This window comes from Perca fluviatilis, chromosome 9, assembly GCF_010015445.1.
Source record: "Perca fluviatilis chromosome 9, GENO_Pfluv_1.0, whole genome shotgun sequence".
NCBI lineage: Eukaryota > Metazoa > Chordata > Actinopteri > Perciformes > Percidae > Perca > Perca fluviatilis.
Window position 1 is genome coordinate 13839223 of NC_053120.1, and position 130408 is coordinate 13969630.

Below are 130408 nucleotides of genomic sequence, written 5' to 3' on the forward strand. Positions count from 1 at the left end.
ATGACAGTGTTGAAAAACTTGCTAAATACTTTAATGCCAGTGATGGCATTACCAGCTATTTACTGATTTCTTATAGAGTAAAATGTGACACCATAAAGTATCTAGTCTCTTCTCTAGTCGACATTAATTCAATTTAGTGGAAAGGATTTCATTTTGCAGTATATTTATTAATTCACTTATATCTTGCATACCATTCTCAGTCTTCTGTCAGTTTGGCAAATACAGTAGCTAGAGCATCAAAGCTGTGTGTGCCTATCATTATAATTACACAAACTAGACAAAAATTAGACAAAAGTTTTGTTGATTATCACCACCTCTCCACCCCTCACCCTGGGGCACCACAAAATGAAACAGTGCCATGTAAGTGTGGAGTTACATAGTCCTCTGATAAGCTACTGATAACTGTGAAACTCATTAAGTTAACCTTTTCATAACAGATCAATGACATTGACGAAACAAGGGCAGTGGGTTTTCAGTGGGGCCAGCTCAAAGGTGAAGACAATGTCGTCAACATATGGCCTGTGAGGTCTGAGACAACACACTATTTACGTGACCTCTGATAATCTGTATTATTTCTCAAGAATCCAGCCTGTAATGTTCTGTAAACACACATGATCTGTGCTCATCTGTTTTCATCCTGACAGTTCAGTCCACACTTATAAACATGAAGTACTCTTTTCTCATTGAAGAACTGACCCTTTAATTTGAGATGGCAGATGGACATACTGGTTCATAGACAATGACTGAGACACAGGCTTTGCTTTCCTGCAACCAAATGAGGTTTGAATTCAGATTCGTACAGTAGACCAATCTGTTTGACATCAGCACTTTTACAAATTCATTGTGTCACCCATAAATGGTAATGCTATGGTCCTAACACACTTTGAGTTACAATAAAATGACATCTTTTCAGATGGTGCATTGAACGAAATGTGGCATAATAGGTGCTAAGCTAAGCTATCAGTTACTGTTAGATAATAAATTACAGCTAACACCTTCTGCTAACTGATAACCATGATTGTGCAGACCCACAAAGGCTCACTGTAGTCAAACACGCTCTCTAGTCTTTCCCACAGATCTTTGCCAGGCTTTCCTCTCGTCCCCACAGAAGGAAGAGTCACAAGAGTGTCACAAGAGTCTAGCTTTCTGTCCCATGTAAGTAAACAAAATCTCTGTCAGAAGCTCTTTTCAAACTTTCCACCCTCCTGTGGTCTGTCCCATTCTAAGGATGTGTGTCAGTTCAGTGAGAATGGAACACACGTACACACACGTACACACACATACACACGCAGCTAGATTTTGTTGGAATAAAAGACTTGGTAAGCGGCAAACTGAGCTGCTATCTTGACCTTGTGTCGCATTGATCTCCCTGGTGGACATTGCCCAGGTGGACATGAAATGTGACCTGGATAACATCATAGGTCAAACTTCAAGGAGTTCAAACAGGGACACACAACTCAAACACATGCTGTGTGCACATGCATGTAGGCAAACACACAAAAACACTCATCTGCACACACACAGTGGCTGTTGGCTATCATGAGTGATATTCTGTTTAACCTTTAACCAGTGTGCCTCCAGGGAGGAAGGCTTGCATCACTTTGCCCTTAGTCACATGAATTCATTTATAGTTATTGGAAACTCACCCAACCTGAGTCACAGTAGCTGTGGTACTTTTTTAATCTCAGAAAGGCAATTACTTTTCACAGAAACCAGCAACACAGTAAAAACCTCTGTGTGTTGTTTACACAGATGGATTGTAGAAGATACACAGTCCATTTTACTATATCATCAAACTGCTGTAGCGGCACATTAGTAGTTGTACCTGAGATTCACTCTTATAAGCTTAGCTGTCCGAATTAATCAAGGTCACCGCAATTAACTGGAACATTTGAGATTTTCTACTGATTAACAGAAGAAATGACTGGATCGCTTTTTGCTCAAAACTCCACTTTAAAATGTGTAGGCCTGAACATTTGCATCAATGTCCTTTTTAGGGCAGTTGACCTGGTTTCTACATGCACTTGTCTCTTTAAGATTTTATTGCGGCTATGAATTTTGAAAATGTACTTTTTTGCAGTTTTTATACCTGTAATGATACTTGAACATGCGCCATGCTTGCTATTGTTTGAATGCTTCACATATAGAATGTCTGATCATATTCACCTTTGTTTCTAGACAGGTTGCCTCTTAGAAGTTTAATGAACGTTTCCAGTAAGTGCTTAATCTACTTCTTTCTCAACTTTAGTGTCTGTGTTTGTTAAATTAAATGGAGGATTAACTGAGCAGACAGATGATGTTGCAATCCATTCCCAACTGTGCAGTGCTGTAACAGGAGAGGCCATGACATTTACAGACCGGGCTGGAGAGTGTGAATTAATTGTGGAGTTGAGGAGAGACTGGAGTGCTAACGCATGTTGATGGGTATGTGGTAGTTATCTGTCTATCGTTTGCATACTGTATACATCACACAAAAGCCACGCACACAAAGTATGCTTTGAGCTACCTGCAGATCTAGCTATTGAGAGTAAACAGACAGAAAGTTAGCATTCTGTTTGACTGCAGAAAAAAAAAAAACTGGAAGAAAAAAAAAGTGGCATTGATGTTTCCTGTTTAAATTCAGCAGCCCAAACAGAAATTGAGACAGCAGCCATGATCATAAATTATGTTTGCATTCTCTGCTCACTCAAGTATACAATGACGAGATCACGTGCTTATTTTGTGGAAAGTGTGCAGATCATCCTCTGTGCTGTTGTGTTATCCAGCAGCTTCTGTTTTATCATTGTTGTCTGTGATATGTTTTGTTATGGCACCAATGAAAAATGTCAGCAGGCATTAATGCCGTGGCATGACCAATATTTACAGTACAGGATCATAACAAATCCATGGCTGTCTCGCTCCAGCATCACATATAAAAATAATTAAATGAACATGGCACAACAACGTACTATAACATTGAATTTAGGAAATAACGTATTCATGAATAATTATATAATAATTTGCACAATATTATATAATAAACATTGCGTAATATTACATAATACACAAACTTTATAATATTTAGCTTTTTTGGCTGTAAAAATGGCAAAAACTGGTTTGTGGTAAAGGTGAAGTTAAAGGACAGTGAGACAGAAGCTTGATAAATAAAAAGTTGTATCAGGTGTTACACTTTTTCTTTCCTTACTGATAAGTGTTGTAGATGGTTTTATGGTTTAATGCTGTTCCTTTTAAACTACTTTAAGTTATTATGTATAAATGTGCCTGTGTTTATATCTGTAGATATATTTCAAAATATATATATATTTCATGCCTGAAAGACACAGCTGACATTACAAGCAGCATGCAAGTATGAGAGAATTTTCCGATTGTATGCTTGTGACCATTAAAAAGTAAAAAAAAAAAAAAAGAATTGTGCTCAGAACAAATTAGAGCTAAAAGAGAGCCAAGGAGAGTGCTTTTTTCATTCAAAGCATTCAGAAAAAAGAGTAAAGTGGATACATTGCAGCGAGACAGCAATGTGAGGTGCTTCTTAAAATGAATATACAGCCTTTTTTGTAGATGCATTAATAATGCATCCGCCTTAGATGGAGTGGCTTCTTAAAAACTAGTCCCGTATTGTTGCTGTGTTCCACGTGTATCTTGTATTTTCTCAATGTCACATTCCAGCAGAGCAGTGTTGATATTTTGGTCATGATCTTGTGTTTTGGTCCAAAACAATGACTCCCGTTGTGACAATCCTTTCTTTGGCCTTCCTAAAGCTACCACCGAGCTGTTTCATGTTAAACAAGGAAGAAGTGATGGCATCCTGTAAAACATGATAGTTCAAGCTGAACTCAACTCAAAGACTGTCACCTGTCCTCAGCCTCACATAGAGGATTGTCTTCATTCTATTTAATGAAATGGTATTTGTTAGCCAGTTTAATACATTTTAGTGCTTGGAGAAAAATCGGGAAAGCCATTTTGCATTGGTTGAGCTAAATTGGAACTTTTTAGCCTCTAAAACTGCACAACGAATGCAGCATTGATGACTGCAGGCCACAAAGTAGCCTAAATGGCCCCAGTCTAATGTGTGTTCTCTAAGAGGTGTTCACTCCAGTCTACTCTACATTGTTTATTGAAATTATACGGAATAGACACATTTCTGGTTCGATTTAATCCAAAACCAACAAAAGGTGCATTTCGTTTGAGAAACCTCTTCTGTCAATTTTCTCAATTACTTTATATTAATATTCTTTTGCCTTTTGCATTGCTATGCATGTAGATGCACAGCTATAATGTAAGCTTATCACTTCCAATACATTTTGGAGAGAGATAACTGCCTTTTAAGTTTTTACCGGAAGCAATTGTGAAACTGTGAAAACAGAATTGGACAACAAATTCAATAATAGGGATTGCAAATCAGCAAAAAGAAGTAATTACATAAACCAGAGTTAGACCATTTTGCTCCATGCCAGGAAGAGAGAAAGTATCACAAGTGAAAAATGAACATTAATTCCCTATAGGAAGTACTACTCTAGTGCACAAGAGTAAAAAGAGTAAAATACATAACAATTAGCCCAATAATAAACGCAAAATTCCTTCCTGGAAAAACTGTGTAGGTGGTTGGGTATGTAGGTGTGGTATAAAGAGAAAAGGGTAGAGAAAGAGAAGGGGGGAGTGTGGTGCGATCATTGGGGTAAAATGGTTGTTGGAGGAAATATTGTATTGACACTTATGTATAGTCAGAGAAGCAAGTTACAGATTAATGGCATGAACAAAAATATGTATAGAAGAGAAAGATAATGACGAGGAATAAATGAAATGTAAACACGTGATAGATAGATATTCTTTCTTTAGTTTTGAGTGCACCTCCTGTTAAATATTGTACCTTGCAGCCTATAGCACATGCGTCACCATACAGTAAAAAGCTCAGCTGTTCAGAAACAAATTATTTAACAGATGCATTTAACAGATGTCCAAGGTCACTATGATATACTGTATAGTACAGCATATCTACCGTGAAGGGAATATGCTGAATATGCTGTAGGAATGTTGTTAATGATTCATTTTTGTCAGAATTTCTTCATTTAGAAAAATGAAAACAAAACAAGAGACATCATAGGTCACCTGCTTCAATAGAGCCTTAAGCATTCAATCTGTCACACCTACCTGCACACACACACACACACACACACACACACACACACACACACACACACACACACACACACACACACACATACAGCAGTCTGATTAGGAAAGCCCTTGTTGTGACCTTGTTGATACCTGATATGCCTCCACATATAAATCTACTCACTAGTCTATATCACGGTGTTACCATGGTTAAGTATATTAGTAACTTGAATCCTTTGCTGCTGCAACAGTGTGAATTTCCCCATTCTGGGATTAATAAAGGATTTTGAATCTTGAATATTTTGAATCTTGAATCCCGTACAAATGAGTTACTGTGGTACCATTGAGGTAGACAGGGTTGATATTTTTTTTTTCTTGCAAATACAGTATGTTGTGCTATTTACATGTGCTGCATATTCTACAACATGTGTGAATGCATTGTTTTGTTTTTAAGCATGCTTCTATGTGTGAGTGTGTGTGAATGAGTGTGTGATACTGTGTGTGGGTTTTTCTGTGCATATTTCTCCTAGAAACTGATCAAATGTGCCTTCTTCTCTCAAATTGGTCAGGCACAGATTATAATACCAAATATCACAAATGAAGGACAGACTAATCATATAACATGATAGCATTAATTTAGATCAAATAAATTAAACTCTTTTCTGCCTCCCCACCAGGAATTCTAGCTATAATACAGATATTGTTTTCATAATCCAGTGCATATGACTTTACTGTCAGATGTTGGCTAAACTAGGTAACACCATAACTAGAAATACGTTAATAATAAACTTCTTAAAAACAAAGAGTTTTTTCTAAATGTTTTAAGGCCTAATACTAGTTTTCTATTAACTTTATGGATTTCTTTGACACAGTTGCCAAAACAGACCAGCAATCTTTAAATAGCACACGAGTTAATGGTTTCCTCAAGGAAAATTACAAGCAGGTAAGTCTATTTTGGAACACAATTGTTCGCCATATTTTATTTATATTCACACCAGTGGTGGCATAAGTGTAACAGTAACGTGTAATAATTGTAACTGACAACAATTAGCTAGTTTTAACAGGTGCAGTTCTGTCATCCAAATACTATTAGGTTAGCATTTGCAGCTAGCTAACACATTTGTGAAGACACGTAGCATAGTTAACAGTTTGTATATGCTGATAATGTTTTGCCATAGTTTTATAGTTTATATATTTATAGCTGCAGCTAGCTTACTGTAGCTATCTCATCTATACATTTTTAGGAACGTCTGTCTGTCTGTCTGTCTGTGTGTTATGCGCATATCTCTCGAACTGTTATTCCGATGGATTTCAAACTTGACAGGTGTCTTGCTACAGGCACGAGGAAGTACGGTGCCAAGTTTGACGTTGTTCGAATAAGAAATGCAAAAGATATCGTTAAATATATAGGTAAAAGAAGCACACATATGACGTTTCAGAATCCCATATGCAAAGCACAACCAGCTGCGGACAACAAGTGGCAGCGAGACGTGTGTCCGTGTTTGGGGGTAAAGTAACCTGCACACCTGCACATCACACGCAGACGCCACATGCAGAACGCTTTACAACGGTGGGGGGGGGGGGACTCTTTTCCTGCTATTGTATTAAATTGCTTTGAGCTGGCAGAACATAACGTAATCTCTGAGATTATTCCTTCACAGCGCTGTGCAATGCGAGAAGATCTCAGAGTTGAACCGGGCAGACACAGCACTTTTCATCAGACTCACCCTGGGTCAGGTTAATTAAGTCTACTGCTAATTTACAACACTAATAACATTACCGTCGCCAAAATACCCCAGCGAATCAAATCCACTGGCTACTTCACCGTTAACCATCAAGCCACTAAACCAATATGGAAATGAACACCTCTGCTGAAGTGTTAAATTCGTTAACGATCATGCGACACGAGACAACACCGTCTCTCTCTCTCTTTCTCTCTCTCTCTCTCTCTCTCTCTCTCTCTCTCTCTCTCTCTGTGTGCGCACGCGCACACACACACACACACACACACACACACACACACACACACACACGCACACACACACACACACACACACACACACACACACACACACACACACACACACACACACACACGCACACGCACACACACACACACACACGGTCCGGTTCTGGTGCTTGATTAACGCAGATATGTGCTGATTAGCTCTCATAACAGGCCGGGAGGGTAGCACATTGCGCCATGAGTCCACGAGGCTAATGTCTGATTACTCCACATTGTCATTGTGATATTTTGTGATTACATTCTGAATCTGCCCCGTTCTCTGTCAGGTAAATATAGTAGTACAATGTCTTCCTCTGATTTAGAAGTAGCCTACGCTGTAAGTCAGTAGTAGGCTATACAGTGGAGTTGCATATTAAGTGATTTGGGGTCCTTCTGTAAGTAATTTTGGGGTACAATTTGGTTTTGAAGAATTCTACAAGCAGCAATACCAAAGGCCAAGCAATCGCCTGTTCCAAACTGGCACATTTTCAAAGGGCACTGCACTAGTTGATACTAATTAACTACAGGAAGCTAGCACATTTAGCTTGTGATTTTGTTAGTGCTATAGCTTTCTTCCAGAACATAGAAAATTACCATACATATATGGAAAATTACAAGCAGGTAACCTCATTTTAAAACAAATAGAGTAAAACACAATTGTCATATTTTATAGCAACAACTTGGGAACCACAGAGCTAGTTCACGTTGCTGTCCATTCATTTTCTATTGTGAATGTATATTATTTTGACTGACAGGGATACTTGTTTGTATCACTCTTGTTTTTGAATCATATGAAAACTCTGTTGCTGGTAATGTAACATCATCTCAGTAGCCTAAATGGTTTGCAATTGTTCCATTTCAGGCTTAGATACATATGTTCAAACTTCAAACATGGATATGTTAATAACTGAAGGAGGTATGCAAGCAACCCAAAATAAAAAAAATAAAAGCTTATATAAATATAAATTTAATGTGCATATCAATCGTTTTTCCCTGAATGTGTATGATGTTACTCATAGTTTGATCAATTCTGTGACAAAAAGTATTGTTGTTATGATTCCACTAATACACGTAGAGTATTAGAATAAAGCACTACAAAATGGCAGACACTAAATTAGAGAACAATTTTTCTTTGCACAGAGCAACAATTCTGTGGAGAGGCTGTAGGAAAATATTTGGTCAAACTAACAATTAAAGCTAATTATTAAAGGAAGAGAGATGTTCCATGTGCGAGCTTGTTTATTAAGTTCCTGTTCAATTGTAAAAAAACTGTATTTTCAAACATGCAGACTTAGGATTTTCAAACATATGTAAGATAAACATTGATGAGTCAGCTTCCTCAAGGCCATGGGAAGTGAGACTTACTCTATTTTTTGACTGATGCTTCCTTGTGAGGCAGTGGCAGTTTGGAGACATTATGTTCCCCACAGTGTAATGTTCCCCTACATACAAACACGTAAATGTCTATGCACACACAGTATGTCTGATGCACACAAAAATGCCTTCTGTCAGGAGAAAACATAGTGGACTGTGAAAGACTTTATTGTCAGAAAATCCATTGTGATTGTGGTAGAAGTTCCTTGAGTGGGATAAGGTCAGGAAAATGTTTTGAGAAAAGGGTTGTATGGGAAGAGATAAAGTCTGCTTTCCCGTGATCTAGTGCACATGTGTGTCTACTTATTGTTTTGTATCTTGTGTGTGTGAATGAGAATTTAGCTGCCTACACACAGGTGCGTGAGTTTACGTAAAAAGGAGAGAAAGAGACAAAGCGATAGTCAACCAGACTGAGAAAGATTATTGATTATTGCATAATACAGCCATTTGTAGTGCTTGTCCTCCCACCCTCCGTCTCCCTTTTCTCTAAGCTTTTACTTTATTTTCTACAACTTAAATCCCTTCTCCCTTTCCATCATCCCTCCATCCCTCTCTAATTTGATCATTTATGGCACAGCACTTTATTGTTGTCATTATTTGCCGATTTGTCCTTGATATTCCACTGTTCTTTTGTCCCTTGATTTCCACAGAAACTCTCTATTGCACACACATGCTCGCTAAAATGGGAAAAAGGAAGGAAGACATGGAAACATGTTGGCGAAAGGAAAAAGTGAAATGACATCAGCAATAATGGTAAGAAGGATACAAGGAAGGGAATGGGATGGAGACAGATAGATACATAGATAGATAGTGGAGAGTATCAGAAAATATCAGACAGTTCCTCAGTTTTCTCTTCTTCTCTTGTGCATGCTGCAGACAAATTGGCACACAGATAATAGCCAGTTGCCACAGTTTGATTGGTCCATTTAGCAGAGAGGTAAAGGGGGAAATCTGTAATAACCATGATAGAAACAGTCAATGACCCACATTTTTCTGCACAGACGTAATAGCTACAGTAGTATGTCGCATTGGCAGTACCATATCCTCCTAACAGCTTTGGTATTACTGTGTGTCCATTTCCGCTGTGGGATTATACTTGGTGGATTTGTGTTTTTTTTTTTCTGACAAATCCACTGTCCCCAGAAAGCAGCAGTGACTGAGCTTCACAAAAGCCTGGGTTCGCTTTTTTGCCAAACACGCATGCACACAGACAGGCAGGCAGGCAGACACACACACACACACACACACACATGGTGTAAAACTCCTTACATCATCCTTATATTTCAAAACCACAATGGTGTCAATATGAAAATGTGGTTTATTTTTATCTTTTCACCAAAACCTGTGTAGTTGTCGATGGAGGTCATGTTCTTTTTTGGGGGGGGGGGCTTAATCATGCATTTATCTTACTTGGCCTGTTAGCAGTAGTTGCATAATTATGGCCATGGCAACTAAGGCAGTGACAGCTGCAGTGAATTGGGACAAACAGGTGCCTTTTCCAATGTAAACGAGCCTTTAGACCTTGCTGTAGGTCACGAGTCATGTTGTTGCTAACAAGTTTATTGTAGAGTTTTCTCTGATTCTCTCACTCTTATTCTCTGTATCTCACTTTCACTTTCTGACACGCCCATACACTGCTTACAGTACATGCACACACACACACACACACACACACACACACACACACACACACACACACACACACACACATACACGCACACCGTTCTCGCAGAGTCTGTGTTCACAGTCAGTGAAAAACCAAAGCCTGAATGAACTATAATTATGTCATCAGCATTAACAGTAGCTTTGAAGGGAGGAATGTGCAGGGCAAATGCAGTAGCACCAGAGTAAATAGAGTGACAGAGAGAGATGCAGTCTAGCCAGATCCAGTCAGATCTGAGTCTGACAGAGAAAGAAAATCTTCTTTTTTTACTCATCTGTCTTTTCCATTATCAACCGACTACACTTGAGTTAAAAACGCAGTCTGTCTTAAAGGAACACGCCGACTTATTGGGAATTTATTCACCGTAACCCCCAGAGTAAGACAAGACCATACATACCCTTCTCATCTCCGTGCGTGCTGTAATGCTGTCTGACGGCTCCAGCATTAGCTTAGCCCAGCACAGATCCTGCAGGTAACTGGTTCCAACTAGCCTACTGCTCCGAATTGTGACAAAAGTGACAAAATAACGCCAACATGTTCCTGTTTACATGTTGTGATTTGTAGAGTCACAGCGTCTCATGTTACGTTGTTTTTTTGTACACGCTGTCACTCTACAAATCACAACATGTAAATAGGAACATGTTGGTGTTATTTTGTCACTTATTCTGAGCTGTAGGATTACTGGAACCATTCACCTGCCTGTTCTGTGATGGGCTGATGCCGCTGGATCCGTCAGACAGCCTTACAGCATGCACAGAGATGAGAAGGGTATGTACCGACTTGTCTAACTCTGGGGGTTACAGTGAATAAGCTAAATTCCCAATAAGTCGGCGTGTTCCTTTAACTCTTCAGAAGTCAGATGACCTAAATTATCAGTGGTTTGTGCCTTAAAGTTACAGATGGTAGAAGCCACATACTGAATGAAATGTCACATCACATTTTTTAATACTTAAAAAAAAAAATGTTTACAGTCTACTCTCCTTCTCTGTACTTTCACTCTTTTTTCATCCTTTACAAACAAACTCCTGATAAACTCCTGATAAAAATAGCCAAGGAACAAAGCAATGTTTTCAAACCCCATTGTGTGTGACTGACGTCTGAGTGGGTGAGAGAGAGGATCAGAGAGTCAGAGAATGGGGACAATTGTTTGTGCACACAAATGTTGGTATTCGCGTGGTTACCCATGTTTAAACTGTACAGTGTGTGTTTATGAAAGTGGAAGACCCAGAGTGTGAGAGAGAGATAAAAAGAAAAGAATGGAGAGGGATTACAAAGGATATGTTGGTGTGCACAACCAGTGAGCCTTATTGGCCAGATGAGTTGTGTTCCCTACAAAAGAGTGATTTTCCCGAGATGAGAGGCAGTAAACCCAGGGATTAAGTCTGTTGGGCAACAGAGCACTAGGCCCCAGGACGGGCTTTCTGCTTGGCTTACTGGAGGAATGGAGCCCATGTGTCATGTGGCTCATGTTTGTGAGCTAGAGTCATGCTTGTCCTGTAAGGCTGCATTAATGAGGCAGTAATTTGCACTTTACCAGCTAGCCTTTAGAAAACTACCAACATATGCAGAAACACACACTCACATTGGGGAAAGAAACAGCGTAATGTGGTTCACCTGGCATATACAGCTGGATTATCTCACAAAATGATCACAGACATATGCAGAGCAGCTCACACTAAGAACACACACACCTTTTCTAGCACTTTCTCCCATCATGGGTATTTTAGAAAACGATTGAGAAAAAAAAAAAAAAAAAAAAAAAAAAAAAAAAAAGAGAGCAGGGAATAAAAGAGGATGTGACTGCTAGAGGCAGAGAACAGGGCAGACATGAAAGTTCTTCTTGCTTTCAATGACTTTGTCTATTGTCAGCACATTATCTTTATTGTGCAACCAATACATTATTTCATGTATAATAAAGACAGAAAAAAAGACTGCAAAGTGTAATTTCTATTTTTTAGAAGTGCATGGTGGTCAACGTGCATATGTTGATTGGTGTCATTGGTTTGGGGGAAAGGAGTGTCTCCACTGAAGGTGTTGATGTGTTGTGTTTATAATGTTGCTGACATGTGTATGTGTTTTTCTAGATATCCTGCTGCTCACCATATTTCCTTTTCTAAGGATAATTAAAGTGGAACTTGAACTTGTACTTTTCCCTTCCTAGCCTGAAAAATAATGATGAAATCCTCAGGGAAGCTGAATTGTTCTTTAGAGAAAATAGGCTTCTTTCCTCTTCCACCTTTTTTTTGTAAGTGTAGAGTCACAGTGGGGTTTGTGACAAAAAATTGTCATTCTCCATTTCCTTGTCTCTTCACTGTATTATCCAAAAACTACCGGTAGACGAAGAAGAAAGTTAGTCTCGTGTAAGTTTGCGAAACCTTGGTTTGTTGCACAAAGAAAAAGGAAGTTATACAACTGTAATGTCAAGTCCATCGAATTAGTTGGTTTTGTCAGGTTTGGTAACTCTTTGGGGAAACTGCCTCAAGCCAGTGTATTCCCGCCGAGTCATCAAACCTTTCTTAAACAAACCAGTCCTGGATCATTTTGCTTTTTGAATGACAAGTGACACAGTGTTTTCCCCAGTACCTGGATTAGCAGCCACAGGAAGACAACCTAAAAACCTAAGCAGAAGTACGTACAATTCATAGTACAAGTCATAATAAAATTAAACCGAAAACCAGTCAAACAAGACAGTAATCTGTGATGTCATTGTGAGTCAAATTGTGGAGCTGGTGCAATGAAGTAATACCCGTGCCTATTAACTAAGTAAGTAAGTAAATCATTGATTCATTGTCTTTGGATAGAGCTGTGGTAGCCTTGGTGGTTGCCTTGGGACAGTGCTTGTGCCAGTGAACAAATATCCTGTTGGTACAATCTTTTCAAGTTCTACAATATTGATTAGAAAGTAAATATATTAGATACAGCAATTTCTTATTTTAAACAGAATATTGGAGGAATGAATGCCAAATGAAAATTGTAATTGGGTATTTTGCTACCAGTTGATCTAAATACCTTGCTGTAATGATGAATGATTGATCTTGTTCTTGATTGTCTTCTTTCTACTTAATCATTTACACTTTTCTAGTCAAAAGGTCAAGGAGGTTCATTTAAATGTGTACCAGATTACCTGGGTTGGGATAAAGAAATATACCACCTTCAACTGAACTCAAACAACTTCACCCTTCCACTCCTGATAATTAATCTCTTCACTTTGGCAGAATTTAATCTGTTTACCATGAAAACAAGCAATATGTAGCTGTATCAGACATATTCAGCTTGTGTGTGTTTGACAGTAGATATACTTTTCATACAGTCCTTTATACGCTTCCTGCGGTCTGAGATTACCAGTACCTCTCCACCTTGTTTGTGGATTTACTTTATTTCAACAAACCTACTTCTGCAGATTGCCTTTTGATGAGTGTATCATATTACTGGTTTGCCCATAGTAGAAAGAAATGATACTGTGCAAATAAAATTATGTGAAATGAGTTTGCGAGAGCGTGAACAATCCCTTTATTATTTTTTCTTGTATGAACGTGTTAGGAACAGGATGCACCTCCAACAGTTTTCCTTGAACAAGACATGGTTTATTTATTTTGAGAAATGTGTTGCGTAATCACTGCCTGCATGCTAGATTTGTCATGGTGCATTTTATAAAAGCTTTAGCCTCCCTATTTGTTTGCCATGCAAAATTCTCATCAGCAGATGCTCTCTTCCTACATCCCCTGAGTGTGTTTTGGTTAGTGAGGTTTGGATTCTTATTTGAATGTTTCCGTGCAACTTTCCATCCACATCCTTCAGTCCTTCAAGACCTGGTCAAATTACCTATGAAAAAAGTCAGACACTTCCCTTGCCAATGCCAATCATTTTACATAGTCATTCATCCTTTTTATATGCTCAATCTCTTTACCTTTAATGGTCTGTTATTTTATATTGCCCTGATCTCACTTATTCAGTTTTAGGGCCCTGCAACAACAGCAATATCAGATATTAGTGGTGTACTGGCTCCCCCTAGTGACAAACTATGCTAATTGGTTGCAGTTTACAACAATTGTTGTTGATTTTATTTTTAAAGATTTTTTTTGGGGCATTGTAGGCATTTATTTTTATAGGACAGCTTAGACTTGAAAGAGGAGAGCGAGGGGGAATGACATGCATCAAAGGGTCGCAGGTCAGAGTTGAACCCACAGCCACTGCATTGAGGAGTGAACCTCTATATATGGGTGCATGCTCTACCAGGTGAACTACCCAGCTGCCCCTATGGAGAGCATTTTAATAATAGATTTATGAGAAAGATTTTTATTTTTCCACACAGTTATTATTAATACAATGATGATACCAATGTTGTTCTGGTGGCCTAGACATACAAACTGGAAAGTAAATAAGAATGAAGATATTGATGCCTCACAGACAATTCATAATCAGGTAGTACTGTCAGTTCCAAACAATGATCTATCTTACTTACCAGGAAATCATTCCGTTTTGGCCTGTGGATGTGACATTACTGGTTAGATTTAAGGTTTCTATTCTTTGGTGCAAAGGTATGCCAAACCCATCAGAAATATTTAGAATATTTTACACAGTTTTCACAGAACTATTTAGGGCAAATAACATATGGTAAAGGCAAAAAAAAGTATTTTGTACTTACAGATGTGCATGAACAGTCTCTCAGACCTCTCTTGTGCTATTTCTCATACACAGAAGAACCCTGCAACTTGAATACAGTTGAACTTTGAATTAACATCCATCATAACTCTAACACAACCATCACATTTCTGATATTCATCAGCAGTTGCTCGTTGGTGCTTAAACTTCAAACAGATATGGATTGAAATAAGATGTTAAATTACCAGGACAACTTCCCAGCCAAAGAGCCCTTTTCCATACTGACACTGCTTTGGTTTCAGGGTGCTGATATCATAGACTGTAATATATATATATATATATATATATATATATATAATTTTTACAGTCTATGGCTGGTATAGACCTTTTTACAGCAGACATTTTGACTTGAATTATGGCAACATTTTATTTAGCCATAATTTAGCATGACATTTAGTATGCATAATAGACCTTTCTCACAGCATACATTAAGAACAGGTGTTACTAATAACATATAACAACAGCTCCATTCTATTTAAGTGTCCCAGTGAGAGGGGCAGTGAGCCAGCATGCACAATACCAGGACCCTGAAATCCAAGCAGCTAAATGGAATTCAGCTATCATTAATTTGATTATTTACACCTGGTGCTTTTCCCACTGTGTAAGGTCAAAATGTTTTCTGTGAAAAAGGCTCATAGCATGGCTATACTTGGAACACCTAAATTGTGTGGCGCTGTCGTTAATCTTGTTAATAACACCTGTGCTTTTTTAACAAGTCAAAATGTCAGCTGTGAAAAAATGCCAATGATTTATGCTCTCAAAAAACCTAAGGCTGATCAAATCTTACTTGATAAGTACTTGTAGGTGTAGGATGAACCCCAGCCTTAAAACTGGTCAGGAGGTTGTAGTATCCCCTGTTTACTGTTGGCTAACCTTCAAAGGGTCCCAAAAATAAATCTAAGGGGTCGTCTTTGTGAAAAATTAGATAATTTGAACAGTTATTGACATTAAACCATGTGAGAAGTTTAAAGGTCCCATGACATGGTGCTCTTTGGATGCTTTTATATAGGCCTTAGTGGTCCCCTAATACTGTATCTGAAGTCTCTTTCCCGAAATTCAGCCTTAGTGCAGAATTACAGCCAATAGAGCCAGTCCTACAATGAGCTTTCCTTAGTATGTGCCATTTCTGTGTCTATAGCTATTGAGGAGGAGAGGGGGCGGGGGGAGGGGCAAGGTGGAGGGTGGGGGTGTGGCCTTGACAAACTACCACCTTGCTCGTTTGAAAGCCATGATGTCTCTCTCTCATGGATGGGCCAAATTCTCTGGGCGGGCAAAGCAGAGAAAGGGGAGGTAACCTTGCTCCTTATGACCTCATAAGGAGAAGATTCCAGATCGGCCCATCTGAGCTTTCATTTTCTCAAAGGCAGAGTAGGATACCCAGGGCTCGGTTTACACCTATCGCCAATTCTAGCCACTGGGGAGCCATAGGCAGGCTGGGGGAACTCATATTAATGTTAAAAAACCTCATAAAGTGAAATGTTCATGCCATGGGACCTTTAAATGTCTCTTTGGAGGAACAACTCATAGACATCAGAAACATGGCAAGGAGCCCACACTAGACATTACTATATTATTAGAGGTCAGTCTTTTACTCTGTTGCACTGTTTTAAATTGTAATGTGCTTTATTTATAAGATAAGATAAGATAAACTTTATTAATCCTGCACTGGGGTAATTCCTGTGCTACAGCAGCTCAAAAGAAGAAAAAAAATGTACACACATCAGAGTAGTAAGTAGACATAGGCGAAAAAATATACATTATGTATAAAAATCAGAAAAAATTTAATTAGCTATAATAGTAATAATAATAATAGTAATAAATCAAACATATTTACACAATAAACAAGACAGTAAACACAGATATACAGATGAGTAAGGTGCGGATGAATATAAATGAAATATTGCAAGTTGTAGGTGACACAGAGTAATAAATAATAAAGTGTAGTGCAGAATATTGTCCAGTGATGTCTCGTATTGCAGACACATTTAGCAGTGCTACATTATGATGTTGTATTAAAGAGTCTGACTGCTGCTGGAATGAAGGACCTGCGGTAGCGCTCCTTCTTGGACTGAGGGTGCAGCAGTCTGCTGCTGAAGGAGCTGCTCAGGGAACTCACAGTCTCACGTAGGGGGTGAGAGGTGTTGCCCATGATTGATGCCAGCCTGGCTAACATCCTCCTCTCCCCCACCTCCTCTATGGTGTCCAGAGGGCAGACCAGAACAGGGGAATTATGTATAATTTAAACCCATTGATTATTAGTTATTTACTTCCATGTTTCACTTTTTCTTTTTCACTCATGCAAAACTCTTTGCTAATGTTGATGCAGATTGTTATTGTTGGTGTTGTGTTTTGCCACCTTTTAAAAAAAAAAAAACTTACAAAATATCTCCTATCAAGACTTTTTAACGATAGTGGTGTAGACATCTATTCCTATTAAAACTCTTTAGTATACTGTCCATCGCACACTACATGAAAAATGTCCTTTATGTTGTAGGCAATTGATTGTGAGGTCAAACTACAACCGCCAGGTGGCGGTAGAGAGCTAAAAATCACCGAAGAGCTGCTTTTTGATTGTCCTTGTCTCATACCAGCTTGTCTCATGCATAGGATCAGCATTTTAAACTATTGCTTTCTTTCTGTCCGAGTTTGATGATTCACAATAGTTCGACATTAATTGCACTTCTGATAATTTGCATGTAATCGCTTCAGATCCCTAATTGGTTCTCGAAACAAAAATCAATGAGAGCTGCAACACAACAAGTGCATTAATGGCATGCAAATCCAACAACAATACACATTTATGACCCTATATGGGATCACGGGAAACATGGCAGCCGGCACTGCAGCTCTTTGTGTAACGCCGTAAAGTAAATTATACGCACACCCGGTGCCTCGAAGTCACCCAAAACATCTCGTCCAATCAGAGCACCGCGATTCGGCATGGGGTAGTCTGCGCCTTGAAGACTTTCTGCCCAGCTGAGAGGTGGTCTTTGTATGACAGAGCTGAACAAGGGCTCCTGACTCTGCAGACAACAGACGACAGGCACTGCTGCAGCTGCTGGGAACGCAGATCAGTTCACAGAGAAGTGAGTGGCTGCGACTTGTGCGCACACAAACTGCAGAGATTCCTCCATTTATTCCGTTGATGTTGTACCCTTTGTAAGTTGTTCTAAAGACGTTCCAGTCCATTTTTAAGAGCCCGATGTCTCTTCCTTTATTTCGAGACTCACCCTGAGGTTTAACTGGCGAGAACAAAATACTCAAGAACTTTGCTTGAGAAGCATCTTGGATCCGAAATGGGCAGCAGGTTGGTGTGGTTGTCCCTTGCGCTGTCAGTGGCGTTTTCCGCCGGGCAAGACACAGGGACCGGGACCACAAAGGAGGACATCCCGGAGGGCGCATCCACCCTGGCATTCGTCTTTGATGTAACCGGCTCCATGTACGACGACCTGGTTCAGGTCATCGAGGGCGCGTCCAAGATTTTGGAAACATCCCTGAACAGACCACAGAAAAGTCTGTATAACTTTGCCTTGGTCCCCTTCCATGATCCAGGTAATGTAATGAAAGCATGTGGAGTGAAAGTCTAATTCTACAGTGGTCACTTTTTTACGCATGACATTTTTGTTTTAGCTTTCTTTGTAATATATGTCTGCACACGTTTGGGATTATTTGGAGTTTACTCTCTGCTGTGACGACAAAAGCACACAGAAAAGTGAGAAATGTAATAGTTTGTTCACAATCCGCCCTTTGAATGCGTAATGTCCCTCACACCTCCAGAGGAGGGACTCTGGGGGATTTTGTCTCTGCGCACAGATGTTCAGCCTGACGGTCACTATCATTAGCATTCCGCCAGGGTTAGTGTGTGGCGTTAGGTTTGCAATGCAACTTGATGATTATCATCACCCCTGGGTGCTCTCTCATTCTGAACAGCTAATAATGCCCAGACAGTATATCATTGGGCTATATAACAGTAACACTGGCATGTACAGTAGGTCAGAGGTGCATGGCGCACTGTCATGGAAAAATAAGAAGTTCTATATAATTAATGTTAAATAACCTGGACTCATTTGATTTGAGTCCTCCTTGGCTCCTCCTTATTGTAGTATGGTGATGAAAACAATGTACATTCAATGTAACTTACATTAGTTGTATCACTAGTTATATCACTTTCAAGTAAAATGCATCTTTACCATCACAACCACATTATAGAAGTTGACGTATAAAGTTTAAAAGTTTTGTTGATGTAAAGACTTTTTGTACACATTCTAAAGTCCCTGTAATTACTATTTTCTGAGAAGGAGGAGAGGTCACTTACCTGCTTGCAAAAGCACCATCAAAGGCTGCTGTGATGCCATGTGAAGGGGGTTTGTGTGCTGATTCGGAGGTGAGACGTGTTAAATGTCCACCTGTGAAAAAATACTCTATCAAAAGCAAGAGCAGACAGAGACAGTTAGCGGCAGAAATGACAGAGGGAAAATCAGAGTGTGTGTTGCACTCAGTAGCAAACCTTTTTTTAGGGTACTACCTATTTCAAACATTTCTTACGATAGACTCTTTTGTAGTATTTGGGTAGTATCCTGCAACATGTGCTTCCCCCTCGCTACTTCATGATATATATATAAAATTCAAGTGAAGTATATTTTAAACATATATATATATATATATATGTTTAAAATATACTTCACTTGAATACACGTAACTGCAGAGAGAAAGAACGAGATGAATCGACGGAGGTGATCTGTGTGTTGAAGAGACAGATTCCTTTTCCAGATGTTTGCTCTCCTCTGCTAAATTTCAGCATGTCACAAATTCTTATGAAGCTCAATTCCTCCATCACAGTCTGTGCCTAGAATAATAATTATATTCAAGGAAGAAATATGCTCCGTATACACAAGTGTAATAAATGATGAATTTATTATTGTGCGCTTCAGGGGGGGAAGTAAATCTTAGATCGTTAGCAGATGATAAAAGAGCTGGGATGCATTGTATCTTGGACAAAGCAGTGATAGTGAAGGAATTATGGGATTACAACCTGTGTCCAATTTCAACGATTGATTAATAGCAAATGTTACTACTATACTGTCACTGGGAAGTAATTATACAATTCTCCTCCTACAGTAAACCGAAACTGCAACAGCTTGATTCAGAAATTCGGTGTTGACTTCTCTTTGTGTTTGTCCCTCACCAGCAAGTGACGTTCGTTTGCTTCTTAAAATGTTTACGAGGATGTCAGAATGTGTTCTCCAACCCACCCCCCCACCGAGAATAGAGGAATGATTAGCAGAGCACACTGCAAGCAGGGCTGGCTTAACATTTCTCCAAATGTTGTTCTACCCCTGCCTCACTTTTTGTCCTTCTCTGTCAATATCCCAGATCCTCAGAGAGAATCAGCTTTGTTTTCATAAGAACTTTTATTCTGGGTTTGTTTCGTTCTGACACTGATCCATTTTCTCTATCCGACCCAGTGCGATAACACAGTCCCTCCTGTTTGATTTGGCTCTTTTTAAATCAGAGGCCGGAGCTTCCCCTTTATTTACACTGCAATCTGACACGGTAAACATTAGAGTGTGTGTTTGTGTATCTTTGTTTCTCTCGGCCTGTGTGTGTGTGTGTCTGTGTGTGCTTGTCTGTGTGCGTGAAGCGAGAGTGTCAGGAGGATGCCTGGATATTGGGGTCAGGCTTGTGTGGGAAGATCAGTCAGGAAGCCTCCCCCCCTTCCTCCATCCTGCAGGGAAAGAAAGAAAGAAAGCAAGAGGATATTTTACAAGTCATTTTACTGAGGCACAGGGGTTGTGTATTTAGCACTACAGTCTGAAAACACTTTAATAAAACAGTGGAACGTTTATCATTTCATACCGAGGTTGCTTTTGAAAATAACATTCACTTTATCAGAGAACTCCCTTTAAAATACCGTCCTAATAACAGCTGTAAACATGAACATCTCTCTTAAGTAGCTACAGTCCAGAGAACAGTGACATCATTAAGGAATCCAGTCTTAGGCTGGTGGAGTCAAAGGTGTATTGCAAGCAGACTCTCTGAGAGTCTTTGAGAGTTTACAGCCAAATAAACTTCATTTCACAACACTCCTACCATTACCAAGCCAGGACATGTAGCATTTATCCCAGAATTAATGTTAGATTGTGGAGTTTTCCAATTAACCATATAAAAAAGACACAATGTGTGAATAATGTGCTCTAAGAGTGGGTGTGCTGTGCACATGTCCACAGATTTGTTTTCTGTGTCCTCAGAGATCCTACGTTCTTCATGGCTCTGCTGACGTCCCTACTTACATGCTCGTCCTTGTAAATACTACCTTGCTGTGAGGAGGTGTGTTTGTGTGCCCTGTACATGCTCGTGTCAGGGTTTAATTAGCTGAGTTTGAGATGGGTCAGAACCCAGTGCCTTGGGTTAGCGACACTTTTTTGTTGCATTAGCTGTGCACTCCAGCATAACGGATTTCAAATGGAACAATAAGGTTATCATTCATAATAACCTTATTGCTCCATTTGAAATCCTTAAACTTCATTAAAGTCATTATATTTAATGTTTGGTTGCGAAGCCTTTGCAGTCAGTAAAGGTTTGGACCCTTTCCAGGATGCAATCAATCACTGATGTCTTGAAATTGTGCCGTCTTCAATTATTAGTTTGCTTGTTTTGATTTTTGTTCTTCTACATTGTCCTATGCATGGTAACCGTAAAATTGTGGTCCTTTTTCAGCTTTGCTCTGAAGCAGTGACGCAGTGGTGCTCGTGCACATCCGTGTGTAGGTCGGAGCCCCGAGGGCAGGGGGAGTGGTTGGACGGAGCCTGAGGAGATGCTACTTTCAGATCTTGCTAGCTTTTCAACATAACCAACTATGCCTTTAACAGATATCTGCATATGAACACCGATAAATAATCAATCAGACAGTGACAGCTTCTGTTTTAAGTATTTGTTTCAGCTATGAGTTCTGTAGATCGGTTACGCTGAGTTAATGGCCTGCCTTGCTACCTTTTTCTAGCCAATTAACTTAAGTTAGAAGGAGATGGCCCAAAGCTCTGGGTGTGGAGTGATGAGAGGAGGTGACGGGATAGCTTCTACCTCCTCTGCATGATCAAAGGCACTCATCTCAGGGCTCCCTTTGTTGGTGTTCAGCGTCCTTTTCCACCATCCCCTTTTCCCTTTGTTTCCTTCTTTCCAGAGCAGCAGTTTTTTGTCTGAACCGACCCGCCCGTGTGAGATTACAAGGAGTCTGCGTTTAGCTGGACAGAGTCAATAATGATGCTATTAGGCAGGAATGCCATAAGAGAGAGGTGGAGGTTTTTGGAGAATTAGAGGAGGAGAGAGGAGTGTGGTGGACTACAGTGTGTGTTGTTGTGTTTCATGTTCAAATAGACCTGCCCTGGAATATTAAAATGGCCTTTAATTTTTAGGACTGTACATGCACCTTCTGAAGTGCCCCGTGGTGCTCTTAGCACAATAATTTTAACTCTATTTAGCTTTGTAATCGGTGCTCAGAGGTTGTCCCCCTTTCATCTTAAAAGGCAGCACATACCTGAGGGCTGCTAGGGACGCTTTAAATGTCAATTTCTGTTCCCTGTTTACAAATGTGTATGTATGACAGCATTAGAGAGTCCGAGGTGCTTAGAAAAGTCACAGGTAGCTGACCTTTGAATGCAGTGGTTGACATGAATGACCCATGTGTCAAACGTTTCCCTCCAGGCTTTGAAATTTGTTTTTCAACCTCTGTTGAATTCTAAACCTCATCCTGAGGTCCTGAGGGTTCCTGTGCCCTGGTCATGACCTTAAGGGCTCTTTGACATCACTGTCTGGGCTCTTATTAATATCCTCTTGACCTTTTGTTCCTGGTTTTTTGTTTGTGAACCAGCATTTTCGGGTAACTGTCTGAGCATGGAGGTGTAAATGTTGGACAGGCTGCAGTAGTGAAAAAGTAGAAAAACTGACTTGGGAAGTTTAGATGACACGTAGCTATAGGGGTGAAGACATGATGCTTCATGGCTGGAAGTGAGTTAGGGCTTAAAGTAGAAAGAAAGGAAGAATGGTAAGAGTGTATGCAATAAAACTAAATATGTTTTTCATCTCCCCAGACTGTGGAAGTTAATTATGTGACAGAATAATGTAATGATGGAGGCTTTAGGAATGGTTTGCACATTCATCTGAATGAGGCCACTCTGTTGGCACAACATCGGTGCCAACACTGAGGGCACTAGCAAAAACATTAAACCTGGCTCAACTTTTACCGCAATGCAATATGATGTCATCCAAGACGATTGCAAGCATACGGTACATCCCGGGTTGATTACTCTATAATGTGAATGCTGTATTTCTACTGTTTACCTTGTGACCAAAGATAGAATGATTGTTACCATGGTAAATTTCCAGACTTCCTGTCTCATAGTGTTGTAAACCGTTTGCATTTCGTTGTCTCACCGGTATCTTGATACAACACACCACCAACTCAGCCCTTTGCATTTTTTCTGAACGCCCAACTTAATATCTTACTGAACGTAGTATGATTATTTAAATGTAAAGGAGTCAACAATGTACTAAATATTTTATTTGGACCCTGTAAACCCTATGTCCCCTTAAGCTTGTGGTCCAGTTGTCAAGCTTAGAGTATAATTTGCCCAATTAAAATGTATCTGCATCGAAAGAGAGAGAGAGAGTGTTATTTAAGATGACAAGTTAAAAAAAGAACAGTCTTTTGAAGGCAGTTTACTATGTCACAAATGCCCGTTTTGCTGCATGTCTGAGATGTGTTTTCCCTTTCCTTGGGCAGGCATGTTTACCTGACCTATCCCTAACTCTTACCATGTGTCCACAGCATAAGCAGCCAGTCACTCCAAGTCCATTCATCTAGGAGAGCTGAGCACCCGAGGCAAGTCAGGTGATTTTGATAACAGCTGCCACTGGTTGCCATATGTTGGCAGGGAGCACCTTTTAAATGCTGTTCTTGCAGTTGTGTCCACTGCTTTGCAGTGGCTAGAGAAGGCTTAAGTCACATAAAACGTTAATCCTAACCCATTTCAAATAAAGTTGTGACCAACATACTGACCCATTTTTCATGCCTTTACAACAAATGTTTGGGTCCTCTTTCAAAATCGCTACCCTGGAATCCAAGTGGATAGTTTCCAGCTTCTCATTGCAGACATGCAGACATACATACACTATATTGTATTTTAGTATTTGCCAGTCAGCATTTTTAGTGCCTTATTACTCATGATAATAATAAGCAGGACCTCAGTGCTTTTAAGGTTGCCCCTTTAATGAGGGCTTTCCTCAAAACAGTGTTTTTATAGTCAGTTTAGACTCTCCAGATCGATGTCTAGACAATATTATTAAGAATGCATTTTTCCTAGCACGGATTCATTTGATTTCATTGTTTTACGTCAGACTTTTAGGGTCTGGAGGACTCATTTGGAACACATTAGATTTGCGTCCATATAGAACTGGTGCCAGAGTTGAACATTCCCATGGTTTGGTATGGCATGACCTCATTTTCTTTACTGTGTAAGCTGTTTATGTACATTTTAGTTGAAACATATGTAAAGTTTCAGCAGCTTGGCGAGTGTGTTCGGAGTGACATTTACTGCCAAACCATTAATACTAGAGTGATATGCTCCTTGCCATAGAAACAGAGAGAGGACATATTTTTTGAATTATTCCGTCTTATGCCGCATGAAGGCATTTATTTGAGCTGGATGAACCTCGAACACATGCCATGTACATCGTGAATATGCAGGACAGGAGGATAGGAGGGGTACAGCCTGTCTCTTGATTTTGTGGCCAAACTTAATTTTCCTTTTTTCGTACAGATTTGAATCTGTAAAGCTGCAATTATCAATTCAGTAGCTCATTGTGACAAACCGACAGAGAATTATCTGTGAAGTGAACAGTGAAGCGTTAAACTGCTAAAGAGATATTTCAGATATATTCCAGATATTTCCCTCAGCAGTTAGTCTAGACCAAAACAAAGGTAAAAAGAATGTGAATATTGGACTTACGTATGTCAGTTTGTCAGAGACACAACTCCAAATGAATGTTGACTGTTTGCTAACACGTTCACCGCTTTACGAGGTGATAATATGTCTGTGTTGTTGCCAAAAAAGTCAATTATTGTTGCGTTAATTAAATTCTGTCTACTGGGCCAGCTTTATTATACTGGAATAGACCAAGGAGGGCATAACTTCCTTGTAAAACTTTAATGATCTTTTTATCACAGGACAATTAGGTGTAACATGAGGACGTTTTCAGTGACAGGATGTACTAGATGAGTTCATGGGTCACTGTGGAAGAAGTCTCGTCAGTTTCGGCTCAGTGAGCCAAATCTTTGTGACGCTTACTGTTTAATTGCCTTTTTGCAGGTATATTCTTATAATTTTTTAGGTCTTCTCATCCTCATATTTCTCTCTTCCAGAAAAACCTGAATTATTTACTGAAAGGCTGCACAACTTGTGACATGTGTATGTGTCTGCGCTAGAGGAAAGGACATATAGAAGCAAGGGATAGAAGTAAAAATGAAACAACAAGGCATCTAAGAATTTTGATTGACATGGAGGCCTGTGTGGTTTTTAATTGTAGCAAAAAGTGTTTTGGGAATTTGAATTACAGGCTGCAAGGCTGAAGGTCAGTCTGTCAGTGCCCTCTGCCCCTGCCTCTGAGGGGTGTGTGTTGGGGGAAGTCATGTATCATGAAGACCCCCTCAGAACAGCGTTTCCCAACGTTTTCTTTGCCATAGCCCACTTTCTATGTTCCAAAAATCCCTGGGCACTCCATAAAGCATTTGCAAATTACAAAATACACATTTAACTTTGTTAATTCCCTATAAATATAGTATAATTCTGTCTGAAACCCGAGCTTGCTTGTTGATGAACCTGGTATTCTGTGTCAACCTGATGACAAGCACATGCTGGGCTCATGGTCAACTGTTATGGAAACCTGAAAAGACTCAAATAATCTACTTTGTTTTCCATATAACCATTTATAACTTTAATTTTAAATTTTCACAACACATCTAAGCAGTTCTGAAGGCACTTTTGTGGCACACTGGTTGAAAATCAGGGCCTCAGACATCTGAGTGTGCATCTGTGTGTGGTCGGCCGTGCTGATCTGCTCAGCACGCACAATTAGAATTTCCTCAGTAAAACAAGAAAAGGCCCACAAAACAGAAAACACCACCCAGTCACTTTTGAGCTCTTTGGGATTACACCATCACTCATGAAATACTTGGTCATGAGCTTAACCGTTTTGTGGTTGTAGTATTGAGGTTGTTGCCATTTATTTTAAAGCCTTTACTTCATTTTTGAGGCAAGTTAATGCAATTAAAAGGCCACACTTAATTGTAAAGGTAATTTTTTTTCTGAGAGTGAATCATAGAGTCAGCCTCAGCCAAGTCTCAGGGTTTTGGCCTGTATTTCTACAATGGAGACCATATGTAGAAACATCACAGCGTTCTCTGTGTGTTTACTGCCCGTGCCAGTTTTTGCCCTTTCAATGAGAGGCATTTAGAGGCTTTACAGAGACAACACTACCTGATGCCTCTCTAAGCCACGGCTTTGTCTTTTTCATCCTCTTCTCCAGCCCTCCTCATTCTTAATATGTTGTCAAGGCAATAGAATGATCATCTGTCTGACCTCTTCGCTGTGATGCATTAGGGTTAAGGGATATGTTGCACAACACAACACATCAGGGGTGGGGGCAGTCTTGTAAGCAGTTTGGATTCGTAAGATGTCGTTTTATTGATGCAAAGGTGTCACCACCAGGACTCATGACCATGATTTGTATGTTTTTGAGTTTTACATTTTTCACAGGTGAAGATGATGAAAACATTACTTATTGCAAATAAGTGAGGACTGTGTAAAATCCAAGTAATCTCAAAATATACCTTCATTGCCTACATAAAGTTGTATTCAAAGATTTCAAAGAGAGATAAACTCAAAAGATATTTAACAATACCTGACCTAGGATGTCAGATTGTTAACAGACTGGAGTGTCATGCTTCAATAAAGCGTCAGAAAAGTCTAGATTGTTGAATTGGATGTTTGTTATGTGAAATATCTGCTTTCAAAAACTGCTGTGGCATACTTGGCTCAAAAAACTAAATCCTTATTGAGGTTTTTTTCTACAGTACAGTGAACTACAACTCTAGTCTAAACTTAACTAGTACTAAAAAATAAAAAAAATTAAAAAATTCTGAAATAGCATATAAGCTAAACTAATGTGCTCCAGATGGATTTATGTAAAGATTACTCAGTCCAGACCCTTCACAGAGTTCAGTAGCATGTTTATCAGTCTGTAAAGGTCAAAAGTCAACCTGAAGACAGTTTGTTTATATATCTCTATATATATATATACACAGTATATATATATATATATATATATATATTTATATACAGTATATATAAATTATAACTCATTCCTCCTTGTGGTTCTTTTCTTTGAATACCGTAGAGGAGCAAATACGTCTCATCTCTACCCCAGTCACCAAGTCAGTTTTATGTAAACAGCCATTTATACATGTCCCAACATGAAAAAAATCATACTCAACATCTCTATTGTTGTCAGACACTTTTTTATCAATAAATTATTCACTTCCTTTTGCCTTCTTCCTTCCACATTAAGTTTGTGTTCTTCTCTTGTTGCTGGTATTCAGACACAAAGTCTAGGCGGACACCCAACCATGCAGACAAGATTACATTCAACACTCTCTTTTATGTTTTTCTTTGTAGAAATTTGCAGCTCCACACATCACATTGAGTCATATAGAGCTTGTAGTGAGAAGGCTCTGACTGTCGACATGTGATAATGTTTATATGAATCCTAAAGAAAAGACATCTTTGTTGGTTCCACTCTGATTGCCTCCACCCTTTCCAAAACCAGATGTAAATGGAGCATTCAAAATATGCAGTTAACAAGTTGAAATTATCATTCAATTCCCAAACTTTACTGCCTATTATGTTTGAGTTAATGACGTCACCACAAATTTTTATGAAGATCACCGGGTGATAATAGCACTCAGATGGCCGTGTTGAGATATTTTGCAATCTTTGGACGACCACAACAGTTTTTTTCCTCAGATAATTTTAATGAGATACTGCTGTCAGGGGCAAATAAAAAGGATGGTGGAGGTTAACATGTATGCACAGGCCAAAACCGTGCAGGTACATTATTATGATTTTATAAAGTAAAATAATGGTAGTTTGTGGAGCATACCTCACCAAAATCACATCTCAACAATTAACATTACATATTGCCTGTTCAGGTCATTTTATATTATTTAGCATATCAAATGAACAGTATCATGTTGACTTTACTTTAAAAACCCTTAAGTCACTTGTAGGGAAATGACACACTGTTTTCACTATACCTTGTTCACCACGACCTGTGCTATGTGTCACCTGCTGTTTAAATTTGTACTTAAATAAAAAAAGTTGGAAAACAAAACCATTAAGTCAGACGTTTTATAGAATTACTTTAACCCTATTTCTGCTTTCTTGGAAAGAGGACAGTGACAGGAAAAAATAGGCAGAGACAGAACATGAAAAGCAGCATTTCTTTCTTCAGCATTTCATTGTCTGATATTTCTTTTAACACGTATACACAGTATAGTAAATACACTTAAACATATACACACACAGGAAGAAGATATCCATTTACTGCAAGGTCACCATATTTCTTTGGTTGCATTAATGGCCACACCACAAACCACACATCCCCACGCATGCATGCACGCACACACACACACACACACACACACACACACACACAGTCACACACGCACTCGCGCGCACACACACGTGGCACACACTTAATTAAGACTTACCCTCGGGTTGCATCCTCTTCTGTGTTCTGTCTCCGGCACCAGTTATCCAGTGGAATTGATGACTGGTGGAGGGTTCAGAGCTGTCTGTCTCTGGAACACGCTCCCCCATCAGGCCATGCATCTGGGAGGGATTACATGCCTGTGTGTGGTGTGTTCATCAGTCGGGTCTCACTATATGTTTATGTGCGAAAGGCTGTGTGTGATCATTTGAACTCATGAGTGCCATTATTAGGGATCTGTGGATTTGTGGCGCATCGTCCCGAGAAACATCCAATTGCGTCGAGAGAAATGAAACAAGAGAGGCAGCGGTGCAGCTAGCAGAGTTTAGCTGCCTGGTGGTCCCGCTCTCTCACTCTGTTGGTTGTGGGAAGAAGTTTCCATCACAAATTCAAGTTTGTGGTGGTTTGAAATCAAGCCTGTCGTCAGCTCTGTCGCCCTGGGCTAAACCTTACTCATTAGATGGCAGCTGGTGATGTCAGGCAGGTTAAAAAATGCAGTTTAAAAGAGCAAGGGTAAGGAAGAAAATAGGGAGAAAGAGAAACATACTGTAATAAAGGACAGAAAGAAAATGTAGTGAAGAAACATTAAAAAAAAGATGAGATTGAGCATGGATTTTGCAGCCTCGTAACCAAGAAGCGTCCTTCAATCCTGAGGAAAGAGTAAAAGGAGAGATTTTGAAAACATTCAGTTTACATCAAGCCAAAATGTGATCTTTTTATGGTCTTTGATGTATTAGGGAGAATATACCTGACAGTAGATGTGACAGGAAATGAAAATTTGTAAACCGTACCCTGTCCACGTTGGAAGCAGTACTTGCTCCTTAAATTACCTTCCTGCTAAGCTACATTTGAATACTTTATTTGTTGAATTTATTTCAAACGTCATGCTGCTAGAAGAGGAAGATAAAATTAAAATGTCTTTGAGTTCGGCTCAGCGTGGTGAAAGAACACATTTCTGATCTGGCACCATTACAAGTGTGGCTATTGTTCTGTAGAAGTGAGGAGATGGACAACACCAGAAATATCGACTGCATTTTACATAAATGGAGATTATTATCCCATAAGAGAAAAAGAGGAATTAAAAAGAAAACGAGGGAATAAAAAGTTAACAATGAATAATAAATAAATAATAAAAAATGGACGAAAAGGACAGCAATTGCAAAAGAAAGAATGTTAACAATTAAGTGCCGCACATTGTTTGCATGCAGTGTACTCAGACCTTTTTTTTTTGTTTTGTTGCCTATTCCCAAGAGAGACTTAGCATATGTGCACACTCTAATAATAATGATGGCTGCTCATACTGAGGCAATTACAGAGCACTATTTTGTTTACCTTTTATCCACCGCATATGTGCATTAATTTATATGAGTGTAAATGGACTTGCATGCCTTACCTACCTATGCATTTGCAAACATGTTTGCTCCATTGCATGCAGTATACTGTATATAGTGCTGGTCACTTTCTTCACTGAGGCACACTAATTGCACCGTGTGCTGTTTCACATGTGTTTTCTCAGTGGGGCTGATTAAGTGAATTATGCCTCATAGCTGACGGTCAGGATGACAGCCACTGTTTTCCTGGCAGATTTTACCCTGAGTCAGCAGAATGACAGAAAGCTGTGTCTGTTTATGGCCTCGGTTGCTGTTAAGTGCTGTAACAGCTACATGTTGTGTAACCTGTTGGATATTTTTGGATGGGAAAAGCCATAGACCTGATCTTTATTTAAGTAAATAACTTATACCAGTAACATACGGTGGCTCATTAAACTAGTTTGATAAACTGGGCACTTAGGGCACATTGCATTAATAAGAATCTTGAACCATCAATGAACCGGTGGCTGTAAATAGGAAAAAGAACATAACCCTTTGTGACTGTGTTGCTGCTGGTATTGATAAACAGAAGGTTCAGTTTAGGGGTTCCTCAGTTGTTGTTCACTGCACTGGTTTTATGGAGCTTTGTGATTATTTTTTTATAAACCAGAGTAATTGTGAGTTAGGAACATCCTGTTCTTTGCCTTCATGAATAAAAAAATGACAGTAAGTGGGCGTAAATAAGTAAATTGGGCAGCATGGTGGCTAGCACTGTGGCCTCACAGCAAGAAGCTTCTGGGTTCGAATCCAGGTCGTTCTGGGCTTTTCTGTGTGGAGTTTTTATGTTCTCCCTGTGTTTGCGTGGGTTTCCTCCAGGTGCTCCTGTTACCCCCACCTTCAAAAAACATGTACTAGGTTCTCCCTTGATCAAGGCACTGGCTCAGATCTGGAGTTGGTCCACGAGAGCTGTAAATGGCTGCCCACTGCTTCCTTGAGGGATGGGTTAAATGCAGAGAACGAATTTCGCTACATGCACAGTATGTGTATGTGACAATAAAGTACCTTTAAAAATATGTGATCACTGCTACTGCTATATAAACTCTCCACTGTGGCAGAAGGTCTTGTAGGCACAGAGCATATAAAGAGCACAACTTTCCAAAGTGCCAAATCATATCGTGGTCACAACTTTAAAGTAATGTCAGTACAGTGACTCTTTCAATTGTCTGTAGCAGCTTGTGAAGCTCTCCTGTCTTATGTATTGCTGCCAAAATTCAGAATGTATTTGGTTGGAAGACATTAACGGCTGTGACCTTTCAATGCATTGGCCTTGAAATTCCTTGCTGGTGATGTTGTAAGGAAAGAGAAACTCACTTTGCAATGAATGCATGAGTGATTCCCAGCAAATTACTTTAAGCCTGAATGTCAGCGGAGGTGAAACTGAGTTTGTCATTGGACAGTTGCCCAGTTCCATCCCATTAGAATTTCTGTGCATGTTTAGGTTTGCACGTTATTTGCAGTTGCATGCTTTTATAGCCGGCATTATGGATGAGTGCTGTAAGAATATCAAGGTTGTTTTGATCATTTATTTCAAGTCCACTTGTGTCAACAACTTACACAATAGATACAAAAAAAGAGGATGAGACGCAGACCTTTATCTTGATTTGTTTTGGTTTTGGTCATTTTCTCTCTTTTGTTACTCCTTCCTGTCAGACTTTACAGACTTTTGAGTTCATTCACTTGGTGATGTTCATGCCACTTACAGTATGTGCTCCGTGTTGAAACTATTTCCTGTGTGGCAGCCTATGGCCTGCCTTGAGATTTCCCTTAAATGTGTTGTCATTTAAGGGGTTAGCATCCTATGTCCTCAAACATGTTTTATTTATAATATTCAGGTGGTAAATGAGGAAAATTGCTTTGTTCCAGTGAGTTGTCGAAAATTAATTTGTCCATTTGGTTAAAAAGGTTCTGATATTTTGTGCAGGGAAGGAACCATTGGTTTGACTCTTCAGACCTGCAGGGAAATGTGTTTTTGGAAATGAAGATGTAATGATTTCCCTTCCCTTAACCACAATTCATATGGTGCGCTTGGGCAAGGCACTTAACCCCCATTAGTTCTAGTGGACTGCTGGAGCTGGGAAGCTTCCAGGCATGGATGTTCTTTGGTGTTAGACTTTGGTGCTGGCAATGAAAAGCACAGATTAGGTTTATGTTGTCTCGTGCTGTTTAGATTTCATGAGTTTCATTTTTCACAGTGCTGGTGCAAAGACAGTGGCAGTGGTTAGGATCACCATAGCCAAACTAGTCTAAAGAATACTTACAACAGCCATGGGAACTTCTCCCATAAGGAACGGGATGTCAGCTTTTCCATCTCTGAAAAGTTTGGCTCGAGATACATGTTCCGTTCAGAGCAGCCAGACACATTTCCATGTTAGTTTTAAAAAGCGTCTCTGATCGCTGTAAATGTTCCTTCGCTCCACCTTGAGGATTTACATGGATGCCAAAATCTGGGTCATTTGGAAAAAGGCTTCATGCTTCTTTGTGTATCTTATAGAAATTGAAAGATCTTGTGGAGTGCTTTTCAAGAAGAAATGTAAGGTAATGCTGGTTGCGAAGAAAAGAAAAGAAAATGCTTCTGATTCCTCATTGTATGCAGTGTAAAGTTATGTCAAACTCAAAAACCTTAAATGTTTTACTTTACAAAATCACTTGAAACAGAAAGAGAATAGAAAGTCCTTGATGATAATTATGTTTGAGAAGTCTCGTCACTGCGCTAAATTTGGGCCCTGACTTCTAGACAAAGTATAAGACTGTTGTAAAGCAGTTCAATCAGTAACTTTTTCAAAAGTCAGGGATCCTTTGTAATTATCCTCTCTTCAACAAGGGAAACCTTTTTTTACAATATGCTTGCATTTGCAAAACTGCAGTGTGTGTGTGTGTGTGTGCCCGGTTTTTGCAGTCCCTCATCAGGCTCATTCCACAGCACAGCTGCAGTGGCTGAAGTCACCCAGTTTTGACTCAAGAAGGGGCTTAGGCACATTAACAGCTAGAACAAAGTAAGCTGAGAAACAGCAGTGACTACCAACACTGGCAGAGGTGGTGCTCGACTTTCATGGTACAGTTAAAAACTTGGTCCAACTTCAGCCAAATCCTAAGCAGACATTGACACAGGAACATTACAATAACCGAATTATAAAGTATTTTGTCTGCAACCAAAGAAGAGCCAGTAACACAAGGAATGGCAGTGAGGATTGTTACGATTGGTCAATTAATCAATTAGCCTGACTGACTTCTAGTATATCTAGATTAAATTCTGGTTCATGACATGTAGACGAAACCAGCTTTTGTGCATCAGTGACAGAATGAATTGGAAGTCTTTCAGAGCTCACATCTTATCAGTACACCTTCAAATTTTCATCATCATTATATCTGTCTTGAGAAACATTTTAAGACTATAATTCCAAGCTTCCTTGTCATTCCTTTTGTTTTTTTTTCTTTATTATCCGTCAATCTTTATGTCAAGTATCTTGCTCACATTTCCTCCTCTCCCTTTCTCTGTTGGTTAAATATATCTCCTTTCCTGAACTTTTTCCTCATTGCAATTCATATCGTGACATTATAATCTGGACATCCGTGCAAATCTGCCAAAAGCAACATTTGGCTAAGGAAAAGAATTTAAGAAACAAAAAATGCTTCAGCCTGTGGCCCTATTAATCACAGAACCTCTTTCTGTTGTTTCTGTTGCAGAGATTGGACCCATAACAATCACAACAGACCCCAAGAAGTTCCAGTATGAGCTAAGGGAGCTGTACGTTCAGGTGGGTTCAAAGATCACAATCATCAAACCTAGGAAACAGCAGCAGTAGCCCTTATGCTGTAGCATTAGCAAAATGTCATCTGGCCTTGATAAAAGTGGCAGACTGTGGTCATACCAGACATCTGGGTGGGAACATTTGCTAGCCGATTAAGGCCGTCTGTTGGGTCAGTCTACATTGGATGATGAGAAGAAGTTTTAAACAATGGTTTATTTTTCTTTACTTTTAGAAGAGACGTGCCATTACTGTTCCCTGTTTTAGTGGGGTTTCATCCTTCATATAATGTAGCTAGGGGTTCTAACACTCATGGCTTTGGTCATATGGTGACCTTTACTGATGAAAAAAATCTTCATCCCGTATTTATTTGACTTCCTGCACCATTACAAACAAATGTATAAACAAAAACATACAATGGCTAGACAGCTAAACAGAGAGACAAGAAGTTGTGCGCAAAGCCTGTTCTGTAGCAAAGCAGAAAAACTGCAAAGCTGGTACTCCTTATGTCTAGCTACAGTATGATAGACAGAGACAGACACGGGCAGAGATAAGCACCATTCAGAGGTTTGTCCTTTGAAGAAAAATATTTTGGCAAGTGTCTGTGCATCCTTGGCATGTGCTACAGTTGATCTGGTGTGCGAGCGTGTTGTGTGTAGAATGGAAGAGATCCAGTTTCCTCTCACTTGCCGTTTCATTCCTGAGTCTGTTTTTCCTCCCCCTCACCTCTTCACCTGCACACCCCTGAAGAGGTTTTGGCCAGAACGCACGGAAAAGATACACTTTGGAATTCACATTTTTCTTGAAATTTAAATTCTCCTGCCATGAATTGTGTTTAAGGGTGAAGATGTTAGGCAACACTTCATCTTTTTTAAGCTGCAAGAACAAAAGTGCACAGAGGGTTTATCAGGCTTAATATTGGGGCAATGGGGGTATGGGGGAGTGCATTTTTGTCCAGAAGGGAGATGTTGGTGTTCAGGAGACACAGATGATTCCTGTCTCTTCACCTACCCCCTTCCTTGGCCTAAAATCATGGGTCACTCCATTCCAGATGTTACTCTTGGGGGTGATGCATCCTAGCTAGATGTTGAAACCCCCCCCAACAGAGAATGACAGATTGAACATTCACATTCACACATACATCACAATTCTTTTTAAACTATTTTTCTTTACATACAAGCAAAAAATATTGTTTTTGCATCCTTTTGTCTATTTTTAGCGGCATATCTTTAAAAGCTACAAAGTTCATGGATGTGAGATTTCTACCACTAGATTGTGGTAGAAATTAATGTTGGTGCTATGCTTATGTATTGCTGATTGGAAAGTCTGACATCAAAGGCTTTTACAGACGCTGCTAAAATGCAAAGCATTCACTCAAATGTAATTTTTATTTAAAAATTGAAACTCGAAGAGAAATGTGAACAACTATTACAGAGTTTTGCAAGTTTGCAAGATAATTGTTATATATATGTTAGGGGTGGAACGGTACACAGAAGTCACGGTTCAGTTCATACCTCGGTTCAGACATCACGGTTCGGTATGAGAACTCATACCGAACCGTGATGAAAATGTGATGAAAATGGAGGGAAAAGCAAAACAAAAATGCAGAAGGCAATTTTTTTTATTGTGCATTTCTCAGGCTGTACCACCTAGTGTCATACAGTCTCTCCCCTGAGCTTGCTGCAACAGCCTGAAGTGTGTAAAGTAAGATGTAAACAGTAAACAATACATACCCCACATCATCTCCAGACTCCATCTGTAACTTGTAAACAAAATAAGACAATTAGCTATAAAACTGAAAATACAGCATCTCTGTTCTCTGCAAAGACAAACTAAATTATCTGATTAATGCAACATTATCACAACGTCTCCTAATATAGTTAGCCTGAAGAAACGTTATGGTTTATCATTATATATGCGCCAATCAGAGCTTCAGAGCTAAGGCGGGGCTACAGATTAGGTGTCCCTAAAGAACCAACGTTTCTAACAGTAATTCCACATTACATTAGTTCCGCATTACATTAATTAATTTGCACGCAAGTTTTATTCATTTGTATACCGTGTGTTCTCTGTGTAAATTCATGCAATTCAAACCGTGACGCCCGTACTGTTTCAGTTCAATACAAATACATGTACCTGTCCACCCCTAATATACAGCATGTGTGTTGGCTTGTGCGTTGATTTTTCCATGTTATCAAAGCACTACATTGGTAATTATATATTACATACACTCATTGATCACTTTTTGATGTACATCTGTCCAGTCCAATACAAATGTACTGCCATAAAATCTACTTGAACATCGCATTCTCATGAACGGGTTCATACGATATCGTATGGAAATGTATGCACATCAATACATATGATGGTCATGCGACGCAGGCTACAGAGCTCTGTGAGCTGTCGCCTGTATCAGCAGCCGTTGCTAGTTGAGTTTAGCTGACAAAAAGGTTACTGGAAGCCGGCTGCAGGGCACCGCCAGATGACGGTCCTTTCAGGGGCTGTGGCAGTTAAGTTTAACTGACAAAAAATGAGTGCTGACAGTTAAGGCACCAAAACGACTAGTTCAATTTAAGAAAAAGATTTTGGTTTGGATTAAAAAACTCCAGAGGAAAGTCTTTTGTTTTCCCTGGAAAGTGAACTCCACTCCCCGGCTTGAAAGCTCTGTGTTTTATACAGCAGCAGTCAATGTGGTGCATACAGCAACACATACGTTAAATACATACAAATCACTGTGATTTACTTTTCGTAGCTATATGTACGAAGGGTTCATGAGAACACCTGACTTGAATAATGCCTATAATGTTCAGTTTATGTTGACATTGTCATTGTACAGGTATACCTAATGAAATGGCCATGTATTACCTTAGACTGCATACTAAATAATAATGACTAAATAAATCAGAGAGCTGTGTTGGTTGATCAAAAACTCACACATACATATATGTACATACACACCATTTGCTGATGATATCCTGCTCTTTCTCAGGGAGGTGGGGACTGTCCAGAGATGAGCATTGGCGCCATTAAGATTGCCTTGGAGATCTCTTTGCCAGGATCCTTTATTTACGTCTTCACAGATGCCCGTTCCAAAGATTACAAGCTGACTCATGAAGTCCTGCAGCTTATTCAGCAGAAACAGTCACAGGTTTGGATATTACTGCAAAAAATAGCATATTGTATACAGGTTTAACATACAGGTAAATTGATCACGTTTTTATATATATATATATATATATATATATATATATATATATATATATATATATATATATATATATATATATATATATATGTGTGTGTGTGTGTGTAGGTGGTGTTTGTGCTGACAGGGGACTGTGATGATAGGACTCACATCGGCTACAAGGTTTACGAGGAGATTGCCTCCACCAGCTCTGGGCAGGTCTTCCATCTAGACAAGAAACAGGTCAATGAGGTAAGAACATTACTAAACGGAAATTTGGAGCTGCACTTCTGTTCAAGAAGAACAACTTTCTGGTAAAAGACATGCTTTGGTCACAGCATTCACATCATTTCAGCTTGACCTGGATTCTACCCCTAAGCTGTGTAAATTAAATGGCAGTAGATTTTACAGCCGCTCCTATGTCTTTTGCTACGCCCATGTTCAAGTCTGGACTCCAGATCAAATATGCAGGAAACATTCAATTGAATGATGGATACCGTAGCTTTCTCAACCATTCCAAGAAGTGTAAATCAGCAGTCTTGGACTGGGCAGTAAGTCCAAGCCTGTAGTTCGAATAGCATTTTTTTTCATAGCTGTTTTATTACTTTAATATAAGAGTCAGGGTAGGGGAAGAAGGGATTCTTGATTTTGAACAATTTTCTATAAGACTGCATGAGAGTCTTTCAATCCTTGTTTGTCATTTTGGTAATACTCCCATTTCTCTATTAATCTTTTTTATTTACATTCTGTGTCCCTCTCGGTTTGTCTTATTGATACATTTGCTAATCAGCAGCGTCATTTTCACTAAAAACATTTGCAGGATAACATACAACCCTCCTTTAAAGAAGTTTCTTAAATCAAGATTGACCACTGATCATTTTATTTTTAAAAGTTTGAGAAACAAAGTCACTCAGCAGCTCAGAAAAGCAAGAGCTAACTTCTTCCTGGATATTATCAGAGATGCCAAAGGGAATAGTAAAAGACTTTGGAAAAGCATTGACAAATTGCTTGGAAAGGGAAAACCTAAATGTGGAAATATACAGCTCCAAATCAGTGGTGTAACTCAAACTGATAGCCTTGTTGTTGCTACACATTTTAATAATTATTTCGTGAATTCTGTACAAAAACTGAGTTTGAGTTTTCCAAAAACCCACCTCTCTCCCACACTGGTTAGTGGTGTTTCCCCCCTAAATATGATGCCTACAAATGAGGCAGTGGTTGGAAAAATTCTCTCAACCCTGTCTAACAGCAAAGCAAAAGATGTACATGGACTTGATACTGCATTTTTAAAACAGCATAGAGATTTTATTACCTCTCCTTTAACTATTTTAATAAACAAGTCAATAAATGAGAGTATCTTCCCCAGTAGCCTGAAATTTGCCATAGTTACCCCTGTACATAAATCTGGGGACCCACAGGAGGTCAGCAACTATCGGCCTATCAGCATCCTTCCAGCCAAGGGTCGATCTTAGGACCGCTGCTATTCAGTGTAGACATTAATGACTTACCATCTGTATGCGGTGAAGTTGACATATTAATGTATGCTGATGATACGGTTTTATATACTCATGGGAAAAATGCAATAGAGGTTTCTATAAAACTAACAAAGGCAATGCATAGTGTTGCTGACTGGCTGCACAATTCCTGTCTAACATTGAATGTTGATGAGTCTGCTACAATGTTTTTTTACAAACAGGCGCAAACTTAGTGAGTGTCCTGACATCTTTGTATATGGGCAAATATTAAAAAATGTGGACCAATTTAAATATCTGGGGGTTACCTTTGATTCAACGCTCAGCTTTAAAAAACATCTCAAAAAGCTGGGCAACACACTGAAATTTAATCTATCTAATTATAGAAACCTAAGAAATTCCCTTACTGTTGAGGCATCTAGTATGTACCTCCACGCAATGATTATTCCACATTTTTTATATTGTATTTCAAGTTGGTCTCAGGCATGTAAAATAGCCAAAATGCCACTTGAATCATTATATAAAAGTGCCCTTAAGATTCATGACAAAAAGCCTCGTCACTACCATCATTGTCATATTCTCACTAAATACGGCATGCTAAATCTTGAAAATGTTATATTTCATTCAAATGTTTGCCTTATTTTTAAAATAATTCATAATGTTTCTGCTCCTCCTCTGAAACAATTTGTTACACTTTGCTCTGGAAAAACAACGCGGGTAACTAGATCAGCCACAAGGGGTGAATGAAGTCTTCTACAATGCAAAACCGCATTTGGGAGGACATCATTCTCCATTGTGGCTATAAATCAGTGGAATACTCTTCCTACAGAGCTAATTTCATGCACTAACTTCCACTCATTCTCACGCTTGGCTAAGCATTGGTTGTTAACTAATCAGACTTGCTCTCACCGGTAAATTGATGTGTAACATTAATGTCTGTGTTTGGGCTGGGATAAGTGAACAATAATGATTTTAGATCTTTATGACTTTATGTATCTGTATTATATGTAATATATATATGTACTGTAAATACTTTGTATTTTAATGCGCCTTCTACCTGCCCAGGGACTACGGGCGGAAATTAGCAATTTGCTACAACCTGGCACAAGACATCTATTAATGTTCTTTTTTGCACTGTCCCTGTTCAAATAAATAAATTACAATTACAATTTTACTATTTGTGCCACCATGGCTGATTTCAATTAAAGCAAGGACGTAAATTAGAAATGTTGTTTTATAACTAGTTTTGAGAAACACTAGCATCAAATATCTTGACCATGTTTGGTCTGTTTGCAGTGATTACTCTAAAAATGCTTGTAGCTTTAAGGAACAAATGGATGAAAATTCATCACAAATCCAGAACATTTACTTTTATGGAGCATCTCAGTACATTTGAGTCAAACCAAATATTTTTCCCTGTGCACCCAGCTTTAGCCTGAGATTCTGGATGTGCTATATCATATTACTCTCAAGCCACAAATGCTTGTTTGACTTTTAATGGGTTAAATAGTGTCTGGGTCTCACACAGTAGCTGTTGAGTTCTCCATAGGGACAGGGGGGAAACAGGGGGGGCAGGACATGGGGGAATGTTAGAAACATGATGAGAGGATGACCTTGTGTGCAGCTGAGGGGGTAATGTGTGTGTTTGTATGTGTGTGTGTTAGTCATTGATAAATGGACTTCCTTTAATAATGTTATTTTCAATTTGTTAAACATTGTGGTCTTAAAATAAAGCACCTTATCTGGCGTGTATACCATCATAGAGACAGATTACATTTCCCAACTATAAATGATGTGTAATTCCTACATTCTTCACATTTTCTTCCCATCGCTTTAGGTTCTGAAATGGGTGGAGGAGGCGGTGCAGTCATCCAAGGTCCACCTGCTGTCCACTGATCACGTCACTGGTGCCAGCAACACTTGGCAGATGCCCTTTGACCCTAGCCTGAAGGAAGTCACTGTGGCCCTCAGTGGCCCAGCACCTAACATTGAGATAAAGAACCCCCAGGGTATGATAAGTGTTACCATACATAAGCAGGATTGGTAGTGGGATTCGAAAAAAATCTTCATTTTTAGATTGATGTTTATATATACTGTATATGGTTGACAAAGAAAATATAAATAACAGAGGAGTCTTCTATATAGGGTATGGGGGCGCATTTAATGGTTTGATGAGCATGAAAATGATTGAATCATATATTATGGACATCTATAGCAGATTTGTAACACAGCGCTCTCCACCACATCATAAAAGATGTCGTGGAGAATAAATACTGTATCTTTTGGAAAATCTATCTTGCATTGCTCGAGTAAAGCAATTCAGACTTAGCCTGGTCCTACCAGACTCTTGTACATTTCATTTGTACAGAGACTCTCCATTGACAAGTGTTAACTTCCTTGATAGCGGGTACTCTGTTGAAGTTTAAAACTATTGGATCTGCCCAGAGCCACTCTGGATCTGCCATAACCAATCGCTAACGTTTTACTTTTATTACGAAAAATTTACTTTTCCGGAACCCCTGTGGAGAGGAGGGCCACAACATCATGGCCACCCAAAACAACTCAACAAATATTGTTCTTGCTCGGGCTTTAACTCCTGGATATTTGGCAGCGTTGCCACCACGGACTGAATGGCTTCGCTCGCATCTTTCTAGCGGACGTCCTCAACGTCATTGTTCTCAGCCACTCCCCCTGTTCGCTGATTGGACCGCCAAATATTTGGCCGGAGAAAACCCAAGAATATACCCCAAACCCAGATGGAGTACTGAAGGGAAATGAAAATTGAGTGGAAGTACTTAGGAGGGCGGAGCCAGGCTAGTTCAGACTTAAAGACTACGACAAGTAGCATGGAAACTGTTGTAGCTGGTTGTGGTGATCTCAACACCTTATTAAGCAAATTTATGTTGGGTTTTATGTGTTGTTTATCTGTATATAAACTAACCAAAAACTTTATTGTGTAAATTAGCTTTGATTTCTGTTAGCTTTCTATGAATCTTAGGTATTTCCATGTGTTTTTGCACATAACTGACAAAAGGAAGTAGTCCTTTCATTTTAGTTTTTCCAGTCTTTGTAGGTCATTTTCATATATGAAAGGAAAGACCACAACATTACAGCAATTACAGTACATTTTCTTTATTAAAAAGAAATCATTGTAAAAAAAGAATTAGTGGTTATTCCCTGGTCTACAATGTTGTTTGCATAGATAATAATACAAACTTTGAAAATGCAGCATCAAGATACTTCCAGTGCAGATACAGTGTATTTGAAAGCAGACAAACTATCTAACAAACACAGAGCTGTAAAATTTAGGTCTTGGTGTCAGTCTCGCTAAATCAAAGAGAAGCTTTTTTAAGACTATTTTGGATCAAGATTCCACATTCATACAGGAAGAGTTTGAAGACGAGGAGAACTTTTAAGCAAGTGAAACTTACTGTAGAAGCTGAAGTACACTACACAGACCAGGTCTAGTTAAAGTGAGTACACAGAAAAAAATATTTCTCTATCATAGGGCTGGATGTATTCCAACATCATATGGGGTCCACTAATTTAGCACATGTTGTTGAATGCTAAAACCATATCCTGAGTCTTTATATGTTGATGACTTTTGTAACTTGAAGCCATGCATGAAAAAGTGTTAAGAATTAATTTGTATCAGTCAAAGCTGCAGAAAAGGTGAATAATTGTCTCAGTGTTCATGTTTGGCCTCTAGGGAAGCTTGTGGGGAACAGTGATGGCCTGACAGAGCTCTTGCACATTCCCAACTCTGCCAAAGTTGTCAACATCAAGGACCCACAGCCTGGGATGTGGTCTATCAAGGTAAACAATTCATTCTTTTTGGGAATGTGTGTAAAATTGCAGGCTTTTCCTAACAATTCCCAGAGCTGAGCAGTCTTTAAAAACACAAATAGATCAGTAGTATAACCCTCCCCAGCAGGGAACTGTGCCCTTGAAGAAAGTTCTTAAGTTGAATTACTGCAGTAATATATCAGCATGTTGAGATACACAGATATGTAATCAATTTAACATGCATGACGTCTGGTGAAAGCATCTCCAAGCAAACAAAAAACATGATCACAAAGACACATTTGAGCACTGAAATGATTTTTAAGACAGTCCTGGTAGATGAAGATAAAGTATGTTCGAGGCCACTGCTGTCAACACAAGCTGCTACATTTTTGTTTGGGGCAGCCTTGCTGTTGTTTTCCCCTTGCCGAGTTGAAACTGTTGGCACCCTGCTGTCAAGGTAATGCAAAAAAGGTCACACATTTGACTGCCTGAACTTTCGATGCCAGATGTTGGGAAATGGCGAGCATTTTAACCTGAGTGATTTGTTGAAGGGGCCCTGGTGGCCCCTGTATTCTCTTTAGACTCCTTCTGGGACACTTTCCCTCATCTCTGCATAGCTGTGTAATGTGTTAGCACCAATTTGATTTACAGGGGAAGAGATAAGATAAAAACAGTGTCATCTCTACGTTTCCTCTCCAAGAAAAGTGCAGTTGTGAGGAGATGGGGATGTCTTAAAGATTAGATTTCCCATGATTTGTTCTGGCACTTTTACACTTCTAGACTCTTTTTATTCTTGTACAACATGAAACTTCCCCAAATACGACCCTGCGTCTCTTTCTTGTTGTGCCTCTTCTCTTCTTCTTGTCATATCTTTTAATGCCTCTGTAATCATCTCTCAGTGGGCAGTAATGGCATTAACAGCATTATGGGAGATCCATTGTATTCAAAGTTTAAATTGCATGCGTTGATTTGTCTCGATGTAAAGGTAACTCAAAAAAGTAAAATGGATGTGGAACATACATTCAGTCAGTAATGCATTTTTTGTTTTTTGGACTGAGGTTGATTTACTGTATAGGATGAAACAAGCCTTTTCCAGCTGTCTGCACTTAACCCACATGTTAATCTCATGCTGTGGTCTGTCACTAAACACCGGTATAAGGAGCCCTTTCTCTGTTCACATAGAAAAACTGGCAGGAGCTTAACATTTCTTACTGTAGCATTACAGGCTTTTTTCTCGTGTGTGATAACCCTGTGAAAACACTCCACAGTATGTTGCGTTACCTCTGGCAAACCTTTTTCAGCTTTTGATTGGTTGTTTGCATTGGATTTTTGTCTTCATAAGACCCTGTTTTCTGATTGGTGGAACTTGTTAAACAAAACTTTGGGGGTTAACAGATGCTGTAACGTGAAAAGTTCTGCATTACTGTGCGTTCTGTTTAATTTCAACTTAAACATCATATCAGAATAGCCTGGTTGACACCAGACCCTTCTCAGTTGTAACTGAGAGTGGGTCTGGGAAAGGTTCATTGACAGTTCATTTCCAAAAGGACCAACGGACGCCTCTGGGCGCTTTGGATAGTCCAACCAATCAGACCAACAATCCGGGTGACGTTGCACTTTGGTATCCGTCATGTTGAGTGTAAACAAAAAGCTGCTCGCTGTCGCTGCGCTATCGTCGTCGCGTAAAGCCCGCCTCAACGGTTGTGATTGGTGTAAAGCCCGCCTCAGCGGTTGTGATTGGTGCCTCGATTTTGGGGACATTGGAAATGGGTTTGAATGGGCTCTTTGCCAGACTGACTTGCAGAGCAAATCTCAGATTTACCCAGGCTAATATCAGAAGTCTTTGATTGAGGTCTTTGCTTTCAGATTTTAGCCAATTAATATAGTAAGGAGGCTTCCGGTCAAGGCGGCGTAGAAGTCACACGCGGTGAAATCAGCTCCCGTACAAATTCTTAATTCCTAACCCTATTCCAGTGAGGATATGACACATTCTCCTTGCTCACGTAAGCTACAACTATGAATTTAGTTTTGAACCCAGAAAAGGAACGATCATCTTCTAACCCCAAAACTCTAACCCAAGCAGCCAAGGCACTTAAAATGGAAGAAATGGCTAACCTCAAACTGGTAGATATTTGGAGGGAAATGAATAAAACGCTTTGTGAGTACTCGTTCTACTCACATGCTCATAATAGTTACTCCAGAATCGAAGTTTTTCTTATTCATAGTGAAAAAATCCACCTTATAGATGTGAATACCTAGCTATGACTCATTCAGACCACACTCTCATGCTTCATATGGCTTATAAAAACACCTCAAGGCGTTTAAGACTAAAAATTGGACAGCCAGATTTCTGTGGAACGGTAAAGCTCCAAGAGTCAATCTTAAAACTCTCTGTCGCCCCACTGAACACAGAGGCCTGATGTCATACCTGTAAACTAGTTGCTTTTCGGTGAAAATCGCCGTTTTTGAATGGGAAAATCCTCATCCACGTGAACAGTTTCCCATAAACGTGAGTTTCAAAAACCTATTGCGGTCTTCTTCACAATAAAACATCTTTGGTGATATGGCATGATATTAGAATAATTAGAATAAAGCTTCAAAGTGTATAAAAAATATATAGAGCTACCCCATTCCATTTTAACCATACTCTACCAAAATCATTGAGAGATGTAATTAAAATGGACTGGTATAACAGAGGTATTTGTACATTTGGGCACCTATATGAGCAAGATCATTTGAAGTCCTTTGAACAATTGAAATCCTCCTACTGTCTTCCTTCTATTCACTTTTTAAAGTTCTTGCAAGTCAGGGACTATATCAGAGTGCAGCAGGGAGGGAAACTTGTCAACCTGGAAGAGTTTATTATACACCTGAACGCCTCCATAAGATAAGTAGTAACACCGCCCTAGGTGTAAAGTTGAAACAGGATCTCTTATACATATGTTTTGGACATGCAAGTGCTTGGAGAACTGTTCTGGACATCGTTAAAAACGTAGTGGGGATGGAGAGCCAAACAAATACAAGGCTGATGCTGCTGGGGGACAACTCAGTTTTGCCAAACGACTTGAGGGGCTATACACGCTTTGTCAGACTAGCCCTTATTGCAGTTAATAAACGTATAGCCATTCACTGGAAAGGTGAGGAGCCCCCTGGGTTATCCATGTGGCTCAAAGAGCTGTCATCATACATACCTTCAGAAAATATCATGTTTAACCTCAAGAAGAAGCCATTTCTTTTTGACAGATGATGGGGAGATTTTGTAACCTTTTTACACAATAGACCTTCTCTCAGAGATGATGCCCATACTTGAAGCTTACTCACGTTTGAGACCCTATTCAGCCAGGTGCACTGCAGCCTTATTCAGGTTAATACTTTAGCCTTTGAACATAACGTGTGTACATAGCATGTTCATCTCCGGAACTGACAACTAATATCATTTTTATAATTTATTAATTTATATACTTATTATTTTGTTAACTTATTTAATTAAATTTTTTTTCTTCTTCAAATGAATGTAATACTTAATACCACCACTACTATTACTACTATGTTGTAGTTTGCTGTTTGAGGGAGATGGTGGAGGGTCATTGTTAATGCTTTTTGCATTGTACTTTTTGCTGTACTGATCTCTTTTGTACTGCCCTCTATCTCTGCAAGAAAAGAAAATCGTTTTAACATGGTAAGCTGTTCCATGGATAGTGCTCATAAAAGTGATGAAGGATATCAAACAGACATACTGAAGAGAAATTGCATCCTCCTGTTTTATTTCTGTCCCATATTTGCCTCTCGTTCTGCTCCTGTCTCATCTTCCTTCATGAATCTCTCTCTGTCACTTTTCTGTTTCCTCATACCTCCCCCCAACACATTTACTCCGCTAATTATCTCCCTCGGAGAAGCACAGGAGGATCTTCTGTTCTCTCTCTCTCTCTTTGGCACCAATACATATATATCTTAATACATCGTTTTTCCCATTTCTCCTCTTGGACACTGCCTTTTCCAACCTCATCCGGCTTGCAGACTAAAATATCTCCCTCTCATCTTTAGCCTTGTTTCCCAGGACATCGAAAGAAATGTGGATAAATACTTTAGGGGGATTTCTCTGTTCTGCCATGCTGGTTTCAGTAAGGCTAATGGCCCGTGACACCCCAGTGTAAGACCCAGGCCATAGATTGTGTGTGAAAAGGAATTTGATCCATTTTAATCTGCCTTTAATTGGATGTTGTGGCGACAGTGTAGAAGGTGGGCTCACCCCACTATCACCCCCTGCTTCTTCAGTTTTGCCCACGGTTTTAAAGGTCCAGTGTGTAACGGGTTTAGTTCTTCATTATCAAAATCTGTGTTGCCCGTTCACAAACTTGTCCTTTTTCATGAATATTTACCACCACCATCAATTCCAAGTACTCCTTTTGGCTTGAAATTTTACATTTTCATTCGCATGAACTGGGGTAGATGCTCCATATTCATGCGCCATCTTGAAATACGTTAGCCGGTAAGGGACATACAGGACACACTGCTCCGCCTTTCGCGTTTTGTCACATGGTAAACTCACAGGTGCTGCTAATGCTGCTAATGGGTATCGTAGCTTCCCGGCCCCGGGAAGTTTGATGAAGGAAACATGGAGGACCACACATATTCAAAATCCAAATGTCAGGAACAGGAGTCTCCTTCTTCACCCAGAACAAGAAAAAGGATATTGAAAAGAGCAAGAGACCGGCTTTTTGAAGCGTGAAGGCTACCGTAGCTGTATTACGTACTTTGCTGCGTGGCGCGAGAGAGTTGATTGCGATATATGATCTCAACGCTAGATGGGAGAAATTCCTACACATTGGACCTTTAAACCTTGCCGACCTACCTTACATTTAATTTGTGCTTGGGCGTGGGACTCTAGTGACTATGTGTGTGTAAGTGTTTAAATATGAGTCATCTAGGTCAGACTTCTTAGTGCTGCAGTGACATCAGCATTGATGAGTGCATTTAAAGGTCCAGATTTTGATAATGAACAACTAAACACGTTACACACTGGACCTTTAAGCTTCATACTGAATTTTATAGCCCATGATAATAGTTTAGAAAGGCTGTAATTTGAAAAGCATGCGAACAGCTCAAAGGAAGAGCGTCGGTGACCTGCCCTACTAATGTTCTTTGTGTCTGCTTTTTCTGCTCCTCTCTTCTTATGTTGTTCTGTCCGATGTGTAGATAGCAGCCAGGTATGCTGCTAAACACAAAACAAAACATCACTAAATTTTAAAAAATGGGGAGAAAGAAGCAGGACATTAAGAGACTTGAAGAACTTTCTTCTGCCAAGCGCATAGAAAACAAATACTATACAATGTTTTTGAACTTCACGCAAAATCTTCAAGCCAGTGTGTTTACAGATTAGGGCTAAATACTTAATTTTGATGGTATATTGCTATGATATATTCTGCGCACAATTTGTGAAAATAAAATACAATAGAATTAATCCTTATAGCCCTAAAAATAAATTTGTGTAATCTTGTATGCAAATCGGGATTCAGAGTGAACTTTATACCATACAGGCATGTTGTTGCCCGTGACAGATCAGGTCAAATGTATTGGTATATGAAAAGCGCTTTGCATAATACATAAAAGAGAATTGGATCAAATGTAATATAATGTAACCAAAGCAAAGCCTATATGCTCAAATCATATGTTAATGTCACTTCATGATTCATAATAGTGTGTCTAGGTCAGGTTTCTAGCTAATCAAACCACAAACAGTGAGAACTTGAACAGTTTTCTCTTTGCATGAGTACAACGAATCACATCAGTAGGTGTTCAGTGTAAAAATCTGTATCAGTTATCCGGGTGGATGTGAAGTTGGCTTTAATGACAGGGATTCTTCTTGTCTTTGGTAAGAGCGTGACCTTTAAGGGACCTCTCCTCTAATTATGGCCTCATTTACAACCAACTAATGACCCAGGATAATTCCATGGCGGCCATTACGGCAGGTTTGATGACCACTACATGTATTGTTTTTCATGATGTGCAGGTATTAGCATTTAAGGCTGTGCTGGATCCCCTTTGTCCTGGCATTACCTCATTGTTTGAGCAATTTCACCTCTAGCTGTGGTATGCGTCTGTCCAAATGCACTGCTCAATCCTGTTGCCGGGTTTCTTTTAACAAGGATTTAGGTTTTTGTCAAGTAGAACTCAGTAATTGCAAAATACTGTAAATCCACGCATTCTCTTTCATTTCAGGCAAATGACAGTGTTGGTTTGCATGCCTCACTCTGCATCATGAGTAAATGTCTGTGACACCTCCAAGGTATTTAACCTAAGATGAGGAGTTTCCACCTCTCTCTAACCTATATTTTATTGTAATTACTCTGTCTCTATTTCTGCAAAGCTTCAAAAGACCTCCACATGAAGAAGACCCCATGATTATAGTGGTCGTGTTTGTTTAATTAAAGTATGAATGTCAGACTGAATGGGTCATCTATGAATTGTGGATAAGCTTTGGTGTGAGGCATCCGACAGTCTGCCTTGACTTATTTAGAGTGGCTTGTCTATACATGCAGGGATGGTTGGCATACAAAAGGCTTTTACACAAAAGTCCCAGTGCTGTGTCTGTCATTTAGACCACTTTGTGCTGCTGGTAATGCAACAACTCTTCTTTCTTTTGTTTTCATAAGTTATAAAAAACGTCAGTTGATAGCTGGGGTTTTTGACCAAATCAATTTGTACCAAACATCTAATACTACAGTACTTATCAAACAGTTGTAAACAATAAAGATGTGACCGCAAAAAGTGCTGGTTTTATATAGATACTGATCTTTCTTAGGATGGTAAGACAAAATCTTATCTTTCAGATTAAGCCAGAAACATGGATGTACTAACCAGTAGTTCTAAGTCACATTACCCGACATACAACATGAGTCCTGGACATATGTAAATCTACAGTTCCCCTTTCGTTAATACAGACCTCTAGTGAAGGAAGACATTCAGTCCGTATCTCAGGTCTCAGCACCATTGACTTCCGAGCCGGGTTTTCCAGAAAGCCCACCCTGGACTTCAAAAAGACCTCCAGTAGGCCAGTTCAAGGTCAGTGAGGTCAACCATACCGAATTGTAAAAAAAAAAGGACTACAGCTGTTGTTTGCTTTCCTTTCACCTGTTATGTTCACTTACAGCCTTTTGCTTTGTGACATTAAAGTATACAATATAAATTTGACCATCTTTCCAGGTATTCCCACTCACATCCTTCTGAACACCACCGGGCTCTCACCTCCTGCTCAGGCTGACAGGCTAGACCTTGTATCAATCAAGGGCGAAGTGATCAAAACTTTGCCAATCCGCTACTACCCTAAGCGTGAGCCATTTGGCCTCTGGAACATCACCGAGTTCATTACACCCAACGAGGCCTTCTTCCTGCAGGTGACAGGATATGACCGGGATGGTTTCCCGTTCCAGAGAGTCTCCAGTGTTTCCTTCTCCAGCATTGTACCTGGTCAGTGATACAGGTTGTCACCTATATGTATTGCTTGGTAATTTGATTAACTGCCTGATATGAGTGATTAACTTTGTTTGCGGATTTCCAATCTCTCTCGTAGATGCCCCTAAGGTGCTGATGCCAGCCACAAGTAATGGATACTACCTCCAGAGAGGGGCTGTCCACTGCCAGGTAGAGAGCCTGATCCCCTTCACTCTGCGCTTCAGCAGGGATGGGAGGCAACTTGGGGTGGACCAACTCTTCAGGTGAGCAGGGTTGGGGAGAACTATGTGTGTCAGTTCAGACACTGTCTTTTAAAATCAAGTCGTTTCACATCAAGACAATATTATGTACAGTATATAGCCCGATATCACAAATTTGCTACAAGGGAGGTTACAATCTGTGCAGCATACAACACCCTCTATCCAAAGACCTTCAATTCAGATTCGGAAAAACTCTACCAGGACTGTAGTAACAATATATGCCAGTTCCATGTGATGTACTTTCACCATAAGGTCTTTTTTATCCATATCCCATTTTCAACCTGTTTAAAGTCAGGAGATTCACACATTCTTATGGCTGTTCCTGAACTGTGACATGGGGTACATCTGTTAAAGTCTTTTTCAGAATTTCAGAAGATTATTTCAGCAACATGTGTTTGATCAGAACTGTGTTTGTTCAGCGGCTTTATGGGTTGCCCTTCTACTACCTTACCAGTTTTGGAAAGCCATCACTCATTTTCAAACTGGAAATGAGCTCCACAGATGCACTATGTTGTTAGATGGGGCCGATGATGAAGTGGTTGCTCCTTCTCTCTGCTGAGAGTTTGATGATGATACGATCTGTTCAATCATTACATGCTGAGAAACCATATCACTTACACCTTTGACCGATGACCAGTCATGCAAATCTTCAAATCTATTGATAGCTTCTGAGAGATATCTCTCCAGCAGGCAGAAAGACAAACATAATGGATCCAAACTATGCTTCCTTCCCTCCTTCCAACTTAGTTTGAGCTTAAAACTTGCATATTATGTTTCCATCTCTGCACTCCTGTGTAAATAAATCTGATTGGATTTTCACCAGATCAATAGATGTAGTAGTTAGTAGGAGATCGAATGAATTCAGCATTATTCTGAAGGAATAGTGAAGCTAAAGATACTGAACATTCTTCCTTTTGATTCTAGTGAGTCCGACAATGCATTGTGGGAAATAGCACAGGTAACTCTGAAGGATGAGGGCTACTACGAGTGTATTGCTATCAGCAGCGCTGGGACAGGAAGAGCTCGCACCTTCTTGGATGTATCAGGTAAGCACAAGACTCATTCACCCTGTCACAGTTTGATAACAGGCAATTTATTCTTTCTATTTGGTGATTTACTTGTAATGCAATAATTCCATTAAAATCATAATTACAAGCAGACACACAAAATGCTGAGGTCCTCAATAAAGCTAAACTCTCTCTCAGCACAAATCAACTGTGTTGACTAATACAATGACATTAGTAACCATATTGTTAAAAGAAAATAACTGAAGCAAAATGAATTTGAAGAATATGAGACAAATTATGTATTAAGACATTATTACAACATGTCAGAAAGACTTGCTACATAGACAGCAGTGTTGACTTTTGTCAATGGACTGTAATACTGTAATTTATGTTAATTAACAGTGTATTGCGAGCTACCCTCCATCACAATGTGTAATGAGCCAGGACTGTCGGGACAGAAATGCTTAGGGGCTGGCAAGCATTAGACTGTCAACAAGTGTAATTGGTGTGTGATGGATCTATTTGCAGGGTAGTGAGCAATTTAAAGTCCAACTGAAATTGAATTTCATTTTTTGTCTGAACTTTTTTGTGTTCTTTAAGAAAAGAATGTAAAACCAAAAGACAGATTTTTTTTTATTTTTGGTTTTGTATTTGCACCCCATAGTTTTGCATTAAATCAGTAGAATACTGTTATCAGGTATCTGTCTACATAGATGTGTTCCTGCCCCTGACATGTAGGCTGCAGCGCAAAGTTAGTTTACTTTGTCTCTCATTCCCTACGGTGTAACATTGGCACTCTGACAGCCTGCCAGCTGCTGTCAATCAAACACCGACAAGCCAATCCAGCCATCTGAGACGAAAAGGAGCAATTCTGATATTTCCCCAAAGACCTTTTTTCTTCCATTTATTAATAAAAACTGTTAACAATACATTTAAAAAGCATGTTGACATTCTTTTTGACAACAAAATGGGATGGAAAATGTGATGTGATTCCCTTGGACTTTTAAGTATCATTGTCTTTAATGAACTGTATCATGTTTGGAAAATAATACTTATTATATACGTATAAAGACACAAAATACCTTGTGTGAAATGGTGCAGCAAGAGGAAGTTTATGTCATGCTCAATAGGTTTACACACACTCTCGGTCCCACCAACTCATACACTTATGCTACTTATGGACATATGTTTGGAATCCAAGCGCCAGTTGATGTGGGTTGAATTTCATAGGGTTCAAGGTCTCTTGCTGTGCATCCCAGCAGAGAACCTGCATGATGGCAGAATTAATGTAGCTTTAAGGAAAATTTGAAAATATGGTATTTTTGTGTGCCTGATTTGTAAAGCAATGGGCTGTAAATATGATGTAAGCTGAGAATACATATAAAGCTGTAAATAAATTCCAGGCTGTGCACAAAGAACACAGTGTAGTGATAGTTTAGGTCGGTAATACTGTCACTCGTGTGCACACTTTCAATACAACAGCAGAGCTTAAACACAAATACTCACACGTCACCACCATAATACATGCATAACAATTTATGCATATTATATTTTCCCACTGAGAAATTCATAATTTATCTAATAAATTACTTGGAGAGTGATTTTGTGATCATCATGATGTCAAAGCTGTGAGAACAGACAAAACCAGTGGGATCTAATGATTTATACCTTTAGTTTCACCACTGGGCAAAAATTAATATTTGCCTATTCAAAAATCCTCTGTAGTGCGTTTATTTTTCAATCTGAGCCCTTTCCATTTTGAGACCCTAGAGCTGACACCACATAAGTCCTAATGCAGTCAGTAAAAGGCTCCTTGTCCAATTTTTGCTTTCCAAAAAAACGTTCTGCTTTGTGAAATTCACTGGAGTTCCATCAACATGATGAATGTCAAGCCGAAAGGAAGAAGGTGGAGGGCAGAGAAAAAGAGAGTGTGAGGTAGTTGAAAGACACTTTGTGAAACAGAAGAAGGAGAAAGGGAGCCAGGCAGTGATCTGTGTAATGTCTGAGCGTAATTTATTACTATAACTCACCCACTATGTTTGCAGTACAAAGGTGCAGAAGGGACTTGGTTTGTTCAGCTTTTACCTCTAATGACATCTCTAAAATTAGGTGAAAAAAATCCACCTCAGCCACAACTCCAGCCTTTGTCACTTGGTCAGTGATATTTGGAACAGGAGGATAGGCCTCCACAGTTTAGACTTCAACACAGAAACATACACATAATACCCACTCAGCTGCCAAATTTATGTCATCCTAATCCCAAGGAGCTGTGCTGAAATCCCCAGCATCCTCCTTGTATCAGAGCCAAAGCCTCTGCTACCTCTCCTCGCCCTCATCTACTCTTTCTCTCCCCATTTCCCTGCTTTGCTCTGGCTCACCCTTGAAAAAAATGATTGAAGACACACTGAGACATTGTGTTGAGAAGAAAGACAGAGATAGTGGAAGAAAGAGAGAGAAATAAGATATGAAAAGGACAAATGATGAACATCATTCTAATTATAACATTACATTATTGTATTAAATTATTTTACACACAGCGAAGATAAGCTACATGTAATACCTTTATTAAAGGTCCCATGACATGGTGCTCTTTGGATGCTTTTATATAGACCTTAGTGGTCCCCTAATACTGTATCTGAAGTCTCTTTCCCGAAATTCAGCTTTGGTGCAGAACTACAGCCACTAGAGCCAGTCCTACAATGAGCTTTCCTTAGTATGTGCCATTTCTTTATCTGAAGCTATTGAGGAGGACAGTGGGAGTGGCAAGGTGGAGGGTGGGGGTGTGGCCTTGACCAACTGCCACTTTTCTCGTTTGAAAGCCATGATGTCTCTCTCTCATGGGTTGGCCAAATTCTCTGGGCGGGCAAAGCCGAGAAAGGGGAGGTAACCTTGCTTGTTATGACCTCATAACAAGCAGATTCCAAAACGGCTCATCTGAGCTTTCATTTTCTCAAAGGCAGAGCAGGATACCCAGGGCTCAGTTTACACCTATCACCATTTCTAGCCACTGGGGGACCATAGACAGGCTGGGGGAACTCATATTAATGTTAAAAAACCTCATAAAGTGAAATTTTCATGCCATGGGACCTTTAAAATTTCAGAAACACACCCAAACGCACACTGTAGGTGACAGCAGAGCATCATAAAAGGGTTAGACAGACAACAATATGCTGATTTTGGTGATGAAATATGGATAAAATAACATTGTATTTACGTTATATGTTAGTATTTTACTGTCATAAAGTTGGTCGACTTGTGAGAGACAGATTAAATAAAGAATGGTCATATTGAAGCAATAGATGCAGTGATATCAAATCAACATTATACAATGTCTAAAACAATGTTTTCTCAGGCTTAGCAGTACTGATTATCGTAAACTTACCTTTATGTATAAAATCAGTGTAATTCCCCTTTTAAGAATTCCTAAGTTAAAGGTGCCGTAGGTAGGATTGCGAAAGATCCAGGACTTAGCCAAAAAATGTGAACATCGACAACTTCTTAGTCCCTCCCCCCTTTCCGCTAAAGCCCAAAACAGTCTCCTACGCCCCTCCCCCCACAAGGGAGAATGAATGTGTGTGCATGAGCAGTGATTGACACCCAGTTAGACACCCCCTGGTCCTTATTGGTGCATCTGAACAGGGAGCGGTGGATTTTTGCAAATCGCACTACAGGCTGAAGTGGTGCCAGAGGACCTGGATTGTTTTTTAAATGACCAGCTTCATGTCGTTCTACTGGAACATAGGGTTTCAGCAAATATGACAGAAAGTTAGTTTTATAAGGCTTACCTACTGCACCTTTAAAGATTTGATGCATGAGATTCAACTACTATTGAAAATGAGTTTTTGTGTCCAATGGTCTAAATCAAGAAGTAATGTCTACTTGTGACCCCTTGTCCCAAGTTCAAAATGTCCATATGTCCACAACTGTGACAACAAACATAATTTGTGTAGCAGAAATGTTTTTTCCCCATCATATCCTAACCCCCCACATTTACCTTGAAAACTGTTGGGGTCCTGACCCACAGTTTGGGAACAACTTGTCTGACTCAAGCAGAAAGTCAAGTTTTGGCACGAAGAAAAATACATTTAGGGTAAAAACAAAAGCTATAGACTTCTAAAAATGAAATGAAAAATTGCTCCCCATGACCGGAACATATTAGATGTCTCTATATACTTAAGTGTTAGCAAGAAAGTAACCACTTGCTCTGAATTCCTGTCTAGCTTTCTTTATGGTGTAAAGTTCCTGGCAGCTATCAACAACATTATTCCCTCATCCTGCAGAGCCGCCTCCAGCCATCACAGTTGAGGGTAATGTAACTGTGTCTCCTGGCTCCAGTGCTGTCCTCACCTGCCACGTCGTCAGCACGGTCAACTTCAACCTCACCTGGCTGAGAGGAGGTCAGGATGCCCGTTTGGACCCACGGGTGCACATCTTGACCAACCTTTCACTACAGGTGTCCGCTGTGACCCCAGATCACTCGGGCTGGTATGAGTGCATCGCTATAAACGAAGGAGGGGTGATGGCAGAGCGAATCTACCTCACTGTGCAAGGTGAGGAGTGTGTGTTTATATCTGCATTTGTTTATTGTATAATATATACAGTATATAAGTTGTTGCCCGTGTTCAAATACACATCGCCTTCCAAAAGCTGGGGTTACTTGGCTACAGTTGAACTTTAATCTTGTTGCTGGTGTATGTGTGTGTACGTATGTACTTAGGTGTGTACTTATATGTTTGTGAGACTTCTGAGGGATTTACAGCGTGGGGGAAAAGGACTCTTGGTAAACACAACCCCCTTCCCAAATACATGATCATCTCCCAAGTGCCCCTGCACTTCTTTCCTCCCCAGCTCCCTATAATTCACCCTAATGCTTTATGGGACGTGTGAAAATTATTTATGCCTGACTCTCAGGCAGCTCTAAAGTACAGTTTTCCATCTTCAGACAGCTCTTATAGTCCTTTTCCTAACACTTCACTGACACTGAATCAGGAACACTTTCTTTAGTATACTTTGTATTGCTGGCTATCTGACCAGCACCACAGAGCAGCGCCCCGTGCTTGGCCAGGAAATGCTGATGTATTACAGCCACTCTAACTATAACTACTGTATAATCCAATCCAAATGAACATCCAGTATTTACTTTGTTATACAACCATCAGTCCCAGAGTCAGTCAGAAGTTAATTCAAAGACCATATGCTGCTTACTGTCGCCTAAATTCCTCCTTGTATGTGTCTTGCCAGGTCTTGATGCTTTAAAGCAAAAACATGTTATTCTTTCACTTTTAGAATAAAAAAAAGAAATTGTTCCACTTTACCTTAAACTGACTATTTTTCTTGACCTAAATTTGACTAACTGGAAAGTTCAGTGTGATTTTGGAGCAAACGGTTGCCTCTGCAAAGTAAACCTCAATGACACCAATTGAAAAGTTGCAGGTTTAATACCAGTGCTGCAGACAGGTTTGAAGGGCGAACTCTGTCATTTGGCTTGTTTCACTGAGTAATGAGTTGAAAAGTTGACCCTTAAACATTTTCCCTGGTATAACTAGACATTTTTTCTCTTTTTATATCTCCTCAAAAGTGCATTTTTCATATTTTATGTCACAGCTTTCTTTGTTATTCTTTTCTTTAACCGATTTCTTACTGCTTCTTTGTTATTATTATTATTTTTGGTCTCATCTCTTTCCCTCTCTAATCCAGCTGTCAGCAAGCCCTTGGGGTTTCCTAATTACCCCCTGGTCATTCTTTTCCTAGTTATTAGTCTCACTTTGAAGTGAGTAAAGTCTGTTGACATCTTACAACACTTGGACGGAACACAGTGGAACCACATGCCAACAGAAATATGATGAAGTAGAGGTTTCTAGCTGACTTTTTATTAGACAGTACAAATTGACAGAAAGGGGATAGAGAGAGGTGATGACACACAGGAAAGGGCCTCAGGTCGAATTTAAAACCCAGGCCGCTGCCAAGAACTCAGCCTACATTGGGCGCACGCTCTACTGGGTGAGCTAAAGGTTTTCCCTAGATGCACAAAGTTAATGAAGAGAAAAGGGGAAGTTGGGATAGGAGGAGGATGCATTGTGAGCGGGAGTGAACGCTTGTGAGTGGGAGTGAATGCAGATGAGTGGGGGAGGAAGTAATAGGGAAAATCCGAGCAGGTGATGAAGGGAGTGCTAAAGACAGGCTTCTTCCTGCTGCTACTCAGGGTAGAACAATGTGTCTTCCCTCTCAGGAACCTCCTTGTTCCTGAACTCTGATCTGTCCCTGCCCCCCTCAGGGAAGGGTGATCTCGCGAGTTGTCTTGACGTACAATCATCACAGTACAGCCTTAGGCACCACTAAGATTCATAGATCAATACAGTGGCAAGTTGAGGTATTTCAATTTGTTTCAAGTCAAGGTTGTAATATATCAAAAGTATTACCTGTAAATGTATTGTCAGCATTTGGTAAATGCATTGTATTTCTTTTAAAACGTGGCATCACTGATGATTGAAGTTGAAGCATCAGTACAAAAACTCTAAACATTCCTTCACACCTAGTGTACTCAGGTGCGTCAACCTTTTGATCCCGTGTCTACTGGCCTTCTACCACCACAGCACTTACTCTGTCAACCCAAGATCACTGTCATATTTGGGTTTATAGATGAAATGCAAGGAATAACAAGTTTGACTTACTGTCTTCCTTCTCGTTATAGGAAAAAAGTAAATCCCTCACAATAAATAATAAATAATAAATCGGAGTTTTGTTGTTTTGGAAGCGTTTTTTTTTCTTTATTGTTACAATTAGTTCTTGCTTTGTATTTTCTACACTTTGGAAAGGTCAGAGCCTTGGAGATATTTCTAGCAGTGGGAATAGAATAGAGAAAACACGCCCTTGAAGTGATGAGTTACAGTACACATCATGAATCAATTGGAAATTCTTTTCAGATTCCACAGCTTCTCCTGGTCTGGTTTCAATATTCCTCCCTGTTTTACAAATAAAGAGGAAATGAGGGTGAAAGATATGCTGTGAAACATTATTAGTTGTAGTAACAGCCACCAGCCGCCTCTTCTTGCTACAGTAACAAAAGTTTATGCTCTGATACATCTTGTGGCTGAGCCTAAATTCATTCAGGGTTATGGAAGAAGTTCCTGACTTGCATCTAAAGGTCCAAATCATCAGTGACATCATCTTAGGTTTACTAATATGTAACAATATATATGTATCTAGATTTTATGTGACATTTCTCAAAGCCAAATACACTAATATCCTTAATGATGAAAATAGTTCATTAAATATTTTCACATTGAGAAAAGAAGCCCCAAAACACCTTTATATTACAATATATTGAGTGAAACGAGTGACTGAATTAGATGGAATATTGATTCATTGATTAATCTGGCAAATTTGTATTTTTGATTCCCTTCTCTTTTCCTCTAGAGGTGCCCAGAGTTTCAGTAGAGCCTCGGAATCAAACCTTTACAGCAGGAGATGAAATGAGGATCAGATGCTCAGCCAGGGGCTACCCTCCACCCCGTCTGGTCTGGACCCACAATGACATGTTCATCATTGTATCCAGCAGGTGAATTCATCTTCTTTCACATGAATAGATTTGGGGACTTTTACGTATCGTAATTGTGTTTGTGTTTTATGATGCGTTTCACTTCTTCTCGCTCCCATTTGTCCACTCCCACTTCCATGTGCACTTTTTGATCATGCTGAAATGTCTTGAAAATACTGAATTGTGTGTCTTGTGTTCAGACACAGGATGACGCCTGATGGCACATTGGTTATAAGAAACATGGAGAAAAAGGATGGAGGAGTGTATGGCTGCCTGGCCAGCAACCAGGCTGGGACAGACACAATTACCTCCATCCTCACTTACATTGGTGAGTGACACAGTGCAAATGCATCCATCCATCCATCCGTAAGCTCTATCCTCTTATCTTTTAGAGAGCCGTGGAGGGCTATAGCCAATCCCAGGTGACAATGGGCAAGAGTACATCCTGGACAGGTCTCCAGACAATCACAGGGCTGACGCATAGATACAGACAACCTTTCACACCTACAGTCAATTTTTAGAGTCGATAATTAACCTAACCTTTATGCCTTTGGATGTGGGAGAAAACCGGAGCAACCGGAAAAAAAACATGCAAGCACAGGGGACCTGCAGTCAAATGGAAATAAATAAAACAGACATTAACTTTAGCTGCACTATGCACATCCATACAGGATGAACTGCATTTCAATTTGCACTCTTTGTCATACTGATTTTCTGTCTATTGTTACATAATTCTCCTTCCCTAGAATCTCCTGTGGTGACAGTGGCTTTGAGTGATATTCTCATTGGCATTGGAGAAACCACAGTTATGGCCTGTTCTGCATCTGGAATCCCTCAGCCTAACATCTGGTGGTACAAAGGTAACTGTGAAGGAAGGAAGTACAGCAACAAAAAAACAATATTTACACGTGCTGGACAAAAACAAACAAAAACCATGAACAGTTATTAAAAGTTCAGAGTAGAGCTATATTTTCATAGGATTGCGTAGTTTGCTCACATAGCCTACCTATAACACTTTTAATAACCAAGCTGATCACAATCCACTGTTGCATTTGTTCTCATTGCTAGGTGATGTCCAGTTGCATTCATCATCATTCTTGGACGTGGATCCTTCAGGAGGTACATTGACAATCAAGGAGACCCAGGATGTTGATGCTGGAGAATACATCTGTGTAGCTGTCAATGCTGCTGGCAGCTCGTCAGGAAAGATCTCTCTCGATGTAGGAGGTAAGAGTGGCACCAAGTTTAGTTAACCTGTAACAGCACTAATCAGTTTAATGAACCTATAATAAGGACAGAATAAATAGGAAGATTGCTACTTGTGTAGCCTTACCATAGCTGTGAATGTGAGTTTGGTAGCGATAGAGTCATTGCTTATTTCTTGTGTTGCAAGGTAGTTTCATGGAATGCATCTTAGACCCTTAAACCCTAAACGGTCAATGAAATGGGTGTTATGGCTCACAGTATACACTAGTGTGTAATGTCTGTTTATAATGAAACAAAGGCTGCTTTGGTGTAGTTAGTGAATGATGGCGTTGCCAGGCCAAGGACAGAACGTGTCTGGTTTACACCTAAACAAGGTTACACTGGGGTGTGTCAATATCGTGTGCAAGCTAGACTTTTGCACATGCGTAAATATATATATATATATATATAATAAAAACTTAAATATGTAACACAGTACAATGCATACCCAGAGCTAAAGAAAGAAAGTTTGAAAGACTGCATTTGCATACTTCTGCTGAATCAACACATATAAAACCTCAAAATGTTCAATATTAAATGAATAAAAAAGACATTGTGAAACAAATAATCACATAAATAAATTGTGTAAAATATATAAATGGGAACACACCGCCGGCTAAGCACCGTGAAACATAGATTTGTAGTGAACAACCAAAGCTTTTATGATGGACAGCTGTGGGACAGCTGGATTGTCTGCACTTTGTTATCTTTTCCATCTTCAACCTTGATCGTTCCAGCCAAACCCAAGTTCAACCGAGAGCCATCTGATGTGGCGTCAGACATCGGCTCCAATGTGACGCTGCTGTGCCTCGCCCAAGCTCACCCCGAACCACAGGTCACCTGGAGGAGAGAGGATGGACTTCCAATTTTCAACAGGCCCCACACACATGGCATTATTACACAGAGCAGCGGAGCACTACATATCAACAGTTAGTTTTTTAGTGGAATATGTGCATACACATTACACATGAAAATGCTCTACATTGATGCCTACATAAATATTCCTTTTTCTCTCAGACCTGTGGGTGGAGGATGAGGCAGTATATGTCTGTGAGGCTCACAACCACTTTGGCAGGATCCAGGCCCAGGCCAGAATCACAGTTACTGGACTGGGTAAGTGCAACATTTGAGAAGTCTTGCTTCTCTGACTCTCTGTCAATTTGTTTTTATCTATTCCTCTAAAAGTAGTGTCACTTCAAATGAATGCTAGTATTCAGAACACCTTAATTTCTGAAATACAGCAGGCATTGGAATTTGCTTCTGGGCTCTCTGTAATTTATTATTGATTAATGTATTAATTTTTCAATTCCTAATGCTTTGAATGTCATAAGTTTAGTGGGAGGCAAAGGAATGCCGAAGAGTAGCTGAACTGAAAAAGTGCTCAGATAGGCATGCCTTGAAATGCTTTTGCACTTCAAAGAATTGTGGAGCACAACATGCATTTACACACTCACACATGCTTGCATTACTTTTGGCTGAATTTGCAGTTTACTGAGTTGTCCAGTCAAAGAACATATCTACTTTCCATGTCAAGTACATTTTCTAAAACAATATACAGTACCTTTGAGTGCCTACATCTGTCTGTACTGTATGTCATTGTGGATGTGTGTGAGTGTGTGTCTCTGTTTCGGTCTTTACATGTAAGTCTGAGTTCATTAGCACATTTCACTGGGTGTGTTTGAACACATGGGCCTTGTTAACCACTGTTTCTATTTCACCGTTTTCTTTACAGTGGAAACACACTGAGCTCTTAAATGTGGGCCAAAGGTTAGAAACCACAGACCCACCCAGATGACATATATTACTGCCCCACTGCCCCCATTTCCCTACTGTGTGTGTGTGTGTGTGTGTGTGTGTGTGTGCGTGTCTGTGTGTTTGTGTTTAAGTTTGTGTTCCCAGGCCAGTCAGGGTGGTCGTCAAATTCCCCTTGACGACACCGTTGTCTATCTATCACAGCCCCCACAGATGACATCAGCATTATGTGTGTGGTGTGAACACGGTCAAACCATAAAGACAAATGTGACCATTAAACTTATGTATAGGTATTCATATGTCAGGGAAGAAAGGGGTGTGTTGATACTTTTAGCAGTTGTGGAAAAGGTATACTGCATGCTGTTATTGTTGATGAATTTTTAGCAACCAAGCATTCCCAATTCATCATACACACAAACACTTACACGTGCTCCTTTTAAATTTTGATCTTTGATTATTAGTATATTGTTTTTGTCTAAAAATAAATACAACCACACTTTTGTGTCCAATCTGTTGACACAACAAATTTTAAACATTTCTCATATTTTCTGCATTTTATGAATGTGAGTTTTTTTTAAGGATGAACTGGTTTACAGTAATTGGTTGGGTTCTTTTGATTGTATGCTTTCAGACACAAAGATAGTTGACCTATGTGTGTGTGTGTGTGTGTGTGTGTGTGTGTGTGTATATGTTTGGTCTCTATGCACAGAAAAGGCTGCTACCCACATAATGTACATCTCAACAGTATCAAATAGCATAACAGGATTTTTGTTCAGCTCTCTGCTAATATAAATCTACTTAATCATTTTATTGAATACTTTCCTGTCATCCTTGCATGGTATCTGCAGTCTCGCCTGTCATTGCGATGAGTCCGACTGTGCTCAGTGTGATCGAGGATCAGCAGGTGACTTTGCCCTGTGTGCTTTTGGCTGGGAATCCGCTGCCTGAGAGGCAGTGGCTACATGACTACGGCTTGGTAAGGACACAGAGAGAAAATGTACAGTATTTAAATGTCTTCCATGTCTTCATTTAAAATAGTCATGGTTTAATTTGAACCAATATTACCTACAAATCTTTCAGGTGACCTCAGACCAGTTTGTGACAGTGAGGAAGGACGGCAGTCTGCATATTGAGAGAGTCCGGCTGGAGGATACGGGTGACTACACCTGTTTGGCTGAAAACGTTATTGGGGCCACCAACCATACCACCACTGTCAACGTCTATGGTAATGTACATAAACGTACATACAAACTAACTATAAACAGAAATGCATATGCACAAAAATTAACATGGAGAAAACTCAGTAGTTTAGTCTTTAAGGCATCTTGTGGAGTTTTTGAGCACATTGTGTGTGTTGTATCAGCACACTCACCTGAACAATAACGTACTGTATGTGCAGGAATTGAGGAAATGTATTAAATGTAATATATTGTGCTTACTGGAACACTTAATGGAACTGTGCCATGGTTAATCTTATTTATCACATGTGCTTTTTCTTTTTCTGCTATGACGAGTCAAAACATCTTCTATGAAAAAAGCCTATTGTAAATGTTTTATTATAATTGAAATGCCCCCTCTGTTTTTTCTAGTTCTTTTATTCTCTTGCCTCCTTCATTTCTGACTGCCCCGTCTAAATGTCTCCTTTACACGGCAGAGCGCTCTTAACCCATGAATAGGATTATCTTTGAGGTTGCATTAAAACCAGGAGCAGCTGAGGGTAATGGCAGAGTTTGGAGCACAGTGAGAGGGGGAAATGTGTTCTCCATTTACACTAATGTCAGCCATTGCTAGATTCTACCAACTTAAATATGAATTGTACGTAAAAGAACTGACTCCCTCATGAAATTAGGTCAGTCCTTTTCAGCTGTACATACACAACACACTGAAAATTACCTAACCCATGAAAAATACTTTTCATAGAGCTGACAAAGTACAAGATGCAGATAGAAGACCACCATGCAATACTTCATATTGTGTACACTGTGTTTGATTTTGTTGTTGAGTTAAATCCAATTTTTCATCTCCAAGAAGATGCTCCAAGCCCCCCAGGGCTACTCTTTTTTGCAGATTCCTGGGATCGTGACAAACAACAAAAACAAGACAGATAGTGAACGACAAGGACAAAAAAAGTGAAGAATAAAATAAGAGACACACACAGACAACTAAACAAACAAACACAGAATATACAGAGAACACTAGATTTTGTAAATACTTGATGAATGTATGTATGCACAAAAAAACACATTAGACTAACTGTGTCTTTTTTTCTAATTTTTCCAGTAATTCCTACCATTCAGTATGGCCCTCAGGTGTTCAGCACAATTGAAGGCACACCCATCTCTCTGCCCTGCCGCGCCAGTGGAGTACCCACCCCTAACATTACCTGGGCCAAGGTATGTATTGGTATTACCTCTCAGAGTATAAAGTAAGCCAAAGTAAGAGCCAGTACTCTGTTTGCGGTGGTGTGCTGTTTTCCTGACACTGAAGGCCTTCTTTGTCTCTCCCTAAATGGCAAAATAATAAGAATGTATTATGTAGTATGTACGGTAGGTTAAGAAAAGAAACGTTTCATCACATTTTGACCAAATATCACCAGAAGAGACTCCACAACATACAGCAATAGGAAAGCTCTATTACCAGCAATGTCATGTCATTCCAAAGTTATAATTTTTTTTACTGACTGCAAAAGGCATGAGGCAATTTATGATGTCTTAACTCACAAACTCCCACTCATCCACAGATACACCTCTTGACTCTTTACTTGTAAATTAATGCTGTTATGCAGCTCATTTGCAGACTATTTGTCTTCATGTAGTGTGGCTGTGTAGTTTTGGGCAGAGATAAACTCAACTTAAAATAGTCCAGATGTTCTGCTTCAACTACAACGGAACAGGTCCTTATGTTGTTTTGTCTCAAAGGTCAGGGATGCTATATATTTTTGTAAAAAAAAAAAAAAAAAAAAGGGGTGGGGAAAAAAAACCGCCGAAGGGGAAAAGAGGGGGGGGGGCCATGAATGTGCCTCATGTGCTGTTCCATGAAATCAGCTCTACCTGTGTCCACTGGCCTGGACAATGTGCTCACTGTCTTTATATGTGCCCTATTGTGTGTTAGTGTGCACTATAAGCCACTGTGTGTATGTGGAAAGCTCCTCCCTGTTTTCCATCTTTTACATTAGTTTTCTCGGCGTTGTAAAAGCAATGCTGTTAAAGTGAACAGGGCTACAGGGACATATAAAACTAGACCTAAGTTTTGCACCAGCTCTGACGATGTGGTTTCCTTTGCTGTTCTCTATAACATCAATTAAGTCAAGTCAAGTCAAGTTAGTCATATCAGATAAAAAAGGACAGTCCAGAGATGAATCATGACGCACAGACTTCACATTTTCTTTGTGTTTTGGTGTATATAATATACCTATTAACATTTTTATTCACAGCCTTTTCATTCAACAGCCCAAAAATGTAATTCAAATAATAAATTTAAGAATGTAGGTCAAACCACACATCCTACTGTACCTTTTTTCTTGGACACCATGTCAAGTGTTAATAAAGCTGAGTTAATGAAACAAACTGTGGCCCCTGCCCTTTCCCTGCTGTGATTTGTTTTGTAGGGTGGGGAGCTGCTGTACTTGGGTGGTCCAGCCTTCTCCCTGGATTCTGACAGCAGCCTCCTCATCACCTCTCCCTCTGGAAATGAGACTGGAGAGTTCATCTGCACAGCTACCAATGCTGCTGGCTACGCCTCCAGGAAGGTCCAGCTCACTGTCTATGGTAAACCTCATCACCAGCTAAAGCCTGGATAAAGTCTGTACACAGATAAAGGAGATATAAATAGCATTTAACATCAACAATTTGTTACTAAACTAATTTTAAGACATTAGTATAATTACTATGATCAGGTCTTGTCACTGAGTTGGATTTTGCAAGAAAATGACTTGTCAGCACAACAGCTTAATAATACAAATCAGGATCTAATATATGTTTTTATTTACAATATACAGTCACTCAGTCATTTCAATAGCATACGTGTATAGGTTTGAAAATGGGCAGAGTTCCAAGTGCTCAGCAAGTCATTGGCTCCACTTTCCTCACAGTTCTGCTTGTGCTACTGTATAGTGCTCAACCACTCACTCAGATTTTTTTCGGCAGTGATGGAGCAGTTGAAGGTGGCTTTTTAGAAAATAGGGGGACAGATGTGTGCCATCCTAACTGACACAGCTGGTAGAAATTGCTGTAATCTATGTGACAGCTATTATCTGTAGCCCATTTATTGACCACTTTTACCAACTAACTTTTTCTTGATAATGTCCATCTCCCTCAATCAATATGATCACCACCTTTAAAGTTAGGTGCTCTAAAAAAATATGTAGAAAATGGCTTTTCTGACATCATGGGCAACATCATGGGTTGTATGATTTTGTCCTTTGGTATATTTAAAAGAACATAAATGCAGTATGAGCAATAGCAGATACTAACACACGCATTGCAACAAGAGACAATTTTAGCAATATTCAACTCTGTGTTTGCATATTTTTACTTTATTTATACATTGTATGTATGTCAAGTCCGTCCTAGATCCAATGTTGGCGGTGCCGGAGGCTCAGCAAAGCCAATGAGAATGTCAGTGATTGAGGGTGCGGATGCCATTTTGCCATGTGAGGTCCACAGTGTCCCACCTCCCACCATAAGCTGGGCCAAGGAAAGGCAGCTCATCTCCCCGTTCTCTCCCAGGTAAAACCCATAGAGAACCACACACAGCACTGATGATCCAATTTCACCAAAATCACCCCTATTTCTTTCAGACACACTGCAGCCATATTATGCTTTTTTGGCTTTTTTCCCTTTCCTTTATTGTGTTATATATCTCTTTTGTGCATCTAATAGGTTTACAAAGTGAAAAAGCCCAAAGTCTACCCCAAAAGGACTTACCATCTCCAACAGAAAACACTGTTCACAAACTGCTCCAAACAGCTCTATTGTAGTCCAGCCTTTACTTCCGTGACGAACGTGCGTCGCTTTGTAACACACGTTATAATGCTCGCCTAGCTGCTAGCGTAGCACGCCCTCATACTCTGCAACTGACTAGCTAGCAGTGCTTACCTAGGTACTGCGCATGTGCGACTCCCAACAAAGATGGAACAAAAGTGTGATGCCTCACTCAGTAGCTAAAACAGAGAGCTCAACACACAGGGTGAAAAGAGGAGCTGCAGCAATGTGCAGTACAACAAAGATATGGTGTTTTTTAAAAACCATGTAAAAAAAAAAAGTATTCCGATATAACCTCTAAATACAATTATGAACCTGAAAATTAGCATACTATGAGCACTTTAAAATACACTCCATGAATAATATTGTCTATTAACTATTAATAAACATTTGATAAAATCATATTATCCTGGCTGTAACGTCAAAGTTAGATTTGTAGTTTTAAAAGACTAAGAGAACCTCAATGCTGTCTACATTGCTGTGCTCTGTCTCCGGACTGTTCAGAGCCTCAGGATATAGTTTGTGGTTGTATAAGATGACTGAGTAATCATACTCTTCTCTGTGATCTGTTGTACCTACTCTGCGTCTGCCACAGCAGCTGTAATTGTGGTTGTTGGTGGATTAGTAAGAATTACTGGAGTATCTGTTTACAGAAATTACTGAATAAGCCATTGAGTGGAAAAACAATCAGTGAGTGTGTGTGTTTGTTTTGTACTTGAATGCTTTGGAAGACTGATTTTTACTTAGACTTTCACTTTACAGTTGAGTTTATTGCCGTTTTTGTGTGTATGTGTTCATCCCAGGCACACTCAGCTTCCCTCAGGTTCTATGAAGATCTTGGAAACCAGAGTGTCAGACAGTGGACTCTATGTGTGTGTTGCCTTGAATATTGCTGGCAACTTAACACAGTCAATTGAGCTGAATGTTTTGGGTAAGTATATCATAAATACTAAAAAGATTAAATACTGATATTATCTGTGGTAATGTAAGAATTACTGTTTGTCTAATATGCCTAATGTAAATGTAAATGTAAATGCTGTAGTACTATCAAAAGATTACATAATAAAACGTGCAATCATTTGGATCAAAGTTGCTGAGTGAATTTATAAATTTTCTTATTTTCATCTAACTGTCATGTAATCGAAGGTGCAGGTGCAGATGATGTTACTAAAGCTCATTACATCTTCTGTCCTGCAGTGCCCCCGAGTATTCAGGCCGGCCCCAGGGTAATGAAGGTACAGGTGGGTCACCCTGTGGATCTGCCCTGTGTGGTGAGAGGGTTCCCACAGCCCTCCCTCACCTGGACAAAGGATGGTAAGAGGTACCCAGTATCCCCTGATGGTAGCCTGGCATTGAGGAATGTGGGGCTGGCTTATGAAGGAACCTACACCTGCACAGCAACAAACACTGCAGGCAGAGACGAGGCCCAAGTTCGCCTTCTTGTGCAAGGTTGGTTTCAAGGTCTTGATCCCATAGACTTGCACTGTGTTCATTATACTTATGTGTGTTGAAATGTTTTCAGAGTTGTATATATTGTATATATTAAGTTGGATTTTTGTTGGTCAAAAATAAATGTCTGACTGTCGTGTGTCTTTGGTTTTTGAAAAAAAAAATCTTTATTAATGAAGCAACTTTAATTTTAAATTATTAGAAACAATTAGTGTATGGATCAGGCATCTGCCGCACAAAACATTGTAAAAAAAGTAAAGTAAGACATAATGTACCGTATGTTTACTTCAGTTTGTAATTATTTGTTTGAATGACAACTGATTCAATACGGTATAAGTTTCAAAGATGCATGCTGAAAACAATTGCAGATGCTTTGTAGTGTGTTAAAGTGTACTGTGTAATGTGTTTGTCATTGATTATGTGTTTGTGGGTTCTCAGTGCCCCCTGTGGTCGAGGTATTGGAGCCCCCCTTCAATAGTCCCCTGCAGGAAAGAGTTGCAAATCAGCGAATTGCATTCCCCTGCCCTGCCAAAGGTAATGGAAAATTTCCAACTAGACACTGATATTATGAAGAAGAAGATGATTGATCATTCTGTTACTCTGTGCAGAAAAACAAAGCTTACTCATACTCCTATAATAAGCGGTTTAGTGAGAGGTTACAAGTTAGTTCTGCTAAAAGTATGCACTATACGTTCACGAATAATGATGACTATGTCAAGTATCACACGCCATTTTCTAATTGCAGTGGTTTGGGTTTCATTAACATCCTTCTCTCTTTCAGGTCTTCCCAAGCCAGTGATTCGGTGGTTGCGTAATGGCCAGGAACTGACGGGTAATGAGCCTGGTGTGTCCATCCTGGAGGATGGTACACTGCTTATTCTGGCCTCTGTGTCACCGCTGGACAACGGAGAGTATGCCTGTGCTGCTGTCAATGATGCTGGATCCACTGAAAGAAAGTACCAGCTCAAAGTTAATGGTGATTGACCTGTTCTCTAGTTCTGACCTGTGACTTTGGAATAGGTTTACAAGACATTTGCTGACACATCACTGAAACATTACCTTCTATCTTATATTTTGCATACATTTGATTCCATGGAAACTAATGCATAAATAAAGCTTGGTTATCACTTTTGAAACCTCCACAGTGCCCCCAGTTTTCCGTGACAGGGAAACGTCAGGCAACGTGTCGTTGGTCCTGAGCCAGTCCACCAGCTTGGTGTGTGATGTCTTAGGAAGTCCGACCCCTGTCATCACTTGGTACAAGGATGGGGCTCTTGTAGGTGAAATCCCATTGAATAAGATGTTAAACTGTGTTTTATACAAAAAAAATTAATTTACGTTTACAACTCTAAGATCCAGTTTTTGTACAAATGTTACTTGTAAAGGTAAATACGCACATCAAAGACACAGTCAGAGTGTAACATGCTGCCTTATAATTTTCATAACCTATACTTAAAGGAACACGCCGACTTATTGGGAATTTAGCTTATTCATCGTAACCCCCAGAGTAAGACAAGTCGATACATACCCTTCTCATCTCCGTGCGTGCTGTAAAGCTGTCTGACGGCTCCAGCGGCATCAGCCCATCACAGAACAGGCAGGTGAATGGTTCCAGTAATCCTACTGCTCCGAATAAGTGACAAAATAACGCCAACATGTTCCTATTTACATGTTGAGATTTGTAGAGTCACAGCGTGTACAAAAAACAACGTAACACGAGACACAGCCATCTTCTAACCGTAAACAAACCGGGAACTATATTCTCAGGCGGAAGAATATAGTACTTGGGCGGAGTGATATGCTCGAAGCAAGCCTGTCTGAGAATATAGTTCCCGGTTTGTTTACAGATAGAAGATGGCTGTGTCATTGTTTTTTGTACACGCTGTGACTCTACAAATCACAACATGTAAACAGGAACATGTTGGTGTTATTTTGACACTTTTGTCACAATTCGGAGCAGTAGGCTAGTTGGAACCAGTTACCTGCAGCATCTGTGCTGGGCTAAGCTAATGCTGGAGCCGTCAGACAGCATTACAGCATGCACGGAGATGAGAAGGGTATGTATCGACTTGTCTTACTCTGGGGGTTACGGTGAATAAGCTAAATTCACAATAAGTCGGCGTGTTCCTTTAAACTGTGGTCTAGTAAGTCATCTATGAGGATTGGATCACAAAACTTTACAAGCATAAAAGTAATGAGAAAATATAATGACCTTTCCTTTCATTTACTAAGTGCTCATAAAGTCTGAATGAGCTCTGATCACAGGGTACACTGTCCAAGAGAACAGACCTGAAACCACCGTGGATCCTGTGTGTGTGTGTGTGTGTGTGTGTGTTGTTTTGTTGTGTGTGTGTGTGTTTGTTGTGTGTGTGTGTGTGTGTGTGTGTGTGTGTGTGTGTTGTGTGTGTTTTGTGTGTGTGTGTGTGTGTGTGTGTGTGTGTGTGTGTGTAAAAAGACCATACAGGCCAGCCATGGTGGCAGCAGTAGTCAATGCTATAATGACAGAATAATTATGATTGATGTGAGAACAGAAAGTTAGCACACACTTTGCTGTAACATCCCAGTTAGCTGGCTGCTTTTTGTTCCCTTGGCAGCCTTACAAGTTATTTCAGCAAGGCACACATAGGAAATTCAGAGCGCTTACTTTAATCTGATAATAATGAGCAATCTAACGGCAGATGTTCTGCTCTCTGAATGTTTTTGACTCTAAGCAACAATTTAAAACTTTTCATGTTTTGTAAATTATATTTCTCAGCTGAATAGATCTTTGGCTTAGAGTTTAGATCCTTTTATCATGATGTCTTACAATACGCCCCATAATTACTGTCAGACAATATTTCCCAAACTGTAACTTATGCGTTTTTTGCTTTTGTGTTTGATTTAATTTACTTATGTTGATCGACAGGTAGTTTCTAGTAACAGCATCCAGATTCTTGACATGGGAAAAACCCTGAGACTACTGAAGGCAGCCACAGCAGATGCAGGCAGCTACAGCTGTAAAGCAATCAACATCGCTGGCAGCACAGAAAAAGACTTCTTCCTGGATGTACTGGGTGAGTAAGGGCAGTGAGTACAGTAGTTGTCTATAGCAGAGGTTCTTTCTTTTCTTTTTTTTTTGCAGCCAAGGACTCCTTAGAAGATAGAGAATATAAAGGGGACCCCCCTCATGTATGTCCCTTGGAATAATTTGACGTAGCCAATTTCTTACACTTCTATAGTCTTGGTTATGTGAAAGAACAAAAATGTATTAAAAATATACTGTATAGGATATGTATTGTAACATATGTAACACAGATTCTAGAAGTTTTAGATTTGTTAGATTAGAACATTATCTATGAGCTATAATAGATGTAAACATTTTAATATTATTTGTTGAACCATAAAACCTTTTGTAAAAACAAAAACAAAATATAATTTAAATCAATTTAAATTAAAAAATAATTATGGACCCCTTAGCAGAGTGCCACAGGGTCTGTCCTAGGGGGCCCAGGATCCCACTTTGAGAATCACTGTTCTATGGAAACTCTAAAGAATTACGAGGAAAGAGCTGTGTGCTGTGTGTGTCTGACTAGTGGACATACAGATCTTGAAATTAATTCCACATCAATGGAAAACCCTTTAAACCCTTTTAATACATAAACGCTGCCACATGTGTAGGACTCTAAACTTGTTGGGCTTTCTCATTTAATCAGTTTCTAGATGAGTCAGCTAATATGCACTCTTTCTTTGTGTCCCAGTCCCACCAACCATTGTAGAGTCAGTCTCTCCTCGAGATGTTTCAGCCATTGTCAAACAGGAGATCAGTCTGGAGTGCAAGGTGCAAGGAGTGCCCTTTCCCACAATCCAGTGGTACAAGGACAGGAAGTAAGTGCCTTCCAATATTAGAGTATTTACTATTAGGGTAAAAATAATCAAACTAATTTAAAAAAAACTGAGTTAAACTTCTGTTTTTAGGCTGGTGTTTCTTGGTGATCCCAACGTAGAGGTCACCAACAGGGGTCAGGTTTTGAGGATAAAAAGTGTCCGTCTTGGGGACAAGGCACGCTACCAGTGTAGTGTCATGAATACAGCTGGCAAACAGTCCAAGGACTTCAACCTCAGTGTCTATGGTGAGTGTGGATTTTGACAGATCCTAGCCAGTCAGGCGCTACGTACAAAGCCTACTCTTAACACATAACCTAACATGACTAAAACAGCTGAATTACGATTTCAGATTCATAGTTTGTGTGCCATTGTTTCAGTGCCCCCCTCCATCAAAGGTGGTAACATAACCACAGAGGTCACAGCCCTGCTTGACACGGTGGTAACACTGGAGTGTGAGGCACGCGGAGTGCCGCTTCCTAGCATCACCTGGTACCGAAATGGAGAGGCCATACTGTCCAACCGACAGGTTCAGTACGTTGAGCGAGGCCACTACCTGAAGATCCCTCGGGCGCAGGCGTCCGATGCCGGCCAGTACGCCTGCAAGGTGACCAGTGTGGCCGGGAGCGCTGAGAAGAGCTATGAACTGGACGTCTACTGTAAGAACCTGACATCTGACACCTGATCATATACACACAGTTTTTTTTACTGTGCTGTATTTCAGCTTGAAACAAAAGCTTTTAGAAATTCATCATATCATATGTGATTTCGAAAATTCAGAGCACATTTTCACATAAAATCAGGTTTTTGAACTGAGGAACTCTTGGAACATAAGTTTCCATTGTCTCTGCATTTGCAATCCTTCTCATATGTTCGGAGATCTGAATCTTATTATTGTATTAATCAGAGCTTTAAGGCATTTGGTTTCACTCACACAGCATGAAAACTTTTGCATCAGACTGCTGTGGATATTCAGCAAGCAATTTATTGTAAAAATAAAATCCTTGAAGAACAAAAAACGGATACAGAGTGGAGGACTTGATGCATAAAGCAATTTTACATGTTATTGGCTGATGAACACCTTGTGTGTGAAATGTAAATAAGATATCAGTCAAGCAGAAAAGTCCCTGAAGCTTAACCCTCCTTTTGTTCCGTTTCTTTTTAATGCATCTTTCCCCCCCAGTGCCTCCTACCATTGCAGGGGGTGACGATGGGCCAACTGAGAGGAAAGTGATCCTCAGTAAGTCTCTATTTCTGGAGTGTGAGGCTGGGGGACACCCTCCCCCCTCCCTCACCTGGCTGAAGGATGGAGTTCCTGTGCGTGATGGTGAAAGTGTCCGTCTTCTCGAGCAGGGGAGTAAAATAGAAATCCTCTCAGCCACGGTGTCAGACTCCGGACGTTATGTCTGCGTGGCTACTAGCATCGCTGGAGAGAAGGAGGTCAAATACGACGTCAGAGTTTTAGGTATAGAAACACACAAAAATAACGATATAATATACTGACAGCATATACACACACTCATGCCTCATTGTTTACTTATTACATTGTCACCATCTGGCAGACCCAAAGTAACGAGACATGATGACAACAAGTGGGCTATCTTTATATTCAAAAATGCCTACTGTACCTTTTTTATTTTATAAAATATAACTTTTCTAGGATCTTGGCTTGCTTTTGTGTATGCATGTTGTGGCCTTGCTGTTCTTTCCATATCAATTTCTTTGTTGGACCTCAATTTTAGTTTTTGACTCAAACTGTTAATGAAAAAAAGGATTTGTCACCATGCATATCATATGAACAGAAGTTGAAGAACTAAATAGAAGCCAAACATTTGATTTAGCGTAGTTTAGTTTAGTTTAGCGTAGTATATAAAAAGACATACGAGAAAGTTGCTAGCTGAACTGGCCACCCAGGTACAAGTGTTTTATAGCTGCTTAGAGCCAGGATATCTGTTGAGAACTTATGTTGGTCCAGGTTACCTAAGCCATATTGTAATATGTAGAGCCATGGGGCTTGAGTTGTCATCATTAATCGGGAACTATCCAGAAAACACTCCCATCAGGCTCTAAGTTGGATAAATCATGTAAGTAAAAACTTGATTTGCGAATGTGTATTTCAACCATTAACTCTTTCACAATCAGTAAATGCCTGAGGGAAAGGCAGTGCTTTCCTATTGGCATGAGATGGATGGAGTTGTCGCAATTTAGGAATTGCCATCTCCCGTGTTTAATCCCTATGAGCACACCTTATCACTCCAACAATTTGTCATGTTTAGTTTATTCTTTAACAGTTTGTGCCAGCTGGAAAAAGATTGTGCCGTTGTTGGCAGGATTTGAACCTGCGCGGGGAGACCCCAATGGATTTCTAGTCCATCGCCTTAACCACTCGGCCACAACAACTCATTTAAAACCAGAGCTGATACTGCTATCTGCACCATGTGTGTATTGCACATGAGAAATAGACACCTGCCATTTCCCTGCAACCAGAAGATTTATTTTCAGAGCAAGAGACCCAGGCAGAAGATTATATCTCTACATTCCTCATACCATTTTTACTGATCTTTTTTGTTATTGTTACTATCAGCAGCAGAAATAGAGGAATAATAATAAAAGTAATGGAATAACAGTTTGTTCGTTCATTTTCCAATTAAAAAATGTAAAATATAAGAAAATATCATTATTAAAATAACCTATGCATTTATTGTGGTTTTCCAAAGTTATTTATGTGTTATGAATACATTGAAATATTACTTCAAAACATCACAGACTTTTTTTTTTTAAATCCTAGTTCCTCCTTTCATTGATGGAGCTGATGACGTGACAGACAGCACGGTGATCATCAACAGCCCTTTGGAGCTGGAGTGTCACCCCACTGGAACACCTGCACCTGTCATCACGTAGGATCTCCATCTCATGCATACAGATAAAAATTCAAATACACATACGTACACACATATTTACTGTAAAATGATTATTTTCCAGGTGGTATAAAGATGGAAAACCAGTCAGACAGGGTGAGGGGTTGAGGGTGGCAGCCAGCGGTCGACGGCTGGTCATTTCCCGCCCTCAGGTCTCTGACACGGCTCGTTTCCAGTGTGTGGCCACTAATGAAGCAGGAGACCACGAGAGGGACTTCAATGTGGTTGTCCATGGTAAAATATTAAAATGCTTTGTCATATGTTTTGCACTATAATTGTATTGTTTTCTGACAGGCACTATAATTGAGATAAATGTAATTTGTGCTTTAAATGCAAGCCACAGGAACGCTCCCACTTTGGGTAAATACTACTCTCTGCCTTTTGGTAATGTCCTTTTTTCCAAATTTGCTGCAAAGTGATTTTAAGAGAATAACTATCCTCTTCATCTCCCCAGTTCCTCCATCCATTCGTACCACCGGGCCTGCTGAACGTGCAGTGGTTCTCCACAAGCCCATTAGTTTGGAATGCATCTCCAGCGGCATCCCTCCTCCCAGCATCACCTGGCTTAAAGATGGCCGACCTGTCGACACAACACAGGGGCACCTTAAGGTTGGTTTCCTGATTGACTGATTATTAATTTGTCCATTTTTAAATGGCATACCACTGGAATAGGCACAGGGAAACCTTACATGCAGAATGATGCTGCTGATATGCACCGAACACTGTAAGTCGTTCAAAAACTGTCGCTGAATTTAAAGTACACTGTTTTGTTTCAGGGTGGTAACTTGAATTGCTGCTGTGCAACACATAGAAGAAAAAAAAGGCACTGTTCTTTTTTCCGGCTTACAATTACAGTTGACGTTTCAACTTTTGCCTGTGATGTTTTTTTAACAGGAAATGTCTGCATAGGCTTATGCTTAAAAACACAGAAATAAAGCATAGGATTAGTTCTGGCAAAGCACTGAATTCCCCCCTTTATTGGCCTATTGGCATCAGCTGTTTGATTCTAAAGCTCTTCCGAAATGTAGAATGTACTTTTATGATCACATTTTAACATATGAAGAAGTTACCAGTCTGAATTCTGTGTGTCCTGTGTTTGTTTGTGCTTGTGTCTGTCACAGCTGGAGTCGGCAGGCAGAATGCTAAAGGTCATAGAGGCAAGGCTAGAGGATTCTGGGAAATACACCTGCCTGGCCACCAATGCAGCTGGTGAAGCCCAACACCACATACAGCTCAGTGTCCATGGTAACTTAAAGATAAACACTGCATTATCTCTGCATGTTTCTGTCCGTTGTCTCACTCATCTCCTGGTTTCTGTCAAATATACTTCTCTCTGCTTTCTGTGTCCAGGGACTAGGTGGAGACAGAAGAGTATCATCTGATAAATTATTGTTCTTGTGTGTGTCTCTCAGAGCCTCCCAGTATCCCAAACTCTGGAGAGATCATCAACCAGACCATCCTGTCAGGCTTCCCCACTGAGCTTGAGTGCAAGGCCACAGGCAGCCCATTACCTGGTAAGATGGCTTGGCCTGCTGTGCTCACTCGCAGGCTACAGGGCGTAGTTGTCTCTTGACGGCTGAGTTGGAATTGGCTGTACCGCTGCTTTGCTTATCTTTAACCATTAATGGAACAGCGGAAAATTGATCTCAGATGACTCCCTACAGGCAGCTTCACTCTCTTCCCACTTTCTTTCCAGTGTACAAATTCAGTACAGATAAGAAGTCACATTCCAGTGTAATTGAACACTCTTTTCATGGGATGTTTCTGCATTTTACAGCATGTGTTACGTCCAACAATCTGATATCTGTGAAACCATGGTACATATGAAAATAAATTTTTAGGAATCTGTTTTAATGTAAGCTTCTTTGTCCTAAGCAAAAATATAAAAGCTCTGGTTTGTCAGCTGCTTTGCTTGGTTGATTATTCAACAAAAAACATGAAAAAAAATGCATACATATAAATATATACAGTATATATAAATATAAATGTTTATTTCTCAATGTCTTTATGCCCATTACTATGGGCTCACAAATTTCACAATCACAAGTAGTCAAATAGTGAATTATATTACTTGTTTATGAAGCACTAAATGGTAAAAGGAGTCAAAATATTCTGATCTGCTACTGTGTTCCCAACTCTCGAAACCTTTAAGGTCACCCGGAAATGGTCTGCTTACTTTTTTGAAATTTAAAACAAAACATTGCGAAGCAGCTTTTAGCTTCTATTCACAACATATCTGGAACAAATGTAAACATGATTATCAGATGTGATCCAACCCTAAACTCAAAGCTAAAACACAAGGCTAAAAACATTTCTGCTTTTCATTGAATTGTGTGTTGATTCTGCTCTGTAACTGCACTCCAACCGGTTTTCCTTTATCCTGCTTTATCTATTATTCCTTTATTCTATATTCATTTTAATTTTATTTCATTATGTCCAATTTTGTATTTATTTTTCTTTCTTTTTTTGCTTTATGTAATGCGTTTTGAATTACCCTTTGTGTTTCAGCTATCACTTGGTACAGAGATGGCCGGCCGCTGACAAGTGCCGCTGGGGTGACCATGCTGAAGCGTGGCCAGGTCCTGGAGATTGAACGAGCTCAACTGTCTGATGCAGGGATATACAGATGTGTAGCGGTCAACCTGGCTGGAGTTGTTGAGCTATCCCACAGCCTGCAGGTGTACGGTGAGTGTCTTTTTATATGACATGCAGTAAACTGAGATTGGCTGATATAGTATGAAATCTGATGTGTGGACATCATAACAATGTTTCTCTATAATTAGGAGATGACTAAGTGACAGGGTTAAGATATACATCAGTTATCCACCGTATACAACCTCTTAAAACTTCAGCAGCAATGTAGAATTTTTCTGTATCTGACTATATGTCATGAATTTATGCAATAATTTCCATTTCCTTCCTTGCAGTGCCTCCAATCATCTCCAGCCGGGGTGGTACAGTAACAGTTGTGGTAAACGAGGCTGCCAGGCTGGAATGTGAGGCCACCGGTGTTCCTCCGCCCAGCCTCACATGGCTCAAAGATGGCAGCCCTGTGGCAAGTGTATCACATGGCATACAGGTGTATTCATATTTTCGAAACTTGTATCACTATCATTATGTCGATTTTTATAATGAGGTAAAAATGTGGCATTATCTCTCCTCAAATAAGGATAAGAATTAGGGGTGGTACGGTTCATGAAAAAACATCCGAACCGCTCGGTCCGCTTGTCTCGGTTCGGAGCGTGTGTGTGCCGCACGGTTCGACGCGTGCGCAATGTAGCCTCGTGCCCGTCAGGTACCTGTATGTGACCTCAGACAGTGTGTTTCCCTTTCGCGCGAAAGAAGAGGTGTGGACAAGTTACCAACAAAACGTACAGCGAAAGACCGTGCAAAATATTTTAGGCTGTCCTGCCAACCTGTATACATTTTAACATCAATGTACTGAGTCGCTGAAGCGGCTGCAGTTTAGATCCTGTCGCATCTCTGCAGCGGGCGGGGCTGCTCAGTTCTCCTCGCGACTGACGCGCGCACACACACAAACGCACACGGTGGATGCAGGAAAAAAACCGGAGATGAGACGTATACAGGAGGACCTGACAGCTACGTTCGTTATTGTAAGTGCAATGATAAGTCCAATAAGTAGGGCCCTACTTTATCAAACCGTATGACTGTGTGTCCCAGCCCAGGCCAGGATAGGAAATTAGCTAACAATGTAAACTGTTTTTATGTTTAACGTATTCTGACTTATTCAAAAGACGGAGCTTTAAGAGTTCCTCTCCTTTTCTTTTCAAGGATACATTTTTGTAAGAGCTACACTGAAGTTGGCAGTTTGATAAATGCAAGTTATTTCAATTGATATTCTGTAATATTTCAATCTTCATGTGCTAAAAAGGCACATAAGTTCCTGTAGATGGCAATACACATTCTCCTTTTTTTGCCAAATAAATGAAAAGCTTGTTGAAATCAGCAATGTCTTCCCTCTTGCTGTATCAAAAGCTCACATAGCTTTCGTCAGAGATGGTCCCAATAATGTGCTTAAAGTCAAGTCAAATTCAGTTTGTGCATGATTACATGATATAACTATATAAATATTTAATACTGTATCCTACATTGTGGATAATTAAGCTATATATAATATACTGAAGTATATTTCTGGTGTGTTAAAGATTAAAAGAAAAAATAACAAGAACCGTACAGAACCGAAAACCGTGACCCTAAAACCGTGATACAAACCGAACCGTGGGTTTTGTGAACCGTACCACCCCTAATAAGAATTAAATTAAAAATACACATTATAAGCCAAATGTTTAATGAAACGTGTCAGAGAGTCATGGTATTATTCTGTAGATTTTGTGATGATTATATTTGTGTGTATTTGTGTGTGTGCTGTGTGCTATGATCTGGTCTCTGACCTGTTTCTGCCCCCCCCAGGTGTTGTCTGGTGGCAGAGTGCTGTCTCTGAACAGTGCACTGGTTAGTGATACAGGCAGGTACACCTGTGTGGCTGTCAACGCCGGAGGAGAACAGCATAAAGAGTACGACCTGAGAGTTTATGGTGAGTAAATCAGCATGTGTCGGGAGTTGTTACATTAATGATTTTACATACATTCAACCATTCAATCTTATGTTTGGACTTTCAGTGGTGGGTTTTCCCTTTGGCTCACTTTGCTCATCCTCTTGTTGCTCACTGGCTCGTAGATTGAGCCCTTTATCAGCCAACAATGAGATCATTTTCATCGTCACAATGAGCAAGACTTAAAAAATGCTGCACTACATTACAAATAAAGTCAGGCCTTAGAGAAGAAGTGTTTGTTTGTTTTTTAAAATTGGGATGCTTTGAAATGAGCAAGATCACCACCAGATGCAGCACGAAACCTGAGTTAAAATACTTAAACATTATTTGAAAAAGTCCTCAAGCTAAACATGTGCATGGAGAGGAAGTATAATTTAACTAAGTTTAGCATTTCAATAAACCTTGTCAGTTTCCTACACAGAGCTGAGCTTGATGGCAGATCAGTTGTTATACAAGTCTGATCAAAGCTAATGTCACTGAAGTAATAGGAGTAGTAGTTTACATATAAAGTACGTCTGTCCCTGTATGTCTGTTTGAACATATGCATGCAGAATACAAACATCCACATGATGTGTGTTTCCTCAGAAAGATCAAAAAGAGCATGTCCAGAGAAATAAAGGCAGATTTGTTGTGATAATTGCTACCATTCTTCTGCAGCTTCCTGTGTCTGGCCAAATACTGAGCCGAGGGCCTGTTTCTGTCTTTCCCCAATGACCATATTGCACGGGAAATTGGCCAGCAGTCATTTTCTAGACCACACCAGATTCATCCGAAAAGGGAGACGGTCCTGTCTCAATGAAAACTGATAAACAGAAGCTCAGATAATAATTGCCACCAGAAGTAGAGTTATATTTAAGTAGTCCAGTTTGCTGTTAGAATAGAGACATTGTCGTACATGGGGTGGAGACCTCCAGACATTTCCTGAGTTTTTGCACAAACTTGTTACTTCTTCCCACCGTGCGGCCTGAGCCCGATTTAAACCCGAAATTTTTTTAATACGTGGTACGTTATAACTGACGATTCCTTTTACCTGTGGGTAACAGATCAAGGCAGCAACATAATCAAAGCCCTGAAACCATATAGGAGACTTTCTTGTCTCGATCACTACTGTCCTTGGGCACGGTCTGCATGCCGACGCACTGGCCGACAACGCGCCGGATACAGGAGAGACCATATCTGCTGCTAAAAGACTCGTGAGATATCTGAAACAATCTGGCCTAGTTGCGCAATTATCGAAGACAGTGCTACAGATGGGGGAGACACGATTTAGCACAGTTTACCTCACACTCAAGTCAGTGCAGGACATATACCCAGAGCTACCGGGGGAAGCTGGAGAGGCATAGCTTTCTCCCCAGCCAATTAGGCTAATAAAGTAATGATTAAAAAAACACAAATGCTTGATGAAAGGCCCGGCCCTAGTTCGGGCTTGGGCTCGGGCAGAGAATCTAAACTCTACAGGGGAACAAAAACATTCTTGTGGGAATTTCTCTTGAGTCATTATGTATCTCAGTGCATGTTTGCAATTTCCATGGAAATTAGGTTTCATGATTTTCTTGGAAATTAAGCTACTCTGATTGTTAATACCACAAACAAATGTTGAACTGGTTTAATGATGCTGTCATAGCCCAAGATAGAATAAGTACTTAAACAGCACCAGATGCTTAATTTAACAGAGCCTGTGCATCTCAGGAAGCAATCAGTCTTTTTGCTAATGAGGTAATGTGAAGAATTTACAGCATTTAGAATGGTATAGTAGGCCAACTTTCAAGTTCAATTGATGTAAAAGAGCATGTGAATAGTGTGCATATATATACATATATATGCTTACCTCATGAAGTGTCTCATTTTGTACAAATGATTCTCTTTAATCTGTCAGAGAAACATTTTCAGTAGCTTGCCTTCATGTCTGCCATAGTGCCACCGAACATTAAGGGCGAGGAGGTGAATGCCACTGTGATGCTCAGTCATCCAGTTGAGCTGCACTGCCAGAGCGATGCAATCCCTCCACCTACGCTCGCCTGGCGCAAAGATGGCCGTCCACTCTTCAGGAAGCCTGGTCTGACTGTCTCAGCGGATGGCAGTTTGCTCAAGGTACAGCCAGAGATGGAGATTCTAAAACTATTTTCTTAATCTTTAAAGATGTGATAGTGTTTTGAGACAACTTGAAGTAGTCACATAGGTGTTATATGTTTTTGTTGTTCCTCCTAATTAAAACCTTTGTACTTTTTCAATTCACCTCTTTTTTTTAATAAAATGTTTATTGGCTTTAGAGTTTAGAGTTTGTCAGTTATTGTTACCAATCTCTCATGATTTGTCTATGTATCTATTTGTTAGGTCGATAGTGCCCAGGTGCAGGATTCAGGCAGGTATTCCTGTGAAGCCACCAATGTTGCCGGCAAAACGGAGAAGAACTACAACCTCAATGTCTGGGGTGAGTTCATCTTAATTGTTGGTTCTATTTGTTTGTTATTCTGTCCATAAGAATATGTTGTGTTCGCTAAGTTGTTGATTCTGACAAAAGTAAACCATTCAAGTTGTTAAATTAGTATGCACAGGACTAATGAAGCTGAACCCACTATGGAAGACTGCATGGGCCTGTTACCATACTGTAGTTGACTGTGAACTGACCTGAAGCCTGTTTTATGATAGCAGCAATGGCTGGGCATAATTTTGGTTTAAGTTCTACAGTCACTGTTATAGGTTTTGATTCCATAGTTGATTCCGTAGCTCTTATATTCAGTGTTTATATTAAAAATAAAAAAAATAATATATAAACATTTTCTAGGTACCTATTTACATTGTACTCACTTTTAACCTCAGTTAACCAGCACCAGCATATAACTTGAATAAGACATGAGCGCCTCCTTTTGGTGTCCTGTCATTATTACAGTTTCTCCCAGTATCCGCGGCTCAGAGGAGGTGTCTCCTCTAATTGTGATTGAAGGAAGTCTCATCACTCTGGTGTGTGAGTCCAGTGGCATACCACCCCCCAGCCTTACCTGGAGGAAGGACGGTTAGTGTGTGTTTGTTTGTAGAGACACAAAGACACATATATGGACATTGTATGATGCGCTGAATACTGTGGGTGACATGTTTGAACACCATATCTAACCTTTCGTGTGTGAACCAGGTTCTGAGCTCAAGTCGGACCAACGGCTCAGGGTTTTGTCAGGAGGTCGCCAGCTGCAGATCACCAGCGCTGAGAGGACAGACGCAGCCTCCTACACCTGCACGGCCTCCAGCGAAGCCGGCACCATTTCCAAGGAGTACAGCCTGCAGGTTTATGGTACGTGTGTGCCACCAGATTTGTGACATTGAGTGATCAAAGACATTCTGTCGTTGTTTTGCCTTTTATGGGGATTTCACTGTCACTGTCTAATCAGGTGGTGAAATCACTAAAACCTGCTTTGAATAGACAAGGGGAAATAATTTGTGAAAAATTTCCTTTTTCTCTAGTATTTTGTGACCAGGATGTAAACTGAGGGGATGCCAAAACAAATTACACATTTATAAATACTTTGTTTGTATAATGTTTACAATTACTGAAACACAATAAAGATAACTGAATCTACTTACACTGTGGCTGACAGTTTGACAGAACGGTATATACAGTATTTATGCAACAAATGGTTATAGATATAGAGCGTGTGCACCAACTCACTTGCTTCTCTCACTTCAGTGCGCCCTTCCATTAGACGCAGCGAGGGCGACACCGATGACGTTGCTGTGACAAAAGGAGGTGACGTGACCCTCCAGTGTTCTGCAGAAGGCGTGCCACGACCAGCCGTAACATGGCTGAAAGATGGGCGGCCTATCACCGGTCAGCACGGTGCCAAGGTCCTGAACGAGGGAAGGCTGTTGCAGATTAAAGATGCTAAGGTGTCAGACACGGGACGCTACACCTGTTTCGCTGTTAATGTGGCGGGACAGGCTGACAGCAAGCATGATATCAGTGTACATGGTATGAATTATTATGAATTATTATTTTTGAAGTTTTTTTTTTTTTCCTTTAACTTTTTTTGTTCTTCAGTTTGGAGAGTTACGGTCCATCTCAAGGTCTTAAATTGTCTTTCTATCCCTTCCCCTCATTCCCTCTCCTTGTTCAGTCCCGCCTATTATAATTGGTCAGGTACAGCTGCCAGAAAATGTGAGTGTTGTAGTGAAGAACCCAGTTGCTTTGAGCTGTGAGGCGTCTGGCATTCCTCTTCCTGCCATCACCTGGCTGAAGGATGGTCGGCCAATCAAAGCTACGAGCTCAGTGCGCGTCCTCTCGGGTGAGTTCCTTTTTGACTTTCTGGACTTGATAACAAGTTACAGAACTCATAAAATATGCAGTATTTCAAATAGAATTTTTATAAGCTTTGACTCTCCGTGTTATATATCATGTCATATATCTTCATACATCTATATCATTCTTTCTTAGTTTAGTGTCCCATTCATTAAGGAACAGACTCAAGGAGTGCAAGCTACCAAGAATATGAATGATAGTCTGAATTTTCAACGGAGTAACTTGAACTATTTTGCTTCCGAGCTGGGTTTCAAAGGCCAAGCAGTTGCAATACATCATCAGTAATAAGATGTAATAGGATCATTGCAACTGGGGCCAAACTCACCAGACAGAGATTGGAGATCTGTGAAACAAGAGCAATTCCTTTGAATTGTGTTTTTAAACATTTAACAAGATGTATTGGGTGGTTCCAAATTAAACCATGGCCCTTAAACTTAAGCATACTACCTAAAACACTTATACTGAATAATCTGTACCGTTCTCTGTCAAGTTCACTCATTTGACTTATTTACATTTTGTAGGACAATATATTGTTCAGGATAGTGGCAATTATTTTTTTGAACCAATCAAATGTCATTGTTTATTAGATCTTATGGAGGTTAATTCAGTGCACTGTAGAGTTCACATTGTGTCAATGTTTGTCACTTGTTTTCTCAGGAGATTCTCATGAACCCTGTTAAGACAAAGTTATTTTTAAAGACAGATGCAATTAGTTTTAAATCTCCATGAAGTGGGTTGTAAATGTTTTAACAGCTGTGTGCCTCAGAGTCTAAATTCCTTCTGTTAATCGATTCCAGTTTTCAAAGACGGGTGATTTACTTTCAACAGGCTTTAAAGTGTTGTTTTCACATCCATTGGATGTTTTACTTATCTGAAAAAAGGGTAGGTTTATGCTGACATAGCTTTTGAAAACATTCCATGATAACAATAAATATATGACAATAACTGGCCCGTTAAATCTCTAGGGGGCCGGAGCCTGCGTCTAATGCATGCTGCAGTCGAGGATGCTGGGAGGTACACCTGTATTGTGTCTAACAGCGCTGGAGAGGAAAGGAAGAATTTTGACCTCGACATCCTCGGTAAAGATATTAGAAACCTATTTTAGTATTTTGTTAGATGGCATCATATTGAATGAAAATGTCTTCAACTTCAGTATAGTGATTAAAATACTATTTAAAAGTCTGTTTACATTTATACTGTTGGTCGTTTGATTTTGACATCAATCAAGAGATGTGATGAGCATGTATTTTATTGTGAATGAATGGGGAAACAGTGAGAACCATGTAATTGATTTTCAGTCTAATTCGACAGTTCCACCAAGCATTGTGGACGAGGGAACTGTGGTGGATACTAAAGTCAAGGAACAACACAACATTACTCTCACCTGTGAGGCGTCAGGTAATTGACATAATAAATACATATCTGCATTGAAATCTAAATCACATGTTCTTCTAATGTAAATTCTCTTGATCAACCCTTAGTGTAAATGACTACTACTAAATGACCATTAAAGATACCTCACCTAATCATTTTCCAGGTAACCCTGTACCAGAGATTAAATGGCTGAAGGATGGACAGCTCTTGTTGCCCGACAGACGCCACCAAGTTTTGTCTCACGGCCGTTTTCTCCAAATCTCCGGGGCCCAAGTTGCAGACACCGGCAGGTACAGCTGCCTAGCATCCAATAGTGCAGGGGATCGCAGTCGGCACTTCAACCTCAATGTCCTGGGTACAAACACAACTCTTTTTAATCATTTCTAAAATTAATCAGACTATTTGAGATGAATTTAAGAAATGTTCTAGATTTAATTTCTTTGCTCTTTACTCCTTTTTTGCCAGTTTCTCCCACCATTGCTGGGTCAGGTCCTGACGGTTATTCAGAAGAGGTGACAGTAACTCTGAGCAGCCCCACCTCTCTGGTGTGTGAAGTCCAGTCCTACCCTCCTGCTCTCATCACCTGGCTCAAAGACGGCACTCCGTTTGACTCCAGTCGCAACGTCCGAGTCCTTCCAGGTTTGAGATCACACGCACATAACAATATAGTCAAACTGAATAGAATACAGTAGTATAGTACATCTTTTGTCATTCGTCAACCATGCTTTTACAGGTGGGCGCACCCTGCAGATTCTCAATGCTAAAGAAGAGGATGCTGGGAGATATACCTGTGTGGCCACTAATGAGGCTGGAGAGAAACTGAAGCACTATGAGGTCAAGGTTTATGGTGAGATTCCTGCATCTTTGAAAACATGCTGTATCTTTCTTTACAAGAAAAGAAAAGTAGAGTACAGTGTAAAGCTTGTTATATGGCAATTCTCAGTTCCAGCATAGCCTATTGCATATGCTCACATGAACCAAGTAAATGTAACTAAAATCACAGATAATGATGATTATTTTTTTAACAATAATTTAACTTGTGACTTTCAATCTGTAAATGATTGATGTTGGATGAAGGGTGATGATATAAACATACCTATATAAATATGTCAATGTAATCTAAAACATGTTTCTTGACTCCAGTCCCCCCTCAGATTAATAAGAATGATATCCCAGGGGAAGGACTGTCCCCGAAAGAGGTTAAGATCAAAGTAAACAGCACACTGACCCTGGAGTGTTCAGCTCAGGCATTTCCTACCCCAGCACTGCAGTGGTACAAGGACGGAAAGGTATAAATCTAATTTGATTCCAAGGGAAATTGTGGGAGAAAATAAGAAAATAAACTGTAAATGCTAGAACTTCTTTTTTCCTCGACAGATCCTGCGAGCAGATGACCATTTGTCCATAACAGCCAACGGTCGTATTGTTCAGATCAAGCATGCTCAGGTGTCAGACACTGGCCGCTACACCTGCGTAGCCACTAATGTAGCTGGAGAGGATGAGAAGGACTTTGATGTAAATATACAAGGTGAACTGGGTTGACTGATGCCGATGTGTTAACTGAGACTATTTGTGCATTATATGGGCTGAAAGAGTATTCTCAAGCTGTGACTTTTTATTGTAATACTAAAAACTGCACATTGAAAATCGTTAATAACTGCAAAAATAATTTGTGCTTTTTAAATAATACCATTAATTTTGAAGTCAACATCCTTTGACAAAAATGCAGAGCCATAGCCTTGATTGTGTTTCCAACCACACTTTGAAATAAAGTTTCCAAAAATGGTCAAAGAAGAGTTTAAACATTTTTACTCTTTTTCTTTTCCCCTTTTCAGTTCCACCTCATTTCAACAGGCCTGGTGGAGTTGGTGATACCACGTCTTCCACAGGCTTAGGAGGGGATGTTCGAGATGTGATTCTTAACAATCCCATCTCTCTGTACTGTGAGACCAATGCTGTCCCCCCTCCAACACTCACCTGGTTCAAAGATGGACATCTGCTGACCTCCAATGACAAAGTTCTGATCTTGCCAGGTGAGTTGAGAAATAAAACAGAGAGAAAGAGAGGCAGCAAGACAGAGAATGAGTTTATACTAACATTTGACAGTGTTATTCTCAGGTGGGCGAGTGTTACAGATTCCCAGATCCCAGGCGGAAGACTCAGGCAGGTACACGTGTGTGGCTGTCAACGAAGCAGGAGAAGACTCCATTCAGTATGATGTTAGAGTGTTATGTGAGTAAAAACACTTTTCTTTGTGGTAGAAGTATCAGTCAGTTTAATAGAGCTGGAGGGAAAGTATTTTTACTTAGAGCAGTTTGTCATTGTGAATTTCTGTCCTGCACCAGTGCCCCCAACCATACGGGGAATAGACAGCGATTTGCCTGATGAGGTCACAGTGTTAGTCAACAAAACTACCCAACTGGAGTGTGATGTGGATGGAAACCCCGCCCCCAAGATTACCTGGTTTAAGGACAGCCAGCCAGTCAGCTCTGATGGGCCACATAGAATCCTGTCTAATGGGCGAACACTTCAGGTAACAACCAGGAAGCACAAGTTCTCTACAGGTTTAATGCCATAGCCCATTTTTGTATTAAACAATTTCAAGTTAAAGTTACTCTCATATACCAGTTCCCTATAAAATCCACAGAAAATAGAAACCCTTGTAAAATGTAATGCATTCCATGCAATAAAGTCTACATTTATGAACAACTTTCTAAGGTCCAGATAAATCAAACACACATTGGGAATATCTGTCCCATTAAAAAGAAAAAATGCTCCATCACTCAAATATGGTATACTCCGTCTATGTATAGTAGATCTCTGCTCTTACTGGATTCCATATTTCTCCATCTTTCCCAACCTTCAGTTGTTGATTGCTCAGGTATCTGACACAGGACGCTATGTGTGTGTGGCTGACAATGTGGCTGGAAGTGCAGAAAAATCCTTTAACCTTAATGTTCATGGTGAGTCACATGTAAAATAGAAAAACACGTTTGTAAAAATATAAACTGAAGATTCATCTGCATGTACTCTTATGTTGAAAATACTGCTTTTCAGTTAAACTTAACTGTTGGGAAAAAACTGGAAAACGTTATGAAGCATTAAAAGCATATTTGCTATACTGAATGTTTTCTTTTTCCTCTCAGTGCCTCCCACCATTATCGGCCTGAGTCCTGAGACTGTGACTGCGGTGGTGAACAACTTTGTGTCTCTCTCTTGTGAAGCTACTGGTTTCCCTCCTCCCACCTTGAGTTGGCTAAATGACCGGGGCCCCATTCAGGCCAACACCAATGCACTCATCATGCCAGGTACTGCAAATTTGGGTCACATGTAATAGAACGAACATTGAGCAGTGGGTGACGACAAGAAGCTATTTTGCATTAAAAGAATAATTATAATATTTGGATATGAGCATGCCATAAAAATTATCAACAACAGCAGATTCTGAATGTGTCTGTGTGTCCATTTGTGCCTTCAGGTGGTCGTACGCTACAGATTCTGAAAGCAAAAGTATCTGATGGAGGAAAGTACAGATGTGTGGCCATGAACGCAGCAGGAGAGGCTTACAAACATATCTATCTCACCGTTTTCGGTTAGTCCACATTCACACTTTGTGTACTGTACACTGAGCGCCTGACATTACATCATAAACTTACTGTAAATGTTTTCCTCTATCCTCGGCCTCTCAGTTCCTCCAAGTATCCGGGACAGTAGTGGGGACTCTCCTGTTGTGGTGAATGTGCTCGTTGGGAAATCAGTAACTCTGGAGTGTGAGTCCAACGCTGTACCTCCTCCCACCATCACCTGGTACAAGAACGGCAGGGTGGTGACAGAATCAGCAAACCTGCGCATCCTGGCAGTGGGACAGATGCTTGAGATCCAAGGCTCAGAGGTAAAAGATGAATGGATGCCATGTTGTCTGCTCTGTTTCTTTATATTGATAGCTGTTGTTTTTAATGTTTTTTTGTTGTTGTCATTTTTTTTCTTCCTTATATGTCTCCTCTTTTCTCCAGGTATCTGATACTGGACAATATGTTTGTAAGGCCACCAATGTTGCCGGACAAGTGGACAAGAACTTCCACTTGAATATCTATGGTAGGTTATTATAGATATTAATTTATTGAAAAATGTGAAAATTCATAAAACACATGCTTAACACTTACAACATAATATCTCTTTCTTTCTTCAGTACCTCCAAGTATTGATGGCCCAGCAGAGGAGAGTGTTGTGGAAACCATCAGTAACCCAGTCACCTTTGCCTGTGATGCTACTGGAATCCCCCCTCCGAGCCTCACTTGGTTGAAGAATGGACGACCCATAGGTACGCCTACATTTAGATTTAAGTGAGCTGCACTGTACAAGTGTTTTGTTAATCACACAAACTACAAAAAAACTGTTTTGTCATTTGTTATTGTCCTCCTGGGAAAGGATATTCATGATTCATCTGTATCTTACATCTAAATCAAATTACCTGTTGTTTCTCAACAAATTTTACACAGGAAAAAAAAAAGTAAAGGTGGTTGAAGAAAAGTGTAAGGGTTTATATACTAGGTGCAGTAGCTTTGTCATTGTCATTTCATTTATATCAAACATATGAACTTTATATTTCTGTAGAGAACTCAGAGTCTCTGGAGATGCACATCTTCTCAGGAGGAAGCAAGCTGCAGATTGCACGGTCACAGCTTTCTGACAGCGGCACTTACACGTGTGTGGCTTCCAACGTGGAGGGCAAGACACGCAAGAGCTACCACCTCACCATACAAGGTACATGCATATGCATAGCCTCAGTCATTATAAAAAAGGTCTTATCCGTTTCTAGAGATCAGTTTCAAATTAAAGGAATTCAAAAACTTTTTTGTTTCCAGAGAAGCCCCATAGAATATTACAACATATTCTTGTCAGGCTTTATGTATCATCCGTAACCTGTCAAGCTTGTCAAGGTTATATGTTATCATAAATAAATGTACTGTATTTACCATTTCATGATTTCTCGTGGTATTCATAGGATTGTACTAAGACCAGTAATTCTTTCTTAGTCCCTCCCAGTATCTCTGGATCGGAGCTGCCCAGTGAAATGGGAGTTCTGCTAAATGAAACCATCCAGCTGGTCTGTCGAGCCCGGGGAACTCCCACTCCAACCATCCAGTGGTTGAAGGATGGGGAAGTCATCAACAATACGAGGATTGAGGGGCTCAGGTAATGCTTGCCACACAAAACAATAACAAAATAGAAGAAAAATGGGGATTTCACAGTACGCCAATCCAGTGATAAATGATGCTATAATGATCATGATGATGATGTAATGCTGCCTTTGTGTTCAGGATCAGTCCAGATGGCAGCACACTCACTGTGACTGGAGCTCACACCACTGATAGTGGCAAGTACACCTGTGTGGCCACCAACACTGCAGGAGAAGAGGACAGGATATTCAATCTGAATGTGTATGGTGGGTTTATTTCATTTTACTACATGTATCGTCCAGTACAAACAGTCTGAGTCACTGTTGTCCTCGATGATGGCATGATGAGTTTGTTTTCATGTCACTGACCCTGCTTCCCATTTTATTTTTCCAGTGCCTCCTGTGATAGACGGCAACAGTGAGACAGTTAAGCACTTGACCACAGTTCTGGACAGTTCTGTCAACATTGAGTGTGTTGCTGCAGGCTCTCCTCCGCCCCAGCTCAACTGGCTGAGAAATGGCCTGCCTCTGCCAGTGTCCTCCCAAATACGGCTTCTTTCTGCTGGGCAGGTGCTCCGGTAGGTCAGTGGACAGGGCTCAAGAGGAGTATGTTACACACGGTTCTGCATCAAGAACAACTTCTTGTGCATCTTGTGTATGGGAAAATGCTGGTCAGCAATTATTGCAAAGCATTGCGTGAGATATAGGTGTAATTCTTTATCTGTATTTTGCAATTTTGTATTTTCCTACTATTAAATCAGTATGGAAATTCACCCTGCATAAAACAATTTCACTGTAATGGGTTGCATTAGAAAGTGTTTCATGGTTTACTATATGCTGTTTCAAAGATTTCGCTGCTCTACTAACAATAAATGGGTTAAAAACAGTGGTTTGTTGGTTCTAATCTAATCTAAGATATTTATATGTTGTACCTTTTGCATTTGTCAGGATTACACGAACTCAGGTGTCTGACAGTGGCACCTATACCTGCGTCGCATCAAACAGAGCAGGAGTGGACAACAGACATTATAACCTACATGTGCATGGTGAGTCTGAAAACATTACTTGCTTCTAAAATCTGAGGAATAAATCACAGCAATAAATAATAATCATTTGTATCTTTTATTACTCTCCTCAGTCCCACCCGGTCTGGATGGGGCAGGGAGCACAGAGGATGTGACTGTAGTCAGAGGAAACTTGGCTTCTCTGCTGTGTATTGCTGATGGGACCCCGATGCCCACTGTGTCCTGGCTTAAAGAAGGGGTAACTCTAATTCCTGACCCCCACCTCAAATTACTCAACCTGAATACCACTGTGCAAATCTTACAGGCCCAGGTCAATGATACAGGACGCTACACCTGCGTGGCTAACAACACCGCTGGTCAAGCAAGCCGCCACTTTAACCTGAAAGTGCTAGGTGAGTAAAAGCATATTATAGCAATTATTTTCCAGCTTCTGCTTTTGATTCATGGATGAGAAAATAAATATAGTTTTGTTTCCTTTTTTCTTATTCAGACCCTCCACGTATCAAGGGCTCTGGTGTACCAGCAGAAGTATCTGTTGTGGTTAATAATGTACTAGAGCTTCATTGTGAGGCTTCAGGTATACCTACACCCTCTTTGACCTGGCTGAAGGATGGACGCCCGCTCCCACAGACAGACAGTCTGCGCCTCCTCCGGGGAGGAGAAGTGCTGCGTGTGGCTTCGGCACAGGTCAGTGACCAGGGATTGTAACAGTGAAATTTAACACGTTTCTATAAAATTTAAAACCATACTTTTTTTACATAGTGTATATGATAACATAATTGTGGCGATTATTTTTGGCTATTGAGTCTTTTTCCATATTTTCTTTATACTTTTCTTAACTTTTACTCAGTTGGAGGATACAGGCAGATACAGCTGCTTAGCCCACAGTCCAGCAGGAGATGATGACAAGGAGTTCCTAGTTCGAGTGCATGGTGGGTAACAGATGTGTAATACACTTTGCAGTGTGTGTGTGTGTGTACATAACATGTGGAAACAATCTATGGCTTGAGGGTAATTAGATTTAGTCAATCTGTATTTAGTTTTTAAACTATATACTGTATTCTTTTTTCATACTTGTCTAGACAGTTAATAAATAATAAGGTGAGATGAGATTGGGCTATAAAGATCAATGTCAGCCCCGGTCTCTTTCTGGTTTTTCGGTAACAGTTCCCCCTAACATTGCGGGGGAGAGCACACCTCAGGACGTGTCAGTGCTGCAGAACAGACAGGTGACTCTGGAGTGCAAGTCCGATGCCGTTCCACCTCCAACTCTGACCTGGCTCAAAGATGGCCAACGACTGCAGGTCAGAAATCAAACAAACAACTGTCCACAAAATGCTATGAATTCTCCTGAAATGTATTTACAAATATCTTTTTACTTTTGTGTAGGCCTCTGCCCGTGTGCGTATTCTGTCCAGTGGCCGTTACTTACAGATCAACATGGCTGAGCTCAGCGACAAAGCTCAGTATACCTGTGTGGCCAGCAACATCGCTGGCAAGACCACGCGACAGTTTAACCTGGCTGTCAATGGTACAGTTACATCTTTTGTCTACAACTAATGTAAATATAGAGATACTGTACTGTATATCCTTTCTTAAAGAGCTGAACAATTCCGTCTGTAATTAGTAGTAGAGCTGAATTCATTACCCAGCTACAAATTAGTAAACAAATATGTATGCGTCACCTGTCCCCTCAGTGGCCCCAACTATCAAGGAAGGCTCCCAGACAGTGTCAGTGCACATCAACAAGCCAGCTGTGCTTGAGTGTGTTGTAAGTGGAGTGCCACCACCTCGCGTAACCTGGAGGAAACATGGTGCCATATTGGCAGGAAACAATCAAAGGTAAATTAACATCATATACAACAATTATGCTGTTTTTATCTCAAATGAGTATTACTGTCATTATCATAAAACAATTGCATATGCAGTTCTATTTGATTAATATAATGTATTAATGATTTCCAGGATATTAAATCTAGAAAGTAGATTTTAATATTTTAGCACAACTCAATTATGGGCATTTCCTCTGTGCTGTACCTTACCCGGTTTGTAAAATTGTGTGCAGGTACACATTTGCAGAGGATGGGTCATTACACATCCACTCTGCTCAGGTGACCGACACTGGACGCTACCTGTGTATGGCAACAAATCAGGCTGGGACACAACACAAGAGAGTGGATCTGCAAGTATATGGTGGGTGGTAAATATGTGCTTATAAAACACATACATCTCAATCACCTGCAAACACAGTCATCCAATAATTTTATGATCCTCGGTTCTCATCTTTCAGTCTCTCCCTCCATCGCTGAAAGCCGCACCAATGTGACGGTTACAGTCAACGTTCAGACCACCCTGTCTTGCGAGGCCACCGGCATACCCAAACCCACCGTCAGCTGGATGAAAAATGGTCGCGTCATCAATACTGACCAGAACGAGAATATGTACAGGTTGATCCAGGTTTTCTCCCTCTCTGTTCTAATTCAAGACTATAAACTCACAAACACAAAACTGGAATTTAAAGCAACACTATGTAACTTTTAGCTGCAGCTGTAGTTCCAATGAGACAACCTGTAGGGGGACCGAAGCGGTAAAAGTTACATAGTGTTGCTTTAAGACCACATTAATTAACAGCTTTATTGCTTTAGCGTTTCATTGTTTCAAAATATATATATATATATCTCAATAATTTTGCCATTTTTAAAGCGTGGACATTAAAGTGAAGCTACTCTTCAATCCTAACTTTTTTTTCCCAGATTACTATCATCAGGCTCCCTGGTAGTTATAGCACCAACAGTGGAGGATACAGCAGTGTATGAATGTGTGGTCTCTAATGAGGCAGGGCAAGACTCCAGATTCATCAACCTCACAGTCCACGGTGAGTAACACAGCATTTGTTTACAAATTGGTCATTCTTTTTACACTATGTTCATTGATGTTGTGTCATTATGTGATTGAATTTATCTTTCGTTGTAAACATTTTTAACATTTCATTTCAAGATAAGATATTGTTTTCTTACATTTTCTATCTTATGTCCCTCTAGTTCCTCCATCTATAGCAGATGAACCCACAGAGCTCGTTGTAACCAGACTGTCCCCGGTGGTCATCGCCTGCACTGCATCTGGCGTCCCAGTGCCCACAATCCACTGGAGCAAAGATGGCATGAAGCTTCCCAAAGAGGGACAGGGCTACAGCATCCTGTCCACAGGTTAGAATCAGAATTAATGTAAATAGTACAAAACTTTTATTTGTTACAACTTTTCAAACGGCCACCAAAATTCTTAAATTGCTAGCAAAATATGTTGTCACATATGACATATACAGTATATCTCAAACTCTTTTATTAGTATTAATAATGTTTTTGTATTCAGTTCATTCTTCAACTGGTCTCAAAAGATACCTATTACTGTGATTCATCTAATACAGCAGTTAAGATGTTAAATGTTTCAGGTTACTTTATTAGCTTTATTAATTATGTTGATTGGGTGTCTGTGCTCAGGTCCAGTAGAGATCATCTCAGCTGAGCTCAGCCATGCAGGACGCTACTCGTGCACGGCCAGGAATGCTGCAGGCTCTACCCACCGCCATGTGCAGCTCACGGTGCAGGGTAAGAACATCCTGAGAAACAATATATCAAGAGACGCACTACTGTTTAGGGGCTGTGTAGAGTGCAAAAAGCCCAAAAATATGCATTGTTTAGAACTTAACTGCATGTTCAGTGATACAAATAATACAGTGTATGAACTTTGCATTGGGCTATGACTCTGACGTGCTTTTACTTCATTTTTTCCCATCCCTCTCCTCAGAGCTCCCAGTGATCCAGTCTCATCCCTCCACCCTGGATGTGATCCTCAATAACCCCATCACTCTGCCCTGCAGGGCGACAGGCTTGCCCAGACCCACCATCACCTGGCAGAAGGAGGGCATCAATATACCCACCACAGGTAATTAATCCTGTCTATGTATATGTGTCAGTAATCCTAAATTATCAGTCATAACATCATGTCTCTTGCTTCATGCCAGATGGAAGTTTCACAGTGCTGCCTAATGGAAGTCTCCAGATCACTAAGGCCTCTGTGTCGGATTCTGGGACATACATATGTGTGGCTCAAAACCCTGCAGGCACTGCGCTGGGCAAGACCAAACTCAGAGTACAAGGTGGGGCACACACTCAAGTCAAAGTAACTTGACTGACAGATGTATTATGTAATTACTCAGCACCTTACAATCAAGGGTATTCTGATACAATACCCCTGCATTAATGAGACTTTTGAAACAATAAAAAATATTTAAATTTTGCAACCCAAAACAGAGCTGACTGTCTTAAATAAATTTCCTTTATCCTGATACTGTAGGTAACAGTTATGTGTCTTACAAGTCCGAACATGCACTCCCTTCAGGCATCTAAATCCATGTTTAGCAGCCTAATTGCTTATTTTGCTAATGTTGTCAATACATTTAAATGTTTTGACTCCATGTGGTTTTTCTATTTGCTGTGTCCTGCAGTCCCTCCAGTGATCAGCTCAGAGATTCAAAAGTATCTGGCACCTGTGGACTCCTCTGTGACGCTACACTGCCAAGCTGATGGTTCCCCACCCCCCTCTGTCACATGGCATAAAGACGGGCAGCCGCTGACTGAATCTGTACGCCAGCGGGTGCTCAGTTCAGGATCCCTGCAGATCTCCTTCATCCAGCCAAGCAATACTGGACGATACACTTGCACTGCTGCCAATGCAGCGGGCACTGTCAGCGCTGTGATGAGCCTCACAGTACAGAGTGAGTTTCAGTCAATACAGTGTTTCATGCCACATCACTGAACACCACACACTATGTTTGTATAATAATTATTTAAAACTACAATTCACATGAAACCTAAATTACCATTTCTCATTGGAAAGATGATGTTGCTACTTGGCCCACCACATGCACATCATTTTTTAGTGAATTTGTTTTCAGTTTCCCTTTACTGAAGTTTTTCAGTAAAGGGGCTGAACACTTCACTAAGTACACCATCTGTGATTGCAAGGATTTTTTTGTTGTACAGCATTTTCCTGATCTTAAATTAGCAATCCAGCTAATTTGTCTCAAAATGTAAAATGTAGTGTACAGGGCATTAGGGGCTGCCAATCCCCTCTATGATTGTATATTTTATAAAACCATAACAAGACTAATCTTTAAAAAAAAAAAAAAAAAATGTGATAATGACTTCCTTTGCAGTCCCACCTTCCATTCGTGGTGGAGAGCTGGAGGTAGCAGTGGTGGAAAACAGTCAGGCTCAGCTGGTGTGTGTGGCAGACGGGGTCCCTCAGCCCAGCCTGTCCTGGGAGAAGGACGGTAATCCTCTCAGTGAAAGCACAGGGGAGTACACAATCCTGCCCTCTGGAGAGCTGATTATAGACATCGCTCAGGTAAGGGAAACATAGGGAAAACAACAAATCATCTTTCTGTTTGTTAATGTCTGTAGATAGGTGGAAAGTGAAATTGGCTTGTATTAAATTTAGCTTACAGTAGGTGGCTTGAGTGGCTTGTCTTGCATCAAAAAGATGCATTTACAGATTTTCTGAATTCTCCTTATCTCCCCTCCCTCTGTACCAGCCTGACGATGCTGGAAGTTATACGTGTGTTGCCACAAATGCAGTCGGACAGGACAGTCGGACAACAACCCTGTCTGTTCATACTCACCCCCTCTTCACTGAGCTGCTCGGAGATGTGGCCCTCAACAAGGGAGAGCGCCTCCTACTGGCTTGTGGAGTCAGTGGCATCCCCCCACCTAGAATCACATGGGCCTTCAACAACAACATCATCCCAGGTATATAGCGAGGTCCCCATTGATTAGGAAAATGTTTTGAATCTTATATCCCCCCAATTATGTGGCTGTATGTGATATATGTGTTTTTCTCTCATTGTATATAACTGCCTTCGGTTAATGCTTTAGTTCACTACGACCACATGAACGGCCACACTGAGCTGGTGATAGAGAGAGTGAGCAAAGACGACTCTGGCACCTACACCTGTGTGGCAGAAAACAGCGTAGGAACCATCAAGTCTCTGGGCTTTGTCTATGTCAAAGGTAAAACCACACTGCCATGAAACTATTTCACTCAGCTTCATTTTACTGATGTCCCCCTATTTAGCATTTATAAGCTGTGTATAAACATTTATGAAATGGTTTATAACACATTTAATGTAGTTGTAAGCAGATGTATGTAATGTATTTGTTAACAAATAACTCCTCATGTGGGCACAACGTGGATGCTGGTCTATAAACAGTTAATGAATGACACTATAGTTACATACATTACAACTTAAAAATGTCCTTAAAGCTGCATACAACTGCGTTATAGTGTGTTTTAAGCGATTTATTAAATGTTCGTATGCTGTTTATAACTGCTAAGTAGGGGCATTTAAAGTTAAAAGCTACCATGTAACTCACAACTCAACCCTAATCAAGTGATGCGTCCATGATGTCAACTTGTTCTGTCTGTCTCCAGAGCCTCCTATCATCGATGGGGACCTTCACTCCAACCGTATTGAACCCCTTGGTGGTAATGCCATCCTGAACTGTGAGGTCCGGGGAGACCCCCTGCCCATCATCCGGTGGAGCAAAAGTGGGATAAATATCCAGATCAGCAACCGCATCCGTCTGCTGGACAACGGCTCTCTTGCCATCTATGGCACAGTGGTAGGAAAACACATGAGACTGAGACCACTTATGGGTAATAATCTGTACATAATGTTGATAAAAAGTTATTCTAGCTTTTCAAACAGGCATTTATAAAGTATGTATATATAAATATTTTGGAACTTATTTGTAAAAGTATTATAATAACGAACTGTGTTTTCATTTAATTGTATACAGAGTGAAGATGCAGGCAACTACATGTGTGTGGCAACAAATGATGCCGGGGTGGTGGAAAGGAGTGTCACCCTTACGTTGCAGAGTAGGTGTTTTTATTCTATGTGTCAGTCCTATTTAGCATAACATTTAGAATTTGCTACATAAACAATGTGAAAGTTGTTAAAGACTACTCCAGCGATTTTGTATTGCACCTTAAACAGTGAAAGCATCAGTAGCTGTTTTCTTTCTCCTTGTGTCTAATAAACTGGTTTTGATGTGTGACATCATTGTAATTCCTCCTTAAAGGTTTAATCACACAGATCTGCCTTTCTTCCAGGTGCACCCACCATCGTAGTGGAGCCAGTGGAGACAGTGGTAGATGCTGGATCCACAGTTATGCTCAACTGTCAGGCAGAGGGTGAGCCTACTCCCATGATAGAGTGGTCCCGCCAGGGGCGCCCCCTGCTGGGCAACGACCGCTTCTCGACTCTGTCCAACGGTTCCCTCAGGATCAGCAGTGCCCAGAAGGAGGACACAGCTGAATATGAATGTGTGGCCAGAAACTTTCTGGGATCAGTGCTGGTCAGAGTCACTTTTACTGTACGAGGTGAGCTGGACGTTGTGGGGATTCTTTTCATTCTGCGATATTTTTGAGTCAACTTCTATTAAAAAAAATATTCATTCTCTTCTATTACCTCCTCAGTGAAAGCAAAAACAAACAATTATCTAAATTGACAAGTTAAGTTACCATGCATTCATTTGTTTTTCCAGTTCATGGGGGCTACTCAGAGTGGGCAGAGTGGGGTCGTTGCAGTGTGTCCTGTGGTGTCGGGTCCCAGAAGAGGCTGAGACAGTGTAACAATCCTCTACCTGCCAATGGAGGACGTCACTGTGCAGGATCAGACACAGAGACACATAGTTGTCAGGGAAAGCCCTGTCCAGGTGAGAGTGCTTTGATAAGTCAGTACTTGTAAAAGAGACTGTGTGCAAATAGCACATGTGGTAACAAAGGCTGTACCATTTCCCCTCTGCAGTGGATGGGAACTGGTCAGAGTGGTCTCTCTGGGAGGAGTGTTCTCGTACTTGTGGTCAGGGCAACAGAACCAGGGTCCGGACCTGCAGTAACCCTCCAGCTCAGCATGGAGGCAGGCCTTGTGAGGGGAAGGCAGTGGAGGTCATCATGTGCAGTGTCAGACCTTGTCCAGGTGAGTGAACAAATACCTTTTCGTAAATGCAGCAGAAGACTGTCAGCTGTATGAATAGGTGGTATGATAAGGTGCACCTGGCAGGAATGATTGTCTAATCTCAAATGGATGTCCCATACAAACATTTGTTATCTAAAAATCTCTGATTTGTATATTATTACACGTTTCTCATTTTCTAAATACTAAAGTCAACTGCCCATAATGAATTGCACATTTACCATAGATGTCAAATAATTGTTGAGGTGTAAAAAGTATAATATTTCTCTCAATAATGTATTGGAGTAGAAGTATAAAGTGGCATCAAATGGAAATACTTATGTCAAGTACAAGTTCCTCAAAATAGTACTACTAATAGTACTTTAAGTATATGCATGTGATATGTGACTATAGGCCTATATACATTGACTGCCTGTTTCCACTCCTGCAGTGGCGGGTAACTGGGGGTCTTGGCTACCATGGAGCCCATGCAGTGAGACCTGTGCTAAGGGCATGCAGTCCAGAATCCGCCTGTGCAACAACCCTCCTCCAGCATTTGATGGGCCGCAGTGTGAGGGCACCGACACCCAAACACAATTGTGCAAGGAGAGACCTTGTCCTGGTGAGGGCTCAGGGATAGAACTTTGCGGTAAAATCAGATTGAAAGAAATTTCAAATAATGAAGTCTAAGTGACTGATGCTCCCGCTTCTTCTTCTCTTGTGCCCTTCAGTGGATGGGAAGTGGTCGTCCTGGGTGAGCTGGGGAGCCTGCAGTGTTTCATGTGGAGGCGGGACCAGACAGAGGACACGCCTCTGTGCCAGCCCCGCCCCTCAGTATGGTGGCAGGCAGTGTGAAGGCAACGACGTGCACATTGACTTCTGTAACAGCGACCCCTGCCCCAGTGAGCCATACTAACTTTTAAACAGTCGTACTGGTTAGATTTTACAAATGCAACATCTTTTACTTTACAGGAACAAACTATATCCTCTATATCTGTATATTTATCTGTATATCTATAAATAAAATGTCTTGTTTCTTCCCAGTAACGTACCTGCTCTTTTATGTCTTTTCCGTTTCTGTCTTTGACATTTTGACTTTCTTTCTCTCAGTCAGCGGTAACTGGGGTCCATGGAGTAGCTGGGGCAGCTGCAGCAAGACATGTAACGGAGGTCAGATGAGGCGCTACAGGACATGTGACAACCCCGGACCTGCCAATGGTGGGAGAGCATGTGCAGGTGCAGATACACAGATACAGAGATGCAGCACAGCCAACTGTCCTGGTGAGTCAGCATGTTTAAAACTTTTTTTAGATTATCCCAAAAAGACTAAATTGCCTCTAAAACGCAGATTATGAGGTAATTATAATCGCCCTGCTGTGTGTCTGTTTTACAATGATTGTTTTTTTGGGGTATATCATTGCAGTTGACGGTAACTGGGGCTCATGGCAGCCGTGGGGAGAATGCTCTGCTTCCTGTGGGGGCGGAGAGAGGACACGTGTCCGTCTCTGTAACAGTCCGTCTCCTAGCAACGGTGGTCGGCCTTGTCCAGGAGACTCCTCTCATCTGTCCAGGTGTAACAGTCAGGCCTGCCCAGGTGAGGCATTTTTATAACTATATATAGAGTGTATATGTGTGCAGTCGAGTGCAGCTCTCAAAGTGTTCTCAAATACCATCTTTTTCTTGTCAGGTGGACCCCAGAAGGCACGGGGAAGCATCATAGGGAACATCAACGATATTGAGTTTGGCATCGCCATCCTCAATGCCACCATCACAGACAGCCAGTCTGGCGGCAGAATCATCAAGGCCACTATTACTAATGTACCAAGGACATTAGGTCAGTTTTCCAACAGTTTCATATGTTTAAATATTTTACTTTTAGATGAGATGTGCACCAAATAATACTTGTCTCCATTCAACTAGTGCACCTAAGTTGTTCCCTTGAACTTTCTCATATATCTCATAATAAATTAAATATGCCCGTCTTTTCCCTTTAATTTCAAGGTCCTGCAATGAGAAAGCTCATCTCAATCTTGAATCCTGTCTACTGGACCACTGCACAGGAAGTAGGAGAGGCTGTCAACGGCTACACTCTAACAGGAAGCATCTTCAGACGAGAGACACAGGTGGAGTTTGCCACAGGTAAGAGTGGACAGGCCGGGGTGCTACTGTATTATTACTACAATTACAATTACTATTTATATAATACACATTGTGGGTTCAATCTTGTGCTTGTTGGGGACTGATGGTTTTGGATGTGAATAATGGTAGTAGGGGGAAATATGACAAAGATCTGTGGTGTAATCTTGGTAGGGGAGATTTTAAGGATGACCCACATTGCCAGAGGCCTGGATTCAGATGGAGCGTTGTTACTGGACATCGTAGTGAACGGACACATCCTGCAGCTGCCCTCACATGCTGACATCAGCATCAAGGTAAATAAATAATCTATGCAGATGATTAGACTTTGTGGCTTATTGGTAGGTGTTTTTATTACTTAGTTTATTTAGATTAGATTTCATCTTGTATAAAATCAAGGGGAACAGCAGTAAAAAGAAAAAAAACATAAACTCTATTTTAACCAGTTTACTACAAATCACATATCCATTACATCACTGCATAACCTTTCATAAACAATGCCATATTGTGGAGCTTAGCTACAACATGTCAAAATACTTTAAAGTGCCCATATTATGAATAAATCACTTTTTCTGGGATTTGGGGTGTTATTTTGTGTCTGTGGTGCTTCCACATGCATACAAACTTGAAAAAACAACAACATCCATGCTGTTTTGAGTGAGATACGGGTTTCTGAATGTCTTCTGCCTTCAGTCTCCGGGTGAGCTGTTCAAAATCTGCAGGGCTTTCTACGTCACTAGCTGAAACAAGGTGGCTAACCGTAGCATGCTAGAGCTAGCATGCCAGCTCGTTCTGAATGGCAAAACACTGCTACAACACACACTAGTTCACCATAATCTACAAAATAACTACTTACATGTCCCTGTTCTGCAGGTATTCCACGCAAAGTTGGAAGTCTCCCGGCTAATCCTGCCTTGTACTAAATGAAGTTCTAGAAACAAACAGCTAGCTGATGTGATTCCTACCTAGCTACTGCGCATGTGCACCTCCCAACAAAGATGGGATAGAAGTGCAATGCCTCACTCTGTAGCTAAAACAGAGACCTGAACACACAGGGTCAAAAGAGGATCTGCAGCAATGTGCAGTACAAAAAAATATGGTGTCTTTTGAAAATTAAACCATGTAAACCTATTCTGGTACAACCTCAAAATACAATTATGAACCTGAAATGAGAATAATATGGCCACTTTAAAGCTACCTCACATGTACCCTTTGTTTGACTCAGGACTACACTGAGGATTACATCCAGACAGGCCCAGGCCAGCTGTACGCTCTGTCCACCCGCATGTTCAGCATCGACAGGGAGAGTGTGCCCTACTCGTGGAACCACACCATCTCATACGACCTGTCAAAGGGCAAGATGCCCTACCTCGTAGAGACACTGCATGCCACAGCCATCAGTGCTAACTACCACCCCCTGGAGGAGATGTTGGAGTATAGCATCCAAGCTAGTATCGCCAAGGGTGAGAATACTGGTCTGTAAAAGGACTGAATGTAGGAATAATATTTTTATTATGGGTGAGAGATGGACTGAACAAGGCTACTAACTTAATAATAGGCTCAGTATTTTTCCTCTGTTGTTGCTTAGTAACCCAGTCAACCTTTTACATCTGATCTTTCTTTTTTCCTACATATTTTTGTCTCAACGTTAATTTCAATTAATGATGAAATGTTTACATGATTCCAGGTGATCGCAGTAACCAGTGTCCTCAGGGATTCACTTTGGTGTCTGCTGGTCCCTACTGTGCAGGTAATGTTTATCACAACATTATTACACATTATGCTGCTAACTCAGTAAGAATCAGTTGAATCTACAACATTATAGTCTATGGCTAGTCAATAATAGTGGTATGTTGAGTTAAAAGTCTATTTTAGAGTTGCTTTTAAAGACACAGTGTCTTTAAAAGCACTTTTAAATGATTTAGCATCTTATCCTAACATACTTAGCAGATTCTCATTGTTTGCTCAAATCTGTTCTGATTGTTGCAACATTGTTGTCAATGTATAATTTATGTGCTGTAGATGAGAACGAGTGTGAGGTTGGGAAACCCTGTTCTCATGCTTGTCACAATGCCATGGGCACCTACTACTGCTCTTGTCCCCGAGGCCTCACCATCTCAGCTGACGGCAGGACCTGTCAGGGTACAAAACTCACTTCTGAATCAGTGCTGTCAACATTATTATTAAACACACAGGTCCTTGTTTAGATAATTCAATGCTCTTCATTCTCGTAGACATTGATGAGTGTTCACTGGGCGGGAACGTGTGCCATGATGGACAGGACTGTGAGAACACTATTGGCTCTTACCGATGCGTCATGCGCTGTATGCGCGGCTTCAGGAGAACAGCCGATGGTCTCAGCTGCACAGGTACACCAACAAGCTTTATTGATCAGCTGAGCATTTGTTGTTAGTGTTGCCGATGTGGAACTTTTTACGATTGTCTTATTTGTCAGATGTGAACGAGTGCCAGGAGTCCAATCCATGCAATCAACACTGTCTGAACACCATTGGCAGCTATCGATGCGCCTGCGAGCCGGGCTTTCAACTCCGGAACCGACGCTGTATAGGTAAGACATCTACACCTCTCCGTATAGTGCTTTATCTGTATTATTCATAATAGAAGGTTACTATTTTTGGCCTTTTTATATAATTTCATTACTTGAAAAATACAGTCAGATGCCCTCACCTAAAATAATTTCCTTGAAGAAACTTGTTCTGGATTTGACCTCTTCTCTCTCTGATCACCCCAGATATAAACGAGTGCCGACAGAGGGTTTGTCGATCAGATCAGCAGTGTAAAAACACACGGGGTGGTTACACCTGTATTGACCTGTGCCCCAATGGTATGACAAAAGGTGCCAATGGGACGTGTGTAGGTGAGTATTCACAAACATATAGTGTTCATTCGCTGAAGTAAAAAATATTAATAATGTACAGACTGGGAGAGATTTTAGTTCTGCACCATGATTTACTTCTGTATCCTTTGTGCTGTAGACATCGATGAGTGCAGAGATGGCACTCATCAATGCAGATACAATCAGATCTGTGAGAATACCCGAGGCAGCTACCACTGCACATGTCCACGTGGCTACAGATCTCAGGGAGTGGGACGGCCCTGTCTCGGTACGTACATCCTTTATGTCTCTCATAAACATAACAAAGCATGCATCCAATTTTTTATGAAATTCAAAGGGCTTCATTTGCAGCGATCAGGCAGGTGATACTTCCACTTAACAGTGTGTAATTCTGTTTTAGCTGAGGATATTTGTCAAAGCATAAAGCATTTTAATCAATTAAAAAGTGTGAAACATTTTTGCAATGCTCTTTCCTTACTCTTCCAGTCAGTTTGCTCGCTTCTACCAGCAAACTTCTCTCTTTTGTCAGTGACTCACTCCTTTTGAAAAACTTAAATAACGCTGCTGTCATCTGCAACGTAGCACGGACATTCTGCCAGTGCTTGCTTGCATCTCTAAAATGCTGCAATTAAAACCACTGACTAACACATAACATTAAAGACCCTGCAAAGATGTAATGCATGTTATCAGGTCCTCTAAAGCTCTACATTAATGCTGTGTCTTCTTACACCGTCAGATAAGAGTATGAGAAAGGGTAGGAAAGGACTACAGAGGAAGGGAAAAATAAATGTCTCCTTCTTTGATGCATCAACCATAAAAGGACCAGCACCATGACCTCACCGCTCTGTCTGTCACTCTGTTTCCCCCACTATCTTCCAATTTTCGAACTGTTTCCTTTATGTTTGGATCTGGCTATTTCCTGGAGTTGCTTTGTAATGGCATACATTCACCGTTGCCCTCGTGACATCATTAACATTGTACGCTGATGTATGTCTTTGTGAAATATTCATCTGGCATGTATTGGATTTCTTACCTGGTATCATATGTGAATTATATTTAATATCATTTCTTCAGATAAAAAGTTAAGAAGTTTCAGAATTGAGTTTTAAGTTATTATCTTCAAAGCGTTCATTTTATTTGATATGAGAGGAAATAATCTCAGTCTCTCATTCAAATTAGACAGATGTATTTATAGTCTCAATACATTTCTGTCTTAGGGACATGAAAATGTATTGTTGTACAGTGGGGTAATTGACATATACCCTTTTTTCCCTCCTCATTCTCATCTCCCTCCTCTATTTTCATGGCCCCAACCACCTCATTTGTTCTTTTCACCCCTTTAAATATCACCTTTTCCCATTACATGCATTCTTTTTGCACCTTTTTCTCCCTTTTTTCCTATCAATCTGTCCTCTTGTCTTTTCCTGCTGCTGGTCTTTCTTTGTGCTGAGGGCAGACATAAATGAGTGTGAGCGGCTTCCACAGCCCTGTGCCCACCAGTGCATCAACACGCCTGGCAGCTTCAAGTGCACCTGCCCGCCAGGGCGCCACCTTCTGGGTGATGGCAAATCCTGTGCTGGTCTGGAGCGTCTGCCCAGCTATGAAAGTTACTCATTCGGCTACCAAACATCACAATCCTCTCCTGAGCACAACTCCTACCAGCGACTGTACCACAACTTGGCCTCTCAGAGCTACCACTCCTACGCAGCCACCGCAAGGGGGCGCAACAGGAGCCACAGCCGCAGAGAGACTCCCGTACATTCCTCACAGCAGGGCTTCCTCGCTTGTCAGCAGGGGTTTGAGTCCAGGGGTGGCTCCTGCTTAGGTAACAATGGAGGACAGGCAGGGTTAAGATGAGGGAGAGTATGAAAGTTATAGAGTCATACAGAAACTCTCTTTGCTTTGCTGCTTATGGGTTTAGCTGTAAATATGGAACTGTGAGCTTTGAAAATGTCTCTTAATGTGTCATTTATGTTCTCTGATTTCCTCTCTATCATTCTGTGGCTGTTTGTGTGTTTGCGTATGTGTGTGTGACACCAACAGACATCAACGAGTGTGAGGTGAGGGACACCTGTCAGCATGAGTGTATGAACACACCAGGGAGCCACAGGTGTCTCTGTCCTGCTGGTTACCACCTCATGACCAATGGCAAGACGTGTCAAGGTGAGAACCACCAGCTACTCCCTGTTTCCTTCCATCACCATCATTTTGTGGTCATTATAGCATGTACTGTAATGACGATAAGCTGTTCGCTGTATCGACAGATATAGACGAGTGCCTGGAACAGAACATCCAGTGTGGAGTGAACCAGATGTGCTTTAACATGAGAGGAAGTTACCAGTGTATTGACACACCCTGTCCACCAAACTACCAGAGGGATCCAGCCACAGGGTAAACGTTCACTTTCACAGAAATACACTCAATTAGGATAACCCATTAAAGACATAAACCGTCACCACAAACTATTTGTTTAATTTAAGGGATTTGCAATCATGGAACAGTTTGTATTTTTAGATCCTTTAAAACTTTAAAGGATCAGTTAATCAAAAAAAGTTTTTCACGTAGCCATTGTGGTACCATATCATGCAGAGAGTTTCGGATTTAAAGCTATAGTGCGTAGTTTCTGCCGCCCCCATGAAGAGTTCTAAGTAACGACAACAAAACTGTCAGCGCGTCCACATGATACAAGCCTTACGTGACCGCGCACATGTTCAAAAATAAACCTTAAAGCTACATTGTGTAAGAATTTCTCCCATCTAGCAGTGAAATTGTATATGACAACCAACTGAATATTACTTTCTATAGAACTTTGAATTTACACAAATAGGCAGAATTACCTTTTGAGAAGAAAGCAGGCAACTTCGGCGTCCCTTTTTAAAATCCTTGCTACTTATGAGCTCTTTCCATCTTGGAAAAGCCACTCGAATATTAACTTTGGTCTTGTTGCTTTGCCTGTCGCGTTGTCGTTTTAATTCTCTTTTTAACTTCCTTGGCGACTCCGTTATCTTCTCCCTCTCCCTGGCATTCGTCACGGTGCCACAGGGTGTAAAAGCGCGAAAGGCGGAGGTATGTCCCTCTTTGGCTAATGTATTTTAAAGATGGAGGCGCTACATGGCTGCTGCCATTCGAGCAACTAGCTCGTATGTATTCTGAATGATTCTGAATCGCAGATTCTACGCATACGAGAATACTTTGATTAGTTGGTGGAAGTAATTACACATGAATGAGCACATACTTGTGAAAGAACAAAGGTTTTTTTGCTAAGAATCAACTAAAAAAATTACACAATGGAGCTTTAACTATAAACACTAGGTAGGCACTTGCAATTTCCCTTTACACAATAAAGTCACTCTAACTATTTAGCTATCTATCTTAGACAGTATTTATTATTTTTCTGCTTTCCCGCAGTATACTCAACTGAAATCTGCTGTCTATGTTGTGTCTAGGTTTTGCCTGAAGAACTGCCCACCAAATGACCTGGAGTGCGCACTGAGCCCTTATGCCCTGGAGTACAAGCTGCTGTCTCTTCCCTTCGGCATTGCAGCCAACCAGGACCTCATCAGGCTGGTGGCCTACACACAGGACGGAGTGATGCACCCCAGGACCACCTTCCTGGTGGTGGACGAGGACGTCACATTACCTTTTGCCCTGCGAGACGAAAACCTGAAGGGAGTGCTGTTCACCACTCAGGCGCTACGAGAGCCCCACACGTATCGCATGAAGGTCCGTGCCCTCTCCTACAGCGAACACGGAGGCATCGAGTACCAGACTACCTTCATCGTCTATATCGCTGTCTCTGCCTACCCTTACTGAGAGCACTTTAAATGACTCGAGACAAAGATGTGGTGATGCATTTGCGTCCTAAATGAGTGAGTGGGTGTGGTTTTTGGAAAAGCAGCAACATCAGTAAACAAACTGAAAAAAAGACTCTCAGTGTGAGAGAGGCCAGTGAGTTCATACAGCCCTGAGGACGTAAGGAAGTAGATTTAAAGTGGATACATTACATGCCACTAGAGGTTAACAGGTGGCTTGGATAAAACTGGCTATTTATTGGCTCTAATCCCTGGAATCCTCACCTCAGTTTGTTAGAACTTTCTCAGTGAAACATCTGATATTTTTGCCTTGTTATTTTCCCCTGTCCCTTCAGATTTATTTATAAGATCAACAAGATTTTGTTCCTCAAAGCCGAAGCGTCCACTGCTCGCTTGCTCAGAAAGTTAGCCTTTACCCTACTCAAGAAATTTTAGCTAGCCTTTTATTTACATCTACCTATTATTAAATTATTGGGAAGTGCTTGAACGAGAAAATGGCCAGTTCCCACCGTTGTTCAGGCCAAAGTGGAGTTGTGACTGTTCAGATACGGTGCTCATTTTGGAGATTGAAAACTTGACTGTCACATAATCTACATCCTCAGGTAGCGGCCTATCATTCACACAAGTGCATCAAATAGAAACCCTATCTAATTATTACACTGATTACATCATCAATGTGCCATATACTGCTCCTTCCAATAGTTGATACCAAGATGTATTTTATTTTTATGACTTGTACATATTTTTGTTTTCTGCATAATGTATTGCCATACTGTACTTATTGTACCCATTTTGTAATAAAAATGTGTATATATATATATATATACACTGAAATTAAGCATTGTGTATGTCTGCAGCACTACTGCATAAAACACATGTATGCTCTGGAATAGCCAATCAGAGACAAAGATTTACCCTGTATCTGCCATATTGTTCTTTTTTTATCCTTGCATTTGTTTCTGCAAAAAAAATGTAACGTGAAATGTATAAATATATAAATAGGGATGAAATAATTGGATAGAAGGATATTTACTTTTACCTTTCACTTACAGCATTTTGAAAGTATTCAGAGACCTTCACTTCTTTACATTTTGAAATTTAGCTCAGGTGCCCCCTAATTCTCCTGATCATCTCGGAGCTGTTTTTACACCTTGTTTGGAGTCTGTGGTTAATTCAATTGATTGACACACACCTGTCTGGGGAAGGTCTTACAGCAGACAACGCAAGAGCAAAAACTAGCCAGGAGGTTAAAGGAACTACTTGCAGAGCTCATAAACAGGATTGTGTCGATGCACAGATCTGGGGAAGGCTACAAAAAAATAATTTCTGCTGCATTGAAGGTTCCCAAGAGCACAGTAGCCTTCATAATTCATAAATGGAAGAAGTTTGGCAGCCCAGACAAACTGAACAATCGGGGGAGAGGGGCCCAGGTAAGTGAGGTGACCAATAAACTGATGGGTCACCTGTGTGGAGAAACATCACTGCAACACTCCACTGGTCTGTGCTTTATGGCAGAGTGACCTGGGGGACTGGTCAGGGTTGAAGGGAAAGCTAAACGGAGCAAAGTACAGAGAGATCCTTAATGAAAACCTCAGGACCTCAGACTACTTCTGTTGATTTGATATGTCAGTGTCAACTGAAACCATTTTAGCATAAGACTGCAACATAACACTGTAAATAAAGTGAATACTTTCGGAGTGCATTCTAAGTCCAAGATTTCAGATTTAGCAGTAATAAATACAGACCCGGACTTGTATTCACCATACTTTGTGTGCATGTAAAACATCAACATTAATGACAAAGTAATGATCAGCATTCATACCTTATTTATTTTTGTCAAAAAAGCACAAACATAAAAAAGTAATATCGAGTAAGGCAGTTTGTACATCAGTTTGTTACGTTCCCTCATCTTCTCGTCCTCCGAGGAAGAGCATCTGGGACTAGAAATACATGAAGAAATCAGGCTGTTCTCCTTTTGTTTTCATGTAAAACTAGACTTTACTGCATTAGAAAAGGAATCTAATGTCTGGATGCATCATCACTGATGACAGTATTCAAACATGAAAACCCATGTCTCAATAACAACTGGTGATAACTCTTGAGTAAAACAACTGTGATGCATGTTTCAGAAAAAGCAACATCCATTGGAAAATTCCACTCTGTGTGTGATTGGAAATGAGCAGGAACAAAACATTATGCTGGAACTGAATTCCCCTAATCACTATGTCTACATAATATTTTCTAAAGAGCAACTTTTTGACGGTTACACTTTGCTTTTATGTTCATTTATACTGTTTATAGTTAGAACTCAACCACTTTGTTATAAAAATTCTTCTCCAATACACATGGGCAAATAATTCAATGTATGCTACAATATTTCCATGAAAGCAAAATAAATCATTTGGCAACAGACGTAATCTACCTGATAAGGCAGATAAAACTTTTACATTTCCAGTTTTCCTGCTTGGGTTATAAAATTTATGGAAATAAAAAGCATACGTGGTAGTAACAGCATGACTTCCTATTGCCAGACTTTACCATGTGTTGAGGATCGGTTTGAATCAACGAGTGCAATTTGAAACTCTGATTCAATACCAAAAAAAAAAACAAAAAAAAAGCTTAATTTTTCAAGAAGAGACACATAACATAAAAAGGGCAGGTATGAAATGCTTGAGAAAATACTCAAAAGTGGGATCATGCAAACAATATATTTGTTTTAAATTACATAATTCCCTCTCCGTTTTCAGAGAGACAAAATATTCATTATCTTAACTTAGTCTTTCCTGCAAATCAACCACGCTGCTATTGTCAAACCTTTTAAGCAGTGTTGTTAATTTCGATCAAGTAGGGATTTGGCCTTGAAGCAAAAAATCACTACTATGAAACAAAACCAAGAGGAAAATGTTTAATCCTAGATTATTTTTCTGTTAAATACCAAAAATAAAAATAAACTATCTGAGAAAGGATTCTCAGGGAGACATGTCAGAAGTAAATGCAGCTCCTATAAACGGTACCAGCAGAGCCACATGACGCCCCGTACAGCAGCAGAGGGTGCATGAGAGTCACACACGAGAGATGTGAGGAACAGTAAAATGGGATTATTAAGAGTAGCGGTGGAGATGCATCGTGTGTAATAATCCCTTAACCGGGTCAGCAGGCAACGTGAAAGGATGGATGGATGACACCCCCCCCCACCCCCCTTTCCTCCCACTCCACAGGGTAAATGGTGATCCCCGCAAGCAAATCCACCACCCTCCATCTGTGACTGTGCTTTTTAAGAGCCTCCCACTGCTCAAGTGTTACAGGGAGAGGCAATGAGAGGATTTACCGAGGCTTTTATTCCATCGGGAAGTCTCTACTGTAGAGACAACACAAGAGAATGATGGAAAACAAATACGGAGGTTTTTTTCTGAGAGAGGCAAAGCTGAAGCCTCTGTGTGGAAGTCAATGGAGGATACATTGCTAAGAGTCACACCTGTGATTGAGCACAAATGTGTTGTTCATATATGGGTGTGTAGGTACAGTACTGTGTACAGCAGTAGCTCCCAACCTCTATGGCTTGTGACCAATAAGAGGTAAAATTATCCAGTAATTCACAAAAAAGCAAAGATTAATGGAAGGTCTCACATAGGTTTCCTGTAGTGGGAATGTGTTTTTCTTGCATTTGTTCTACGATTTATCTCCTCTAGGTTGGGAACCACTGGTGTGCATAGAAATGACATGGAGAGAAAGCGGGATATTGTGAGTAGATCAGGGAAGCAGCACAGACACATGGGATATGAGGTTCTCTGTAGCACCCTGTGAGAAATATGATTTAGTCGGCTGTGATCATTAATGGGAAGAAAGAAGAAAAACCTTCTTTTTTTTTTTTTAACCTAATGTGACCCATATTCGATTTTTTGTTTTGTTTTTTTTAAGTCTAGCCTTGAACACAGCAGGATCACATTGGGGTGAAAATCAGTTTTTTCCTTTAGTCCCTATGCCATCTGTTATGATTACAAGAACAGTATGTGTGTGTCAGTGATGTGGAGTAAACTGATACTCCACTCCTCTTTTAGACAGTCTTCCTTGCTGTTAGTACCCTGACGATGCTGCCCACTCCTCCAGCTGCCAGGGCCTGGAGACACAGGAAGAAGAATATGGTGAGGCTCTTTATTTATTTCACAGAAAACTGAGACTCTGGTAGCTCATGCTGTACGCAGAGTTGTGGCAACAACTAGTCAATCTCAAACTGGCCTGTACAGTCCCACCATGGCCTCAAACTACAGACCCCATACATGATGCTTTTTAAAGAAACATTCATATGTTATACTTGTTAATTATCATCATTAATCTGTCACTGCTTCTACACATTTATCACTTTTCTTTGACAGGTTAGAGCAAAAGTATTTCTAAAGCAAAAGAAAACATCGTCACAGACTTAATGTTTCAACCACTTTTCATTCTCATGTCAAAGGCACTATGTCTTCAGACCTCAGGCTTGGATTGTCCTGGACATTATTTAATTTAAAGCGCCCATATTATACTCATTTTCAGGTTCATAATTGTATTTTAAGGTTGTACCAGAATAGGTTTACATTGTTTAATTTTCAAAAAACACCATATTTTTGTTGTACTGCACAGCTCTCTCACTGCTGTAGATCCTCTTTTCACCTGGTTTCTGTTTTAGCTACAGAGTGAGACCTCTTTTCTTCTTCTGTACTATCTTTGATTGCACTCGCACATGCTCAGTAGCTCAGATGTAGATCATGTCAGCTAGCTAGCTCCATAGAAGTAAAAGACAGGCTGTTTCTCCAACTTCAGTCAGTTACAAGGCAGGATTAGCTGGGAGACTTCTAAATGAGGGAGCACATATAATTAGTTCTTTTGTAGATTATGGTGAACTTGTGTGTGTTGTAGCAGTGCTTTGCTATTGAGAACGAGGTACCATGCTAGTGTTAGCATTAGCGTTAGCATGCTAACGCAAGAGCAAAAACAAGCTAACGGTTGCGGTTAGCCAGCTCGTTTCGGATTGTGACGTCACAGTCCGAGCCGATTTTGACCAGCTCACCAGGAGACTGAAGGCAGGACACATTCAGAAACCGTATCTCACTCAAAACAGCATGGATGGATTTTTTTCAAAGTTTGTAGGTGTGTGGAAGCACCAGAGACACAAAAGAACACCCCAAATACCAGAAAAAGTGTTTTTTTCATAATATGGGCACTTTAAATCTTGCTCATCTGCTTCATCTAAAATGTCAACTTACTCCCTTTCTCCACTTGACTCCCTAGGCAAGCCAGTGTTATATACAAAATCAATAAAGGATGCAACAATCAGATTATTATCAGAGCAAATACTGACTTTGTACAACGGATCGGTCACTGATCTATGTTAAATACAGTTTTTTGACTCATTCATTAAAATTCTTTGGTTTGCTCAAGCTGAATGCATTGCATTATAACAGCCCTTTATATATTTAGAAGAGTATAATTATACAGAATGTTTACAAGCCTAAAAAGAAAAATAGTCAGTGAAAATCAATAGTTTCTCTAGATGTTATTTTTTTTTTGGAAAGATTCCCTCTCACTTTGTGATTAGGTCAGACGATGAGGTGTAGCCTAAATGTTTACCTTTTCATGCCACTGCAGTAAGACCGCGCTGCTGTTTTCTGACGGCTTCTCAAAGCCCTTGTAGATATATTTCATCAGCAGGTCAACGCTGTTCTTGTCGAGGGACTGCACCCCCTTCTCAATGTCACTGCTCTTAAAGGCGCTGAGCACCTTCAGCACCAAAGCCTCAGCACGATCCTGAAAAGAAAAGGAGGGGTGGGTGTGAAGACAAGAGTTGCTAGAGAGTTAATTACTAGCCTGGTTCCAGACATCTGAATCACTGCCCACATCTCTCTACTGTATATGTCCAAGGTACCTCATCTCACAAATGTCATTTAGAAGTTTCACCATTTAAAAATCTAAATGATTCATTAGAAGAACAAGAATGTGGCATTATTGACCTAGAAAACCAAGCCCACCTTGACGTTCTGGTTCTTTGTGTTGATTGGCGGGTTCTTCAGGACTGCTTGTAAAGCCTCCATGACATTCCCTGTGCAGGGAGGGTTAAGGATGCAACACACAGGGACCCACCTCCTAATCACAATATTGGCAACAAGCCCAAATATGATACATAAGCCCAGTGTCAAGACATCACTATTCTGTGTGTTTATGACTCTTGGCTTCTGACTTCAATCCGGTCAGACCTCTCAGGTCATCAGTTGGTGGGTTTTCTAACTGTACTTAGATTAAGATGCAGATTCTTCCTGATGACCTGAGATCTGTCACATGTCTCCACTTTCAAAAGCGAAAACTCCTCAGGCTTAGGATCAGTTACTGTTGAGGTGTGTGTCTGTGTGATTTATGTATGCAGGATGGCTGTGGGGTCTTCGCTGTCTTTGGGTGGGTGTTTGCGCATGCATTTCAATGTAAAGCACATTTAAATTGACATGTAATTAAATGTGCTTTTACACAATGCAAATGGCCACCTTAAAGGATAGGTTCACTTGTATGTCTTAAAACAACACTCACATGTCCATATGTATATTAAGAGTTATTGCTATATCTGCTAAATAATTCATCCTGTCCATACTGCCTGTAAAGATATACCATCTTAATGCAACTTGAATGTAATTGATGGAAAATCCAGTCCTTGTGCTGGCAAAAATACATGCTAACAGTTCAGCAGGAGCGAATATATATGGATACAGTACTTCAATTAAGACAAAAAAAAAATTGTTTTAGTTATCTTTACAGTGTTTCTGTGCTCAGACAGTAGCACAGAGTGAATTTGTACTCTTCACAGCCAGAATAAACCAGCAAGAGCAGTGTGCCATATGGGATTGTACATAAGAACATGTCGCTTTGGTTTTCATGTTCATAATTGGCATGTTGTTATGGTCACATTGTAACATGAGGTGGGAGGTAACTGTCTTATTCTATGAGGAAGTGCTGCACTTTCTTGCCTTATAAGGTCTAAAAGACTGAAGCATGCTGGCTACAGACTTTCCAGAAACACTTCCAAGCCTCTCCATAAACAATTACACCCAAAATGTAACTGCTGTATCAAAGAGAAAACATATTTTAGCACAAACCTCTGCGTCTGCAACACTCATTTTACTAGGCTAGCCTGAAGAAACTCAAAGTTGCACCAGTATTGAAAGACAGAGGGTTAATAAAGGCTTTATAAGATTGAATGGTGAACTTGCAAATGCGCTAGCTTGCAGTTAATATACATACAGCAAGTCTATGTGCAGAAATCCCTGGAATGCGACAGCCAGGCAAGTCTGGACAGTGACCCGGCCTAATTGCTAAAAACGCCCATTCATACTGTCTATGGGAAATATGCAGATACATCTAATGTTAAACCCAAAATGCAAACACAGACTTCTCGGCTGTTTTCCTCAGAAAACCGTGCATGCTAACAGACAGGCTAGCTTATCATTTAAAGGATATTGTCTGATGAGGGAGTCCACCTCTGCCTCGTCGGGACCCAGCTGGTTTTCTCCTCCGTCCTCCTCGTCCACAAATTTGTTCTCGTCGTACTCATCCACGTCCAGTCGCCTGAAGCGGGCATACACAGTGTTCTTTGACATGTCGGCGGCGGGTTTGGGAGTCGAGTTCTAACTGAGAAGGACGAGAGTTCAAGCTCAAGTCCGGCCTTTTTTTAACAGTGCTTTTCTTTAATACGGCTGTCACAAACAGGCAGCTTCCTGACTTCCTCCCTTTTCCTCTGAGTGGTTTTTGCTTCCGTGTACACGACATCGCCCCCTAGTCTAGTGGACAAAATGTGAAACTGCAAGTCGCTGTGTGTATTTCCCATTTGTGGCGGCAAGAGGGCGACAAAATATAAGGAATGTAGTTCCAAGTTTCAATAACTGCAGAGAAGCAGTCGTTGGCAATGAAAATCTTCCCTCCAACAATGCTCATTGAATATGTATAACAAAAAAATCACGCAAGTAAAAAAAACAATTTAAGACAGAAAATAGTGCAAGTCAAAATATAAATGTATGGTAGACTTATGCTATGGTAGCAAATTATTGTAGCCTATGCGTAATGAAATGTATAGATATAGAAGTGTAAACAGTTTGTAAAACAGTAGTCCTAAGTAAAAGGCAACGTAAAGGTAGGCTAATACAATAGGAATAAAAGTAACCACTGTCTGTGAAAGCAGCACACTGACAATATATACATATATATAATAAATATATATAAATATATATAAAATATATATATATAAATATAATATATATATATAATATATATATTTAATTCGATATCATGAGTCAACACATTTATGACCGTACCAAAAGCATTCCGTAATATTCTCTACATATAAAAAACCCTCAACATTTCTTTTATTTCTTTATTAAGGCTAATACTTTATTTGTTATTGTGGTCCATTGTGATTGTCTTTAAGAACCCCTCCTTGTGTTTGTTGTTGTTACCTGTTCAAACATTTTCTTTTCCCTTTTTTAAAGAAAATAAATACACAAACACAAAACGAATAGTAAACATAGCTAATGATCCATACTCTAGTATTGACAAACAAGCAATACTAAATGATTAAAGAATAAAATCTCATTTCATGCATAAAATTAAACATAGTGATTATTAATCCAAAATAGTGCAACTTGCTAAAAAATATTAATTAAAAAGAAATTATTAGTAGTTGTGTGCAAAATTATTTTAAGATGTAGGATCATTAGTAAATCGATAAAGAAAAAAGAAAAAAATGATGCTAAAACGTTTGGCCATAAACCTTTATAATAATCCAGAGTCTATGTTAATCTCTCTTTTAAGTTTTAAAGCAATTTCTAACAGTGTGTTTACCTGTCAGTGAAACTGTCTCACCATGCACAGAATATCCATTTATAGCCATTTTTTATATTGTTGATGGTTATTTTAACAGTAGCCTCACTAAGATCAAGATCTCTTTCAAGAAAAAACCCATGGCATGAAAATTTCACTTTTGTGTGTTGTAATGTTTTTTAACATTAATATGCGTTTCCCTAGCCTAGAAATCTAGACGCACCCTAGTGGCAGCAAATTTATTATGGCTTGCGAGCTGGAAAAAACAAATTTTGGTCAGGCCAATCACATCGTGTATAGAGTCGGTGGGCGGGCTTATGGCTGCTGCTGCTGGGAACAGCGGTCTTCTGGAAGACTTGGAGTTAAGCTTTTCTTTGAGAAAAGAACAAAGAACGGCACAGAAATCATTCTTAAAAAAGGAAGACGTGTTCGGAGTTTTGCCGACCAGATACAGCAAAAGTTTAATCTATCAACTAGCTCTGCTACCTTCTTCGTTACTCTGCCTGGTTGTAGCGCTATCCTATTGCGTGCAGAGGGAATTTGAAAGACAACTTTTTATCCCGCCCCTCAGATTTATCCCTGTCAATGGTGAGTTCCCAGACAAACATCTTAATAAGGGTCTGGCTTGTCAGGCTAGTGTTTCCCCAGCCTGCCTATGGCCCCCAGTGGCTAGAAATGGCGATAGGTGTAAACCGAGCCCTGGGTATCCTACTCTGCCTTTGAGAAAATGAAAACTCAGATGGGCCGATCTGGAATCTTGCTCCTTATGAGGTCATAAGGAGCAAGGTTACCTCCCCTTTCTCTGCTTTGCCCGCCCAGAGAATTTGGCCCACGCATGAGAGAGAGACATCATGGCTTTTCAGATGAGCAAAGTGGCAGTTGGTCAAGGATACTTCAGATACAGTATTAGGGGACCACTAAGGTCTATATAAAAGCATCCAAAGAGCACCATGTCATGGGACCTTTAAATTTGGGTATGCTTGTGTTATTTTTATTTATTTTTCCTTACACTGTGCCTGGGCTATACAAGTGAAACTTATATATGTGCATGTATATACTGTATGTTTAAGTGTAGTATATGACAGTATATGAAATACGTTTACTTTTTTTACTTTTATCTGTGCTTTTTCTTTTGGACACAAATACAATATGTTATAGTATCCAAGCATATCATTTTTATTTATTTATTTATTATTATTATGTTTTGTGTGTCACTGTGTGTAAAGTTTTTAGTAGTTTTTTTGTGCTTTTTTTTAAAGAAAGAAAAACCTGTGTACAAGGACACAGATAGATAGATAGATAGATAGATAGATAGATAGATAGATAGATAGATAGATAGATAGATAGATAGATAGATAGATAGAGATACTTTATTTATCCTGAAGGAAATTAAGGTGTCCAATAGCTTATACACAACATACATACACATAGGCACACATACATATGACATATGACATCCACGCACACATACTACAATGCAGAAAGACGCCCATGCAGATATATTGTTTTCAAGTCTACAAATGAAATAAAAGTAAATAATGCACACTCCCACACACTGTGGGGCTGTAAGTGTGTAATAAACCTGTTTAACATCTATAATTCACCCCTAAGGTTGCATGAGCATTTAGTCCCAGATACAACTGCTGGAATCCAAACAGATGAACTATGAATTACTGTGTGTGTGTGTGTGTGTGTGTGTGTGTGTGTGTGTGTGTGTGTGTGTGTGTGTGTGTGTGTGTGTGTGTGTGTGTGTGTGTGTGTGTGCACGCGCTGAGTCACTGCATCCACTGACCATTTCACAGCTGTGGTACACGTATTTATTTAAGTCATGAGCAGACCACCGCGTCAGCTCTGTGATGTCAGGGTTTCCCTGCGTCACATCAAGATGTATTCTTTTCTTTGCAGGAAGTAATGAACACTTTCCATGTCGTGAATAAACACAATCAGTTTTTTTTTTATCATTTATCAGCTTGTCAAACCGCAAGACTAATGGGTTAAAGTTTCGGCACCTTCTAACCTTTTCATATGAGCTCATGTTAAATTATGGCTGGGAGTCCTGTGATGTTGCCATGAGTAACAGGAAGACAATATGTGTGTGGTTCCTGACCAATAGAAAGTAGTTCATAACACGCAGGCATTCTCTGGGAAGTCAAGAAAGTGGGACACGTCTATATTTCACTGATGCCTTTTTTTTCTTGGAAGTGGAATTTTTTAATTTCCTTATCTGCCCTCTTCAGACTGCTTGTCCTTTGCCTCAGCAGCCAAAAGGATAATGCCAGCTAATGTAGCCTATTTCCCGAATTTCCCATACCCTCCAATACAAACACACCACATGTGACATATCTGCCTCAGGAATGCAACTTAAATGTTTCAGGAGAGTGAGAAAGTGTTGCTCACTGCACTGGAAATGTCTACATAAATGGAAAGCTGAATAACCCAACCAGAATAGCAGGATATATGATTGTGCAATAGAGGAGTCTCATTCAATGCCCACCCCCAGCATTTGTTTTCCTTCCACTCCCACTCTCTCTCTCTCTCTCTCTCTCTCACACTCACACACACACACACACACACACACACACACACACACACAAAACACTCAAAACACACCCAACACACACTCACACACACACATCCTTGCGTGCATTCGTCATGAGTGTCCTCATTGTGGCCTTTGTGGAGCGCCCCAACCCGTCTTTGCTATGTGAATGACTCAGCACATCAAAAGGCGAGGATACAGGCACATACATGAGCTTCACGTGAATGTGAAAATTAACAAGCCCTGGAAAAATTCAATATTGAGACTGCTTCCCCTCTCCTACTGTACACTGCACACTGAGACAGACAGGCACTGCAGAAGGGATGAAAGTTAAAGAAAGCCTCTGAGGAAAAGTTTGTGTATACTCCAGATTTCATGTCAACTCTGCAGGGCCCCATGCCAGGTGCTTCCGTGCCAGAGAAAAGGACTAACAACGTAGAAAAGTATCCTAAGCACTTAATTAGTACTTTCATAGAAGGGAAATATTGCCCTTGGATGATGATTTAACTGGGGAATGTAATGAATTAGCGGGTGCTGCGTTGGAGCAGGTCTCTTAGGCTGGGAGAGACTGTGGGTGGCTTTCTCCTTGTTGTGTTGTTTTGTAACATCACATTGAAGTTTAGAGCATGTTATGGTTATCATAATGGTGAAGCACACGTTTCTGACTTTGAGATTTAAAAAATTAGTATTTGGAAGACATGCTGACTGAATATGAGGCAAGCTAGTAATGGTTTTGGACACAATTACTGACAAAGAAAATGTTCTTTCTAGTGTATAAAATACACCACATCACAGTAATACATGTATCTACATTAAGATAGTTTTGGTTTTATTTCCACAGATACTGAGATATTCAATTTTGAGATTTAGTGCTTTACAGCACATGAAATGCACAATTGAATGTGCATTTTTAGGTTCAGTGCACCCAAAGATTGTTTTGGTTTTATTTGTCCAGTTTTGGATTGAGTCTCTGAGATATCTGCCACCTCCCTGATACAGTGGAGGTAAATGGAATTGTTCACAGCACTGAGAAAATATTTTAAAATGGTTACTTAGAGCATGGGTAAATAAAACCAAAACTAGGGATACAAACCACCTGAGGTGACAAAAAGGTGTGTTTTTTGAATTTGGTGAATTTACAGTACATTTACACATTTGGAGCATGTTAGTATATTTTATTAAGTAAAAATTATTTTCAAAGGAAACACTTTTGGCTAGATAATTTAATTCTTAAGGCGAGACAGGGCAGGCAAAAACATCGGGTTTTTTTCACTGGTCAATTTTGAGATTTTTGGCTATTTGTGTTCAATAACATGTCTTCTTTCAGACTTGTTGTGAAAAAAAGTCCTAAATACACATTTAGGTCTTTATTTTACTACACTTTGTCTGTTTGCGTCGGTATATTTCGCGATCGCTGTCTGCACCCTGTCATCACCTATACCGTTGGAAAGCTCTCTCTCTCCTCTACAATGCTGTCGGATCCAAATATGGTCATTTCCTTTTCGTCAGCAACCAATCGTGAAAGTAAAAGGGGGGATTTAACTCAAAATGCGCAATCTCATTGGCTGATGCCAATTTCTAACAACGTGATTCGTTCAGAATCGTCACGTGAAGCGCTCTGACATTTCCGCGGTAGTTCAGAATGTCGAAAGATTTTTTTTTTTTTTTTATAATAAACTTTATTTCAAGATACAATTAACAGAAATTCGATCGTCGTAGTATGTGACCAAATATGATACAAAAAGAGTATACAAATAATATATAAAATAAATAAAGTAATAGTCTAAACAAAATGAATAAATAAAAGAAACAAAAAGAGACAGACTTTCAGGAATGTTAAAATTAAAGACAGCAGAAACGCTTAAACAAAGAGATTAGAGTAGATATCAGATATTAATATGGCTTTCTTATTGGATACGAACTTGAGAGATTCAAAGTACATGTCAAATTCAACTTGGAATAGTTTGAAGCACGGTGTTGAACTGGAAAATTTTGCCTTGTGGATATGAAACTTACCTAATAAAATAAAAAGATTTACAATATTACATAACTTTCTATCTTTACATTCAAAATAGGTAATAATATGTTTCCCTTCAAGTGTGATTGTATATTTTGTTTTAGATACCATATAATCTTCAAAGCTTTTCCAGAATACAATACAGAATGAGCAACCATAAAAAAGATGGGTTAACGACTCTTGTTCTGTTTTACAGAAACTACAATAGTTATCAACAGGCATGAATTTTGAGACAAATAAGTTTGTAGGGTATATATTATGTAATATTTTCAAATGCAATTCCCTAACTTTGTTTGTGATACAATATCTAAAGGGAACAAGCCACGCCCTGTGCCAGTTAACATTAGTAAAATGAGAATTCCAGAAATATTTCCCACGAGGTGATATTTTCTTTAAATTTAGAAAGCATTTTCTAATGTGCTTATTAGTACAATTGCTGCTTATAATATCCATACTGTTTATATAAAGAGTAAAATTAAAACCAATAACTTCATTTTGTTTTTTATAACTTTTCATTAATTCTAAAATGCCATTAGGTATAGATTTGAAAACTGAATTATATTCTTTGAACGTTATTGGGAAGCTTGCTCTCTGAGAAAAGATTCATAATTAAGTAAATGACCATTACAATCAAAAAGATCTTTCACGAAGATAATATTTCTGTTGATCCAATTTTGCAAATAGAGTGACTTGTTCCCCTTAGTGATGCATTCATTATTCCATAAGATAGACTTGTGTGGAGAAAAGTTGTGAGAATGACACAACTTCCAGGCCAAAAGAGCTTGTTGATAAAATTGGGATAGTTTTAACGGCAATCTTGTAATATTGTAGTTACATTTCAATACAAATTTAAGACCTCCTACAATATTAAAAATATTATTGGGGATAAAGTACCATAAAGACTCTGGAGCTCTCAAACATTCCTTTAACCATTTCACTTTAAAGGTGTAATTCAAGTCCAAAAAGTCCAGAAGTTCAAATCCACCTTCATCCTTACAACCAGAGAGCACTGCTTTTTTTAAATGATGGTGTCTGTTTTTCCATACAAAATTCATAAATATGGAATTTATGTTTTTACACGTTGAATCATGGACATTGAGAGAGAGGACAGGGTAGACAAATCTTGAAATTCCTTCTGCTTTAGTCAAAAGAATCCTACCTAGAATAGAAATGTCTCTTTGAAGCCATAAATTCAGTATTGTTTTAGTCTTCCTCAATTTAGACGAAAAATTAAGTTGTTGACGTTCCTTGTGATCCTTGCAGATATGAATACCTAAATATTTAACACATTTCTTAACAGGTATATTAAACATTTTTTCCTCTTCAGTCTGATACAAACATAAAATTTCACATTTAGATTTGTTAAGTGTTAAACCCGAAGCAGCTGAAAAATGGTCAATTAGAGATATAGCATATTCAATCTGACGTTTGTCACTCAAAAAGAGAGCCGTATCATCCGCTAGTTGACTCTAATTTCCTTACCAAAAATAGACAAACCTTTACAGAATGTCGAAAGAAGTGCGTCGAAAACGGTCGAAAATTACCTCAGAGAAGACGAAAACAGTTGTTATCAGCAAGAAGACACAGGGGATTACACACTAAGACAGCAGATGATGAAATGCCTTCACATAGTACGTCGATGTTTAAACTGTTGTTCAGAAAACAGGAGTTTTCAGACAGCAGAGGTAATCAGACCCTCTCTCTCAAAGCAGTTTACAGAAAGTCATATAGCCTACATGTCATATGTGTCACATATATCGTCAGCTTCCTAAAATAATTGCCTAAGTCATTTTTTAACAAAAATGATTTTGTTGCCTAAATCATCTCCTCATGGTGCAGGCCACCTCTGGTAAAATTGCCTACATCCTCAGTTGAACAGGTCATGTGATTCTACACCTTTAGTAAAATTGCGTATGTAAAGCATGTGACTTAGGCGGTTTTATTTTTTGTGTTTTCCGAAAAACCTGAAAAAAATGACTTTTAACAAAAATGATTTCTTTGCCTAAATCATCTCCTCATGGTGCTGGCCACCTTTGGTAAAATTGCCTACATCCTCAGTTGAACAGGTCATGTGATTCTACACCTTTAGTAAAATTGCGTATGTCAAGCATGTGACTTAGGTGCGGTTTTAGTTTTATTTTTGGGTTTTCCCAAACCTGAAAAAATTACTTTTAACAAAAATGATTTCTTTGCCTAAATCATCTCCTCATGGTGCTGGCCACCTTTGGTAAAATTGCTTACATCCTCAGTTGAACAGGTCATGTGATTCTACACCTTTTGTAAAATTGCGTATGTCAAGCATGTGACTTAGGCAGTTTTATTTTTTGTGTTTTCCGAAAAACCTGAAAGAATTACTTTTAACAAAAATGATTTCTTTGCCTAAATCATCTCCTCATGGTGCTGGCCACCTTTGGTAAAATTGCTTACATCCTCAGTTGAACAGGTCATGTGATTCTACACCTTTAGTAAAATTGCGTATGTCAAGCATGTGACTTAGGCAGTTTTATTTTTTGTGTTTTCCGAAAAACCTGAAAAAATGACTTTTAACAAAAATTATTTCTTTGCCTAAATCATCTCCTCATGGTGCTGGCCACCTCTGGTAAAATTGCCTACATCCTCAGTTGAACAGGTCATGTGATTCTACACCTTGTATAACTGCCCATGTAAAGCATGTGACTTAGGCAGTTTTATTTTTTGTGTTTTCTAAAAAACCGGATCGCGATACACCACACTATTACAAAACAATTACATTACACAACAGTTAAAATGGTTGTATAATATAATTACTATATAATAGGCTACTAAATAAATTTGTAATTTTGGGATCCTAAGTGGTTGTGAGTCCCTCAGGCTGTGGCAGACAGATCCATATTTAGCTGTCAGTGGAGCTGCTGTCTCCTAGGAGAACTACCAGCTTCTCTTCTGGTGGTAAGTTTGGGAAGTTTTATTTTTTGGCTATTTTTCCAAGGTGTAATTCTCTTAGTGAAGATAGTTTTTCCCAGTGGAGGAGGAAGAGTATCTCTGTCTGACCCAGTTGGTGGTCACTGAGCCTGTCTCTCTCTCTCTCTCTCTCTCTCTCTCTCTCTCTCTCTCTCTCTCTCTCTCTCTCTCTCTCTCTCTCTCTCACTGACCTGTCTGTCTGACCTAGTTGGTGTTCAAATAACAATTTAGTCTACTTTGTTTGCTTTCTCCAATGTTCTAAATATTGATCTTTTGAATGATTCATAATTAGTGTTGTTCTGTTGTGTTGTTATGAACCAGTGCTGATGGGACCCTGGTTAGTTAGCTTCACCATCAGCTGACTGAGGGGACTGTTTTGTGGGGAAAGTAAGCTTGAGGCAGCAGCAATATGGCCATCTCCAATTGGTTTAGTATTGCACTTCCATAAAGTTGGGGGAATAACAAGAGACATTTATATATTTTTTAAATAATGGTGAAAATCGAAGCAACAGGCCGAGTTATTCTGACTTTTAGTCACTAGTAGCGGTCAAGCTCAAATAAATGCTGGATCCTAAACTTCCCATAATGCAACTGGCCTGTATCCTACTTCCCTGGTAAACACCCCCTTATTTGTAACACACTCTTTTTGTTACAAATTTGTATTCTCCAAGCCCAAACCAAGATATCCAGTGTTATTTTCTCAGCCTTTAGAAAAGCTCCCTCCAGAGCCAGTCAACTATTTTCAAAGGCTGAGTAGTAGCTACTTCCCAGTACTGGTAACCTCATATTTATTTGTAAAATGATATGTAAGTCATTTAATGTGTCACATGTGCGTCAGAGTTAAAATAATCTTGCTATGTAATCATGCTAAACAGGTATTGTAACTTTAAGACCGGATGATGTTACAAATGAATAAGTGAGAATTGTTTTCTTCCAGTGAAACAACCTTCTACAAGTTTTCCATTAGGTATCATTTGTGAGATGTTATGAGATAACGTGAGACCGTCCTCCACCAAAAACGGCCATAGAAGTTGTTTGTTTGAAAAAGGTGATGAAGTAGAAGAGTGCCATGGATGGATGGGTCAAACAAACACAGGACTCTCATTCAGTAGACCGGGGTTTGTGTCTCATTTGAAAATAAAAGTAAAGGTGAGTTTTTTTAACAGAACTACCTCACGTTCTGTGTCACATGCATAACCGGACGTAAAGTATAGTAGGGGCACGTTCAGCCCATGCCCCCACAAAGTGTGCTGGGTTTGGAAGCAAATTGAACATAGTGGCCAAACAGTCGAATTGCAACTCCCGGCCCGTCACGTGGCCCAAAAAGACTTTTTCCTATAAACTTACATGGCGACAGACATGTCTGTAAATCCGTGGATCAATTCTTTGGAGCATCACAACTCCAGCGAGTGACTCATTTTACGATCAGAATTTGAAAACCTTGGGAAGTCTAGAAAAGCCGCACGATTAAATCACTTAATCCCCATTCAAGTTAGCGGAGCGCTAAACCAAACATAGCCGGCTCGTCCGGCAGAGGTTTTAGCACTTGGTAAACATAGTCTTATCGGGTTTGTCGGGGTGCAAAGCCTATTTGGATGATATTCAAGTTCGTGGGATGACTATATTCAGCAGCTTCATGCAGTGTTTGGAAGGCTGTGTGATGCCAGCCTCACACTCAATTTGGCAAAAAGCGAATTTGGTCAAGCTACTGTACAGTATTTAGGAAAAGTTGTGGGTAGGGGTCAAGTCAAGCCTGTGCATTCAAAGGTCAAAGCCATTCTATCCCTCCCTCCTCCTGGTTCATGTCACTCACTGCGTCGGTTTTCTACAGAAGCTTCTGTAAAAACTTTTCCGCGGTTGCCGCCCCACTTACCGACCTGTTGAGTCCAAAAAAACGTTTCCACTGGTCTGAGAGTTGCCAGCAGGTGTTTAATTGTGTAAAGGCTTTGCTGACTCATGCCCCAGTCCTGGCTGTGCCTGCATTCGACCGTCCGTTTAAAATGTCTGTTGATGCAGTGATGCAGGCACAGCCAGGACTGGGGCATGAGTCAGAAAAGCCTTTACACAATCAAACGCCTGCTAGCCACTCTCAGACCAGTGGAAACGTTTTTTTGGACTCAACAGGTCGGTAAGTGGGGTGGCAACCGCTCTATGGGCCGCACAATGCAGAAGCAGTACCGATCATCAATTTTTGGCTCCATGATGGCTTTATGCACCACTGAGCAAGTCTCATAGGAATTTTAACCAGAGATGGTTTAGAACTGAGATGCCCCAAGTTATTTTCTGTATCTGTGTCACGTGGGTTTCGCCGGTGCCACGCCTCTTTAGGAGAATAGATTGTGACTGATTCTTTCGCCCCATTGTTTGACAACTGTTTCTGTCTCTGAACAAACTCTTGTGAGAGCTGGCAACACAGAAAAGTTATGTTATGTTAACTAGGGTTGGGCATCGTTTTAGATTTTAACGATTCTGGTTCCAATTCCGATTCTTCCTTTCGATTCCGGTTCATATCGATTCTCGATTCCGATTCTTTGAGTGGTGGAGTTGAAACTAAGGGGGTAAGCTTCGCTTCAGAACTCGAACATCTTATGGCGCCATTTTGATGCTACAAAGAGATCACCTCCTGTTAGCATTCCACTGACTAGCATACATTTTTACGTCACTTGACAGTGAATAACTTTACATCTGAAGCGTTTAAAGACTCTATTTGTCCATTGTTTATTTCTAAAGAAACACGACAATGTATAAAAGGCTCCATTACCTTGTGTCTCACGTTATGGCTCCGTAGCAGACGGTTTTGTAAAAATAGACTAACGATTGTGTCACATAGTAGAGGAATTACCGTATAGTACAGGAGAAGCTCGGAGGCAGTTTCGACTTACGTTAGCTGTTTAGGTTTAATTACTAATGTTAACTAGCATTTTAGTTAGCAACAATTAGCCTGTGCCCATGTTATCTCCTTACATATACCTACACTCTCCGTCTCTGTAAGATTCGGAATGATTGAGATTTCTCTTGGCACAGCTACCAGAAGAGTTACAACTTTCAGACAGGTTGCTCACGTCACATTTACGTTGTCTCTCTCAGTTGGAGGCTGCGCAGTAAAGCAAGAGATCACCGGAAAAGTGCTTCTAATATTCTTCACTGGTCTCAGTCCAGAGCAACGGGGTCTATTGGTCCATTATATACTGTCTAGGGTTGAAATGGGTCACATGCTTATTTCACAAATAAGAGGAAAGTTTTATTTTGATTCAAAGATGGGTTGCAGTTTGACGGGGCTTTTTCAATGTAAATTAAAGCCACACTAGAGCGCTGCTTACTGTGCTAAACTTGTGCATGTTAAATTTGGAACCCATGATCAGATTTGAAACCAAATCCTCCAAACGATTCCAATAAATTAATTACCGATTCGATGGAATTGTAATTTTTGAAATGATTCCAAGTAGGTATCGGTTCTCGATGCCCAACCCTAATGTTAACTAACGCGAACGCCCTAACAAAACCAATTTTTGTAATGCTAAATATGGCTTTTAAATGTGTAAACATCTGATGTTAGCAAAAAAAGTATAAATAAATTATACAAATGTAACTTTTCATCCATCCACACGACGTTCACTACACTTTCAAACGAGGCCACGCCCATTTAAGAGACAGGAAGTGTGTACCGTTTCTTATCATCAACGCAGCGTGTAATGTGCTATCTTTAGTTATAGAGATTCTTTGTTTTCTAAACTTAACTAAATAGTTCAATAAAATTTTTCGGTATGTAAAGCTAACCAAACTGCTACCGCTTCACAACGATAGCGACATGTTTAAAACTGCGACAGTTACGTTCTGTGGTTTAGAAATGAGGTGGGAAAACGCTCCTGTGGGTCATATTTCCTGCCACTGATAGGGACAGGGTTCGAAATGAGGGGTCTGGGGGGGTCCCGGACCCCCCATAAGTCATTAGGGACCCCCTATAAGAATTTATTTTTAGATTTTGGGGGGTCCCCTAAAATATTTTTAACATTAAAAATGATTGTGAAAATTATAGGTCTTTAGTGACGTTTTATATTTATAACAATAATTTATTTATTTCCTAGCGCGATTGGGCAGCAATCAGGCCAGCTAATAGCATCACAGATTGTTGTTGTGGTCCTCCGGCGCATACAGTACAGTCTATGGCGCAGACACGTATGTTATTGTTGAACGCGGCAAAAACGAAGCCTCACAAAGAGTGAAATCCCTAATGAAAATCCTGTAAGTGCTTCGATTATGTTTATATCTCCATAATAATTGCTTATTATAGTAAAATATTTGGAGTTGGTGTTCCTATATCAAAAGTTGCATTAACTAACTTAGATACCCAGTGTAACGTAATGATTAGAAGAGTTACGTTTCTTGCTAGCTGTATGTGTATGAAGCATAGGTATGAAGCCAAATAATCTGCCAGCTAACAGCAGACATATAGCAGTTAGACTAGTTATTTAAAGCTAGCATAACAACCTAATTGTCCAGTCAGTGATTACGAAAGATAGCTAGGACTTAATTCAAGTCTGTGAGTTGATTAAAGTGAATGTAATTTGAGCATGAACGAGTGTACATGAGCGCTTGGTAAGCTATCTAGGAAGCTTATATTATTTTTCTTAATTTAGAATCCTGCATCATGGAGAGAGAAAGAGGAAAAAGAAAGATCACCGACTTTTTTCAAGGGTAAATTGTGCCTATGTTATACCATGGCTGTTATTGGGTGAAATTGTAGATATATTGGTCAATTGTCCACAGGTGTCTTCATTAAAATTAATTTAATATAGCCAAATGTTTTACCATAATAATAGTAATTAAAACAATATTTTGCACTATATAATACAGTTAAAAAGGCCAGCTCACAGCAGCCCAGATATAAATATGTTGCCTGCAGTATATAGTGTAGCAAGGTAGTCTTCAGTATTTTTTATAATTACATTTTAGGGGACCCCCCAAGAGTCCTAAGTCATTTCGAACCCTGTATAGGGACACTAATTAATGAAACACTCCTAGGTTATAGGCCGTAGTAGAAGGAAGGAATAAACAACACGGCTGTTGTCTTATGGTTTGGAGGACTTGCTGGATAACATCACTGAGTGTCTGAATATGTTAGTCAGACAGCCATGGAGACAAACACTGGGATATATTGGGAATTACAATCCAACACACACAAAACATTTCATATGGTTAAAAGATCTGTCTAAGAACTATCTGCACCAATTCTGCCACCCAAATGTATTAATATTAATATATAAGCCAAACAAAAGGAAACAACACACTGGACCTGTGACCCTGCACTTTTTTCTCTTATCTGCTGTGTTATTTCAGGAGGTGGCTCACGGATTAAGGAAGGATATAAAGTATTTTAACAGAAAATATTACACAAAAATAAATTCTATCTTTTATTATCATCCTTTTTGTACGATGCACATAAACATTATGCATGTCGTGCTTTGCCATTTATAATACAAATAGTTAATGATCACATGAAGTATTTATGTGCACGTCTTGATTCCCTAAAACTGACCGTTAAGCATCTGAAACATTTGTAAACATTGTCAAAGATCATAAAAATGCAAAATGACAATAATATAAGAAAATAAAATTGCTACGGCTCGTGTATGCTGTCTAAATTAGGCTAAATAACCTTATGGTACGAAGAAAAATAAAGGTGTAACATGATAGCTTACAGAGTTTTACAAGATGTCAAATACATTGATGAATGCTTGTTTGGATGCTTTATAAACTTTGTCTTAAAGGACTATTCCAACATTTTTGGAATGTGCTTATTTGCTTTTTATGTGAACCTAGATAGAAAATCGTTACCACTCTCACTGTCTTTCACATATAAGACTTCAGCCAGCAGCCTGTTAGCTTAATTTAGCTATAAAAGGTAAAAATATCCATCATCAAACGATTACATGATCAAACCTGAGGCAGAGAAGATGGCGCCCCTGCCTCAGAAATGGAACCGCCCCCACTCAGGTGCAATCACATCACCTTAATGAGAGGCTATAAATGCGGCCTTCCCCCTTTGTTCTTCAATTTTCTTTCTTTTTTGTGTGTGTTCTATCTTAAACTACACACACAAAGAGACTTATTAAGAAGCCTACAAATAAGACTGCTCTCCATTCTGAACTTGGACT

The 130408-nt window shown here is 40.0% G+C and overlaps 2 protein-coding genes and 1 non-coding gene across 3 annotated transcripts; 1 reads left to right on the plus strand and 2 right to left on the minus strand.

Annotated features, from left to right (window-relative positions):
- The first annotated feature begins 17811 nt into the window (after window positions 1-17811).
- On the plus strand, window positions 17812-108757 carry hmcn1 (hemicentin 1). The gene is made up of 107 exons (XM_039811693.1): window positions 17812-18368; window positions 33692-33762; window positions 36743-36901; window positions 37067-37189; window positions 40247-40418; window positions 42119-42225; window positions 49137-49257; window positions 49399-49662; window positions 49766-49910; window positions 50832-50953; window positions 55195-55464; window positions 58331-58472; window positions 58652-58779; window positions 59198-59311; window positions 59520-59678; window positions 60434-60625; window positions 60714-60809; window positions 62297-62424; window positions 62529-62673; window positions 63729-63841; window positions 65056-65215; window positions 66010-66175; window positions 67234-67361; window positions 67628-67879; window positions 68318-68413; window positions 68661-68855; window positions 69025-69155; window positions 70785-70932; window positions 71617-71743; window positions 71834-71988; window positions 72121-72399; window positions 72924-73205; window positions 74529-74637; window positions 74723-74892; window positions 75113-75267; window positions 75780-75903; window positions 76071-76172; window positions 77167-77343; window positions 77586-77737; window positions 79090-79213; window positions 81147-81322; window positions 81566-81662; window positions 82122-82244; window positions 82362-82517; window positions 82911-83192; window positions 83338-83505; window positions 84485-84598; window positions 84831-84917; window positions 85057-85248; window positions 85359-85532; window positions 85627-85740; window positions 86037-86182; window positions 86271-86421; window positions 86729-86926; window positions 87012-87125; window positions 87239-87426; window positions 87760-87856; window positions 88040-88201; window positions 88372-88485; window positions 88583-88785; window positions 88907-88988; window positions 89083-89214; window positions 89508-89657; window positions 89930-90089; window positions 90215-90339; window positions 90467-90650; window positions 91021-91118; window positions 91211-91489; window positions 91588-91784; window positions 91948-92029; window positions 92265-92401; window positions 92487-92628; window positions 92795-92939; window positions 93163-93290; window positions 93388-93544; window positions 93851-93972; window positions 94139-94303; window positions 94595-94702; window positions 94902-95039; window positions 95119-95253; window positions 95602-95871; window positions 96313-96503; window positions 96691-96904; window positions 97031-97165; window positions 97587-97777; window positions 97955-98036; window positions 98271-98540; window positions 98705-98875; window positions 98968-99138; window positions 99566-99736; window positions 99846-100016; window positions 100225-100395; window positions 100538-100708; window positions 100802-100948; window positions 101116-101253; window positions 101425-101546; window positions 102476-102713; window positions 102938-103000; window positions 103273-103392; window positions 103485-103619; window positions 103706-103819; window positions 104003-104128; window positions 104247-104375; window positions 105564-105932; window positions 106151-106270; window positions 106372-106498; window positions 107554-108757. Exons 1-107 carry the CDS (start codon window positions 18113-18115, stop codon window positions 107918-107920), a joined length of 16875 nt encoding a protein of 5624 aa, XP_039667627.1. The 5' UTR covers window positions 17812-18112; the 3' UTR covers window positions 107921-108757.
- On the minus strand, window positions 74059-74140 carry trnas-aga. The gene has a single exon. It is a non-coding gene; the product is annotated as a tRNA-Ser (tRNA).
- Window positions 108758-109725: 968 nt separating the features above from the next.
- arpc5b (actin related protein 2/3 complex, subunit 5B) lies at window positions 109726-115694 on the minus strand. The gene is made up of 4 exons (XM_039812031.1): window positions 115402-115694; window positions 113928-114000; window positions 113530-113706; window positions 109726-112036 (listed from the first exon to the last, which is right to left on the minus strand). The coding sequence occupies exons 1-4, from the start codon at window positions 115539-115541 to the stop codon at window positions 111974-111976; spliced, it is 453 nt and encodes a 150-aa protein (XP_039667965.1). The 5' UTR covers window positions 115542-115694; the 3' UTR covers window positions 109726-111973.
- Window positions 115695-130408: the final 14714 nt, after the last annotated feature.

Coding starts and splice junctions, on each gene's coding strand:
- hmcn1 (XM_039811693.1), top strand. CDS start 18,113: ATGGGCAGCAGGTTGGTGTGGTTGTCCCTTGCGCTGTCAGTGGCGTTT. Junction 18,369..33,691: donor GGTCCCCTTCCATGATCCAG/GTAATGTAATGA, acceptor TTTCTGTTGCAG/AGATTGGACCCATAACAATC. Junction 81,323..81,565: donor CGGATGGCAGTTTGCTCAAG/GTACAGCCAGAG, acceptor TCTATTTGTTAG/GTCGATAGTGCCCAGGTGCA.
- arpc5b (XM_039812031.1), bottom strand. CDS start 115,541: ATGTCAAAGAACACTGTGTATGCCCGCTTCAGGCGACTGGACGTGGAT. Junction 114,001..115,401: donor GTGGACTCCCTCATCAGACA/ATATCCTTTAAA, acceptor CCCTCCCTGCAC/AGGGAATGTCATGGAGGCTT. Junction 113,707..113,927: donor CAAAGAACCAGAACGTCAAG/GTGGGCTTGGTT, acceptor TTTTCTTTTCAG/GATCGTGCTGAGGCTTTGGT.